Genomic DNA, 144,179 nt, shown 5'->3' on the forward strand with positions numbered 1-144,179 from the left:
AATATCTTTAATCCTTATCTATTTTTTGAATCAATTATTGCGATGAATATAAAAATACGATACCTATTCCTTACTCGAGAATATTTGATTGAAATTTCATTTTTCTATTTTCGATTTAAAAAAAAAAGTGGAAATTAAAAATTGAATCGAAAAAAAGAATCAAAAATTAACGAAGTAAAGTTTTATCCACAAGCTGTTAATAATAATTCTCAATAAGATTTCTCTCCCGAAATTAGATTCGAAAATTTCTCTCCCGAAATTTACCATTTTTCATTCGCAAAATTGCGCAGCAATTCCACCGAAATTTGCGAAGTATCGTTAAATCCCCAACGGATTCCTTTTCGTTGGTCGGGTACCTCGAGCTCAACTAGCTCAGAGGTAAATGTTATACATTAAAATGATATAAACCTGGCTAGTGGGATAGCAAAAGCAAGCACGGAAACCGCAATGTTTCCCAAGCATCCGGTTAGCTGGTCCAACAATATGAATATTATCAAAGGTACAAAGAACAAATTGTTACAATATCGTCGATCAAATTTGAATGGCTACAATCTTGGCGAAACTATCTTCTTGTTCTATTATATATCGGGGAAAAGAAGAGGAGAAACAATGTTGCCATCGGTTACCCGATATCGTACGAAACCTCGTCGACTTGTCCCCGATATTTTCGTTGGAAATTCGAAACGAAGCCTCGTGTCACGGCTGTGTATCGGGGAACGTTGGCTTCGAATGACAGACAGCGTAAGCCGAAAGGAAAGTTTCGGAGAGACGGGAGAGACAATCTCGAAGCGAAGACCGAATTTTTTGACGTTTAATATTCGCCTCGAAACGATCGATTCTTGACCGATGGTCTAATGCAAAATTTATTTTAATATGTGATCCTTTATTTCACGAGTCCGTAATTTAAATATTGTATCGGTTTTCGATATTTTTCTTTCTTTTTTCTTCTTTTTAGAATTATAATTAGAAAATTAAACCGTGATCTAGAATCTGGTAAAAATTATAATTTATAAAAAAATTAATATTGTCGTTTATTATGGAAAGGAAGCAAAGATAAATAATTTTTTTATAAATTTAAAATGAAGTTGATTCATTTTTTTCTCCTATGTGAAACATAATGGGAAAATAACATTTATGTTGAACAAATGAAAGAAGAATGGTCGCTCCCAATGAAGAGGCAAGAATCGAATCAACCAAAAATCAAATTCGAAGGAAAAAAAAGGAAATGAGAATCGCCTCACATTATTATCAATATCCAATTACTCTGCCAATTACTCTTCATCGACAAACCAATCCTCTTTGAACAAAGAATCCCTTTAATACTTGCAAAGCTCACAAACCAATTGGCAAACATGAGTAACATCCATTCTATCAACACGAGTGTTAAACTATTGACAGACGCAAGTCACGTATGGTGTGTTTCCCGTCAGTTCTCAATGAACGTTTTCACAGAAAAAGAGAGAGAGAGTGTGATAAATAGAGAGTAAGAGAGAGAAGATCTAATTTTAAGGGAGAGAAAACATGCACAGAGATCCTCCTGCAAACGAATGAGAACAAAATCCGCGTATTCGTAGCGGCGAATGGTTGGATTCGAGCCTAACGGCCCGTTGACCTTTCAGCACCTGTTGATTGTCGTTTATCAACGATTTGCATGCGCAGATTTGCCGGGATCACCTGACTGCTCGGCGAAACGAAAGGGTTGTCCTCGAGGGGCGCGTTGATCGACGTAGCAATCCCTCTAGAATCGTGATGCATCGTTGTCCCGTGGCGTAGCGCCGCTCGAATTTATTGATTTTCGATTCGCGGCCACCACTTCCCTTTTGTCTCAGTTTTTGCGTTTCCTTTTTGTTTCGCTCTTTGCATCGCGAATGACGAATTGAATTTTTAATTCGGGATCTAATTGAAACAATTTGAAGAGATTAAAATAAAAACAAATTCATGAAAAAATTATTGTCAAATATTCAATTGAAGCGAGGGAGTTCCAATTATTATGTATTTGAAACAACGGCTTTGGCTATAGTTAAAATTTTCGAACAGTGTAGAATAATGTTTAAGCGAGTGTTGAAAGATATTATGATCTAAACTATGGTTTTGAATTGCATGTAACTGGGTAGAGATGTTAACTGGCGACAAGTGTTCATCGTTTGACTAACGAGTGGAGGGATAACAATAGAACGGAGAGAAGTTGACGACGATTAATAGATTCGTTCGATACAAAGGGAGATTAATCTCTTTCCTTTGAACGGTATTCCCAATGGTACGGAATTCACTCATGCAATGATGATTTTTCAGTGATAAAGATAGATCGGTTCAAAGATTAGTTCTATTTTTTTCCTTCGAGATCTGGATTTTAATTACATTTTAAAAAGCATATTTCGTGTCTCGAAATTTGGGAACCGACAAAGTTGTTACGTTACTCGGTCAAGATTATTCAAGAAGTTTGATATTAATTATAAAATCAATTATAAAATCAAATTTATTTTTTGTAGAAAAGATTGATAGATTGCGGATTTTTATATTAACATATATATCTTTCATAAAGAATCATATATAATCATATTGCCAGAAAAGATTTTTCTTTATAGAACACATGATTCAAAAATCCAATTTATTTCAGGCACTTATTACAATTTTGAAATCAATTTCTCGTGTTACTAACTTATTTCAAACTTCAGACAAACGTGAAGGACGTAATATGCATTTCCAGAATAAAATATAAATCAGATCGTGGATCCATTCATAATCTTTACGCTGTCTTAAATATTATGCTTACTTTGAGTCCTTGTATCTCGATTGAGATACTGGGATGAATCGAAAAGTGATTTAATGACATGACTTTTTCTGAATGAATTTCGATCACAAAATTTTAGTTTCATCTCACGAAAAGTTAAAGTTTTATATTTAATATAAATATTGTATGTACAAATTTAAATTTATTTAATAATAAAAATATTGCACAAAGTAGCATGCAACTAGTCCATTTATATTAAATTTTATGTGCAATAATTAAATAAGTACGTTTATATTTGCGTGTAAAAAGAATTATCTTATGATTTTATCTTTCTGACAAAGCCAGGCATAATTAACGAATAAATTGTTCCCTTTGTTTATCATCGTTTTATGTTTTTACGGACATCGACGCAATAAACTGCAACTGTTTGTACCATTTGGTGGTACAAAACGTAGAGCAGCAAAGGCTTGAAGCATTCTACGCGATGATACTAAACCAGTATCGTGCCACAAATTGACCGTAAAATGCAGAACATACTCCCAGTGCCAAGAGTTGAATCCAACCGCAAAAAGAGCTAAAATACGTACTCGTCTTCCATCATCGGCCCAACCTTGCTACAATCTCTTCCATAACCATCGTAATTCGTTTTATCGATACAAACCAGAAGGTAGCTGCGGGATTTCTGAATCCCATAAACGAATTATCTCGTAAAACACAAGAGTCGATGTAAAACGTTATCAACGATATTTCGCAGACTTTACGACGGTTGTTTCATCGCAACCCTTTTTCTCTCTCGAATGAAATTTGTTTTTTAGTTCGCTACGAGTGAAAATTCTTTCTTTTTTTTTTTTTCCTTTATTTTTTTGAATTTTTCTTAAATTATTCTCGTATCAATAATTGAATATCGATTTTAAACGGTATTAATCTTTGATGGTAGGAATAGTAAGAGAGAAAATTATAACGAGAATATTGTGCGTTACAATAAATTGATGATTTCTTCTGTTAAAAGTCATCACTTATATTATGTTATATTTAATAGTTGGCAAGATTTATAATAAACGAGAGAGATATGAAAAATTCAATTATATCAAGAATAGATAGATACAAATATTTTATCTCGTTGAGTTTGTTTTCAATAAATTATAATCGCAGGAATTATTCACAATTCGAGTGTATAATTGCAATTGATTAATTAACAAATTTACTTAGATAATGAAACAGATGTATCGGTGGATATCTCTGATTCTTTCTCATCGACTCTTTTTTAAAAGGAGTATTGAAAAAAAAATTTGGACTCGAAAGAAATAAAATATTAAAAGCCCAAAGTATCAAGCACAGGTTTTAACGCTCAGAGTGGAGAGTAATCTATTTTTCACGTAAAAAAATAAAAAAAAAAAAAGAATTATCTTTTGTTTTGTATAAAACAATAATTCAATTTTACTCCTTTAATATATCCTTTTATACATAATACAGTTTTAAATGTTTAAAAGCGGAAATCTCATCTTCGACGACAAAAAGCTGCAAAAAAATAATTCCCACTCCGACAATAAACCATTTTTATGCATATTTCACCGCGTTCCGCTCTCTTAAAAGTACACTTTCGATCTTTGCGACACGCTTAACCTTGACGATGAAATGAAATATCGTTTGCAAAACGCCATTTACCCATTTACCCACAAATTCCCCACCCCTCAAGGGGGGGAATAAAAAACGATGGGGTTAAATTATTTATTCTATCGAGCGGTTGTTCGACATGTCGAGTGATATCGTAGTAGAATCGTGAAAGGATACAAGGTTAACCGCGCTTTGAAACCAGAAACGAGGAACGATACCAGTGAGTCGTGTAAATAATGCAACTTATCTACGCTTCCCCACGCATTTTTGTATCGCAGCATTAAGTAATCCCGTATCAGAGTGTGTCAAAGTGGCGTCTCATCGATGCGGAAATAAGATGTCGAGATGATTTATCGGTATACATGGTTACACGTAATTTAACTTTTTTTTTTTTTCATCCTTTTTCCATTTTTTCTTTCTTTTCTTTTCCCTTTCCCCAATATTTAAAAGTTTCAACTTTGTAACTTTTAACTGATAAAAGATTAAATATAGTACATATAATTTTAATCTTTTCAATTAAAATTTCTAACTTTATACCTTCGTTATGATTAACTTTCCAATTTTTATATTTATATTTTAATAACCATTTATCGTATTTGTATCAAGGATTGAAATTGTATTCTTCTAATTCTTCGAAAATCGTAAAAAATCGTAAAAAGCATATCTGAAATTTGAAAATTCTTAATATCGAGATAAGAGATTTAATTTAATCATTACGAAAATAGAAAATCATCTTCTTTACGGATAATCGATCGAGGAATTTTCTGCCAACAGTTGTTCATGATCGATAACTGCGCGGACGATTGGCGGATCGCGATGACCTGGCAGAGGATCGCGCAGATTTCGCTCGAGTTGTTAATCTGTGCGATCCACCCGATCCCAGGGGAGTATTACTTCCTATGGACGACCAAGCTGGCGAACAAGGGCGGTGACTTCGGCTCGACGTGGGTGCCGTACGACGTCACCCTCTCGCTGCCGATGTTCTTCAGACTCTACCTCATCTGTCGCGTTATGCTGCTCCACTCGAAGCTGTTCACCGACGCGTCGTCGCGCAGCATAGGGGCCTTGAATCGTATTAACTTCAACACCAGATTCGTCCTTAAGACACTGATGACCATCTGCCCGGGCACCGTGTTGCTAGTCTTCATGGTCTCGTTATGGATCATCGCCTCGTGGACGTTACGCCAGTGCGAGAGGTAAGAAATACCTCGATTTATGAAATTAATAAATATTTATGATCAATTTATACAAAGATTATATATTTTTATTACAATTTTAATGCAATATAAGTGACAAAGTATTTTAAACTTTAAGTTAAGTTAAATAATTGATTTAATAGATATTGGAATTGTAAATTAATCAGTGAGGAACGATTTTAGTATAATTTATAATACTTTAAAATTTCGCACGACAATACATACATTGTAAAGAAACAAAGTATTTACAAAATATTTTTCAAAATCAATTCCAAATATTCAATGAAATAACAAACAAAAGAACCGAATCGAATCATTAGTTTAGAAATTAATCCACCAAATAACATAATTAATCACATTGATAAATTTTTTCACGAATTGACGATACCTGCAAAAGTTATAAAACAAAGCATTTTAACTACATTATCGATTAATATATAGAATACGAGTTAGTAACAAGTGCACGAGTTAATTAATCAATAAACACAGATCCAGTACACACTTCGACCATCTATAAATAATGCACGAACATCCCTCGATCTCGTGCGATAAACACGGGGCAAACACGTAGATCCTTGTGACGAGATCAATGTTCGAAGAGCCGAGAGGATGGAACGTGGGGGCGGTTGTTAAAACGACAATGAAGGATTTACTGCGGGCGTCGAGATTGCCGGCCCTCCTATAATTAAATTCTCTTGTAAATAGCGGGGCCGATTTAGGGAATCGTAAAGGCCATCGAAACGATCAATCTTCGGGGCCAATATAAGATTCCCGGCCCATCTTTCGCGCGGCCAAGCGCGAAACCTGCACATTTTTCCCTTTCTCTCCCATTTTTGCTCTCGACAAAAGCTCTCGTTCGCCTCTCCCTCTTTTTCTCCCTCGTCGATGAATAGATCCCTTCCGCTCCTCCGCCATTAAATAAGACGACCATTCTTTTCTCTTTCTCTCTCTATCTCAGTGTTAAAAGAAAGAAAAGGAGGAGTAAGTTTCGTCCACGTAGAGAGTATTGTCGAAGCTCTTTTCGATATTCACAGCTTGAGAGAGAGAGAGACTCTTCTTGATTATCCCTCATGTTAGGATCTTTTGAGGATTTATGGCAGTGTGTAAGAGGAAAATCTGTGTGATCGAGGAACTTGTCAACAAGTTAGGTTAGATTGGGTTGGAAATCTATTGGAAAAGATGCTTAAAGTCAATTTGTGAATTTGATTTGTTTAAAGCGAGAATTATATTGAATAAAACTTTCTAAGTTAAGTTAAGTTGAAAAATTTTCTTAAAAAGACAAAATTGGAAAATCTTATGATCCCAAGGGAATACGATAAATTATGCATATTTGTTTATTAAATTCTTCTTAGAGAAGAGAGATATACAAATTAAAGAACATTTTCGTGTAACCATTGCTATCATTTGACGCCACTTATTCCTTCATTCCCGGTTGTTCCGTTTCCCCAAAGCCCCAGTTTCTCTCGGAATTAGAATTTTAGACACGAGTTCGAACGTGCGCTTTCTCGAGGGAAAGGAATGCTTCCCTCGAGAGCAAGCGATTCGCGTGTGAAGAGAGCTCAACCGGAAACTCCCGGCACCTCCTTATTTCCGTGCATGGAAAATGGCGATAGATTCGCATTCGTATTTTATCCGTAAGAACACCGAAGGAGCGGTTGTAAAATTTCCAAGAGCATCGGAAGAAGACACGAGCGATTAGAGATTTCGAAATTGATATTCAAATTTTCTCAAATTAATATAATTTGATTTTTGCGAGACAAGAAACAAATAAAACTAACTTCTCTTCGAATTTCCTTAAAAATTACGATAATTAGATATCGTTCTCAGTATTTTCGCACATTTGAAATGAGAGGGATTGGATCGATTACTCTCCAAACATCAGGAGGTAGATTTTCGTCGTTTCGAATCTCAAACTACAATATTATCGTTTCTTTCCCAGGGATCTAATCCTGCCTTTCCTCCACCTCGTTTTACGGTATCAACTGTCTTATCTAACCACCTTTAACGCCCTTCGATGCTTTTAACGATGTGAGACGTTACGGCCAATAGTCCACCACCTCTGATTCACCTTTTTCAAGCCTTCGAGGATTATCCCTTTATTTTTTTTTAAGCCGCTAGATTACACGCCTTTATCGTCGTGTTTTTATGGATGATTCTTGACTTTCTCAAATGATATATTATTCCTCGAATAATTTTTATTTTATGAACGAGGTGGCGAGGGGATTTAATATTGTTGGGGGAGCATTTGATAGCGATATGAAACCGTTAATACCGATATATACAAGCAAAAAAGAAATAAAAGAAGTTATCAAAAGTGTCTTTCTCCCCCGAGATTGGAAAAAGAAAAGGAACGTGATAAGATATTAATATTCTGGTTAATGCCAAGACCATAGAAAAAATTATCAAAAATGTGATTAAGAAAAATTTGACTCGTACTCGTTGCATTACAATTCGTTTTAGAATTTACGATTGTATTTTATCTTAATAGAGATTCGATTCACGTTCCTTAACTTTTTTTTTTCTTTTTTTTTTTTTTTGGTAGTTTCAAGAAGAAGTTTCAACCGTTCATTTCCTTTCTTGAGAGGGAAGATTTATCGAGAGGGTAAAACTTGGGTCGTTTTCGAAAATTCCGACCAGAGTTCCGCCACTTTTCGTTTCGATCGTTCCAATTATTTCGAGAGAAAGCCGCACTTTCAGCGGAAACACCGCGCGACGTAACTGAATTACAAGCCTTAATACCGACAGTTAATTGAAAAAGGTTGCGCCAATTGATAAAACGAAACGGCCGAAATTACTTTTAATGGCGTTTAAACTCGTTACGTCGGATAATCTGGAAAAATCGCGGACACCGAGAATTTGAAAAATTGGAGAAGAAAGAAAAGACATTTGATCCGTTAAGTGGAACAGATAGGCTATTACATAGATTGAAAATATATTAGGCTACTGCGTATATATAAAATATCTCGATAACAAAAGTTAAAATAAAATTCAATTGTAAAAATGTAATGCGTTCTCCCTAAACAAATTGAAATTATTAAACTCGACGTTAATTGAATCTTTATTAATTGAATCTTGATTAAGTTTACCCATATTTCAAATGAACTTAAATGCGATAACACAACTTGCATAATCGTAAGAGCACAATAGCTTCTTGTAAACGCAATAGCTTTCTATCGTACATAATTATTATTTACTCCTAATGATAAAAACCTTCTTTTATCATTCTCCAAAACAACGATCCAATGAACAAATTAACGACGAATGAAATTAAAATGCAACGAACCGTGATACATCAAACAAGATCAAGGCACCGAATATCGAGAGCCCGGGAGAATTCGGTTCGGACAAAATCAACAGGATCAGAGGCTTCTGACGAGCTGTAAAAGAGATCTCTCGTCCTAAAAGGAATCTCCTGTAACACTATCTGTCCTATTAGGCGGCTCGATTTAACGAACAGGATTATTAGCCTGTGCGAATGTTATTTCAATGTATCGGCTGGTTAACGATTTCCGATAATGAATTTCGCTGAACGTCGAAGAAAGAGCTCTTATTCCACGGTGCACGCATTTATTACGAATCCAAAGCGAAATTCAAAGCGAGAATGTCGTCAGAACTCGAAGACTACTCGTTATCGACTTTGCAAATATTCTGTGAGCAAGTTGTGATGTATTTCGTGCGATCACTTTTTAATCGAAATGCTCTTGCGATGCAAATTATGCGTGTGCATTGTCTGGATTTAACAGTTGGATTAAACAATTAATTTGGATTAATTTTATCAAACATTTTTTACCGTGTATGAAAATATTGCGTATTAATGCCTCGACGAATTATAAATGTATCTTGAAATGTGTACGTGTGCACCGACAATAAGAGAAAATTGCAGAGAGGAACAATTTATCAAACAACTGTAAGAAAGAGACGCAAGAGAAAGTAGATTAAGACCATCTGTGGTCAGACGCTCCTCGCAGATGCTCTCTTGTGAGACTTTAATAATTACTACAGCTTTCACGGCTATTATATGTTTCTCCTACACAATCTACATTACACAAGCTTTACACATGTTGGAAAATATGTTTTTAAAACTGTCCACCCATTAACAACAAAAAAAAAAACTTAAAAAATTATTCAAACTCGTTCACTTCGTGTTTAATGAATGAATTCCACGACAAATAATTTTCGTTTCTCAGTAAAATTCAAATGAATTATCATTTAATTATCTTATCCAAATAAATTCTTATCTAAAGAGCAATTAAACGAGTTTTCCCAAAGATTCTTAATCAGACACAGGAAGTACACATTCAGTTAATTATCTTTCATCTCGCTAAGAAATTTATAGGTTTACTTATATCTTGATAATAGCCTGTTGGATATCAACTAATATTTTATCCTGTTTTCCGTTGTGCGGCGGCAGGTTTCACGACGAGGAGCACGCGAATCTCCTTAATGCTATGTGGCTCATTGCTATCACGTTTCTGAGCGTCGGTTTCGGTGACATCGTGCCCAACACGTATTGCGGTCGAGGTATAGCCGTTTCCACTGGAATAATGGTAAGATTAAGATGCAACGTTTAATATAGAAATTCTCGCGTGACTTGCATGCACCTTTCGTATTCCTTGGACAAAAAGAAAACATTTATTGTACATTTTTCTCCCAAAATCTTTCACTATTTTATTTTTGAACAATGAATTTAACGCATAAAAATATTCACTCGATCATTGAGAATATAAATCATCAAAAATTCTGAATATTTGATCCTAACAATTTTTCGACGTTTCACGATTTTTTGTATCATATATCGAAAATATCTACACATCAATATTATTTTTACAAAAATTCGATTCTTCGAATTTAGATCTAAGATTTAATTTTGAATCTTTCATGACAATTATGATAAAAAGATGAATCCGTAAATCCTTTCTTCAAATAGATCTGATAAAAAATTCAGTAGGACGATACAGAGAGGGAAATCGAGTATTATCGATCGCAGCATCGCGCCAAGTGTAGTTACGATGCATTCGAAACGACACTTCGTGACAATAAACGCGACACCGAGTCTAATCTCTCCATTGGGACTGGTTCCTTATTGTTACTGCACTCCGTGTCCAATACTAATTCACCTATTTCGAAGCCTCGTAACCTGCGAATCGTTAATCAATTTGATCGTTATGGTCAATTTTCCATGAAATTTCCCGTGACAAACGTATCCGTCCGCCAGATAATCCACAAATGCTCGCATTTATCGCTTTGATTCTCGTAATGGATGATTCTTCCGAATTAATCTGGTCCAAAGACAATTATACAGCTGTATTCGTAGAAAGCAGTATAGTCTTTGGAAAATAATTATCACAATTGGTTTTATACGAAATTCTGATTTCTGAATCGACGACTCTTTAATGGGTGTGATTTTGAGTGATTTTTAATTGAAATTTTTTGCAAGAATTTGCAATCTTTATTATTTTTATTATCATATTCTTTTTATTATGGTTCCAATATTCTGCTATTAACACCGATAGATATAAGAAGAAAACTCTTTTGAATATTGCAAAAAGAAGGAGTTGCGATTTGAAAAAATTGATTCAGAAGAATTATCTTTTATGAGAATCGACCAGACTACGATTCTATTTCTATTTCATAATAAAAATTTCATTGATTAATCTCATTTGTATCACATCTGCATTCCCCTGATAAAAACATTAGATTAATCTAATAAAATAGAATAAGAGAATTAGTTATATAATCAGATATAATTCCAAATTGTGAAAAGAATCTAACGATAAATCTAATGATAAAAAAATCGTGTTTTGAATATCTTATTAAGAAACTACTTGGCAAAATTTTTTACTAGAGTACAGAGGGATGAAGATCTTCTTTCGCGACGTAAAATAAACTTTGGCAGAAAGTAGCTTCGAACGTGAGACACGTGACATCCGATGAGTCGTGAAATTTCATCCACTTACGTGTGTAAAATCTGTTTCACGAAGAAGTTTCCCTTGGCTCGAGAATCAGTCACTTTGGAAACTTTCTATTGGATAAAAAAAAAAAAGAAAATCCATCGAATGTTACTATTGGCTTTAGTTAGCGAATAGTGACGAAATGCCCGAGGGAAAGACTTTAAAACTCGGTTTACTTTGAACCTTTTTTGCACCCGATGAAATTCCGCGGTGAAAATACGTTGCCCACTCCAAGTAATTTTCTGAGAGTAGTTTTTTTTTTTTTTTTATATTGAAAATATAGCGCTATGAAATTGTCCTGAAAGAAAGAATGTAAGCAATTAACATGTAATTTTAAATTGTTAGACGTTGAAAAGATAAAGGAAATATATTCAATAGAAGATTTATATTGGCAAATGATGGAGCAGCATGTTAATTTCCTGATTTAAATCCATTTTCTATTGTGAAAAATTAATTATCGATGTGAAATAATTATACAAGTACAAATATTTCAAATGATAATTTGATTATTGATTAAATAATGAAACGAAAAATAATTGAAGCTATCCTTCTTACTTTCTACTTGACACATTCTTAAATTTTAATGTATCAAAAATTTTATTTCGCAATAATATTAGAAAGAAAAAACAAACATTCTTCTTCGCCCATTCTTCAGATAGTTTAATTTTAATTTAAAATGAATTTCCAAATTTTTGAAAAAAACTTTCAACAATAATAATAATAAAAATCGATAAGATGCTAATTTAGACAAATTTAAAAGAGGTGGGAAAAACATGCATATATATTTTCTGCTTTTCGTTTACTTTATCCTTATTATTTTCCCTTGAATAGAGGCTACGAAGATTTAGTTAAATTAATTTGTAATCATTAGGGATGCTAGTTTCGCAATTAAACGTAGAATGAATAGTTTCCAGTTCACAGGTACGTTTGACGGTGTTTTTAGGGCGCCGGATGCACGGCCTTGCTTGTGGCGGTTGTTTCCCGGAAGCTCGAACTCACCAGGGCGGAGAAGCACGTTCACAACTTTATGATGGATACGCAATTAACGAAAAGGGTAAGACGCAATCTGCTCGTATATCTTGCGTAGGATTGTTCTCCTAGACGTTAAATACCTGTCTCGATGCCTTCTCCAACGTTGAATAATAATCCGGAGACAAGTCAACAATGTGTTGACTGTTATTATCGTTGACAGCAAGATACAATTGATGTTATATCTTGTGGCTTCCATGGCTCGTATTTAATGAGTAATTAACGTTGAAATTTTATTTAATTGTTTATCCTTCGTATTAATTATCCATTCGTTCGTTTATTATTTATTCAATTTAAATTTTTCACTCCTTAAATCTAATTTAATTCATTATTAATTATTTATATCACGATTATTTGGAGATTTGAAAGAATGGTACAATAAAATATTCTCCAATGACAATTAATTTCATCTTATCTTAACTTCTATAGATGATGAAAAACGACTAGAACAAACGACTCTTGACATTTTTCTCATTAACACCGATCTTGATCAAACTAATATCGTTCGCTATATTTATTCCATCCTTGTGATGGAAAAAATTTCGAATAAAAAATGAATGAATAAAAAATAAAATTGACTTACAATAAAACTGATTACCCTGTATATCATCATCAATACATCAAATTTATTCTTTTTATCTTCTTATCCCTTATTCGAAATAAAAATTCAACCTAGAATATGAATTCGTCGACCGATACGAATGTCTGCCAACAAGATAGGCTCGCGTTTCCTACTTGGACGCGAAACGAGCAGTTCATTGTGTGTGTGTCATTGTCATTTTTGTCCATTCTTGATGGTCAGAATATCGCGATCGATCGGTCAACACGACGTTCCTCGTACAAGGAAATCGCATCTTAAAAGGCAAAGACTGCATTCGACCTTGCTTGCCAGCCATTAGAGAAGATAGACGTGAAAAATGAAGAAGAGAAAGAAAAATGACGGAGGTTAGAAAGACCTCTTTTTCGACTAACCTGCATGATCGATCCGCGTTCCTCGAAGGGAGAGGATATTTCGCCTCGTCCATGTCAATATAATCGATGGATTGAACGTTGTCGAGTTTTCAGGGAAGATTTTGAGACTTCGACGAGCCAATATCTCGTTTATGAAGTATTCAATTTCATCGCAATCGAGATACAGCATGTGAACGACAGACATCAGTGTTTGGCTCTGGATCGAAAATCACAATGAATCACAACTAACTTGGTGATATGTGGAAATACGAAAGAGTACTGGCAATAAGGATGGTTACGTGTTATGTCTGTCAATTCAGCTGAAAGGAAAATTTACGATTTAAACGAAATTCATGTTCTAAGTATACGTAAAATCATTGTTTTCGCGATAGCTCGTTCCTAGATTCGCCATTAGTTGAAATAAATAACTTTTTCGATCGTTCAAACGATTATTGGACGTTCGAGATTGCCAACCTATTTTATCGCGAATTCGAGAAATTGGAATTCTTGTTCAATTAACGACGAGTGAAATTGGTTGCAGAAAGTGTACAACGTTCTTTTTACAAGCCTCTATTTTTTTAATTTCGATAGAGATAAAATATATCGGCGGCAATTAGAAATTTAATGGATCTTAATTTCATTCGATGGATCATTTAATTAAGCTTCGAAATCGTGTAATATATAAATAGGTGCTATGCGAATGATTAAAAGAATTATAACTTAGCGAATGGTATTAGCTCGTTGTAGTTGTATAAGTAATACAAGTCAATTGTTGTCGAATGTTTAATATAGATTAAGATCAGCAATTCGATCAATGCTAAAATAAAATTAGAATAAGAGTATAAGAATTAAAATCATTTTTTTTTGTATATTAATTTATTAATTTATGAAATATTTTTGTAGCAATAATTTCCATTCCGCTATTCGATATCTATCGATCTTTCAATTTTATAATAAATATTCACATTAATTCGATGAGTCAAATAAAATAAAACGAACGATTATCATTTACGAAATCGAATGGAAATTATTTAGAAAAATGAATATATTTCCCATAAATTTATCAAAATCGAACACCAAGGCATTAAAGTCATACCTATTCGTCAAACAGGAGTAACGAGATCTGTTCTGTTCCAGTTGAAGAACGCTGCAGCGAACGTGTTACGCGAGACGTGGCTAATTTACAAGCACACTCGGCTGGTGAAGCGTGTCAATCCGGGACGTGTTCGAACGCATCAGCGGAAATTTCTATTGGCTATATACGCGTAAGTCGATGTACACGCGACATATTTTGATTGACATTCCCTATATAACAGAGAAGAACGATTATAATTCCCGCGTACACCAACTTTTCAGGCTGAGGAAAGTCAAAATGGATCAGCGAAAATTAATGGACAATGCCAACACCATCACGGATATGGCCAAGGTACCAGCACGCAAGTAACTTAAAATTCAATTAAACTTCCTTGGCCCCGCTTTCGTCGATGAATTCTATCGTTGCCGATCTGCCAGCTTTTGTACAACAAATCAAACAAACTCTTCGTTTCGCGATCTCTATCCTCCACCGTGAAAAACATTGTTTCCCATTGGCTTGTAACGACACAATCTATTCCAGGTTGTTGTTCGTTAATCCTCCATTCATGCAACTTTTCAATTGTTCCCTACATCGCGAGTCCTGCGAGTGCCTGTTACGGTGATTCTGATCGCTCAAGATTGTTGAACTGGTTTTTCCTATTGCATGGACTCGTGACAAAACCAATATTCTCGATGCTCGACTTAAAAAGAACAAAAGTTATCTTTTCTTTTACTTTCGATCAATATTGCTTCGTAATTTTAAAATCGGATAATATGATGCGGTATGGAAATCATTTTTAAAATTCACGAGAAATTAATATTCACCTTAGATTAATTAAAAACAAAATATTGTCAAAATATTACCAACAAATCTACTCTCCAACAATATCAAAATCATCTCACATAATTAAAATCTATAAAACTAATCATTCCTCAAATAAAAACGCAATGTATGTAAATCGTATGAAACACAATCTTCAAAATATTATCTAGATAAATCTAGCCTTCTGCATTTTCGTATTCAATCCATATAATATTTCTATAACTGCAATACAAACTTAATCGCTTAATCGTCCTCCAAACAGACGCAGAACACAGTGTACGAGATCGTGTCAGACATGAGCACGCGCCAGGACGCACTGGAGGAACGTTTGGGGGGCATGGAGGATCGGCTGATGAACTTGGAAGAGAAACTGACCGGGTTGCAGGCTCAGCTCGAGCTGCTGCCCGAGGAGTTGACCAGGTGTCTGGCCCAACACGCCGAGCGTATGGAGCAGAGGCGGAACTTCCTTCACCCCGACACCGCTGTCGCGATGGCGTCGACGGGCGGCGGCGGCGGCGGCGGTGGTGGTGGCGGTGCATCAACCGGGAACAGCCTGACGATGGGCATCTCAGTTTCGGCCCATCACCCTCTGGCCAATCTGTCGAACTCGCTGCCACACTCGAGGAGCGTGCCAAGCGCGCCCAGCACCACGTCCCTTCACCCTTGGCCGGCCAATTCGATCCTGCCGCCAGTCTCGAGTCGTACGCCACACTTGGTGCCCGAAACCGGAAGGCATCACAGCCTGGCACATTCCACGGTGGCCACGACCACGACCTCGCAGTCGGCCACCAGACTCACCTCGCAATCTGGAATGGGAGGGCTGGGCAACAGTCAGGGGTCGGACACGTCTCCACACAGCTGAGTCTCGTCTTTGCAGCCGCAGCACTCGTATTAAAAAGGGACACGGGACCACGGTCCTGTCTCCGTGTCCTGAACGACGCTCGCGTACCATCGAGTCCCTTCACCGCGATAATTGGTTCTCCGAGTCTCTCTTTCTGTCTCTTTCTCTCTCTCTCTTTCTCTCTTTATCCCTATCTATATCTCTTTGTTTCATTTTCTTTCTTTCGTATCCGTGAATCTATCTCTGTCCGTTAAATGATAAACTCTCTCGGGGATAGGAAGCTTCTTCGGGTTCATATTCGGGCTCATACCGAATTCGTTGACCAGTGTTCGCGAACTAGTTTAGGTCTCGCATCCGGTTGATGGTAGTTTTAAGGTCGGCCTGGCTGCGATGGTTACGACGTGCATAATAATTGTTAGATATCACGTGTAATGATATTCACTTTGGTTATCTATTTATATGCGCTAAGAGACCTATTTTCGAGAATCCCTTTGTTCAAGTTTCACGATTTTAAGGGCTGATTGTAGAAAGTGTAGTATAGAAGCGGAGAGACCCAGCGGAGAAATTAACGAGTGTTTCCCCAACTCGCAGACTGCCTAAAGCTCAAGAAACGACACCGTGTACGATGTGTTAAAACGTTTCGATCGTCTGGATCTCTCTCGTAGCGAATTTAAACAACGATTCTTTTCGAGCGATTTTCACCGAGCCAAATAATCAAGCCTCTCAGCCATCGCCGACTGAATCGACTCGCCTACTTTTATAGCCGCGGATAAATTGAAAGTTTTGCAGTAGCATCGACAACGGGTCCAATCCTCTTCCCGATTGATTGTGTCTTCTTACCGAGTAAAAAAAAAAAAAAAAAAAAAAAGAAACAATTAGTAAAAAGGGAAACTTTGTACACACAAACACATACTCAAATACACACACACACAGAGAGACACGTACACATACACATAGAAGGGAGATCGATCCAATGTGGTGATTAAAAATAAGAAAAAAAAAAAAAGAGCGAATACACAATGAACAAACGAGAGGGAGGGACTCACGGACGCGAGCGTCCTCTTCCAAATCGCTGCGAGCTGCTCCCCTGCCCAACTTGCGTGCCTGAAAACTTTTTTCTTAATATTTAAATATATATTCGACACACACACACACACACGAACTCCATCTTATCTCTGTATACCTCGTGAATTAAGAAAAAAAAAAAAAAAAAAGAAAAAAAAAAGAAAAAAAGAGAAAAAATACGAAAGGGAAAAAACAGGTGGAAAAAAGAAGAAGAAAAAGAAGAAGGGAAAAGGGACAGGTATAAGGTGTGTTTTATACGTTACGAGGGAAATGTGCGTGTGGAGAACGTCTCCCCTCGACGAGGACAACAAGAGTGGCTCTTGAGCTGGACGAGCGCACAGAAAAAAAAAAAAAAACGTTTTCGAACGCGTTTATAAGAAGATTAAAATATTAATGTTATTAGGAAAAGAGATAATACGCGGCACACTGTGTTCGTTACGCGAATTTTCGTTTCCGCTTCGGATCGCGTGCGAGGGGATGGAAGAGATAGCGTGGAAAATATTTTACGAATATTTTAGAAACGATATCGACACACTATCGAATAGATTGTCAAACAACAAATTTTTTTAATCGTACGAGAAATCGTTCCGAATACACACGCTACTCCACTTATCTCGCTATCTTCTCCTATCCGCGAGCTGATTCTTACTTCGTTTCCTGCTGATAGAGGGAAAAAAACATATTTACTATTTTCGGAGCTGTGATTATAATAACGTCGCAAGTTTATTAAGTACAATCACGTGGTGGCGTATTATAGCGTGAAGTTATAATTAATTCATCGACCCTCGTAGAAAATGTATTTATACCCCGAAGGGAAAAGACTCTTAAAGAGATTCATTCATAATGAATTGTTTTGTTTTCGAGGGAAATATGTTTTGTTGAAATTGGCCATTTATCCCCTCCGATTCACTTCCCTCTCCACTCTTGTATTATTAACATTAAATAGTACCACGTATCAACCACCATCTCGTGATTGTACCTGGCGATATAACTTTCTAAAAGACAAGTGAAGAGAAGAGAGAGAAAAAAAAACCAGGTCGATCAAGTGGATGAAGGTTATTCGAGGACAAAAAATTTCACCGCACCCCCCCGAATTACGCTGGACGAGCTTGAGGGGCCATCAACAGAAACCACGAAGCAAACGTCCGGATGGTCTGCATGGAAGAAGAACGCAAAGTGATCTTATCTGCTTTAACGTCCGTAGGTTACATAAGATATTATATTGTTAGCGTATATCAAGTGTATGGGGTACAAAGGTCGTACCTATGAAAGAGGGAGAAAAAAAATTTTTTTTTTTTTTATAAAACGGTCTACGCACGATGGTGAACACGTGTACGTGTGTATGTGTATGTGTGTGAGTGTGAGTGTGAGCGTACGATGGTCCAACCATGATAAATATTGATTTTATCGAAAATTATTGCCGACGAAAATGATGCAGCTCAAAGGGGATGCGACCCTGTAACTTCGTCTTGTTTAGAAGGGATGGTACAGGGAAGTAATCTGTTTTTCTTAAATGAGAGGGAATTTATTTTTCACGATAAAAAAAAAACACGAGATATATTTGATAAAAAAGTTCGAAACGATCTTGATCTAACGTAACTTCGTGCAAAAACGAGTTTTTTGATGTACGTAGTAGTTCTCTCTTTTTTTTTCCTTTTTTTATTTATTTATTTATTTATTTTTTCTTCTTAGATATTTGAAGACATTGGCGTCAGAGAAACTGCTTTCAGATGTGTTCAGAAATTCTTCGAAGTGTTCCGGAAAGTATCCAGAAAGTGTTCCGTCATCTTCTCTTTTTCGATCGAGGAAGAGATGTTAGAAATTTTTCTCGTTAGAGACAAAATAAATTTTTACGAGAAAACGCCAATAATCGTGGCGACAAATGTTTCAAACGTAGTTTCGAAGATTTGCGAATAACGAAATCAAAATTTTAAATACGTTGTTGAAAATTTTTGATTATGGAAATAAATATGTTTCCTTTGAATTGTATTATTTTCGATTCAATATTATTAGAGAATTGATATTTGTAAGATCGTATAATTGGGCCAATTCATACACCCAATGGAAACCATCGCCAGATAGGATTATTTCAACAAAAGTACGATTTGAGAACGAAATTTGTAACGAGACTGAATGAAAAGACACTTGAAACAGGAAGTCGTAAGTTATCTTACAGAAAACCTTCAACATTTCTGTATACTCCATTCCCAAACTTCCGTTTCTCAACCTTTATGCTACGACGTTTTATTATGATTGAACGCATGCATATCCATTCACTGCGAAATTCAATTTAATCCTCGTGCCATTAAAATTTAACGTTCTTCATTGGAAGGATCAACAATGCTATATTTATTATATATCTATATATACGCCATAAATAACATAAAAAATACAAAATGAAGAATAAAAAATTCTTTTTTCTAAATTAGAAAAAAATGACTACGCAGCAGAAAGGATAAAGCACCATAGTGTTCCTTGAAATATTTAAAATTAGAGATACCAAAATACTCTCCAATAATTTATAAAAATTCATAGATGAAAAAATATTCTTAGCCACTAATCCTTTCCTCGGCTAAAATTTCTTATAAAATTGAAGCTCCTGAAACATAGTAAAAAAAAAAAAAGAAAAAAAAAAGAAAAAAAAATGAATTACACGAGTATATAATAAAGTTTAAAACACCATAGTGTTCCTCGAAATATTTTGTATTAAAGTATCTGAATAACCATCACTCCTATAAAACCTATAAAAAAAAATCTAATCCTCTTCAATCAACTAATGCATATGAATCATTTAGAGTAAGGATGAACTCAACAAAAATATATTTATAAAGAAGAAAAAAGCCAAAAACAATTTTTGTTCCCAATAAAAAATCTTAATTTATATTAAAAAAAAAAAAAAAGGACAAACAAAATTTATTATGGATATAGTAACGTAGTGTAAAATAAAAAATTGTTGACAAAACGTTGAATTCACTCTTAATATTTCCCTTACTCTCCTCGCGCATCCCACATTCTAATTTACCACTTCCTGTTCAAGTGACAATTTTCACCGATGGCGGAAGGCGCAGACGCCCTTCTTCGCGTGTATTCATTGCGCGTGACCGTGAAAATTGTGCGGGTTCGAACGGAAATTCACGCCATCTCGATCTTATCACGGTCAATCCATCGAGGGGTGGCCGAATTTCCGATCGCGTGACGTTCGACCAAGTCGGTCAAGTTTGCGAATGCGATCACACCGATATCTCGAATATTATAACGAAAACGGACGCATTGCGTTCGCGAATCGAGTTAATTACGTTAATTAAGGCTAAACGTTGACGTTGAATACGTGATCGGGGGGTTAAAAAACGAGGGAAGACACGTTAACGAGCTGCATCGTTGAAATTAATCGCGTCACGCGACTGTGGCCGATTCATTTCTTCGATTTTATCAGCTGTATATATTATATGTGTATAAATATATTATACACACGCACACACATGAACATGTATACAGAGGAACGGTAATATCATTCGGTCGTAGCGATGGAATCATGGAATATTCGAATGTTTCGTGCAATGAATTCTTTTTGTTGCGGAGAATAGAATTGTTGCAATATTTAATACAAAAATGTTTGCAATATTTAGGATAATAATATAACAGATATAAGAAATTTGTTACTCTTAATCCTCTGTAAAACCATGTTACATTGAAATCATACTGATATATTTTTTAAGTCTTGTTTGACAGTTGTACTTCTTTCCATTTAATTAATATAGTTTATTTTATTAATATAATTTATCACAGAATATTGGTCAAAATTTGTTTCGAAAGAAATTATTTCTTCGCTACTTCTATTATTGAAAAATTAATGAAAAATCCATCGCTACGAAGACACGAATACGAAACAAGAATACGAATATACCTACAAAAGGAAAAAACATAAGACACGTGTCGTTATTATTATATTATGGATATTTCGTGGCGCATTGTTTCGTAATATACTGTTGATTTCGCGCGATTATCGGCGATATTATTACATTGTCCGAGGCACTCCGTGTCCAGAGATCCGTTCTATCCAATGTGATCAATCCCGAAGATGTTCAAGGCTTCGAGAAACAGTGCGACGATGTTGTACACGTGCCGAGGAGAAACGAGTGAAAAGGATAAAAGAGAAGAAGACTAATAGCGATAAGATCAATCGATTCGCAGGGGGAAAAAATTACGAGGAAACTTTGAAGATATTTTTGGGGGTGGACCAACGAACTGGAAAGAATGAAGGAAGAAAGAAAGAAAGAAAAGGACCGCTTGGCTAATCTTGGCCGTTGTTTCAAGAAAAAGAAGAAAAAAAAAAACGCGCACATATATTCATTTCACATTCGCGAAAGAACAAAAGATTGTTTGTTAACATGAAGGAGAGAAAAGGAAGGCTCGTTCCCTGCCCTCAGAAGTAATCGAGCATTCATTTCCGCTGAAACATTGGGACCTGGTGTGTCTTGTCCATGTCATTGTTTCATTTCGAAAGCGTTGTTTCGCGGCCACTCCGAAACGCGAAACGGGACCAAAGAAACAAAAAAAAAAAAAAAAAAAAAAAGAAGAAAAAAAAAGACACAATTGTTAAAACAAAACATTCTCATTCCTCTTCCGTCTTCTATCCTCTTTTCTGGCCGCCTTCACGAAGAATTTCTCTCTCTTTTTTCTAATCGATACGTTCCTACCTTCTTCTTAGACAAGATCCTGTGTTACCTTACGTAATCCTCCACTTCCTTTCTTTCCATTCTTCTATTTCATTCTTCTGTTCTCCATTCATGCCTATTTTTCTTCCTCTATTTCTGACTCTCTTTCTTACTTCTCTGTCGCGGCTCAACGATATTTTCCTGGACACGACGACTCCACGACGATATTTTTATATAGATTTCTTAAAAGTGCATTATAGTGCCAGAAAGACCACGCCAAGTTTAAGAGGAGAAAAAAAAATATATATATATATATAAAAAAAACGAAAAAAAATTAAAAATACACATGCAGTCTCAATATTACTGATGCATTAGGCAGATAGGAGACCGAGATTCTATTAAGTATTATATTATATGAAACACGGACTCTTGTATAGATGGGTGATCGTCGAGATCATCGACGAAACGGCGCATTGGTCATATGAGACAGGTTCAATGAAACGACATGATCGAAGAATTAATCGATTACGTACTTCAAAGATTGAAGATACATTATTCGATCAAGAAACTTGCATTGAGAACCGAGAATTCGATTAAGAATTTTCGAGAGATTGTTTCGCGCTGATCAAGAGTATCGAATTAAAATTAGACTGACGAGCATAGGATTGTAAATCGTAAAGTAGTAGCCTCTTACTAGTAGACACATCGAGCAGAGCAGATAAGGAATCGTGAAGACGAGACGTTCAATCGTGACATTGTATCTTTGAAAGAAAATGAAAATTCTTTAAACAACTCCAATGCCGTTTTTTTTTTCTCAAGCTGCCGCAGAGAAAAAGAAAGGAAATGTTATTATTACACGTTGCTTCGTCCAATCATTCGTAATCGTTAACATCCTTTTTTGAAAACTATGTTTCACATTACCGACGAGAATATGGGATACAAGATCCTTTCACGATTTTATTTCAACGAGAAATACCTCTCGAAAAGTCGAACGACCTAACGTCTGAAATATAAAATATCGAGTTAACAGAAGGATAATAAAGAAGGAACAGAGAAAGGGTACAGAAGAATCATAGAAATGAATTTCTTGCGAGAAGCAGGTAGACATATCCTCATAACAAAGGTTCGTTTTTGTGAGAAGAAAAGAAGAAGAAGAAAAAAAAAAAAGTAGAAATATAAAGAAGAATCGTCCCAGTGTGATAATCAGTGAAAAGGACCTTAAATCGGCGATCTGTATATTGCCCGAGTGAAATTGTTTCATTCGATGACTCTTCTTCATACGTTCATACACACAAATAATTAATACCGCGTGTGCATATAGGACGAACCAACTTTGTCATCATCCGAAATATTTTTGTTATTTTGAACAATATTGACGAGAATAGCCCGACGAGTACTGTTTAAAAAGAAAAAAGAAAGAAACGATCGACAAGGATCCCAGTCTTTCTTTTCCTCTAAAACAGAAAATTTTTTAATCGCTTTATTACTTTTAATCGAGGGATTAATCATTCGAACGACTAATTTCGATCGTATTGGTCAGAGTAACACGAAATATTTTCAAAATGACAAAGCTCCTACCCCGTCGCAAATATGCCGAGATTGATTTGTATGTTTATACCTGTAAATATGTGTATACTATATTGTGTAATATACACGATATTATAGTATATAGTGTATATATATACATATATATATCGAAACGTGTATTATGGCCTTTGTTTCATGCAGAGTTTATATACGTACGTTTTAAGGAAACGAGGAGGGCGCTTTTGTGTTCAGGGGCGCGCAAGTTCTCCGACATACACGAACATATAAAAAAAAGGATCGTCGTCAAATTTTGCGCCCGTCGAGAGTGTCTCGTGAATGTTTAAATGTTGTGTACTTCACATGTGTACATATGTATTTTGTACGTTCGATGAGCTCGAGAATAATTGGGGCGCAAAGTGTGATCGAATCCCCTGCGAGAAGATTTTTGAGGGTGGTTCTCCCCTGTTGTGCGACGTTGATGATAATTCCTTGCGTGTCGAAATTTTTGGATATTGGTCGAATGGAATAATGCAAATATATTTTATATCTTCTTTTCGTTGAAGATGATGAGTAAAAAAAATATATATATATATATATATATATATATATATATTGCATTTCTCTTCTTCATTGAAACCTTTGAATAACGTTTAAAGTATTGAAACTATTCCACGAGTAAAATTTTAAATAATAACTCGTATCGAAAAATACTCTCCATCTAAATTAAATCTTTGGAACGATGCAAAGAAAATATTTTTAAATTCGAATTGAATATCGATAAAATAATTTTTCAAAAAAAAAAAAAAAAAAAAAAAGAAAAGAAACACTTGCGTTATTCCAACCGATCGACGTTTCGAGCCTGTGCTACAGAAAAAATAAAAATCGCGCTATGTTCAACGCTGCGCACCGTATAACACAATGGACCGCGTTCTCGTGTACCTCGGAAAATATGAGAGTAACCGATTGCACTCGGTTGCGACGTACTGCGCAATATGCACGGGGAGTGCGTAACTGCCGCCTTCATTCCGTGAAATCGTTCGTGCCCGTCAACGCTGACAGTCGTGAAAACGCGTCGTGATTCGAAAAAATGAAAAAAAAAAAAAAAAAAAAACAAACAAACAAAAAAAAACAAAAAAAAAAGAAGAAAAAAATAAATAAAAGAGGAACAAAAAAAAACGCGCACACGAACACCGGAATTTACCCGTGAAACACACACACACACACACACACACACACACAAATCGCGCTGTGAAAGAAAAAAGAAAAAAAAGAAAAAAAAGGTCAGGCGTAATCGGAACATAAATCGGACTATATCTTTGTACATAAACGTAGTTGAACAGAGACAGAGTTGTTTCCACGTTGATCCTCGTATACTTTCTTCCTTCCTGTTACGAAACTTAATTAGCGAAACTTTTGATCGATGGGCCGACGGATCGACAATGCATTCGAAGGGGGAGGAGAGGGGGAAGGAGGGAGGGAAGGGATGGAGGGAGAAACAAATTCTCGATCACGGGATTGGAAGACGTTGGATATTGTTGACACGCGTAAGACAGTGTGACAGCGCGGATATTCCGTACGAAAATCGCAAAAAATGATTGCGATCGTACGGAAAATAAATGGGAGGGGGAGGAGGGAGGAGGAGCGGGGGAAATAGAGGGGGGAAGGTGGGATAAAAGACGGATAAAAGAGAAAGACGATAAACGACGAGGAAAATATAAATCGGAGAAATCGGTTTCTCCGTTCGATTTATACGAGAATTACCACGTTATTAATACATATTGGTCATTTATTATTGTTGTTATTATTACGGACGATTATTATGATTATTACGGATTATTATGATTATTATGATGAATAACGGTAGCGTTTAAACGGTTTTAACTCTCAAACACTTTATTAAGATCTTTACCAAATATTAACTAGCGGGCTGTCGCCATCTAACTGTTACATAAAATGACCAACAAATTACTAAGTAACGTAATACCTATTAATCTATATAGGATGATCTAGCGACCACGAGTTAAAGGGAAACAGTCTTTTTTAATGAGCTCTCTATCCATCTATCTAATCTATCTATCTAACTCTTTCTCCCTATTTCTCTATTTCTCTTATACTATTTATATACCGTTGACAGGAGACACAAAAGATGAAGCGATAATGGAAATGTGCTAAATATTTTTTGTTTCACGAAAATTGTTCACTAATTATGATTATCACACTCATTTATCATACATACTCATCGTCATCGAGTCTTTGTATTCAAACGTTTGTGTCTGACTTGGAAATAATATTTCGGTAATTGCCTGATCATAATTGATAAATGCAGTTTTATTTAGACTAAACGATCTTCATTGATCGACGTTAGGCTCTAATCTATCAGTAGTTGGTATACTGAACGGATGGTGCATTGAAAGAGGTTTATATTATCGCTCAATTGTTTACAACGAATCGGTTCTGACTGAATTTTTAACTTCATATACCTCACTTGTATCGCTCATAAACACTTTCTTTCATGATTATTCTAATCATTATCATAAAAACTATGATTAATATATAATAAAGAAAAATAGGAAAATAAGAAATTAACAAGTAAAAAAATAAGTAAAATTAAAAAAGTAAAAATTCAAAATATCAGAAAATTTCTTTCTAAATGATTCTTTATATATATATATATATATATATAAAATAATATTATAATTATTAGAAAATTGCATTTACTCAAGTTGATCGAATTTTATGGCACGATTTATGATATTTTCTTTTACGTACCTTGTTATCGAGGTTTACAGAAAATATCCAAGACAATTTGTTTTCACAATAGCTGTGTCGATATTTTAATCAACTAGTCGACGAACAGCATTTTTATTCACAATACGATTCGATTGCTTTCACGTAAATCTAATGCGAGTGTCGTTGACGTTGCAATTGTACAAGCTGATTACGTAAGTCCACGAAGACTTTTCTTCACAGACATTCTCTGCATGGAGCATGGAAAATCTGAAACAAAACGAAAAGGTCTCTATAATTCCGCGACGGTTGTTCAAATTCAATTGAATGGAAAATACGTAAAATTACTTCGTCAAATTTTATTTGCCGAATAATATATGTACTTGAATTTACATTTATTATGTAGGATCGAACGAAATTATTCGCGTCTCAAAAAAAATAATTCCATAAAAGTATTTTCAAACTTTATTTATTTATTAAAGGAAACTTAGTCATTGTAAAAATTCAGAAAAAAGTTTAAATTCATATTTTTTATAAAATGAATAAAAATTTTATTTATTCAGTAGTGAATATATATAAAAATATTTTTAAATTTATTTATCATTAATTATTGAAAAAAATTCTTTTCTGATTAAAAAAAAATTTAGCACGACGAATAAATTTAACATCTATGTTTTTCACGAGAAAAATAAAAATTTGTTCATCCAATTTCTTATTCAATCATTCTTTTCGAATTGGATAACATGAAGAAGAGATATTCGGCATTATTTTTACAGTTTCGTGAATATGGAGTTTTCCAAAGTAGAACTCTCAATACCAGGCTACATCTTATGTGTGTCCTTTCAATGTGACAGCCCATCGGAAAAGTTCTATATAGATAACGAAAGAGAAGTAACCCACAGGGTGTCGCGTTAGCACTTGTACATTATTGGACGATGGCTGGTGATGAAAAAGCATGTAATGCTTGCTCAACTGCGAAACAAAAAAAAATTGTAAATCTTTGGGTCGTTCATTTCCCAAATGTTCGGTGCGTCCACCGTAATTTAGAGGAGCCGAGAAGAAATCTATATATTTCTTGCTAATTTTCTATCGAAAAACTTGTTCAAAATACCGTTGTTACACAAGATATCGATTGTAAAAAAAAAAAAGAAAAAAAAAAGAAAAATAAAATAAATAAACGAACAATCGCGACGGGAGAATAAAGTGAGAGCTAGATAGAAAAACTTTTTAGAAGAGAATAAAACTTAGCGACGCGATAATTGAAAGGGCCAGCGACTTTGTAGCCAAATATATAATAACGAAATTTATCGAGTGAATGAGAAAAATAGAAAAAAAATAAATAAATAAAAGTAAAAAAAAATTTTAAACAGACGATCGCACCGCCTGTACTCCAAAAAATAAAAAAAACTCTAGGCTTTTGTTTCGAATTTGTTTTTCCACGAATTCGATTTTCCATTGTGTTTCATAGGATTCTTTGTACCTAGTATTATATGACTGAGTAAATTTTAGAAGCTTCACCATTGGAAAATGGACGATTCACATATAGAATGTAACATCGTGGTGAATGAAACGAGATCGATTGAACGAATAAAAAAAAAATGGTACCTCTGTTGTACTCTGTTACGGCGTGAAACGTGCAATGATGCAGAGTAATTTCTTGAAAATTTTCAAAGAAAAATTGCATCGGTGATGACGAAGGACAAATTGCAATTTTTTTTTTTTCTGAAAAATCAAAATATCTGAATTTAATTTAGCAATATTGAATATTGAAAAAAAAAAATATTTTGTGTTATAACTTTATAACTGAAATGTAAAATTAAACGATATTTATCATCATTCTCTATCTAATTATTTTTATATATCTAGATTATTTTATTTTATTGATTATAAATTTATGATAACTTCATTTTTTTATTTATATGATTCCATTTGTACTTCGTTCCCTCAATCACCGATTCAATTAACGCGGATGATAGCGCTCGTTCTATAGAAGAGATTATAAATGAGGATGGAATTTATAATTTTATTAAATTCGCGAGTTTTGTAAAATGTAAAAATGTGAAAATATAAAAATGAGCGAACGCTATTATTGCGCGATGAATAAATTTAAAAACAATTCCCACGCAACGAATCTTGAAAGTAGTCAATATCTAATCAATTCCGAAGATACCGTAGCGGTAGATGATTTAAGAAAATAAAAAAAAACGAAAAAAAAAATGGTGAAAAAAAAGAGAAACCAGTGTAAAACGAGTAATGCCAATAATGTTGAATAAAGAATGGAAAGAAACAGAAAACATTTATAAAGTGAACGATGTTCAAACGAATGATAAAGAATCTTCCATTAGATTGAATATCATTATGGAGCATCGAGATTGTAATACTATAAAAAAGAAAAAAAAAAAATGAATAGAACAAACCGGTGTTGTTATTCCGAAACATACGAGTAACGATTAAAACGATGCGAGGTGTATATATATATATATACGTATTATTATATAATTAAATATAGCGATGAGAAGACAAAGAAACAAACAAAAAAATGTAGCACATATTTTTAAAGAGGAAAAAAAAAAAAAAAGAAAAGAAACGAATACCGTGTTTAACGAAACGAGCCGTGTTTGAATCGAGCAGACTCGTGCATGAGGTGCTAATCACGGCGCTAATAAGTTAAAGAAAGAGAAAGAATAAACCTTATTAATCATAGGCGAATTAATTAATATCAAGCGAAGCACCAGTCGATAAAACTTTAATCGTAGCGTGTATTTTCGAGGAACGCTGCTAAGAAAGAAAAAAAAAAACGATCTTCGATCCTTTACGAAGGGATAGGAGTATAATGACTAATAATGTTTATGAACCAATGCATTTTCATGCCGAAAAACAAATAAAATTTGCAAGTCGAATCTTATTGTCTTTTACTTCGATACATCCTGTACCTTTCCTGAAGAAAAATAAAAAAGATTAAAACTAATTTATATAATATTTCATTATATATATTTGGATTAATAAATAATTTACCAAAATAAATGTCGGTGTACTACTATATACAGTATTTTGGGGATGATTCAATACATATTTAATATGTTAATGTTATATATTTATTCTTAATCTTGAGATAAAAATGCAGCATTCTTATCTATTATTATTTTTTGACCATTCATAACAATATGTACAATACACATTCAGAATTCAAATATCCACAGGATTCGAACATTAGCAATACTTTGCGCGTGTATAAGTGATTCACTTACATATTTTCATTCCTATAGATTATACTATAAGAAATCATCTAAAATCAGGAAGAGCCAGTCTGAGAATAAAAATATATATCTCCTTTTATCAAAGAATTACTACGAACACGAATATACACAATTACGAGTACATAATTACGGATTCATACAGATTTCATACAGATTTTGTACAAAGCGTTAATAAATACGCTTCATTTACGTATTAAAGAAATAAAATGGAAGATCTAGATCTTGTCTTCAGTTCTCATCAATCAGAAGTTATATTCTCCAAATGAGAAGCTTGTGATAATTCTTTGTTTACAGTTTTTTGCTCCATTGTACATATTGATTTATCGGCATCCGTTTTATTGCTAGTGATATCCGCACTTTTTGACCAGGAGCAACTTCTTCTACCGGGAGATTTAGGCATAGACCATGTACTACTACGAGACCTTCTCTTAGGAGATCCGCTGCGAGATTTAGCTCTTGTTACCTTCACCTTTGATGCTGATCTTTCGCGCCTACGTCGATAGCGATGTTTGCTATTGTTCCAAGAATTAGAACGACTTCTCGAACGAGTTCTTTTTTTTGATCTTGATCGTCGTGATCGAGACCTCATTCTTGTTGTAGATTTCGATCTTGATTTTGATCTTCCTCGTCGTTTTTTTGAACGTGATCTACTTTTGCTTCTACTTCGTCTTCTACTTCGAGATCTCGATCTAGTTTTTAATTTCGATCTTGATCGTGATTTTGATTTCGATTTGTCTCGTGATTTAGATCTTGATTTCGAACGAGACCTTGATCTCGTGGATTTCGATCGTGATTTTGATCTTGATCTAGATCTCGATCTTGATCTTGATCTCGACCTACTACGACTTCGTGACCGTGAGCTTCTATAATCGAAAGCACGATAATCCTGACCTACTAAATGAGCAAAGTACTTGTAATACTGCTCGTTATACAAATGAGGGTTAAACGTATGTAATGTACGATGATTTGCAGCATTACGCCATGAAAATCCTCTACCTCTTCCTCGTAAGAAACGACCACTCCTAGGCATACCTCTTGGCAAACTAGGGTAAATCATAGGTAAAGTAGCATCGTAATACCATGGTTGTGGAAAACGTGGATAAAGCGGTGGATAAGAAAGGGGTTCTAAAGGTGCAGGTGCTGAAAAAGATAAAATAATATCAATATATTTAGTATAAATTCGTATAATTTTCAGCTTATACTCACCTGTTGATGATGATGGATATGTAATATTTTGTTTTAAAACACTTTTCAACTTTTTTGTTTGCTCCTCACCTGATTCTTCACTTTGGCTTACAGAATTTTCAGAATTTTTTCCCTTTTTTCGTTTCTTCTATAAAAAAAAGAAAGAAAAAGAAAATGAAATTGTTCAATATAAATAAGTAAAAAAAAAATTAGAAAACAATACAATAAATAGATACTTTTTTCTTTTTTTCTTTTTTAGATTTTTTCTTTTTTAATTTTTTAATTTTCTTATCTTTTTTTCCATCCTTTGAATCTTCTTCTGAACTTAATATTTCAATTGTACCATCTACTTTATTATTCTTTTTCTCTTCTTTTTTTGTATCTATGTTTGTTACTTCATCTATATTAATTTCATTATTCTCCACTTTTATCTTAATACAAAAAATAATTTTAGTCAAGTTTATTATTATAAAAAAAATGATAAAATTTCTGTTAATATTTACCTTTATTCTATCAAATAATTCATCTAAAAGACGAATACTTTCAAGCTGTCTTTGTGCTTTTATTAATTTTTGTCCTTCTCTAGCAATTTTCATAGACACTTTATCTTCTTCTTTCTTTCGAAATATAGTTATAGCTTTACGTTTTCGTTTCTCTTCTCGTTTTTTTCGTCTATTTTCTTTAGCTATTGCTTCAGCCTCTTCTTTCTTCCTAATAAAAATAATGTACAAATTATTATATATACTTGAAATTATATTTATGAATATATAGATATTATTGCTAATTACTTTAGTTCTTCGCGACGTTTCTCTTCAGCTTCTTCTTTCCTACGTAATCGTTCTGCTGCTAATGTATCCTGTGCTATAAGGCGTTTTCTTTCAAATTCTCTATGTGCTACAGTACTATCACTCATATGTTTTGTTTTATCAAACGTAATCTGCATAATACAATTAAAACAATGATTTTTAATTTAATATTAAACTAGTAAATTAAATTAATATTAAACTAGTAAATTAAATTGGATCAAAATTCTTATCGAAATCGCACCTTAATAGCGGCCGTAAATGCTTTATCTCCTTCTTTTCTAAGAAGTTTCATACCACGCAATGCATCCATAGCCCTAACAAAATCCATATATTCAACATATTGAATATAAGCATCAAAAAATATGCCATCTTCATAACTAAATTTATTTATATTTGTGCCCAGACGCATTCTAGATCTATAGGGATCAGCAGCAGGTACATCTATTCTTCTGAGTATTCCCCATTTTCTAAATATTTTGTTAATCAAGGATTCACTAGGCATTGTTGCTCCATCCTCAGTGAACCATTTAACAGGCAAACCTGTTATATGTATAGTATCAGGCCTTTCTCCAGGCTTTAATTCATTCATATGTTTAGCATCTCTGAAATATGAATCCCAGCTATGTCTTGTAGGAAAATCATCCTTTGCTTCTGCTGCACGGACTTTTAATACATTGGGAAATCCAGATAAATTTAAACGTTGAGAGTCTAATCTTGCAAGTACACGCTGCAATCTGCATCTGTCTTGCAAGTCTCCTTCCAATCTGATAAATTCCAATGTACTCTTGGCTACCTTCAGAGATGCAAACTCGTCTGGTAGTATAAAGGCACGTATCTTCTCCATTACTTCCCATGTTGATATTGTTTTTCCTGTTTATATCGCAGTTAATTTTCTGTAAAAACCTACTATGCTAAAAATATTGTGTATAATTATAGATTTGCACACAATTTAAAACAATAATGATGTTTCCTGTCACAGAAATCAATATTATTAATAAATGCATTTGCCATTAACCTAAAAGAATTATGAGGTTAAAATATGCAAATGTGATCTCGAAAAATAATTTATATATAAAAAAAAATTATAGTAGAAGTATATATAGATGAAACATTTGACGAAAATTCAATAAAGAATTATAAACAAATTTAGATACAAACGTAAATATAACTTTTATATTAAATAAAAATGCAAATGAAAATAGAATATATATCATTTTTGACCATTTTACCTGGAACTTTCAGTTGAGGAAGATTAACAGAAACATTTATCTTTGCAACTGGCTTTAAGTAAAGTGCTCGTGGTGTATATAGAGGTACGATGTCACTAAGATCCCTACAGCTTCGAAATGGGTTAACAACCTCACTACTGGAATTTTCACCTACCTTCTTACCATCACTCATCATTAATCTAATGTACTTTCGTTATAGTAGAAGAAGAAATATAAAATTGTGTGATACAAAGAAAAGCTAGAATTGTTAAATATCTATCTTACGACAAAATAAACCCAGTAAGATGAAAACCATTCAGTAGAGAGGTTGTGTATCCATTCGAAATAACTAAAAATCTTTCTCAGATCTGAAAGATTCCTCTTCTTCACTTCACCGTTTAATATCGTTTCATTCACCACGATTCAAATCACTTTTGCCGAATAACTTTCCGTTTACCGATTAAATTTCATTCACGAGAACGACTTTAATCCATCGTTTAGGTTCTGTCAAGCTCAACCGATTTAACACTGTAAATATAAAGAGAAGTCCAAAATACACACGAAGCGTCATGATAGTACATCCGCGGTTGAGTCCAAAATCATTATGTGTTGCATATACGCAGAGAACGCCATCTATGGAATTTTGGTTAATCAAATGAAATTTATTTATTATTATTAATTTTTTGTTTCAAAGAATTAAATTGTTTAAAAATTTGCAGATTTAAAATAAAGTAATTTAATTAAAGTATATTGTAAAAAATATAACATTATACATTCCATCTATGGTCACGCGCCACGATTCTAAGGAGAAGGAAAGAAAATACTGGAAAAAAGACAGAGATAAATTAAAAATTGTGAAATCAACGCCATCTCTTGAGTGCCGCAAATGAAACAAATATAGACAAGGAGAGTAAATAATAAGAGAAAGATAAAAATAGATAAGGAATTAACTTCTATCGCCATCTCTTGAATATTAAAAATATTATAGTAATATTTTAAAATAAACTTATTCAAGAGATGGCGCTGATGATCAAATCTTATCTTTATCTTACCAGCAAGCATATCTTGAAGAAGTAAGTCTAGTTCTTAAGAGATGGCGATAAAAGTCAATTCTTTTTCCGTCTTTTTCTCATTATTTGCTATCCTTTCTTTTTAAGTTTCATTTGCAGCACTCTGAAGATGGCGTTGATTTCAATATTTTTAGATTTTCTCTATCCTTTTCTCACTACTTGTTCTCTTTGTCTGTATTTCACAAAATTTGCATTCAAGAAACAGCATCGATATCTAATTATCTTTTCTTTCTTCGTCTTTTTTATCTAATGTATTAATCAAAATATTTTAACACACTTCAGATATTTTTATTTTCATTATAATAAAAAATACACGCATAATTCATAAATAATTCACACATGATCCGTCTATTATTTGTAATAGTCAAATGTCTATACAATCCAATATATATAATATACAACAATATTTAATTGAAAGGATATATTAAAGAAATTATTTTGCAACTTTTATTTTCTCAATTTTTGTTAATCAATGTTTTGTTGATTAAATATAATTCCAACGCTTTTATTTATCGCGCAATCGGTATTTCAGAACATAGGATACAAAGTTTCATAAGATGATAAATCTATTTTGTATTTCGTTCATGGTTTTATTAGCTACATCGAGCGCCATTTGTTTGGACGCTTAATTTTTGGCCAACTGCATTGTGAAAGTGCCGCGAATAGTTATATTGCATAGAGAAAAGTGACGCGTTTTTTATTCACAGAAGCATGCGGATGTGATTATGCAAAAAGAATAAATCGTAATAGGAAAATAGCAGGACCACAATGCGTGAAAAATTGTACACGCCAAATTATTATCATAATCCGATTAATTGCTTACAATTTATGTAAAATTCGCGTTATTTTACAGTCGAAAAACTTGGAGGATTGATTGTTAATTTACGAAGAAAGCAAAAATAGAAAGGAGCACAATGTCTTTGAGCGCGAGTGCAGAAAATTTATCATCGGAAGGGCAAGTAAGTGAACCATATTAAATGCTATGCTTTTCTATGCGTGACTCATACTGTTCTATTATTACATTATTACATGATTAATTTATTTTTATTTATTTCATTTTTTATTATGTTTATCATACTTATTTATCGATATATAATTTTATAAAAATTTTTGTAAACAGTTAACATATATTGAGAAAAAAATATTAGATATGAATGTTTTTTATTAATGTGCTTATTAATTACTAATTAATGCATTAATTAATCATTTTTATAATTTCTTATTTATTTTAATTTATTATTCATTTGAAATTATTGATAAATTTAAATTATTAATATAAACTCTATAATCAATTTATTACAGTTGCATGTTCAGCCACTCCCATAATCATTTCATATTCTTTTCACATTTTTTTTTTTTTAAAGAAAGCATATTGTAATTATACATTAAACATTTTATAATTGTTTTTCTTGTTGAATTGAAATATTTTTACTGATTATTCATAATTTCATTATATAATAAATAATTGTTTTAAACGAAATTTCTTATATTTGACAGAATAGTGAAAGGTGGAACATGTGCCTTGAATTGGCGCTTGAGGGTGAGCGTCTGTGTAAGGCTGGAGATTGCAAATCTGGAGTAGCATTTTTTCAAGCTGCAATTCAAGCAGGCACAGATGACTTAAGAATCTTAAGTGCAATTTACAGCCAATTAGGAAATGCTTATTTTTATCTTGGAGATTATGTGAAAGCAATGCAATATCATAAATTGGATTTGACACTTGCACGTAATATGGGAGATAAGTTAGGGGAAGCTAAATCCAGTGGAAACTTAGGCAATACTTTAAAAGTTATGGGAAAGTTTGATGAAGCTATGATTTGTTGCAAAAGACACTTGGAAATTTCAAGAGAAATTGGAGATAAGGTGTGTCTCATAAAATCATTTCTTATAAATTTACCCAATGTTATTTAAATATTAAACAAAAAATTTCTTTCATAGCTTAGTGAAGGAAGAGCTTTGTATAACTTAGGAAATGTTTATCATGCTAAAGGCAAACAAGCTGGTAGAGTAGGTCATCAAGATCCTGGGGAATTTTCTGAAGATGTCAGACAATGCTTACAACAAGCGGTGCACTATTATGAGTAAGAAGATATAAATATAAATATTGTTAAAGATAGAAAATATAGAATATACATTATATAAACTATGTGAATGCTTTTTATAGAGAAAATTTAGAATTAATGAAAGAATTAGAAGATTCTGCTGCTCAAGGTAGAGCTTGTGGAAATTTAGGGAATACATTTTATCTCCTTGGTGATTTTCAACAAGCAATTTATTATCATAATGAAAGATTAAAAATTGCTAGAGAATTTGGTGATAAAGCTGCTGAAAGAAGAGCAAATAGTAATTTAGGAAATTCTCATATATTTCTTGGTGAATTTGAAAAAGCTGCACAACATTATAAGTATGTATTTATATTAAATTTCTTTTTTCCATCAATATCTAAGAAAATATATATATATATTATAACATATATTATTATATATTATAGGAGAACTTTAGTCCTTGCACAAGAATTAGGAGATAGAGAAGTAGAAGCACAAGCATGCTATTCTTTAGGAAATACATATACTTTGCTCAGAGATTATCCAACTGCAATAGAATACCATTTGTGGCATCTTGAAATAGCACAACAGCTTAAAGATCGAGTAGGTGAAGGTCGTGCCTGCTGGTCTTTGGGCAATGCATATGCAGCAATGGGTAATCATGAGAAAGCACTACACTATGCTAATTTACATCTAAATATCTCCAAAGAATTGGAAGATCCAATGGGACAAGCTACTGCACAAATGAATGTTGATGATTTGCAAAAAATTTTGGGTTTGGAAAAAGGACAACAAGAGAATAATAAAGAAAATATTGCACAAAAATTATTGACCAATACAGGATCAAATATTAATATATCATCACCATGTAGATACAGACTTAGACGACAAAGTATGGATAATTTAGATCTCATTAAGGTAACTTAATTATTTAATATTTAATTTTGTATCTTCCATATTTTGAATTTTAAATTATTTATTTAAATTACAAATCATTCACGAAAATCATTTATTTAGCTTACACCAGATGCAAAATTAAAAGAGCAAGCTGAATCTCAAATAGATAAAAGTAATAACGCGACACCGCAAATTACTCAAAAAGAAGAAGATAGTTTCTTTGATCTTCTCTCTCGTTTTCAATCTGGTAGAATGGATGATCAACGCTGTGCATTAAATATAAATCGCAATCAGAAGTTTAAAACTATAACACCTGAAGATGATAAGTATGTAATTTTATGGAAAAGTACTTTTTTTTTTAATAATAATAACAAATATTAAAATAAATTATTTTTATTTTTAGAGATGGAGAAGATTTATTAGAACTCATTGCTGGCATGCAGAGTAAAAGAATGGATGAACAACGAGTGACATTGCCTTATTTACCTGGCCTAAATAGTAATCAAGATTCTGATGATTCCTTTATCGAAATGCTAGTTAAATGCCAAGTATATATTATATATCTATTTTTTGCTTTAATTTTATTTTACTACACATTAAATAAATTGCGCGTGTATAGGGTTCACGTTTAGAAGACCAACGAAGTCCTTTACCAGCGGCATCAACGGTGCATGATGCCGAAGAGGAACACAACCAAAGATCTAATGGGACTACTCAAGCAGGATCGACAGTTCCTGAGGAAGATCTTTTTGCTTTAATACAAAGACTTCAGGCTGGACGAATGGAAGATCAAAGAGCTTCTGGTCCTGGCAAGACTTATTAAAGCATTAATATATAATTGTGAAAAATTTTATGATAATTAGCTTGCTTGAAATTCTACAACTCGTTCCATACAATTTCTCTTTGTCTTTTTCTGTGACAAGGTTCAGTGCTTAATTTGTGCATTCCACTCACAGCCTATGAAATCATTATATGATTCAGACTTTAGAAAACTGCAAGGTACTATTATACCGTCCACTGATATTTGTTCTCCATCTTATATTTACAACAAGATAACAATATTGCATTGTTGCAAGCATAACATACTTTACATATTTTATTAAACTTAAAAATTTTCTCTTTTTTAACTGATATTCCATGACATGGTGCCAAAATCTGTACATACAAACGTATGTTAATCGTGCAATCAATCAGAATGTATTGCACGATATTAAATAGAAAATAATTTTATATTCTTAAAATAGAAGATTATTTGTTTTATAGTGGCAATTAGAAAATGATCAAATAATTCAAGACAAAAAAAAAAAAACTTATGACATTGTAAACACTGCCAGGTTGAGGATATGAGTCATACAAATATATTTCAGAAGAAAATGTTACATTATAAGCACGGAAGATTTATCAATCCTGGCATTTTTTTTTTTTTTTTTTTTTTTATGTTCGATAATGTATAATCTATTTATTTGCTGATCATTTCCGTGAATTGTGAAGGTGGTAAATAATGAGATTGGTGCCAAACATAATTGATTTGTTAAGATCTAAATATAGAATGTAAAAAAACGAAAGAAGAAATTGTTGTTTATCTATTTTTCTGCGTTTATATTCTCTCTATTATATGTTGATGAAATATACATGAATAGTAATACGTATAATAATTTTAAATCGACGTTACCCCTTATTTTAATTACGATATTAGTTTCCGTCGTTCACTTATACTTTATACATTCCAAATGTAAATTAATTGTAAAATCTGTGGATATAGACTGGATCAATCATGATCATCCTTAATTTCAATAGTACCTAACTAAAAATTCTATATTGATATTATTCCAAAGGACTAAAATTCTCAAAGGATATCTTAATTATATATATATAAATATATATATAAGAGAATTCGATTTATAGGAATTCTCAAACTTAATAATTTGATACAATACGCTGTATCGTATGATCTCCGTGTGTTCTACAAATCTTGAAAAGATAAGTAGTTGGATAATACGTTCAAAAGTGGAACGTATTCAACATTCCATTACATAATCCATTGTATTTATAATCGTTAAGATATCTTACCGATAAATAATTTAAATTAATGTAAATCTTATACGTTGTTTATCTCTGAATGCGATGAGAAGACGCTTTGGTAAAGAATTTTTAAATGAAAAAAAATAAGAAAAAATGAAACAATGCCTTAGTAAATTTATGCAATTCTATCGACCTACAATGCATATATACGTGTATGTGCATTTCGAGGCTAAAACGTTTCACGCCTACATATTATACTTATGTACTAAAATCTAAAACTAATTGTAATATTGACTATAAGATTAAACCGAGCCTGTCAAATGATATAATATAAAGCCATATTTGAGTATTGTTAGTAGAAAGATATTATCGATATCTTGAAAAAAGAAAAACGAAGAATTAATTGTAATTCGTGTATGTACGAATTGTAGTATTATTTTTCTTGTTGTTAAGAAAATTGTGTAACTATGTAAATCTGAAATGAAAAATTTGTTAAAAAAAAAAAAAAAAAAAAATAATCGTTCTAATGGCTTAAATGTACAAGAAGCTCATCTCGTTAATCATTGAAAGGATCGAAATAAATATTGATTCATTATTCAGTTTTATATAACTAAAGATAATACTATTTTTTTGTAAACGTTAAATTTGTACCACATTCTATATCTTTAATACGTATTTAGTTTCATAAGGTTCGCGATAGCGTCGTAGCGAACTAGATACTAATAGGAGATAATATAGTTTCTTTAAACTGTAATATTTTTTATGGAGTCTGTTTACCGTAAATTCGCAACTCATCTTCATATAGCTATGTATAATACAAAGATTCAATAAATATGTATATATATATATATATACTTTTTCCACAAATTTTAATATTTAATTATTTCCTATGAACATTTTTATCTTTTTTTCACGTAAGACGACGATCGTCTTTTACTGAAAAGAAAAACATTTTCAAATATGTCTGAGATGTCCAGAAAAATTTCAGAAAGCATATTCGACGTCTCATCTACGGATGATTCTACGTTATGGTCAGAATGGAACGACGCAATGTTAAATAAGGAAAATTGGGCGTTTCCAAAAAGTAATTAATAAGGAAACTTTTCCTTCATATAAATCAATCCTTCATATAATTTGTTCTAGATGGACCGGACGGTTTGTTTCTCGACACACAAGTCGTGCAATTACCTTTATCTTTGACATGTCATGAATGGATCAGAGCAAAGAATTTAGACAATTTGACTGTACGTTCAACGTTAAAAATTAATTTTACATTATAAATTTATATTGTACAATACAATTCTACAATGTGAAGGTGTAACTTGAATTTAGGAACCATTGACAGTAGTTGTCAACAATTTAAAGTACTCAGACTTCATCATTAACAACAAACACTTATTGCACAGCCAGGTAATCTAAATAATCTGAAATTGTAACTCTTTCGAAAGTTAGAAAAAAATATTCCATTTTTTGTCACATGTTAAAATTATCCAAAAAAAAAATGGAGTATAATATTGAGAATAAGTCAAATCAACGGTCCACGATCCACGTTGAAAAATCATAGAACAAATTGATCCATCCGCAATAGAACGGATCAAGAAATTTTAGGAATTGAACGCGATTCAATTAAAGAACGACTTTCAGTTCATGCGATGGTTTATTTCCACGATAATAAATCTCCAGTACTGCGGCAGAAATGGATTGGAAATAAGTGACGAGAGCAACAATTTCCTTTGGATTGGACGGAACCAACCTTGGCAAGGTTGGATGAATGTATATTCGATGAACAAAGCTGGAAAGGGGGTGCTGCAACATCGCCCCGTCATGAATCCAAATGGTACGTTCTGTTTTATTAATCATCCCCCTCTCTTTTTTTTCTATTTCTTTCCTTTTCTCATTGAATTATCAAATTATCGGTGTAATTTACCATGTGTTGTAATAATTCAATTAAATCGATCCTTTCGAGAAGCGTATTCTTTATTCGTTCGAATAAAGAAAATCTCTCTCGCTCTCTCTCTCTCTCTCTCTCTCTCTCTCTCTCTCTCTCTATCCTTATTATGTTCATAGCCATTATATGGATAAGTTATCGTTTGTGTGTGTGTATGTATATATATATATATATATATATATATATATATACTCACAATCTGAGGATGATTTATAAACGGAAGGAAGTTTAAAAAAAAAATTGTTGAAAGATTTTTATTCTATCCAAGGCAAATACATTGTAAGATTGCATTTTCTGGGAACTTGGCGGCGGATCGTGGTGGATGATATGATACCAGTAAATAAAGAAAAATTGCCACTTTTACCCCGCACTGATAATAATTTCGAATTATGGCCTATGCTTCTTTCGAAGGCTTTATTAAAACTGTGCTCCCTCACTTGGACTGACAACTATGAAATCATAGATTTTCATCCTGTCGCATGTTTAACCGGTAAAGAAAGAAATGTATCATATACGATTCTGAAGTTAATCTATAATAATCTATTCCATTTGTTTGTTTGTTTTTTTCTTCAAAGGATGGATTTGCTTGAAGTTCAAGATGCATTATCAATCGCCGCAAGACAAGTGGGATTTCTTGAAAAAATACGTGGATCATTTCGAGTGGGTGAAAGAAATTGACGAGCAAGAGAGTCAGGGTTAGTCGCTAGTTTATCGTTCCTATCCCGATCTGTTTATAATGTTTATAATCTTCGCAAACAGAGACGAGATCCAGGAAGATTAAAGAAGTGAAAAAATCTAAGGAAACGATGAGAACGAAGAAGTCTAGGGATACGGATCGTACAGATCGAAAGAGCGAGGACACGAAAAAATCGAGGATCGATGATCCGAAGATGAAATCGTTGGTCAAACCACAACCAGTTTCCCTGTTTCTCGATCTATACGATATAAAAAACGAAAATGTTCCGGACTTGTCACCGTGTTGGAGCCATTTCATTTACGTGGATCAGCTGCGTGATATCCCCCTAGATCCTAAAGATGTACGTTGAACAATCAGAATCTAATGTTAAAGAAAATATAAACGTAAGAATAATTGAAAACACAGGTGAAGCCTCCCCTAGCAAAATGGAAGTTTTATCGATGGTTGAAATGGGCAATCAGCGAGGAAATAATCAATCCAATCGAATATTTCGTGCCGATCCGATCGCTTAAAGTGGTCAGCCCTTTGAAGAAATGCGAGGAGAGCGTAATCAATAAATATAACAAGTCGATGAATAATCAGAACTTTGATAACAACCAAGTGTCGAGAACGGTGGAAGAAAATAAAGTTAACGAAAAATTAAATAATCCTCAGAAAGATGAAACGTTAAAAGAAGATATCTGTTTCTGGGCAGACTTCAACAAAATAGAGCCCTACATAAAAGAAGTTGATTTCTTCTATAAATCGGATTATTTTCAATACAGCATGAAATTGTCGGATCGTTTTGTAACGAAATCGAACGACGAGAAATCGGAGACGAGGAAGGATAGTAAGAAGGATAGCAAGAAGGAGAGTAAAAAGAGTTCTCCGTCCAGACAAAAAGATCCTGAATTCATGGATACGTATCTGTGGCCCCAAAAAATGTTAAAATCCAGGAACGATCCATTGTACATTTTCATCGACTCGGTGGAAGAAAAATTCTTCTTGATCAACTTCTCAACGTTTCAAGTCACCGCTGAAATCGTGAAAAACGAGAAGGAGGAAGCGGCAAATCCTAGAACTCTGCTGAGAGCGAACAAGGGCTATCTGGCCGTGGAAAAGAATCATTGGTTTCGAAAACAGGAGAAGCCCGACTACTTGATTTTCATTCTAACTGCTGGGACAAAAACGACTATACTCGAAATAAATCCCGGAAGGCATATCTTCCAAATCTATTGTCATTCGGACTCGAATTGTTACGTGAGTATCTCCTCGGATACGATTTTCCACGTGGGTGATAGAAGAAAGATGTATCAATTGATGTGTACGGAGTCCGAGATGGTGGATAAGATAGCGAAGCACATCAGCAACTCCATAAGTAATGCGTTTCAAGCGTTTGGCACCGACAGATATTCGAAGGCGTTGAAGACTTATTTCAATAGTTACTTACCAGTTTCTGCCGAACGAAAGAAAAGGAAAAAAATACTTTATCAAAAGACACACGAATATTTTATCAAAGAAATGGTAGATTTTATTAACAAGATTCTTCCCGAGAACGAGATACCGGGCGTATTGAGAGCAATGAGAATATTTTTTCTGGATCATAAGATCGGTTTGCAATGCTACGACGAAATCTCGACAATTTTGAGGACTTTAAGATACAAAAGCATACTCGGAGAAGATCGATCTGCATTACTTTTTCAGCAATTTAATTTTATTTCTCACGAGGATAAGGCTGCCAGTATTATTCAATCATTTTTCAAGATGATCACTCTGAAAAAGTATCTAAAGATGCATAATCCTCAACACGAGAAGCACAATGAGATTTTGCAAAATTTACTTAAGATCGCGGAATTGTTTAATTACAACAAACAAGAATCATTGGCTAATAAAATACTGAGAAATATTTTGAAGCATCATGACAAATTATACGATATTTTCTATTGCTCTAAGGATTTTGAATACACCTTGCAATCCGTGGAGTTCAAAGGGACGTTGACTTGCACGAAGCCGAATCAATGGCTACCTATTATAAGAATCGTATTAAATCCTCAAGACGGTGAGATAGTTTTCGCGAATATAAATCTATTCATCAATCTACCAAGATACGATGTGCGCGTGTTTGACAACGAGGTAGACAAAGAGGTATTAAAAATAGTGAACAACGTGGTGCCAACTCGTTACGAGCACACGAAACTAGGTTACACTCTTTTCTGTTACGGATGGACCGACAGCGAACCGAATCAGATGAAAGAGTTACCCTGGACTCTAAATATAATCACCATGAAAGGGCAGCCCGAGTTTCAATTTTTGGTCAATGAAATGATCTTTACCTCGATCACACCCCCCACCTTGGTCATAGAAGAACTATACAACACTTATATCCCCAATTGGAGAAATTTCATCTCAAAATGGACTATTCGAGTGATGCAATCTAGTATAGTGTCGTTCAGATTACAAGTATCGTACCAAAATGCGAAAATAAGGCTGAAAGTAAAAGATGAGGATGGGAATGTGATAAGGAGAAATAGGGGTTTTGCAGTAGTCATATTACCAGTCGTGTATTTGCAGTTTAAGAAACAATTAGAATTCGATGAAAATAAGATCCGTGAGGAGGAAATCGATAGCAAAAAGAATGATAATAAACATAATCTGGTACCTTACACGACTTATCGCTTGGAGGGATCGGTTCTCGGTAAAACCTGGCCACTTACGAGAGCAGAATGGAGTATCGTATCGGAATTTAAAGTGAAACCGAGTGGCTCTCTGGTTAGAACGAAATTACCATTTAATAATTTGATAAAAAAGAATGAGACATCGAAAAATCCAAAGAAAAATATAAAGCAAACCGCCGAAAATGTTCAAACTCTCGAATCTCCTTATTGGATTCTTCAAATGATCACGGATTCTGGAAGTAAAGTGGAGGTATACACCGATAATTTTCCTTTTTCTTTTTTTTTTTTTTTTTACATAAATAAAATTAAACAATATAAATTTTACCAATGATAGCAATTTTATGTTTGACAGATAAGCGAAGACAGGACGAAGGAGTTGGAAATAGCCGAGATGAAGGAGAACTGGGCAAAAGAAAATCCCGACAGTTTGGAACGTGGAAGAGAAATTCGTAGAGCTTTCATTAAGAAGCACGCGATCAAACAGCCGATAGAATGTTTCGAAAAGAAAGTTTCGAATCAGACTGAAAAATTGTTGATGAAAAAAAACAACAAGCAATTTATGGACGCGCAAGAGATGGCTTGTTTGGAGGAGAGGACCTTGAGTCCGCCTCCGTCGCTTCGTAGACTTCCACCCTTGGATCTGTCGGCATACGAGGTCAAAGAGGACGAAGAGATGTTGAAGACCGAATCGAAAGAAGAGATGCTGAAGGTGCTGCGCAAGTTGGACATTACATGCGCTCAACAGGATTACGAGCATTTTCTCAAAGAATTGGGGAATTTAAACAAATTGCAGAAATTGGAGCACGATATACTGTATCGAATCAAATACAAAGAAGCATTTCTCGAAAGGAAAGCTCTAATGGAAAATTTATACGAGGTTCGAAAAAATTACATCGTCATGAAATCTCTGGCACCGAGCATTAAGTCTACTAAAAAAAGTCCTATGAGCTCTAAAAAAAGCAAGAAAAATAAAAAAACTTAGACTAATTATTTAATGTTTAGAATAGAATAAGAAAATAGCAATAAGAAAATTAATTCGATTATATATCGGCTAATAAAATGGCCGTTTAACAAACAGTAAATGATAATCAAACAAAAATTTCTATCTATAATGTTTGTCACTTTCTAAACTATAAATTGGATAGAAACATTTATCTATCCCTATTTAATTCAGTGGATATACGCACAAATCACACGCTTAATTCCACTATATTGCCAGTATCCCAGTAATCCCCTCTCTTTACGAATAATTTAAGAAGCCTAGTATCACCCCTCGGTTAATCTATTATTATAACTGGATACATGCTTGTCAGAGATAGTGTATAACTCTACCTTAAACCATTAAAAAAAGAAAAAAAAAAAAAAAAGAAAAAACCGGAGAAATATCCACCATGCATTACCATCTACATATTCACGACTCCAATTCGCAAAAAAGTGTCTCTAATTACCGCTTGAACCTTGTCCTTACTAATCGCTCGAACCGCGGGCAACATGCATAATCCGGTGCAACGACATTCCTCGCTCGGATTCCACAAGTCCTCGCCAAGTCCTCCTCTCGATCAAAATATACGATCCATTATCACGTTCTAAAAGATAGCGATCGACGATTCAGGATCCACTTAAATGGGCACGATTTTTCATCGCCAATTATCTGGAACATATATTCCCAAATATGTTAAATTTAAACTATTACTACCATTATGAAAATAATTAGAATAGATTTACCCCTTATGTTCTTACTCGAATAAAGATCAATATTAATTGTTTCGAAACCATGTGTGCATTTTTAAAAATTATATATATAAAAAAAAATATCTAGTAAACTTCGTCGAAAAGAAAATTTTGTTCGATTTCTTCGTTATAGAAATTTCTTCTTCGTCGTCGAATACTTTCCTCGACAAATCTTGATTAAAAGGATATTTTTGTCAAGGAAATTCAAAAATTATTCGGTATTGTTCGAAAGGAAAAGAAAAAAAAAATATAAATTTGCATAAATCGACGCGACAGAAAACTTTGAACGAAACTTTGTATAGATCTGACAAGTGTATCAAGCCCACCGGTACAAAAAAATCGTCGATCCAGACTCGGTCAGGGACACGACGAGTTCATCGATACACAAATCGCGGTTATCGCGAGGAACTCAAACAGAAGTCGATGTTTGCATACTGGTAGGCTGCGGTGCATCATCGAGGAGGAGAGGACCGTCGGCGGGGCACCTTTTAATGACGCGGTTCCCCGCTCGGCTGTGGAAAAGAAAAGTACGCTGATCCGTTCCGACCATTTTTCATCCGAGACCAGTCCCCGTCGTCTAGCAAGATTATTACAAAACTGCTTGGGGAAGAGGTCTAGGTTAAGCGCAAGAACAGGTACGGCGCAGCCGAGAAGCGTATAGAGTTGTGTTGGGATTTTATCCAACGTGTGGTTAATGTACGCTTCCTTCTTCTTCCTTTTTCTTTCATTCTTTTTTCCTTTTCTTTTTTCCATCACAGTGAGTCGGTTTTGCACGATCGGTCTGGTTTTACCGGAGAAATTGATTGAGAGACGTGGATATACGCGACGAAGAAAGGCGAGTTGAAGGTGTTTCGCTTTGCTCGGTTGTATGTGGAGCAAGTTTTTGTTGGTGATGAGGTAGAAAAAGGTGGTGGATGATGAATCTTGTGTACGTATATATACACTTTGGTTACGACTTTTTATCAAGTTCATCGGTTTCATGCTCGCGTACGTCCAACGGAGATAAAAAATTTTTCGCGTTTTGTGGAAATTATTACACGTTTAACGAGATAAGCATTGAAATCCATTAAGTAATTTTTATTTCATCGCGATGAAATAAAGACGTTAATAGGAAAATGTATCGATAATGTTGTAATCTCTACGATTAAATTAAACAAATTATTATTATTATTATTATTATTATACGCGAAATCTAAGAGATTCTAATTCAAACTAAATCATCGAAGAGATATATTTAACAATTCGTTAAACTGGTCTCACTTGAGTTAAATTTCTATTAATACGTTTTTAATAAAACACGCTATACGTTGATGAAACATGCACAAGTCGATTGCAGGTGCATCCACGTTGCAGATTATTCACTGCAGAGCGTTGGCAATCGTGTCGATCAGTGTCGATCATTTTTGTTGCCCGATCTCGAATGGTCCATCGAAGAGAATTAACAATCGGGTGACACGTTGGTTTTCACGAATTACGTCGATTCATTTCAATGAATTCACGTTATAACTCGTGCTATAACAAGAAAGCGTTGAATAAGATTGAGATCTTTAATAAAATTTATTTAATCGAAACATCAATGATTAAATTAAGATTCAAAGAATCGTAGAATTTATCTTTTCAATTGAATGTATGAACGTGTGTGTGTGTGTGTGTGTGTGTGTGGCGCGCGCGCGCGCGGGCGTGAAGGAATAAAGTGAAGATTGAGTCGAGGAACACGTCATCGTGACTTTTAGTTTAAGATCTTCTTGTCATTCGCGAGCTTCGAGAGTTCCTCGCGTGTCTAAGAATTTCTACACGCGACCAAACCCCGCTCGAAAATAATATCCAAATAAAATATAAAAAAAAAAAAAAAAAAAAAAAGAAAGAAAGCAAATAAATATTTCTCTCGAACTTAAAAATTCGAAAAAGAAGAAAGGGAAAGTAATAATAATAATAACTGGACTTTCTTTTTCTTCTCATTCTATTCTTTCTTTTAAATCCTTGTCAATGAATTCCATTTCAAACCCGCAAGGCTACTAGAACACTATCAACCATAAAACGCAGCATGGCGACGCTTGGTTTAACGCTTTCGCGGTAAATGAAGCGGCCTCACAATCACAGTAAAGCTTCCCTATGCTCGTGCGATAGCTCGTTTCTCGTTTTACGGCCGTTAAACGGGCCACTGGCGAGTAGGAAAGGGAAAAAAGGGGGGAGGGAGAAGGGGGGAGGAGGAGGAGGGGGAGGAGGAGGAGGAGGAGGAAAAAAAGAAAAAAAGAAAAAGAATGGAAAAGAACGAACACGGTCGTCGTTAATCATCGTTGATCTCGGTGGAGAGTCACGACTTGCATTAGGGACGGCCGACAATTTTCATCGTCGTCGCTCAAAATCGTGGCTGTCGATCGGAAAATCGCTCTTTACGAGCGGCTGTTATCGGAAATTTCTCGCTGGTAGAAGCCGCAAAGGCACGACACGGGATTTATGCGTCCCCGTTAGCTCTCTGTGTCATCTTTCGCCTATTCTTTCCCTCCGTGAACGAGCGTTAAGCCTCGTACACGCTGATAATTTGCGAGTATAATTTATTAACGTTAACAGAACGAAATTTTAATAGATTAAAACGACGCGGAAGAATCGAAATTTGTTATTGTTATTAATTTAATTTTATTTTATTAGTGATTAATTGGTAAATTATTTATTTTTGAAATTTTCCCCCTCTCTTTCTTTCATTCTTTCTCGATGCATTTAAAACGTGCTGTATTAAAACGCTACCAATCGCAAGTTTACAAATGGGGAATGTCGTAACGAGTAAAATAAGGAAGCTATGTTTCATCTTCTTGAGGTTAACTTTTAACCTCAGTGTCAAGGAAAACATGCATCTCATTGTTATTGCCGCCACCCGCATATAATTCTAAACAGAATTACGTAATGACAATAAAAAAGAACGATACGTCTTCGAGAACGAGTATGTTTGAAATATTGGATTTCTTTTTTATATATACATACATTTATTAGAAGAAGAAAAAAAGAGATATTTATCGATAATTGCAGATGCAATGGATTTTCAAATTTTTTTGAGCTAAAAATAGACTCTGCTCCATCTTATTTGATTCTTCTTTTTTTCCGGCCTGAATATCACGAACGAATGGTCGACTGACAATGGTTGTTTTTAATCGAAGTGACCGGAAACGATGGCTTCTTAATATGCTTATTGGTTCAGAACGCAGAGGCCAATGTCGTTCGCGTTTCTCAATCGAAGCCCGAACTTGATAACGTTCATACATACTTCGTTGCGAAAGTTTTCTTTAATTAAAATACTCTTAATCTTTTAAATGTACGTATTATATTCATTAAAAACTTGTTATATCTTTAAACCAAGACTTTATCTTCGTTACGACGATTAAATTTTAAAATCTGCATCTTTCTCGTTCTTTTTTTTTTTTTTTTTTTTTAGAAATAAATAAATTTGGAAAACTTTTAAATTCTTCGTATTATTCTTTTGAAAGCAAGAAAAATATTAAGATCCAAAAATCATCAAGCTCTTCCCTCAAAGAAATCAAATTCAAGATACTTCATTATATATTATTTCTTCAAAAACTAAATTATATTAAAATAATTTCCTTTGACAACTTCTCTGTTTCCAAGATCCTTTCCATCCCGTCCCCCTCTCTAATCTTCTTTTCTTCTTCTCGTCGAAGAAATTCAATTTCGAAACATCACAACATCCCCAAGCAAAAAAAAAAGAAAGAAAACATTTAACTTCCGCGTCTCAAAAGACGATATACCCAAAGCCAACGACCTCTTTCCAAAATCCAATTGATGGCACGACACCCATGTAACCTCGTCATCCAATCCCAAAAATAAAAGCCGTTCCATCTCCATTCAATCCCCTTTCTATGCCCAACCAAAAAAAACCTTTTTTAAATCCCCTTTTAAATCCAAAACTTTGAATATTTCTCAATTGCACGCGAATTAAAATTACAATCTATCTTTCTTTTTTTTTCGACGAAGTTTAAACACTTAATTCCTCCCGTTTCCCACGCTTCGAGAAAAATGACACTCTCAAATGGAAGAATATATACAACCGTGTATTTCCAAATATGGAAAGTGGCACGTGTGAAGCGCGAAATATTTGAATATTCGAAGCGAAGACGGGTGTGTAAGTGTTTACAAAATTTTGTAAAGAAAGAAAGAAAGAAAGAATAAAAAAGAAAAAAGAAGAAAACAGAGGAAAGAAGAGGAGACGACAGGGTGGGACCGAACTCATCTCTTGTGTTCTTCTGTTGGGCCGTCAGCTGGACGCGGCCGCGAGCAGGGCGAGGAGGGAAAGGACTCGTGGAGGGAAGGAGAGACGAGAAGACGAGGGAAGAGAGCCTCTTCTCTCCGGATGAGCCTTCTCTCGCCGCGGCTCGTTCACAATCTGCTGCTCCAGTCTCGCGTCGAGTCCCGTCGCCGCATCTTTTCGGGGCTCCTTTCCTCTCGTTCGGCTTCTCTATCCGACTTCGAGTCCGCGGAAACGGCGTGCAACAATCCGCGAACAAGTGCATTCGAACATTTTTATCGTTATCGCGAGCAAATTTTTCTTTCGAGAAAGAATTTTCCTCCCGAGAAAGATTCAACAATATCGAATATCGTGAATATCGTTCGCGAGTATTTTTATATTTTAACGAGTATTTGGATCCGAGTATTGGTTTTTGGACGAATTGGTGAATTGGCAAGGGACGGGTTAAATTGACATTTCCTTTTTTTTTTTCTTTTTCCTGTCGAACAGTGAAAGGTGATTCAGAATTGGTGATTCAATATTGATTAGAGAGAGAAGGCACATGGATGAGGCTGGAATCGAAGTTTTATGGTCAATTTCGTTGGTGAAGTAATGTTGATGGTTTCGTTGACAGGTATGGGCGATAAGATAAGATTAATTAGAGAGCTCGCGATCAAGAATGTTAGAATGGCACGATTATTGGAAGTTTCTTGATCTATTTTATGACACTGTTTCGCTATTTCGTAATTGTTATCTTCAGGTTACTACAGTCGGAGAAGAGTATCTAGCATCAAACTGCTTATATCGAAAAGCTCTACGTAATGAGAAAAATTTTTCTCCATAAATAAAAGTTTTCTCGATTCGAAAAATCTTTTAATAAAAAAAATCTTCGCTAAAAATATTCGTCCCATACCGATAACGATCATCTAATTTTTAATCAAAAGATAGAGAAATCTTAGAATCTCGCGCGTTCGAATTAAGAACTCGCAACAGATCGTTCCTCGTTCGTTTCGTTAACGCAACAACCAAGAATAATGACTAATTGCTTAAATGAGAATTGATGGTGGAAATTGTCCGCGTATTCCGCATTTCTCGTGCAAATAAACGATTAATTAGACGCGTTTATCAATCCTGCTCCGTAATAGAACGTGCGAACCAGACCGATCTCTTTTTACACGAGTTTTGCACGAGCATACCAAGCCGAGTTATGGAACTTTAATGATAGCCTCTGCTCGGTCCGCTTTTACGTTATGATAACGAGTGAAAGCGGGAGTGCGTGTATCTCTATCTTGGCGAATTTCCGAGGAACGTGTTGTGTTGATTCCACTTTTCTTTTCTCCCTCCCCCCTCCGCCCTTTTTTTCTTTTGTTTTTCTTTCTTTCTTTTTTTTTTTCTTCCATGGCGAGGAAAGGGCGACTCGAGACGGATAGAACGAGATCTCGATTAAATAAATGGATGGCGGCCGCCGCGTGGAATTCTAGTTGGAAATTTTCTAGTTCGCCTTCTGGCCAACTAACGATGATAAATCGTGCTAAATCGTTAACTCGTAATTTTTCCCTACACCGTGAACTGGTTTCCTTAGATATGGAATTTTAATTCGTACGTGCATTTGAATCTTTGAACCGGTTTTCCATTCGGGAATAAAATTGGAAATATTCGAAAATGGATATTGAATCGGTGATGATTGGACAACGCGTTTGTTTCAATGATAATTACATTATATCATGGAGAGACGATACTTTTTTCGACTTACTACTTTCGTTTATAATAGCCTTAATATAATAAAGAACAGACGCGACGAAGGTACGAAGATTGGAAAAAGGGGAAGGGATGATTTTTCCAACTCTTCGATTCGTTCATAATTTCGATTCTGCCGATCGAGTGCAGCAACGATGAATGGGCTGGAAACTTCATAGTTCCAGTCTGTTCGTTCGAACGAGGGAACAGCTATTGTGAATATTTATATCAAAAGATAGTTGCATCTATCTCATCGTACTAATTTGGTGCTTCCGGAAAGGCGTCATAGCCAGCTCTGAATCGCGACAATTATCGCTCATTGTCTCTTCCCTCGGTTTACGTGGCGTGATTTTCGCTCTTCTCGCGAAACGGGCAATCGTAAACTAAACATAATTTCCATAAACGTGACTGTTCTTTAATCTCACGCGTTACTTAACGATAAACTCTACGCGGTAATATTTTTACCATTTAAGGAACTTCCAACGAGTGCCTTCGAGTTTTTTTTTTATTTCGAAATCCACGCATACCGCGATACTTGTCGAATTATTTGCAAATAAAATAACAATTACCGACAATTTCAATGATTCGTTCGACTTGAAAAGGAAATCTTCGATTTAAAAATAAAAAAGGAAGATTTATGATCCATATATATATATACTAAAAAATTTGGATGCACAATCGATTACAAAGATTCGTTCATTTTCCATAATCGTTAACCGTTCCCTTGAGAATACGGACAAATTTACAAAGAGAATTTAAAAAGATTTCGCGCGTCTACACGTGTCTACTATACCTATAATGTAACATTTGCAAATAGAATCATTGATATAATAGCAAAGATAAGGGTATCACAAATTATTTACAAGTATACCACTATTAACAAATCGAATCCCTAACAATTCCAACGGTTCTTCTTGACATTTCTTAGAAAAAAATATCACAAATTAAAAAAAAAAAGAAAGAAAAAAAAGGAGGAGGAGGAGGAGGATTTCACGCAAGAGATCATTTTCACCCCAAAGATCCCCGACGAATCGAGTTCAGAGAATCTCTCCTCTGGAACGGAGACGCTTCTATTACAGAATCCCGTGCGCGTCAGATTACCGAGCATCCAGTCGATCGAGAACCATGATCGTGGAACCGATCGTGGTATCGATCGCGATCCGGCGTTGAAATCGTTCAGAGAGAGAGAGAGAGAAAGAGAGATCGAGACTTCGTTTATCCGCGTGTGATCGTCGATTGATCATGAGACGAGCGTACGAGTAACACGCGACGGAAATCCCGCTGCTGGACAGTTTTCTCGTTCGACGAGACGTGAATCGATGATGCCGCCCGCCAAAATGACGAACGAAATGGCGTTCATCCTTGCCATCTGGCTCCTGATCGTTGCCAGGGGAGTGACGAGCACGGGACAACGATATACTACCAGCCCGGCGCAGGATCTGGATAATACTCTGCAATCGGTCCCGCCTCTTGGGTGAGTATCCAGTTATTATCCAGGTAATTAATATTTCTTCCCCCTCCACCTCTTCATGTTGATTCAACAGGAATTGAATCCTCGATATGAAATATATACGATTGGATGTATCTCTCTTTGAATTTATCAATATGTTGTTCAATATACGTGGCTGTGTCCGATATTTCGGATTAAAAGTGTGGATCAGGAAGAATTTAATTACTTATTTATTGAACACACGTAAGAAACGTGTATAAGTTTAGTTAAGAAAGTTGTGAAGTTTATTATTCCTTTTCAAGGGATTTTACATCTTGCGCGTTCCAAAATTGAGTTATAAAAAATATTATTGTAAATAATAATTCGCGGAACAACGTAACTATAATCCAGGGCCAGATTGCACGCAGATCATCGCTGAAACGCGAACCGGCCAATCTGCGCCCATTTTTCGAGCCGAGATATCGTTCGATCTCTCGATATCGCGGGACAGTAATTTTAGAGGGATGAAGCGAGGTGTGATTACCGCGAGGATGTTTTCTTTGAAATTTTAGGACATTCGATATTTTTACTTTCCTCTTCTTTTTCTTTTTTTTTTCTTTTCCCTTCTTCTCTCTGATCGTTTGCTTCGAGGTTGTTGCTGGTACGATTTTTGCGTACAACGTACGAACAAATTTCGCGTTCGCGTTGAATGTAAAATAAAAATAATTAAAAACTGTATTTATCGAATAATTATTATCATTAAGAATAAAATTTCCCGATCGCCGATTGTTAATTTGTACAGAATTAAATTGAATGGGTATAAATTGAAAAGAGAAATAATTTATTCTTCCAATAATTCTTGGCATTTCCGAGAAAAAAATATCACGAATTAAAAAAAGAAAAAAGGAGGAGGGTTTCACGCAAGAGATCATTTTCACGTGAAAAAAATATGGAAAGGAATATCGAGAGGAATATGATGTCACGGATTGTTGAAGAAGTTGGAGCAGATTGGTGATCGAATTCTCTCTCCTCACGCGGTAAGTGGTAGGATGTTTGACAGGTCCTCGAGTTCCAGACGTGGGAATACCAGTGATAAAGCTGTTTTCAGCTCGTTTCTATTTTTACTTGCCGGTAGGGAGGGGGGGGGAGGAGAGGAGGGAGGGGGACAGGAACGCGTAATGAAATCGTTCCAGCAAGGAACTTTCTGCTCTAGTTTCTTTTTTCATTCGAATTACGTAATGTCGCGCCTCTTAGTTCGAACGTAATGTTTATCACGTTCTCCCATGTCTCATTCTATTCACTCGGAACATTCGTACCCGTTGAAAAACATTCCAGATAGATTTCGCTATATAAAATGTTTAATTCTTCATTCTTCTCTAAAGTAAATTATTCCATGAATTATTCATAGATTCGTTTAAATTAATTTCTATTCTATTCTGGATATTTAAATTTACTTTGCAAATTTGCGGGAATGATAATGCGCGATAGTTCATCAGTAATGATTCTTTCTTTTTTTTTTTTTTTTTTTTTAAAATTGAAAATATCACCCCGAGATCAAGGAAAGTGCAAAGATCACGTTCGATTCTTCAAAGAGGCGAATCGAAACTTAGAAAATGTACGTATAACGTGATAAAGGTCGCACTGCGGCTCGTTATCAATCGATGCAACGGTCAATCTTGATGCAATCCCGAAATAAAACGTGGCAAGCGTGCATGTAATTGCGCAATTATGAACGCTCGAAATATGGTTGTTGACCTCGTTGACTAATTGCTTCGAACAAAAAAAAAAAAGAAATGATTGAAATTAATCACTTCGAATTTTCTATCTAGATAAAAAAAAAAAAAAAACATTCTATGAAGTTTAATCGAAAGAAGTTTCTTGAGTTTCTTTTCAAAAGGTAACAAATATATTCAAAAATTAGATAAAAAATTTTCATATAGAAATCGAGAATTGGGAAATTTAATCGTAAAGGGAAAAGAAATACGCACAATATAAGAGTAGAAAAATAAGAAAAGAAAAAAAGATTCTAATTTAAGGCCCCTACGTTCCGTTTAGAACTTTACACTTCTCAAACTTAATTATACACGAAAAGAAAAAAGAAGGAAAGAAAAAATTGTCACCTCCAATTTATTTAACAAATGTGTACGATCCCCAAGCGCAAAGCGGATTAAAGTGGATCTACCAGTCTATAAGAGCGATAAAAAATATAGTCTCAGACATAAACGACCAAGGCCTAAAATTTATTATTCGACTCCAGAGTTCCAGACTTAATTCGAAGCCTCTTTTTCACTTCGAAACGATTCCACGCGTCTGGATCGTAAAATATATCCGAGCAATGACATCCGAGCAAAAATCGGATTCTGTAAAAGATGAAAAAAAAAAAAAAAAAAAAAAAAAAAAAACGTTCTTCCCTTCCGAATTACTCAGTTCCTTCCGAACGAATTGAATTTCGCCAATTGTTGAAAAATTGACGTCGTCCCAACTTTTGAGATTCCAACTTGTTAAATCATTTGGTGACGTGAGACGCGTTCCCAGGCGGATCCGTGAAAAGTGTTTCCGCCTTGAGAAACTCCACGGTCAATTGGCCCTAATGGATGGATAATAATGGTCCATCATCTATTTGGATTCGGTTGGAATTGCCGCGGAACGCGAGAAATCGCTCGAGCGCACGAAACCTTGCCTACGATGGTGCGAGGAAGAGGGTTGGGGGAAAAAGGAGATGAAAAATGGGGATTGAACCGCGAATGCGTAACGTAACGCGTAGATAACCTAATTAGAGGAGTTATCGCCGGCGTTTCGTCGCGACGCTGCGCTCCTTTGGATCTGACAAAATCTGCGATTTCGCAAAATTTGTCGATATAACCAGTGAATCGTCCCGATTACTTTTCTCCTTGTTTTTTCTCCTTTTTATTTATCATTATTATTATTATTATTATTATTATTATTATTATTATTTTAATTTGTACAGTATTGCCAAGCATTGTGCCGAATCGAATCAACGTTCCTCGAATCCCTTCGAACTTCATAAAATTACGATATCCATCAGGAAAAAAGAAATTCCTGAAATTTTTATCTACTTTATCTACAATATTTAAAATAAAATTGAATCGATCCGAGAAATTAATTCGTAAGATTTATATTGCGCGAGTGAAACCGTAATTGATCAACGTACGAATGATTGAACGCGTGGAATAATTTTATCGACAAAATTCTTTCTCGATCTTCCAAAGGAGCAACACCGCGTCAACCGCGATGATTCTGAACGCGTTATTGAAAAATGGGACGTCTTCCTGATTCCTCGATACACGATCCCGCCTTAGAAGAAACGGGAGGCACGAAAAAAGGAAGGTATCGATCGTTGATCGGAATGCTGGCGCGAATAGAGAGACAGAGAGAGAGAGAGAGAGAGAGAGAGAGAGAGAGAGAGAGAGAGAGAGAGAGAGAGAGAGGAGATGGTGACGGTTCATTATACAAAAGCCTCCACAAGTGACGGTATTAGCCAGGCCCCTGCGGAAAAGTATTGGACATTAGCGAGGGTATCGTATAGCGCTGGGAGCAGAGGAACTAGTTTGTTACGGTAAAAGATTCTTGGCAGCTCGTTGCACGCGATAGTGGCACCGCACGGGATCTCTGCCGGCGTCGCCAGCCGGTGGATCTTCTCTCGGATGCGGGGAAATAAGTAAAATCGGAATAAACGGACGGGTCTCGTGATTTCACTTAATACGGGACATTAGCCAAGGCGATAACGTCAATCCGCATCGGTGGTTTCACGATGAATGAGGTTGTTGCCGTTCCGCGAGAAAAAAAATTTTCTCATTGTCGCGACGTTCGAATTTCCCGCCGATTTCACGACGAAATTCACCATAAATTCGATAAAATAAATTTAGAATAGATTTTATCTCGCGCCAAGAATCGATATCACATTCGTAAGTGTATATTTATAATTGCGGCGAATAATTGAACGAATTTGGGACAAATCGATCGAGATTCGTCGCGACCAAGTTATTAGAAAATTATATTATTTCGAGACTTGAACGATCGGTCGAGAACGGAACGATTCACGTCGAATCACTCGTTTGAATCGAGCGAGCAAATTCGCGTGGTTGGACGTTGATCGGTGGACGATCGACCTTGAGAGGGAAGGCCGCCGAAAATCGAGCGAATCGCCGGTCTTTCCGAGCGTCACGCTTGGTCAACTTTTTCATTAATAAAGACGCATTAGCCGGTATCCTGTCACGGCCAATTAGAGCCACGTTTCACGTACCTCCGCTTTTGACCATTGACGCTCAACTGCGTCATTAATACCGTCGCATCGATTATCATTCCACGGAACTGAAGTGCATCTCGAAGCGGTCAATTAGAGAAGAAAGAAGGGCGTTCCGCCGATCGGATGATGATGATAATGATGATGATGATGATGATGATGATGATGACGATACGTTGCATTCGACTTTGATTCGATCCCTAGTTTCAATCATCGATTTATCGTGTATTGAAAATGATAAAGATTACTCTTCTATATTTCCACGATTCGAAAATGGAAATTATCGGCGAGAAGAAAGAAACGATACTTTTTTTCTTTTTCCTTTTATTCTCGTTGCAACAGTGCGCGATGATTCCTCGAAGAGAAAAATCACGATGGGTACAGAAAGAGAAGGATGCCTGGTTGGAGGCGTGCGTAATCGGGCGGATAGATAACTCGTGCCCTACAATCGATGAACTTTGTCATTTATCGGTTGTACTTCTTCAAACGAGACGATAACAATGTTCTGGAGCGAATTAATAAAGCCGACCGAGTTACGCGTGACGTTTCGACAAACTGTTTAAAGCTTGACCCGGTTCCCGCCCCTTTTAATCTCCGTTCAATAGATTCGAAGACGATGCTTCGATGTTAATAGACTGTGACGGATTGCGCGAAATTCGTAATTGAATATCGGGAATTTGCGGGCATTTGATGACGTGTCACCACCGAGATTTGACTCTTTGCTCTTTTTATCGATGCGGTTTCTCTCTCTTCTTTATTGATACATCGCAGAGTGATCGATCGAAGTGCTCGGGAAAGTTTTTAAAGGATATTTCTTCCTCTACGGGAAATTGCAATTCGGAAGAGGAATTAATTCGAACTTGATTCGCGAAGTGGCCAAGGCGAGAAGAAAACGATTCCAGCTCCCTTTCTTATCGTCTCTCTGCCCACCATGGATGGATTTAACAACATTCCTCAGTGACGGATTCATTACTTCATTATTTCAACATTATTTCCTGTCTTCAATGAATATTATTACCGACTTACTTTCGTCTTTATTAAATAATTCTTCGTTGAACAAGAACTCGTAAGAAATTTACCGACTCGCGAAATATAAATGATATAATAAAAATTTGAATTATTTAGATATCACGTTGTTACGTAAATTTTCCAAAAAAAAAAAAAAAAAGAAACTATTATTTACTTCTACATATTTCTACAAATTTATTAAAAGAAACAGATCGATAAGATACCTTTTCCTCCTAATATCGAAATTTCTTATATAATAATTCTTTCCAATTATTCCCGAATTAAAGAAAAGGAAAAAGAAAAAAAAAAAGAAGTAAACATACGTGTCAACGTTTCTTCTTAATCATTACAAAACTCGTTATGTCAGAATCAACTTTCAAATTTACTTTCATGCATTATTTATTCGTACCGTCGCGTCCAACTTTATTATTATCATCATTAACATCCCAGGAAACCGATGAAGGCTGATTCATCGCTCGCCATTCTCACGCGTGTCGGGCTTTATCCATTCAGCCCGGAGCAACTTTCGAGCTGACATCGCATCATGAAGCCAACATGGTCGAATTGCGACTTCGTCGAATCCAACTTACGCCCGACCCCGTTCCCCGAATCGATCCTAATTGGCGGACAATTCGCCGCCAAGATTTGTAACTTAAACGTGTCGGTATGCAGCAACCAAGATTTCAGCCACTTTTCCTCCCTCCAACACGGTTCCTCTTTCACTTCCTCCCGCGTTGCGTTACGTAAAGGCCCACTCACGACTCCAATCGGCTGAATAATTATGCCATGATCCCATCCCCTGCAATCCTATATTTGGACCCGAGTCCAACCCCTTCAAATTTTCGTTACGCGCTCATAGCGTCATAATTGCCATCGAGAGGATCATTACATGCGCCTCCTTAAGTGGAAATAGTTTGTGCAAGAAGGAAAGAAAGCGTTACAAATGTTGCGATAGAATTTTAATTCGAACGAGTAACAAGTGTAATAATTTCCGTCAGTGAATTTTCAGTTGACATTTTCAACTGATCCCAGGAATAGGATTCTCTCTTGAGAGATGTCAATTGCCACAATTGAAGCCCCGTAACGAGAGAGAGAGAGAGAGAGAGGTCTCCTTCATCTGGATGAAAACTCCTTCTTCTAATTATCGCACAGGCAGGGGATAATAGGCGAGACGATAAATTTCTATATCATAACCACGTTGATATTATCCCATATTGGTTTCGTAATAACCACGACTCTGCCCTCGATAAGCTCCTTTAATCTCCCGTTGTTGTTTAGAAAGATCGTAAATAATGCCCTCCCCCCTTGCTTGTTTCACCTAATTCCTAAACGTCCATGGCTTTTTTTTTTTCTTTCATTCCTCTTCTTATGATGTGCGCGTACAACACGACCTTAAACGGATACACGGTCGCGTTTTGATCGCGTTTAATTCTAATGGACCGTAATCCCGAGAGATCGTTCCAACGATCGTTTCATATCCATTTAAACTGCACTTTCCAATTGAACTTTTAAACCCACACCCACCGCGCACAGCCTGTTTAGACACGCATCAGGGTTTGCGCAGTTGGTTTATTGGATTACTGGCGAGCCGAGCACGCGCAACGAGGAGCGCATTGTTACCGCGAAACCATTTTACGAATTAAAGCGATGCCGTGGACCGCTTGTCGGAGGTTAGGTTACAACGAGGGTAATTCTTTTTATTCTCTCGTTTTATTCCTACGCACGTTTTGCTCCGTTGATTGGAATGATTCAATCGAAGCCTGTACTTCGATGAAGTTTGATCGATGTTTTACGAGCGATTCGTGGTATTGCGGGGTTGTTTTACATTTAAAAATTGGCCGGGAAAGAGAGTTGAGCTCGTTACTTCCTTTATGAAATTACGATTTGACGAAGGGGATATCCCATGGTTGGAAAGATATCAAAGAGGGAAAACGAAACATTCTACTACTTTTGAATTAAATTTAAACGAACGAATTTATTATCCAATTTATCATCTAGGAAATAACTTAAAATTTAAACTCAATCCTATATTCTTATCTATTAATTAGACATTAAAAAGGAAGAGCAAGAAAGACTCTCGATGATCGATTTTTATCGTTCCAATTAATTACATATGATCGTTGATCAGGTGAAAATTACACGATAGGCGAGAATGTTTCGGATCATCAAATATTTCAAACGTATCGTGAATCGTCGTGAGATATTTTTACCTGCCTCTTTTTCAACTATACAGATACAAATTTGCACGGAACATCGTCGAATTATCCAAAAAATTCTTTCTCGTACAAAAAAAAGAAAAAATTCCACAATTTCGCGCACGAAAAGAAAATCAGAAAATCTGGTGGATGCAGGAGCAGTAGAAAAGAGATTAGAAGAAAAAAAAAGAACGGGGAAGCAACAAAGGCAAAGTGAATTTCGCGCGATTCCGGCGATAAGGCGTTCAAACGAGGTCGCGGCGACGCTATCAGAAGACGGAAACGCGATTTTTGCGGGAGCGAGCGAGGCGTGCAAACGGAGCGGAGCGCCGGTAACACGGTGTCGCGGCACGCGTTCGGCATGCACGCAACGCCGCGTAAAAGAAAGAATGGGAAGAGAACGCGGTGTGCCACCTCGGAACAAGGCGGCCATTCACATCGAGCCGGCCGTAATTAACGTCAGCTGCTATAGCCGAGCCTCTGAGTACTTCCACTTACGCGCCTCGGCGCCGCGGCTCGCTTCGCGTCGGCGTATTTACACGCCTGTAAACACGACCCCCTTTTCTTTTTTGCGCGTGGCTGCCCGTTTCGCGGTTTTATCCGATCGTGACGACAGCTTCGATCGATGAGATCATCTCGTGTAAAAGGAAGAAAAAGAAAAAAAAAAAAAAAAGAACGGGAGGAGACGCTGAAAGAGGTTCCCAGTCCCAGGTTATATCTCGGCTGGAAAAAACGATTCGTCGATCGTCGTGCGCCTATTTTTTCTCTCTCTTCTTGTGATCGCATAGATCGACTTTTAGATTAGACGCGGTGCACACAATTATAATCGAAATAACTCGGATCTTGCCATCTGAACCAGCCACGTTGTTTATCCTTCGCTGTATAAAAAGAAAGAAGAAAGTGAGTTCTAAAATATATTTTTCGCCTCGTGAATGTAAGAAAAGGATCGGGGAAAAGAATTGCATCTTAAGAAAGATAGGAGCGAGGAAAGAGCCTTTCACCACCAATCATAATCAAGCGACATAAGCTCGTTTAATTTTCCAGGCCGAACGTGTGCAGGTCAAGATACAAGAATTACTGTTGCCCCGGCTGGACGAAGAAGCCCGAGACCGGTCTCTGCGTAATTCGTAAGTATACATTGAGCGAGAAGACTGGAGAATCCGAGGCTCGATCATAATCGTGCCCACCCGTAATTGGACGTGATCTCACGAGCCTCGGATGCATTCAATTTTAGCGTTCATTATCGAAACGGTTCGAGAGGAGAAGCGGGCGTTCGCGACGAATAATTGCGTTGCGCAACTCACACAAATGGGTGGTGCGACACGACCGATCGAAAATTACTTTAATGGCCCGTTACACGCTTCCTGTTGATCGTATCGTCTTCACGATGGCTCGTGACACGGTTGAGACGCGGCGAAATTCTTTTATAAATAATAATCGGATCGGGGAAGATGTTGTAAAATATCTCTTGCTCGATGGGAGCGTGAATTCGTGGGAATATAAGAAAGAGAATATAGAAATTTACGATAGAAATGTAGAATAAGGGAAGAGGTTGTAAAACATCTCTTGCTCGACTCGAAGCGAGCGTGGGATACAAGAATGTAGAAATTTATCGATGGAAATGTAGTAAGGGAGGATAAAGGGGATGTGGAATACGTACAGAAATATGCGAATCTCTTTTAGCTATATGCGTGAGAAGATGCGGCCCGCTGGGCAGATGCATAAGGCCGAACATTTGCTTGTGCGAGGGTGGCACCGTGGCTTCGTCCTGCACCAGCGGTCAAACCAAAGGTGGGGCCAGTTGTCGATTCAATGTATCTCGACACCACCGTTTTGTGAAAATTACCTTCTAAAGCAATATACTTCTCGTTGTAGCTACGCCCACGTATGAAACTGGTAGTAACGCGTTGGACAGGGGCGAGTCTGGTAGATGCAGGGTGCACTGCATAAATGGCAACTGCGTTGATGGCAAGTGTCAGTGTCGGAGCGGATATCAGGGCGAATTTTGCAACGAGCGTGAGTGGTCGAAACTTATATTCTAGCTAATTCCTCCTCCTAGTTTCAATATAATTCCACGTATCGTCTGTTGTTTAACACAGCAATCTGTCGAGAACCGTGCTTGAACCAAGGGAGATGTATCGGTCCGGATCGTTGCGCTTGTATCTACGGATACACTGGAAGACGATGCGAAACAGATTACAGGTATGCAATTTCCGTAAATATTTCTCTTTTTCTTTCACGCACAGTTGTCGTTTATACGTTTATTAATTGTCGACCAATCATTGAAATTAGGCGGTTGTTTCTTTTCTCAGAACCGGGCCGTGTTACACGAAAGTGAAGAACGGCCAGTGCTTGGCGAATCTTCAGGGTGTCGTGTGCACGCGGCAGTTGTGCTGCGCCACCGTGGGCAAGGGCTGGGGCCATCCCTGCGAAAGGTGTCCCGCGAGGCTCGACTGCGAGCTGGGCCACTTGAAAACTAACCAAGGCCAGTGCGTTGGTAAGCGACAATATTATCCAGGAAGAATCGGTCGAAAATTGTAAAAATTTTCTACTCGATATTAATTGATCAGACATCAACGAGTGCGAAGCGATACCGGGTTTATGCGAGGGTGGAAAATGCGTCAACACTCCGGGCTCCTTCACTTGCGAGTGTCCCGACGGCCAGGCCAGAGATCCCGAGACAAACTCTTGCAAGGACAAAGACGAGTGCCAGGAGGAAGGAATTTGCACGGACGGCCGATGCATCAACACGAACGGTGGTTACTATTGCCTTTGCAATCCAGGATTTATCCAGAGCCAAGATCGAAGATTCTGTATAGGTAAGCAAATAGCGAGTAGATATCGCTTGGAAAAAAAAAAAAAGGGACGCGCGCAATTACTCGAGAAATTACTTAAATTTAGATGGAAGGCAGGGCCTCTGTTACACGTCCGTGAACAGAAACGGCCAGTGCAAAAATCGTTTGGCAATGAGGCTGAGCAAGAAAGATTGCTGCTGCGGGAAGAACATGGGACGCGGATGGGGCGACGAGTGTTACATCTGCCCGAATCCCGGAAGTGGTATGTAGAACGGCAAAAAATGCGAGAAAACGATTACGAAACTACCATGCTTGAGTGAGAAACGTAATAAAACGCTTAAATGTGGAACGAAAACTAAAGTTCACCCAGAAAACTGGAGATAATGGTAATAGGAAACGGGGAGTAACGGGATCCGTGTTATTACTCAATTATAGACGATTACAACAGGCTTTGCTTGCAACAACTGCAACCGATCACCGAGATAAACGAGTGCGCGTTGAGGCCGGACATATGCGGAAACGGGAAGTGCATAGACACCAAGGACGGATACGAGTGCGACTGTTACAACGGATTCACCAAGAAGGGAAACAGATGCGAGGATATCGACGAGTGCCTGTTGGGATATTGCCAGGGCGGTACTTGTCGAAATTACGAGGGAAGCTTCTCGTGTCAGTGCCCCCCGGGATTCGTCGTGTCTGGTGAAGGCAGATATTGCACGGGTAAGTGTAATTTCGTAGAAGAGAAAAAAAAAAAAAAAAAAGAAAAATTTCGATTTTCGAAAACTATTTCGACTATTTTTTTTTTTTTTTCAAATTTTTTTTATACATATATACAGATCACGATGAATGCCAGGACACGGGAATGTGCAACAACGGGCACTGCATCAACATGAACGGCTCGTTCAAGTGCAAGTGCAACGATGGCTACGTTTTGTCTCCCACAAAGAATACCTGCATAGGTAAGAGCGGATTCTTTTTCTCCTGCGTTAATTAAAAAATTAATTTTTGACGTACGTCGATGGATAGATATCAACGAATGCGCCGAGAATCCGAGAATCTGTTTGAACGGCCGATGCGAGAACACACCGGGCTCGTACCACTGCATTTGCCAACCTGGATTCACTCCCTCGAGAGACAACACGTTTTGCGTGGACATGGACGAGTGTTCCACGAGCGGGATGTGCGAGAACGGAAAGTGCGTGAACATGGAGGGCTCCTTCAAATGCGTCTGCGACTCCGGCTTCCGGATTGGACCCGACCAGAGCCACTGCATAGGTGTGTGTCGTTTCTTTCATTTCTTTATTTATCGTTTTCACCATGTTTGGTATTAGAAAAGCAAACGTTTGTTGATCGTTAGACATAGACGAGTGTCTGAGCGCACCGTGCCAAAATGGCCGGTGCATCAACACCCCTGGTAGCTTTCGATGCGAGTGCAATCCTGGATTTAATTTGGGACCGGATGGACGATCTTGCCTAGGTGCGTATCCAAACTATCCATATACTTCCCCCTTTTATTAAATTTTCGACGAGTAAATCGAACGAGTGGAAACGATTCGAATCGTCATCAGAGACAAGGAGGGATCTGTGTTACTCCCAGTACAGAGACGGCCAATGCTCGAATCCCACGTCGACGGCAGTGACAAAGTCGAGCTGTTGCTGTTGCACGGTAATACTGGGACAGCCCATGGGCTGGGGTACCCCCTGTCAACCCTGTCCACTTCCAAACACCAACGAGTTCGACGCTTTGTGCCCGCACGGTGCTGGAATGACTTACAGCGGAGATGGTAAAAATTGATAAAAAGAAAAAAAGTCAATTCCTCAAAGTCGATAAATTCTCTGTTTTGTAATGTTCTAATTTTTCTTTGAAACGAAGATATCAACGAGTGTGCGCAGAATCCAAACATTTGCGTGAACGGTGGCTGCGAGAATCTCATGGGCACCTATCGTTGCATCTGCGACAGCGGGTACGAGGTTGACGCAACAGGGAAGATATGCAGCGACATAAACGAGTGCGAATTGGAGCAGTCGTTGTGCAGCGGTGGCCAGTGTCGAAACACCCCTGGCAGTTTCCAGGCAAGTAAACCACCTCGCGTGTCGAATCGACACGTCTTCCTAGATTAGATCTAAGCCCCTAAACTTGGAGGATGCACAATTGGCCGTGACCAATCGAGACGTTTAAACGTTCGTGCAGTGTATTTGCCCGAGCGGGATGCGATTCAACACGCAGAACCACATGTGCGAGGATATCGACGAGTGCGAGGAGCTTGGACCGGATGTGTGCTTGAACGGAATCTGTATAGATACTCTGGGATCCTACGAGTGCGAGTGTTCACCCGGATACATCCTCGACCACACAGGCCACATTTGCATGGGTATGAACAATCAAACGACGAGTTACACAATCTCGAAAAGATGCTGTTTGGAGATCGAACAGCTACGTTCTTTCCTTTTTTTTCGTAATAAGTCTCTTTCATCGACAAATTTCTTCCAGACAACAGGAGAGGCTCCTGCTGGACCAAGATGATAGACGGTCGATGCGAGTACAATCTGCCAAGATTGGCGTTAAAGTCGGAATGCTGCTGCTCGGTGGGTGTCGCCTGGGGAAGCCCCTGCGAGCTCTGCGACCACTCCATCTGCGAGTGCACCAAAGGTTACGCGAAATTCGGCGGAAAAGATTGCGTGGACGTGAACGAGTGCGAGTTGAACAGCGACATATGCAAAGGTGGCGGCACGTGCGTCAACACCGATGGATCCTATCGCTGCGAGTGTCCCCCCGGATTGACTTTAGACGCCACGCGTGAGTGAACCATCAAAAGAGTCAAGGATTTTAATTTTCTTTCAACTATTAATCTTCTTGCACAGATATCACGTGCATAGACACGAGGCAGGAGACTTGTTACCTGGATTATAGACACGGCCAGTGCACGAATCCAATCGAGGGCCAATTTTCCAAGAGTCTGTGCTGTTGTTCCGTGGGCCGTGCGTGGGGCAGCGAGAGATGCGAAGCGTGTCCGAAGCCGGGGACCCACGCGCACAAGGAACTGTGTCCAAGGGGGGGCGGTTTCACGGATAAGCAAGACGTGAACGAGTGCATCGAGTTTCCAGGGATGTGCTTGAACGGAAGATGCAAGAACACCGTTGGAAGTTTCAGCTGCAAGTGCAACCAGGGCTTCGCGTTGGACGAACATGGGATTAAATGTAACGGTGAGCCCATTTTTCTCCGTTTCAAATTCTCCAGTATCGAATCGAATCTTCGGTTCGAATCGTATTTTTTATTCGTTGTTCGATCGAATCGACAAGTCGATGGTTAAATTTGAATTTTTCGCGGTGGACAATGTCTGAACTTGGTTCTTCTTTGCACAGACATCGACGAATGCGAGATCATGCGCGGAGTGTGCGGGAACGGAACCTGCAGAAACACACCTGGCAATTTCCAGTGTGATTGCAATCCTGGATATCTCGGCCACGATATAATGAAAATTTGCATGGGTACGTTTTAACCATTCCTGATTCGTCGTTACGAACATGTCGAAGAAGAAAGAAAGAAGAAATCGTCATCCACTTTGAATTTCAGACATAAACGAATGCGAGGAGACACCAGGATTGTGCCGAGGGGGCAGTTGCATCAACACGGAGGGCAGCTTCAAGTGTCAATGCCCACCCGGCCACGAGCTAGGCCCTGACAAGCAGTCGTGCAAGGACATAGACGAGTGTTCGAGAACAAGCGGAATTTGCTCGAACGGTGTCTGTGAGAACATGATGGGCACTTATCAATGCATATGCGACGATGGTTATCAACAAACTGGACTAAAGTCCCACTGCGAGGATATAAACGAATGCGCGACCAATAACGGTGGCTGCGAGGACGTTTGTCTCAACACGCCTGGCAGCTTCTCCTGTTCTTGCAGGTATACGTCAAACATCTTGTGGATGGTCGTAAGATCGATGAAACTTTGATAGCCGAATTCTTCTCCTTGTTTTATCGAAACAGCATCGGGTTCGCGTTGAATCTCGACGGCAGATCGTGCGTGGACGTGGACGAATGCAAAGAGAATCCACGAATTTGCAATGGAGGGAAATGCACCAACATAGAAGGTGGCTACATATGCACCTGCACCGATGGATTGATACCCGGAAAGGACGGGGCGTCCTGCATAGGTAAAAGCGATCGAGATCTCGATAAAAATCTCTCGTTTAAAAATCCAAGAGCTTGGAAAAAAAAAAAAACTTAGTTCCGTGAAAATTCCGGGAAATTATTCTGATTTGTCGCAGACATCGACGAGTGCAACGCGCAGCCCAATATATGCGGCTACGGCGAATGCTACAACACGATTGGGTCGTACAATTGTCGTTGCGAGGAAGGTTATTCGGTGAAACCGGACCAGGGACCGGGATGCACCGACGACGACGAGTGCCTTTTAAACGTCTACTCCTGCAGCGAATTCGCGGAGTGCCAGAACACCCAAGGCTCGTACGAGTGCACCTGCCACGAGGGTTTCGTAGGGAACGGCGTCGAGTGTAGAGACATCAACGAGTGCCTCACCAACAATGGAGGATGCGACTCTAACGCGCAGTGCATCAATACGGAGGGGTCTTTCAAGGTGAGAACTAGGCGAGCGAAATTAACGATAAAATTAAACTGAAATATTTCGATATCCTGTTGTAACACACTGTTCACAGTGCGACTGCGACGCCGGGTTCAGAGGGGATGGCTACACTTGCAAGGATATCGACGAATGCGCCAACGACAACACTCTTTGCGAAAATGGCCACTGCCTAAATTATCCCGGATCGTTTCGATGCGAGTGCGAGATGGGCTTCATGCACCCTGACGAGAATAACGAGCAGACATGCGTGGATATAAACGAGTGCGAGATGTTCAGCAATTTGTGCGTGTTCGGCCGATGCGAGAATATATTCGGCATGTTTCGTTGCGAGTGCCACGAGGGATACAAGTTGGACGGCTCGGGTGGAAATTGCACGGATATCGACGAATGCGAGAATCCTCAATCGTGCCAGTACGGCACGTGTGTGAATACTCAGGGGAAATACATATGCAAGTGTCCGCCTTATTACGAGTTGGTCGAAGCTGGAAACGCCTGCGTCGGTGCGTTATCCTTTCTTGTGATAAAATACTAAATTTCTTCGAGAGGCATCCTTTTCAAAAATTCAACTTCCTTTCAAACAGTTCGATTTTTAAAGATTCTAAATTTGCCACGAAAGTCTTTTCAAGTCTTTAAGAGGAAATTTTGAAATTTGAAACTTGATTGGAAGAATACAGGCTCATCCTTTTCAAAAATTTCAATTTTTAAAGTTTTTAAGAGGAAATTCTGAAACTTTGAAAATTGTTTCCATTACAGACAGACGAGAATCGTTCTGCTTCGTCGGTTTCGAACACGGTACCGGAAGGCCTCAGTGCATCTTTGACATGGCCTCTTCGGTGACGAAAGCGACGTGTTGCTGCAGCATTGGCAACGCTTGGGGAAATCGTTGCGAGGAGTGTCCCCAAGTTGGAACGAAAGAATTCCAGGAATTGTGTCCGGGTGGTTCCGGATACAGACCGAATCTGGAGACCGTCATCCTGGAGGATATCAACGAATGCGAGGAATACGAGAATATCTGTCAGAACGGGCATTGCACCAACACGTTCGGCAGTTTCATGTGCTCCTGCAACGAGGGCTTTATTCTGGACGACACCAAAAGCAGTTGCATAGGTAATCGAATCGAGTATTTTCCATTAGAATCGAAAAATATCCCGTCAATTGTAATTGTACATATAATTTTTCACTTAGATGTGAACGAATGCGCTTTGCATCCACAAATATGTGGGGTGGGTCATTGCATCAACGATCAAGGGAAATATCACTGCGAGTGTCCAGAAGGGTACATGGCGATGCCAGGAGGAAGTGAGTGAAAGTTTATCAAGCGAGTTCGTTGCAATTATTCGTGTAAAAATTCAACTGTATTAACTTGTATATCAGAGGAATGTGTCGACATGAGGAAGGAATCGTGCTATCTGAATTACGAGTCGGGCGAATGTTTCAACCCGATGATGCATCCGCAAACGAAAATGTTGTGCTGTTGTTCCATGGGAGCCGCGTGGGGTAGCCCTTGTGAAAAGTGTCCAGCCGAGAGGACCCGTAAGTACGAGAAAATATTTTTCTCGAACGAGAGAAATCCAACTCTTAACACGATTCCCTTTAGGGGAGCACGAAATTCTTTGCGGCCAGGTACCTGGCCAGATAATGAATCCCATAACGAATCACACGGAGGAAATCGACGAGTGCGCTCTCATGCCGACAATGTGCACTCACGGCCGTTGCATGAACACTCCTGGAAGTTTCGAGTGTCAGTGCGATCGTGGATACGTGTACGATCAGGATTCTCATCAGTGCATCGACGAGAACGAGTGTCTACAGGTGATTAGAGAAAAGCCTAGACGAAAAAAAAAAAAGAAATACTTTCGATAATTGTAACCCGTCGATCGTTATTATTCACCGGAGAGTTTGTTTGTTCAATTCTCGTTCCAGATTCCGAATCCGTGCAGTGGAAACGCACAGTGCATAAACAAGCAAGGTTACTTCGAATGCGTTTGCCCGGCCGGATACAAATTGGGGCTGAGTCAACGAGACTGCGTCGACATCGACGAGTGCTACGAGCGGCCAGGAATTTGCAACAATGGCGCCTGCAACAACCTGCAAGGCAGTTTCCAGTGCATCTGCCACGGTGGGTTCGCGCTCACACGGGACAGGGACAACTGCGTGGATATCGACGAGTGTCAAAGAAATCCGAATATCTGCAACAACGGCACCTGCGTGAACACGCTCGGCTCGTACAAGTGCATCTGCTATCAAGGATTCAAGCTTAGCCCCAATAACGATTGCGCGGGTAAACTTCTTTTCAATTCATTTTTTTTTTTTTTTTTGGAAATTCGATAAACGTTGCGTTTGAAAAAATGAATTTTGCGAAACAGACATCGACGAGTGCAGGATTATGCCCTTCCTCTGTCGCAACGGCAGGTGTCGAAACACTATCGGAGCCTTCAACTGTGAATGCGCCGATGGCTACGTGCTGGCTCAAGATGGCCAGCACTGCAGAGACATCGACGAGTGTCACGAAGTAAGTAACAAGATATGTCTCGAAGATTTAAAAAATTAAAAAAATTTAAAACGATCGTGTTTAGATTCCGGGCCTCTGCCCATCGCCAGGAAAGTGTCAGAACTTAATGGGATCTTACATATGCACTTGTCCACTTGGTTACGAGTTGGATCACACGAGAAAGAAGTGCGTGGGTGAGTAAAAAAAAAAAAAACCGTACGACGATAATAAACGACAAATTCGTACAATCAACGGATGGAAATTTGCGAATCAGACGTGGACGAGTGCGTGACGAGCGAAGAAATCTGCGAGAATGGACGGTGCATCAACACGGAGGGTGGGGTGATCTGCGAATGCCCCGTCGGGTACAGATTGAGCGACAAGCCGAATTCGATGAGGTGCATCGACGTCAGGGAGGATCTGTGCTACGACCGATACGTGGGCCACCTGAGAGGACGATGCTCCTTTCCCAGAACGGGCGCGATGACGAAGAAACACTGTTGTTGCACCATGGGCAAGGCATGGGGCAAGTACTGCGAACAATGCCCTCCGGAGGATAGCGGTAATTAAAGATACTTTCATCCGCGACGAGAAAGGAAAAAATACTTTCGACCGTTCTTCCGTTACCCTTTCTCCTTCCAGAGGAATTCAAAAGATTGTGCCCCGAGGGAGCAGGCAGGGACGACACGGGGATCGACTTGAACGAGTGCCTCTTCATGCCGGACGCTTGCGCAGGTGGCGAGTGCATAAACACGGATGGCTCCTTCCGATGCGAGTGCCCCTCCGGCTACATGCTGGACGCGAGCGGCAGACGTTGCGTGGACAACAACGAGTGCCTGTCCCAGCAAAACATATGCGGGAACGGGACGTGCACCAACATCGAAGGGGGCTTCGAGTGTTCGTGCAACGAAGGATTCACCCCGGGCGTGAACCAAGTCTGCGAGGACGTGAACGAGTGTCTGGAGCTGGGCAACCAATGCGCCTTCCGATGCCATAACGCCCCTGGCTCCTTCAGATGCATCTGCCCCTACGGCTACACTTTGGCCCCGGACGCGAGACATTGCATAGGTCTCTTCTCTCCTTCCAGAATTATTATTTGGAAGACAAAGCTTTTCTGCAATTATTTTCAACCACGATCGATTATTATTGTTCCAGACGTGGACGAGTGTGCGACCCCGGCCAACAATTGCAAGTATCAATGCAAGAATCTTATCGGTTCCTTCATGTGCATCTGTCCACCTGGATACCAACAGATCGGCATGACCGACGAGTGCAAAGACGTCGACGAATGCGCGATTAATTCAGGTTTGTGCCGAAATGGTCAATGCGTGAACGTGGAGGGTAGTTATCAGTGCCTTTGCTACGACGGCTTCGAGCAGAGTCCGGATGGAAAATCTTGCATAGGTATGAATTAAGAAATAGATATTGAGATACTCGACGAAAACTAGGTTCATGGTATTGTACGTTTTTAGACCGTAGGATGGGTTACTGTTTCCTGCAAACGATCGGTGGCAGGTGCACCGCAAGAACCTCCGATCTGAAGACGGTGACGAAAGCGGATTGCTGCTGCACTATGGGCGCGGCTTGGGGACCCCAGTGTGAGATTTGCCCCACGAAAGACTCTGACAATTACAACGAGCTATGCTTGGACAAAGGTTTCTCCGTGGATGGTCAAGGTGCGTGAATATATATATATTTTTAAAATAACTCTTCATCGTAAAAATTCCTTTTCAGACATCGACGAATGCAGAACTATTCCTGACCTGTGCAAAAACGGATTGTGCATCAATACTCTGGGTTCTTATAGATGCGTCTGCAATAAAGGATATAAGGCGGATAAGTCTGGGACCCAATGCGTTGGCAAGTATCGAGCAACAAGCTTGTTGGAACGATATCGATCATAGTTGGAATCCGGATGAAACGTATCGAATTTCAGATATAAACGAGTGCGAGGTAACGCCAAAGCCGTGCAAGTTCAATTGTCAGAACACGGAAGGAAGTTTCATCTGTTCCTGTCCAGCCGGTTTCATTTTGAACCCCGATGGAGTCAGCTGCAGAGATCTGGACGAATGCGCGACAGGGAATCATCTGTGCCAACAGAATTGCATCAACACTCAAGGAAGCTACACTTGCGGTTGCCAAGAGGGTTACACGCAAGACGGAGACGCTTGTCACGGTTCGTCGCGACGCAATGTTGATTAATTATGTTCGTTCTTTAATTTCTCTGTTATTTGAATCTACGCTACTCGTTTCTAGACATAAACGAGTGCGACCAGCCTGGAACCTGTCCAAAACCGGGCACCTGCATCAATACGCTCGGCAGTTTCCGGTGTATCTGTCCCAGAGGGTTCAAGCTTGACCAGTCTGGAAGATTTTGCATCGATCAGAACGAGTGTGCCGATGATAGCACTTGCGAGCACGGTTGCCAGGTAATGAATCGAGCAAATTTTTTCTACTCGATCCTCCGTCTAAAATTCTCTCCTCTCCTCTTAATTCATAAATTCGTTAACGAATTTCAGAACTTTATGGGAAGCTATCGTTGCGGATGTCCAGAAGGATTCGTTCAACATCTTTATTACAACCAGTGCATCGATGAGAACGAGTGCAATACGTCCCCGTGCGGGGACAACACTTGCATCAACACCATTGGCAGTTACAAATGTGGCTGCCCGGATGGTTACCAGTTCGACGGTAATTTGCAAATTTGCGTTCAGGTAAGGGCTACCATTTCAACGAGATCAATCGATGATTGCTGCTTAAAAGATGTTTAAAAGAAAAAAAAAAAAAAGAAAAAATGTGAAAACGCACTTCACAGGTGAGCGCTGGATGCATCGGAAGCCCTTGCGCCTTTGGCTGCACCCCTAACGGGGCAAATGGTTTCATCTGTGGATGTCCTACCGGGTATCAACGAATTGGACAGGTTCGTCATCGATGTTCCATACACGAGGGGAGGGGAGAAAAGCAGTAATACTTCAATATTTCTTTTCTTTTTAATTTCCAACGATCAGGGTCACTGTTTATCCACGATTAATCCACTGTCGCAAGGACACTTTGGCGAAGACATCAGCAGTGCACCAACTTTCGTGATAAATCCGGATCCGTATCATATACCGCCTGCGGACGACAAGACAATATCGACGGAAGGCTGCTTTTCTTGCAAGGTGATCTTACTTAGATTAGTTCCCGAATCGGGTCATTCTGATGTCGTCAACAATTGGGATCAATAAAAAAAATTATTTTCCAAAGGTTAACGGGAAAGGAAGGCACAGAAGGTATTTGCGAACGAAATCAATGGATCGGGAATTGATCGCGCGAAGGCACGAAATCATGAAGAGACGGTTCGTCAGATCAGCAAAGAGGCACCATCATGGCGAAGAGTATATCCTCAAGATCAGCCTTCGACAGACCAGGCATCGAATGAGAATCATCAAATTACAACCGGCTGTCAAGGTTCGTTCGCATTTTTAATTTCTTTTTTTTTTTTTTTTTTTTCGCTCGATCAAAATGTTTCCTTCGTCTTTAATTCTAAGAATTAAACAGACAGATTATAATTTATCACAGGACGAGAACATGGAATACACGATAATCAAGGGGAACGACGACAATCATTTCGAGATCGTGAACGAGCACGGAATTTCAGCCCTCCACTTCCGCAATCGATTGAAGGAACCCGGCCAATTCCGGTTGATGATACATGGACGTCCGCGAAACGGTATAAGCGAGGAAAACGAGGTCTGGGAAAGGCCTCTCACCTTCAGAGTACACTTAATAGTGACCGAGTAATTCTTAGGGAAATCGACGTTGCTCGACGTTTCGGTTCTTTTTTTTAGTCAATTTCCACGAAGTGAACACCGAAACGAAAGGCGATTGGAAAGGCGAGAGATTGCCGGGCTGAGTATTATTATTATACTATATAGGCACGATTCCATTCTCACGAATTAGAAAAAACGCTTTGAAATTTATGTGTTCATTCACACAGCCTTGACTTACGTCGTCTCACTGCCAAATAATTATCCTTCTCACTATGTTGCTATGTAAAATAATAAATCTTTAACACTGCCTCTGCTTTACTCGTTTTACATTTTTATTCGTTTTTCTTCTCTCTCTCTCTCTCTCTCTCTCTCTCTCTCTCTCTCTCTCTCTTTATGATAGATATACATGTGTATATTTTTTACAAAAGTTCGATACATAACGGTCGAAGTAACGGCATAAGAATATTTTACGAAAAAAATAATAAAAAAAAATATATATATATAAATAAATAAATAAATGGAAAAAAAAAAAAATAAAAAAAAGACAAGACAGATGAAAATACGAAACTATTCTTTAGAATCACTGCCTTAATTTTTCTTTAACTGCCCGCAATAACATGTTATTACACACGTAGAAATAACACTTTTTAGGGATGTACAAAAAAAAAAAAAAAAAACGAAACGAACTTTTCTATTTTTTAAACCTAAGTGAACGAAATGTATACATATACAAACATAGCTTTATATGTACTAGAAGATAAAACGAATCGGTACGAATAGGAATGCGTGGAGATATTATGGATATATATCTTAAACGAGACTAATATCGTCAAATAAAAATTTGATATTTCTTTAAAATCTAAATCATAAACATCCATATCTTCTCCTCGTATCCACCTCCTCGTTCCACGAAGTGCCTTTCAAGATAATGAAAAGAGAATTATATAAGAAAATTAACGTTAATCGATCCGATAAAACATTGTACAATTTAATTAATAGCCCTTAATTGAGCGATTAATGAATCGCGTCGTTCTTATGTGGCATATGTGAATAGAGACTATGACGGATAATTTTGTACAATCGGTGTGGATTACGAAAAGACTACTTCACCCGACACGCAATGGTTCACAAATATATGTATTATAAATCTGCACTCTTCTTTATCAATCAATAACTAAATCAATCCTAATATCGCTCTTCCACCGTTTATTTACTACTGTTCATTCTTTGTCAACAGGCCAAATTTGTACGTTATGTCGTGCACGTAAATCTGGCCAGGATTAATTATGCAAGAGGGAAAATTCTTAATATTGATCGAGTCGGGATAATTTTGGGGCGACAAGATGAATCCACCGTGCCTCTGATACCGTACACCATCCTTGCCCCAAATTTCCTTTTCAGTTACATTCTTCACCTGGAATTGTGTTATTATTCGAAATTTCGAAGATTCGTGGGATAATCGAGCTTTGGTTAAAAAAGAATTTAAGAATGGCCTAACTGGATCCATGCAATCGCAATATTCCTCGAAGTCGGGTGGATATTTGCGATCGAGGTCCGGCAAGTCGTTCCCGGTGGAGAATCGTAATCCCGGGTGATTCGAATATACCTCTAAAGTTCTTCCAGACCCGGGATGAATAACTCTTCGACGGGGAAGGGAAGAAATAAATGTGAGAATTATCTTATAATAATTCAAAATTCAAGAGTTCTGTTCACTGCTACTAAATTTTTAACAATCAAAGACGCTCAGAATTTTATTAAGATTCTAATTTGGCGTAAGAAATGCAACATATAAGAAAAAAAAAATTAAATATTGTGCTATTAATTTCTCACTTCCACTACAGTTACGAAATTAATGATCAATCGTATTATTCACCGATATATATATATATAAGAAGTAATAATCAAAAAGTAGATAATCAAGACAGATCGAATAATAGAAAAATTGGCGAGAAAAAAATTAAAAATTTCTCTCTTTATCTTCGCACTTACCTAGCGTGGAAACGATAAAACCAACGGTTGAAGTTGGTTATGCAAAGGTTCTGGTTGTAACCACCCCCCGGTATGATGTAAAGTTTTCTCTTGGTTAACTGAGTCGGTAAGCGTAGGTCGAATACCGTATGATCAACCGGAAGTATAGCACCTGTCGGCAATTCACTTATAATATCCGTGAAGGTCCAGCTAGCAGCGTTCAACGAGATTACGTGTTTCCTCAATTCCTTCGGGCCGGAAGCCTGAAAGAAAAATCGAAAAATAAAAAAAATTTACTCGACAATTATTCCTTTTTACATAGTTGGAATAAACTTGGAATTTTAATTTCATAATTTCGTCAATAACTTTAATATCGATTGAAAATTGATGAAAAAGTTGTCGAATCGTTTTTTAAAAAAAAAGTGTAAGCTATTCGTTTTCTATTCTATCGATCGATAAAAAAAAAAATAATTGGGGGTTAATCTGACTTTCGAATAGATTCGGGAAAACTGTCTGAAAAATTAAACAGATAACGACTTTACGTGTCCAGCAAGATTCATCAAACAATTATTAGTAATGTTAACAGGTGTCGGTTCGGTAGCGCAAGCACGGATATTTATGATCAGCTGATTATCATCCGTCCAAGAATATTTAATCTGCGTAAGAAGATCACCCGGATAACCCTCGCTGTTCCTTAAACTCGTATGGGTCATCACCTGCACCGTAAAAAAAAAAAAAAATCTACGAATAAATCGAAGATTTGAAACACACCCGATCACATCAGAATACATGTTTACCACGTGCTTCTTGAATATGTAAGAATTCCAATTAACGTTGTCGAACGCGAAGAAACCTCCGTTGTAATGGCTCATGCTAGTTTTGTCATTGATGGTCAAAGAGTAATTCTTGTTATTGATCTTCATTTTCCCCATAGAAATTTTATGCGCGACTCGGCCAATCGTGCTGCCTATGTACCTGTTCTTCAAATATCCTGATTATATTTTCACGAATAGTAACGAACGAATTATTGGACATGTTTGGACAGATTTAGGAGAGAAAGTCATTGCTCACCCTCCACGTCGTCGAATCCTAGAACAACGTCGCCCAAAATGCCCGATTGATTCGGTACCTTGATGGCTTGGATAGTAGCCCCCCAAGATATCAATTGCACCGACGCTTTGTGCTTGTTCGTCATTGTGTACCTTGCGTGAAATAATACGGGAGAATGGAAGAAACACGACGTAACAACACCGTGCCAATCGAAAAACTCACCTTCGAACGATTTCGAACGGTTGGTTGTGTTTATTGCGAGCAGGCCTAGGAATGAAGCCGAAACCGTCTTCCTCGATAAACGTTTCCGCCACGGACATGGTGTAACACAGAGAATTTACTTTTTTTCCGAACGAATCTAATCCAAACAATTTAACGCATTTGCACTCACGCTTTTTCAATTTCCCGATTGATTAACGAAAAGCCATTCAGACTTTTCTCTTCTCCACAAAGAATTTTGACCACGGATCGCGCAACGAGGTTACGAAGCCGAAATACCTGTTCTAAATCGCGGCAACTTCGCGTCGAAGAGGAGAAAGAAGAAAGCGGAAGTGGCGAGTACGATCCTTTCTTCGAAAAAAAAAAAAAAAAAAAAAAAAGAAAAAAAGTTTTCTCCTCGTGGAAAAAGAATAAAACGCATTATATTAATACGCGTCGAGGAAGAATTCGCGAATTCATCACAACCAATGAATCTCTTTTTCGGCGATTCTTAATCCTTCTCGCCCTCTCGAGAGAAATCGTCGAAAGAGAGAAAAAGAAACTTGTCTTCTCGAGCGAGGAAAACAAAGAGAAAAAACAGAAACGCGCGCGAAAGTGTCATCAATTCCATAGAAGAAGAAGAAGAAGAAGAAGAAGAAGAAGAAGAAGAATTCACGATTTCGTGGAAAGGAGAAGAGAGAATCGCGAGCAAAACCCATTACGCGAAATCAGGGTATTATCGCGGTTGCAAGCGAGCGACACAAATCCAACAAACCGCGTCTCTCGTTTTAACGCTTCGTCACCGTTATGACGAGTCATCATCCATCCCCCTCGTGCACGCGAGAGGGACGAAGAGAAGAAGAAAAATGGAGGGAAGGCCTTATCCCCCTAGGAGGACACTCTTTCGGTGGCTTTCTTCTTCTCGGGGAGCCGGCTGATCAGTCTCAATTCCCGCGAAACGTTTCGAGCTCCTCGAAACGTTTCGCGGTGGAACACTCGGTGGAAATAATTACATTAATGGCGTCGGGAGAAAGCCGTTGGATACATCGGTGGATGCCCACCCCTCTTGGCGTTTGGCTCTTCCTCGGAGGAAGCTTGCCCTCCCTCCCCCTCGCTTACCAGTTTCAATAGCGAAACACGGAACCGAGTGGAATAATGCTCCACCCACGGGCTAAGGTACACGAAGCCCACCCCCTACCCTTGCACCACCTCCCTGGCAAGCCACCCCCTCCTCCTCCTCCACACCCATCCATCCATCCACGCACCCCCGTCACTTTCTTCACCGACAATGCATAATGCCATTCTGGCCGCGGTAACGGTGACAATGGGCCCCGCACGTCCTGCTGGAAAGTAATTATCTTAATGTCGACGAGACCAGCGGCGACGAGCAGCGGTGAAACACGGCTGCCTTCTGTGCGAGGAATCTCTCTTGGCTTGGTTGCTACTCCGCTCGCTTTTGCCCTCCCACAACCGTATCGCTCCCTTTTCCTTTTGCCTTCCATCCTTCCTTCCTTCCTTCCTTCCTTCCTTCCTTTCCAGGTTTGCTCACGAGGTTGGAAGGGGCTCGTTGTTTCACTCTTGGATGCGGATTGTGAGCGGCACAATATCGATGCCGTTCCCGCGATATCGTGACAAATCGCGTCGCAACACGCGGCGTGATTGTCTACTCCTTGATGAATAACGCTTCGGACTGGCTTCGTTGGTCCCGGTTAAGACGAACTTCCGTTTCGTTCGTGAGAGGGAAAGGTAAATGGTCGGTCGCTGTCGGGTCATTTAGAATTGAACGGAGATACGCGTCTCAATTCGTGGACAGCATTTTAATTGTGACTGTAAATTGTATCTAAATTTGTAGCGACACACTTTTTCGTTTTTCTTTTTTAATTATCACAAGAAGCAAATTGCCAAGATTCGATTTTTCGATAATCGAATCGAGTCAAATACACTTGAACTTTTTCATTTTCGTTGCATCGCGATTATATATTAATCGAAGAATATTTCACCGATGATGGTGAAAGAAATTTCGATCAAGAATCGATCAAATCTTACCAATTTCTATAACATTCGCCGGAAATGATTGATAAATCTACTCGAGATGTTTAAGAACGTGTCGATAAATCGATCGTATTAAAATCGATGGTGAAATCGGGGGAAGGTATACGCGACAGCGTATAATCCCGTAATTCCATTGGTGTGCCTGCAGGCGAGAGATCCTTTGTAATCGACACGGAGTGAGAGGGCTAGAGAAAAGGGAACGGAAGGAGGAAAGAAGAGGAAGAAATAAAAAGAAAAGGGGAGGGGGAGAGGAAAGGAAGAAAAGTGCGTTTTACCGTGACCAGCCCGATCGTATTATTCCCTTCTCTCTTCGAATCTCAATTAGTCATTACGTCTCTACGGGTTGGCATAGCTTCGATGCCCTCCTCGAAAACTCCCCCGACCGTCCGCGGCTGGTTTCCCCGCATTAATTGCGTCTACGTGCCACCCCCGCCCTCGATCCACTCGGCCCCCTTCTCGAGCTGGTGACGAAGGGGGGGCTGCTGCTTCGACGAGGATTAGTGTCGACGCCACGAACCGCATAATTCGCCCCACTCCAACGTGTGGAAAATCAGATCTGCGGCCGACTAACGCGAGACTATCCCTCCCAAGACGTTGTTTACGTAGTAAAATCTGGTGTCGCTTTGTAATGATTCCCAGTCTAGCGTTATGCGCGATAATTGATCGTTACGAGCCCGTTTGCGCGCCAAGCTTTGCCGAAGTAGCTGCTGCGATCACCGAGGAAGGGGAGAGGGGCTGCCGAATCTCCGATATTCGATAAAGCTATTTTCACCGAAGCGTTTAGCGCGTTCAAAATCATCCTTAATAATCCTTGATAACATCGTTATGTTTGTGCCGCGTATTCGCTTTGATTCGTTTGATTTGTTCATCGAAAATTAATTACACGGAGGATATATTTTTATATATCCTTTTGTATACGTGTATATGTAAATTAGGATAATTGAAGGCTATTTTCATTGTTAACAGCTATTCCGCTTAACGTCGCTTAAGTTTGAAATGAATGTTTACAGGACAAACATTTTATTAATTTAATTATACATATATAATTTAAAACGCGTTAAACATTGTTAAAATGGCGATCGAAACAATTGCAACACCGATTCTTACTTCCGAAGTAACGATAACCGCGTTCCGTGACGAGCCGTACAGAATCATATTCCAGAACTGTTAGACGATAACCGTATACGTAAATTTACTCGTAAACGAATTTCAAGAAACTACAATATCGTTATACAATTCCGTTTCTTCTTTAAATTATAACCAATTATAACCATTTTAATTCAATCGCTTCGCAAAACCTCGTTGCCAGAGCCTACCAGGCTCTCTCCACGAGAAGAGAGAGAGAAAGAGAGAGAGAGTGAGAGTGAGAGAGAGAGAACCCTCTATCGTCGTCTTACATCAAGAACCACCCCGTAGAATCGCACGTGTGCACACGCACGCGATGGGTTTCAGTTACTCGAACGCGTTCTCGGGTGGGTGCCCCAATCCCGATGCACGGTGCGCCCACTTCACCCTCGGCATCCAAGCCGCCCAACAACCCCCCCGCCCGCCCACAAAACCGGAGAGGCAGTCGCTAATTACGCAACGCGTTCGAGCGTGTACGTCGAGGGGGTGGGCGACGTGCCACCGTCACCGTGGGCCCTCGCGTGTGTGTGTGTGTGTGTGTATCCCTCCCTCGTCTCAACCTTCCTTCCTTCCCTCCCCTCGTGCGCCACCCGTCTTGTTCCCTCTTATTAACAGCCGCCTTTCTGGTACTTTCGCGATTGCCTATAATCGCCCAAAGTGCGCTGCGATTACGTTCTGCCCCACCTGATTCCGGGGCCACCCTTCCCCCCTTCCCCCCCCTCTCTCTCTCTTCCTCCCCTTATCAGCGCCACCTTTCAACCGTGACGAGAGCTGTTGGATCCAACGCGAGGTTGTGGGCCGTGTCGACTTAATTTGCGAGGATCAACGTTGAAACGTCGCGCGGATAATCCGGCGCATCCGAATTACACGCTCGGCGTCCCGTCTGCCTGAACACCTGCGGATTTAACCGGAGGACGATTACTAATTAGACGTCGGATTTTGCCACCCGGGTCAGAGAAACGGAGTATCTCCACGGAGAGGAGAGTTTGGATTCGATTCAAACGGGTGGGTGTTGATTCTTGAAACTGCTTTCATCGAATTTAATGATTCTTTTGTGTGGATCGGAAAGGGCGAAAGATGGGTTGCGACTTTGACTTGGAGGAAGTTCGTTGGTGGATAGTTTGTTTGCTCGATAGTTGTTGGCGCTGATGGACTAATTTCGCTTCCCTCGTACGTATAACATGGACGGGCCTCGTTTCGTTGATTAATTTCACTCGTTCGACTGATTGCGATTCGAAATTTGATCGATCGAGGTCGAATATCGGCGAGAATGTAAGAAATTACAAATTGTCGGGGAGGGACGAAGAATTTTTTCGAAGCTGAAAGCGGGAAGGGAAGGGAAAAGCACGGGATAAATATATCGTTCGCCATGCTATGCACTCTTGAAATCGTAATCTCTATTAAAACAAAGCCTGCCATTGTTCCTACCCTCGCGCAATTCTCACGGCACTTCAATTCGGATCGACCTTGGAAATAAATAACTCTCGTGCACAGAAACGTTTTGCAGAGTACCGAAAAAACTGGATCTCCATTCGATCTCCATTCAAAAAGATCGGGGAAGGAATTTATGAGAAAAAAAAAAAAAAAAAAAAGCAATCGCTTTTTCCAACCGAGGACCGTAGTTGAAAGAAGGATAAGAGAGGGAGGGAGGGAGAGAAAAGGGGTTGCTTACGAAACGATTCAGTCGCTAATGGCAATCGTTAAACGAGGACAACGAGGTTTTCACGAGGTGCACACCCGAAGATATACCCGGCGAATGGGTCGAAGGTGGAGATGACGCAAAGCGGATGAAAAGAGAGGATGACGCGGTCGGGGCGGAGGGAAGAGGGTTGGCAATACTTAAATTACCTAGGAAGCATCGGTGGCATTCATACGTGGGATAAGCATTGTCATCCCGGGGGATTGTCTCATAGACACCTCTCGCTGGCACATGCTTTATGTCGTGGAGGGTGGCGGAGAATCGGTGGCAAGGGGGGGACTGGGGGGAGGAGAGGGGATGGCAGTCGAATCTTTATTAGGTAGATAACCGAGATGCGAGAGCCGCGTTATATAGATGCCCATCCACGCTGAACTGCCTCGTTTTATTCACCTCAATGCTTAATGGAATTGAGTTCTTGTAAGCGCTCTCGGCCCCACCTCGCCGCCACCCCCTTCAGTCACCTCGTTCGCCCACCGCCCGCCCGCCTCCCTCCCTCGAGGGGCGACGGAGGGAATCGAAGGGACAGAGAATCGGAGGCGGAGGACACGAGAGATAATTGGTATTTTGTCTCGCCAAATCCTTTGTACCTCGAGTTTTAATTGACTTCGAGATTTTTCAATACCAATTTGCACCCAACTGCATACGGAGAAGGGGGCGAGACGAGGCGCCCCCTTGTGTCGGTGGCGATCACTTGTGTGCACGTCCACGTTATATATACTCCTCCAGGATCCAGGGCCGACGGAATGGCCGACCATCGCGAATTCTTCCCCCCCCCTCCCCCTCTCTCCCTCCCCCGAGGAGGGAAGAGTCCGGCTGCCTCCCTCTTCCTCCTCCTCCTCCTTCCTCTCCTCCCCCCCCACCGCTTTCTCTCTTCCCGTTTTATTTTTCGCGCTTTAATCGCTTCCTCCCTCTGTTTACCGTTCTCTTATTGGCGCCACGTCATCCTCCTCCTCCCGCTCCCCCTCCCCCTCCCCCTCCCTCCCCCCGGGTTCCGCCGCTTCCGCCATCGACGATTTTTTTAAACAGCAGCGGATTTTGATAGCAGTTTTATCCCCGCAGATTCTCGCTATTATTACGGGAGGACAATGGGGGCGCAGCGATACATCTCCACGGCCGCGCAGTGTACGAATAAAATTCAGCGTACGAAACTCTTTAAAAATAATATTTCCTGAAATATGAAATCCGCTGAATCTTTCTTTGGAATGATAAATATAAATATATATATATATATATATTAAACGGGAGGGGAAAAAAAAAATTAGCCCCGTTTGTTACGATCCCACGATACACGGTTGCATAATAAAGATCGTTAAAGTTTGGAAGGAAAGCGGAATTGCCGAGCAATGGTCGACCGCTTCGTAGCGAAATGCGGGGGAGGAAGCTTAATCGATTATTCGAAAATCGAAGTAAAGAGACACCGCGGCGTACGCGCCTTCTCGGGCACAAAAGCACAAACGACTAATGCAGTTCACCGATGGAGAGAGAGAGAGATAGAGGAAGGGAGGGAGGGAGAGTCAGGAGCTTTTATTCGTTCGCATTGGTGAATGTCCTTTGGGAGCAGAGGGCGCGGTGAGTCGAGATTGGGAAAGGGGCACACCGCTCGCTCCTTTCGCCGCTGTTGCTTTCCATTCTAATCCAAGTGCCTGTCGTCGAGAGATTTTTTGCATTGTTCCTCAGATTTCCCACAGGAAAGGAACAGGCAGATTTTCAACCCCTTCGTTGTTTTTAAGGGGCCGGGAGAAGGACGGCAACACGCGAATTCTGATTAATTACTCGACAAAAAACGATCCCACCCCCGCCCTGGATTAGTCGGCTGGCAAAGAAACCGGTGTTGATCATTCGATGCTATTGTGTCGTGATCATTGACTTGATTGAACGACACGTTTCAACCGGTCAATATAACGATCATTAAACTTTCTAATAATTTTAAATATAATGTCCCAGTTTCAAAATAAATAAATAAATAAATAAATAAACAAACAAACACAACAAGAAGAAACTTTCAAACTTGTCGAAATAAGAAAACCAAAGGAATACTAAATTTTTCGAATCTTTAAAAAAGTCACGCGCTCGAAAAAAAATTCGAAAACTCTATTCCTCTCGAGGGAAAAAAATGATTCTTCCTCGAATGGATCGAAGATCCTCGAACTCGTTGACCAAGAATCGTTGTCGTCGTCGTCGTCGTCGTCGTCGCGGAGGGGATGAGGCGGGGGAGAGAGGGGGTGCAAGCATAACCAATTATCGCGCGATATCGCGCCGCTGTTGGCGTGCAAAGCAGTACAGGGAACAGAGAGGTAGTCAATAACGGGGCAGCCTATACGCTATTTGTACTTCATCGTATCGAGGTAATCGATAATAATAATTGCAGCTCGCGGTCTCCGAGGCACCAGCCCTCCTCGCAGTTGAGCCACGGCGCGGTATTATAGAGGGATTGCTCGGTGTTCGCCCGGTCGGTCGTCGTCGTCGGTGTGTCGGTGTCGGCTCGCCTATAGGGGAGGGGAGGGGTGAGGGGGAGGAGGGAGAAAGGGTAGAAAAGGTAAGCACGCAGCGAAGCAACCTCGACGAATGGCGTGAAGAGGGTCGGTTCGTGGGCGCGGCGTACGACGCTCTGCGTCGGTTCCGCCCTCGAAATCCAGGCGAACGGAGACAGTTGCGAGGGTAGAAAGAGAAGGAAAGAGACAGAGACGAAGAATGGATCCCTCCAGCAGGTCGCAGACCGGTCCTACGGGCAGTCCACGCTCAGTCAACACCGGTACTCCATTCGAGTACGTTCGACTGTTTGCGACGCTCACTTGCACCCAAACGAAGCCTTGTGTGTTGTATTTTCCTTTCTCTCTCTTTCTCTCTTTCTCTCTCTCTCTCTCTCTCTCTATCTCTCTCTCTCTCTGTCTCTTCCTCTCGCACGCCGTATGTCGTAATCCCCGTAATCACCGTGTCGCAATTTCCGAGGAGTGGATATATATAAAACAGTATAACAAGGGGAATGTAAGAATTTATCGGATATTGAATGAACGTGAGGAGGAGAACTGTCAGCGAGCGCGATACCCGCTCGCGAGTGAGTGAAGTTCGACGGAAGATCGAGTATTTTTTTGTGCAAAGTTACGTAAAACGCGGACGACACGTCGAAAGGTAATAAAAACGACGAGGGACGTTGACAGAAGAGAAAGAACGAGAGAGTGACGGAAAAGAAAAAAAAACATGTTAAACTCTCATCAACAACATCCCGGTTATGGATTCCTCTCCGGTATGGATCTGCACTCGGTCCACCACGTGGGCCAGGACATGAACGTGGGCAATCAGCCGATAGCGGCGTCGCAGGAGCAACATATCAAGCGTCCGATGAACGCGTTCATGGTGTGGTCGAGGATACAACGGAAGAAGATCGCCCTCGAGAACCCTAAAATGCACAATTCGGAGATATCGAAGCGGCTGGGGGCCGAGTGGAAACTTTTGTCCGACACGGAGAAGAGACCGTTCATCGACGAGGCGAAACGTCTCCGGGCGATGCACATGAAGGAGCATCCGGACTACAAGTACCGTCCACGAAGGAAGCCCAAGGTGCCCGTTTCGGTGGTTCCAGGGGCGAAGACCACCTCCATGAGCCCGGGCGGCTTCCCCAGTTTCCCTCTGCCGCCATATTTCGCCGCACCTGCCGCCCCGGTGTCTCATCATCATCATCACCCTCACCCCCTCGATTATCCACCTCTGCCGTCGTACTTTGGCTCCGCCTTCGATGCCGTCCACCTGAGCAAGCTGGTGGCTGGTGGCGGTGGAACGGGGTCCACGTCGAGCAGCGCGGCCGCCGCCGCGGCCGCGGCTGCAGCGGACGCGGCGAACAACAACGCCGCTTCCGCCGCTGCCGTGGTGAACAGCTTCTACTCCGGCTTCTACTCGACCCCGACCACACCAGGTAAACCGTACCCGTCAACGGCCTCCCATCTCGGCCCGCTCTTCCCCCCTGGACACCACACCATGGCCACCAACACGCCTCACCCGCCCCTCATGTTCTCGTCGTCGTCGACGACCGGCAACGGCGTGACCACAACCAGCAGCCCGGCAAGCAGCCCGAGATCCACTCCGTCGTCCCAACAAGTATCCACGGCAACGTCGTCAACCACGCTGGATCTCGAGCAACTACGCCGCCCAGTCTCCGTAATATTCTAGATCGTCCGAGTCCTCGACTCTTGTTAAAGATTCCAAAGAACGTTCGACGTGAATCGGGTTTCGTGTTCGTGAAACGGTATCGAATGGAAGACGATCCGTTCCGTGGTGAACGAATAGAGAACAGGTAGAGAAGGGGGGAGAAGGAGAGTTCGAACTTGACTCGAGTCTATATATATATATATAAGAGATTCGGGAAATCGAGCATTCCAAACGAGCAGATTTAGTTTTTAATACGATATATCGGTATTTTAAATATCGTGAATATCGTGTAGCAACCTGTCCAAATACCGTTCTCGTTTCTTCGACAAAATCGTGGACGTTGGCCACGATGCTTGTGTGTATCGGCGTGCGAAGATCTTTGACGAACGGGGAAAATCCTGTGGGAATTTTTTTCTTTTCTTTTTTTTTTTTTTTCTCCACTTCGACGAAATTAACTATGCCGCGGACAACAAAGTGGAGGGAGGGGGGGGGGGAGAGGTATCGCGATTTTCAAGGCCGAATCATCGATCGATCGAGGTTGTCGTGAAAGGCTTGCCGGCAACCACGCGGATAATTGAATTAGCATATTAATGCCCTGGAACAAAAGAGCCATTTAGAGCCTGGTTTCGTTTTTGTTTTATTAAAATGGGCTTCATTGTGCGCTACGATGTTCCGTGAACAGATCCTCCTCCCCCGTGGTGATAATCTGTATTGTTTCCAAATAATATTTTCCAATTACGGATGTGCCTTTTATATGATTTTTCACAAAAAACAAGGATACGAGCTATAAAATTCTGTTCATTTTCGCATGTACAATATCGATAATTTATCCTTATCCGAGAGCTCATTAGCCAATTTCGCTTGTACTTAGAAAGAGAAGAAGAAAAAAGCTTTTCAAATTAAAATTAAATTTCTTCAGTTTTTCATTTTACCATGATTTTGAGAACGCGAATTTCCTGGAATTGATTCTGTGTGGGATAAGGATAAAATCGAAACTGGAAAAACAGCCGCGACGCGCATTGATGCGTCCGAGGATCTCTTTCTTTTTTATCCGCAACCTTACGAGCTATTGTTCTTTACTCTATTCGATTTCGAACAACTCGGCTCGCTCTGAACTGAAAATCCTGACAAACTTTGCCCCCCGATGCTTTACACCCTCCCGATGCAGACTCGTTGCCTTTTCGAGCGTCGTTATCGTTCGTATCACGTATCATTTTTACGAATGTAAATAGTTCGTAACGATAGACGATCCGCGTGCGTTAAGGAACGAGCCGAACTTTAGCTCTTTAACTTCTAGAAAATAGTTTTTCGTCGGGCAACGATGGCTTGCGTCGCATTTCGATGTTATCGATAAAGTGAGTTTCGACTCGACCACTCGAAAATTTAGAAATCCTTTCTGTGAATAAATGTGTTTAGAAGAATACGCGTTGAACATTCGTCGGACATCAACGACATTTGCGACCAGCAAAGGATTATGTTACGTGTATTTCGTCCAGGGCACGAAGAACGAGATTTAATTTAGATGAAAAAATTCAATCGAATTTATTCGTTTTTTTATGTATAAGGAGAATGTACGACGACAACGACGACGACGAACAGAAAATGGTTCGAGAAATTGATTTATTTAATTGACGGAGCACGGGTTAGCAATGAAACGATCAAACCTCGACGATTTATTTAATTGCATATAATTTATTGTATAATTAAATTGTATATTTATATTTAAAAAAAAAGTGATGGAAAATTTTTTTAAAATATACGTATAAATAAAATATACGTTAAAAAAAAAAAATTTCTTGAATTGTTTTATGTTCGTTGTTTGTTATTATTTTAATATAAGCTCTTCTCGAAAGCTTCTTTTATTGTCTTTTTGTTGGTCCGTATTATAAATCGGATCAATTGTTAACTGTGATTTTGTTATGCCGTAATAATCGCGTTTCACCAAATTTTTCTTCGCGATTTCAACGTTTGCGTCGAAAGCTAACATTACACATTGTACGTGTCTTCTTTCTGTTAAAAAAAAAAAAAAAAAAAAAGGAAAAAGAAAAAGAAAAAAAAAGAAAAATTATAAATATCACGAGTAAAATCACAAAAAAAATTATATTTTTTATGTTTATTAATAAGCCTTGAAGAAAGGCATTCGATACGATATTGTTGCATGGTGAATAGAATCGTGAATAGAATTTGTCTGATATTATTTATTTCTATCGCTCCTTTTATTTAATTTTCATCGCATTATTATATCCCATTATTATTGTCTTCCCTCTTTTTTTCTGTGATTTTTTATTTTCATTTCTATTTCTATTCTTCTTCTTTTTTTTTTTTTTTTTAAATTGCCTTGTAATCTTATTTACATACACAGCATGTACTATATAAAGCATATTATTATTATTATTATTATTATTATTATTATTATGTATAAATGTTATTCAGATAATTATTATAAAAGATGCTATAAAAGAAACGAAAACCAAAAAGTGGATGAAAAGAAGGAAACGTAAGATTGTCAACGTGGTAATGATAAAATAAGTTATACATATACATATACGTTGTATACATATGTATGTGAGCATGAATGTGTTAAGCCAGATACAATTAGTATTCCATTATGAGTGAATTGTTATTACTTGTTTGTATCACGATCGTGTGTAACGCGTCCATTCGACGCTGAACGATGTTTGTTGAACGATCGATCGAAATTTCATTCTAAAAAAAAAAAATGAGAGAGAGAGAGAGAGAGAGCGTGAGTGAGCGAGCGGGCGAAAGAGAAAGAGAGTGAGAGAAAAAAAAATTAATCATAATCTAACGAAGAGAGAGAAAATTTATCACAGACCGATGGGGGTCGTCGAAATAATAATAATAATAAAAAAAAAAAAAACCAACGTATCTTGTCATATATGTGCAAATATTTATTATTATCAACGAATCGAAGTAATAAAATGACTCTATCAATTTCATTAATCAACCTCTTCCCATCATTTCCCATCTTGAATCCGAATCAAGCAACTGGATCAAACGTAATTACCATCTCGTAACATTGCCCGATCGAACGAGAGAAAGATTTTCGAAATAAAAGTCAGAGAATCATCTAAGATTAACAATATCCCCGATACTGTCAGCCCTTTATCGAGCGCGGCCACCGATCCTCCCTTAAAAAAATTCTCATTTCAAGCCGAGAGTGGTACGAAGTAAGATGGATATTCGATCGAGTCAGGGGTCCCCCATTTTTCGAGGCGCAGATCGATCGAGTGTCAGGTATCCAATGAATCCAAAGCGATCCGGAATCGAGATCCTTTCGACAAGGAGCCGAAGGTTTCGCACGGCGAAACGCGCCAGCTGCATAACAATGGGCCCCACAGAGGAAGGACGAAATTCGTAACCTCGAATTTCCTTGCGACATATAGGAGAAGCGGCCATTCAAAGCCACCGGCCAGCTTAAAGGAAAAGAGAATGAAAATATATAAAGCGAGAAGAAAGCCGTCAGGGAGACGTCAGGTTCACGTCAAAGGGCCACCACTCTCTCCTCCTCGTGTAACTCCCTTCGCTGTACCACCTATACAATTATAAAATATAAAAATTTTTTTTCCCCTCTCTCTCTCTCTCTGTCTCTACGCAGTGCATTGAAAAAGTCTCTCGGTCCAAGGTGACCACCCTTTGCTTTCATGGGGCGCAACACGAGGTGGAAGGTGGGAGAGGGATGGAGAGCCGATCTCCTCGTTCAACGTCACCCCAATGGGCATTGCGTTTCGCTATAACTACCCTCTGTTTAGACGCCAATTGTATTTGGCGCGGGGACCTTTTCACTCTTTTCACCCTAAGAAACCCCACTGGCTCTGTTGGCCCGTTTCCTCGGTAGGGTGCGCACTTTCCTCTCTCCTCTCTCTTCCCGCTTCTCCTCACTGGATAGGCCGGCCTCGTGTGTACATTATACGCGCTCTTATGCGTTCTCGCGTACCGATAACGGAGCGCCATACTCCTTCCCCCCTTCTTGACCGCCCTTTTTAGTCGCTTTGCAAATCGGGCCCGTTCGATTCTGACGACGAATCTTCTTTTATGTAGCGAAAAATCCGAGATCTTCCGATGTAGAGAGTTTTGAGTTTTGGTATATAGTTTTATGTGTATTTCTTTCGTCTCGAGGATAAATTCTATAATTTTTCAAAGTTGAACAGGATTGTAATACTTTTCAAACACGTATACCTACGAATTAAAAAAAACAACCCCTGGAAGTCACAGTTGCACCGCAACCTCAACCCTTACGTACGTACTACCAACCAGCATCCGTTGCGGAGTGAACGAAAAAGTCAAAAGAAGGAACTGACATGGGCCGAGCCTTGACTACCAGGAAACAATCCACGGGGGAGAATCGAGAGACTGGGGTTGAAAAGAGGTTGGGAAGAAAAGCATTATCGGGTCGAAAGTGGGCCGGTCAGGCCCCTTTAACGAGATCATTGTCGGCGATGACTGGGTAGGCAAAAGTGTTTCAACGTACAAGCACTCGATGTTTCCATTGTTCTCCTCGAACGGGTTGAAACAATGTCCACTCGGATACGAGCACCTTCTCTCCTCCTCGGATGGCATAATGCGCTAACTGTTTTCGCGATGGCTGGACCCCGCCACTCGACGTCGCTGTCGTAAATGAAAAAGTGGCATCCTCGAGCAGCTTTTGGGGAGATGGAGAAAGAGACCCCTTGGTCGTAGAGGGTGGCACGCATTAAGAGAATTCGTTTCCTCTTGACTCGGTCGCATTATGTCAAGCGTCGTCCTTTGTATCTATATACACCGTTCCTGGACATTTGGTCGAAACGTGGTACGTGAAACCGTGACGCGAAACGTGGCTGGATCTATCCGCTCGAGCCTCGACATATGCCACCGAGTTACGACCGGCGAGAGGAACAATTTTCAATGAGAACCGTGGCGAGAGATCTGGCTTCACGGCGGGATGATTAGTTAATTAAATGTCGGCGAAACGATCCCGTGCTCGAACCGCAGAATCCGTTTCGCGTACAAAGGTGTACCAAGGACGTTTGCAGGGAAAACCGGAAGCCTCCACGGTGCGGTTGAGGCTGATTGAAAAAGACGATGTCACGTGCTCGCTCCTTACGCCACCCCTTTTTCAACGCTAATGGATGTATTTCACTTTTTACCGTATATACGAGGGAATATTGTGCAACGATTCGGTATCGGTGGAGAATTATTTCCAATACTTGAATTGAAAGGTTTCTCCCGGAAATGTTTTTACAATTCTGGAAGTCTCGTAACTTCGATTTTAACTGTTTGAAATTTTCTCGTGATACACTTTTCAAAGTAATTTTGATAATATCTCTTGTAATATATTCTTTGGAAATATATTTCGTGCAAATCCACGTACATCAGTACAGTGATAATGATCATAGGTGTCAGGCACATATTCTGCTTTATAACTCAAAAATCCTAATTTTTCAGATACTAATATAAGAAAGAGAGAGAGACGCATAAAAGATCGATGGATACTGGACGAATTTAATCGCAGGTGTGAAAAATTCGTGTCGACTTAAATGAAACGATATATGAAAAACACGAAAATTCCACAAAGAGTTGAAACAATACAATTGACCATACCGCCTAAAAATATTAAGGGATAAAAAAGCGGTCCAAGCGAAAAGTTTAGCTTGGAGAAAGGGTTAAGAACGTGTCGCATCGGATATCTCTTGGCCGAGGAAAAGTTTCAAAAGCCCTTCTCCCATTCAAAAGGAAACTCCACGAGCGAGAACTTCCGAACTAAATAATTAAGAAAACCACTTAGGTGGCCCTCTGTGGTGACACCCATAAAGGGTTCGACATTTATCAAGCGGCAGGCCGCTTTGCCATCGACTCGCCGATTGTCTCGAGGCGCGTTCGAATAGAGTCGTCGAAAACGCGCGGAAAGTCGGGGGCTTTCGACGAGTTTTCGGCCTTGTTTCCACGAGAGAACGCCGTGAAAAACAAGCCTTTCCCATTTCGAACAATGCCCGCACCGCCTTATTCCCGCGTGAATTTCTGAACTTCTTCCGCGCCACTGTTCTCCAACCGGGGACAATTATTTTCGAGCCCTAGTGTCGGTTGAAACGACAATCGAATTTATTCCGTGGCAAGAAGTTTTCCCCGGTGAAAAGGAGAGAAGAGGGGGAGAGGCAAACGTGGAGGAATAATATCGAGGTATATTTTTTCCCTCTCCCTTGAAAAGTCCACCTCCGCGACCGAGAATCGCGTGAAACACAATCCGATGAATCGCTCGAATAAATTGCGGGTAAATTGCATTCAACTTGTGTCAATGCAACGCAAGACGTCGAGGTAACGTTCCAACCTTGGTCATAGATCCGCGAGAACCGCGGGGAACAATGGTCGAAATTCACCACGTTTTCCACCCCAGTTTTTATCGTGCATACAAAATCCTGGGAACAAACGATTAAAAGACTTTTCATGCTTCTACAAATTGTGTAAGAAAAATAGTATTGTAACGTTCCGATATTTTCACGCTCCGTTCGTAAACCACATTGCCAACATGCCACAACACATGCATCTCATAAGGGAAAACTTCTTTGCATAACCGCAAACAGCCTAACAACGAAGAAGAAAACCTTTGCACGAAAGAAGAGAAGAGAAAGAAAAAAAAAAAATGAGCGTATTATTTAAATATATAAATTCGAACGCCATCTATGGCAAGCCTACGCTATTGACTCATCGTTTCGAATAACGAAAGCTCCTCGAAAATCGGCGCACAATTAAAAAAAAAAAAAGAAAAAATATTACTCGACTTGCTGTTACGCGAGCGGTAAGCACAATGGGTGGCATGGTTATAATAAACATGGCTCGCAGTCGTAGCGGCTTCGTAAAGATTTCGCGAGCGTTTACACGCCACAAAACGATGCTTTTCCCTTCCTCACTAATTTCTTCCCGGTGCAGGGGAACCAGCCGGTTTATTCGTCCCTCGCCCGGCAATCCGTTTTTCCCTTCTGCACGAGGGCCCTCGTACGACCATTTACGGGATATCTGCCGCGTATCAAGGAGGGCCTTTCATCCGGGGATGTCGCAGCGAGCTGTGCACGAAAGTCGGGCGATGCAATGGCCACGTCAAGTGCGTCGGGATGAATGCGAAACCCGTTCCAACCGCGTTTCTACCGACAATCAAACGCAGCATGATAATTTTCACCGGTGCCGCTCGCGATCCATACGTTGATCGGAGCGAGACCGACGCACGAGGCCGTTCAAGAGGAAGACGAAGACGCTACGGGGGGAGGAGGTGAATGAGGGTCGCGCGATGCGGAAAAAAAGGAAAGAGAAAGGGATGGAGACGGAGGAAAGACACATTCTCTGTGGACACTCGCGGTTCTCCACTCTTTCGGGAAACGCATCATCCCTTGACCCTCGACCGCGGGGGCAGAGAAAGGAGCTCGTGAATGTAAACCTTTTAATGGCCTCTGCACCGGGACCCTTTTGAGAATTCCGCTTTCTTTTTTTCTTTTTAGATGAATAATCGCGACAAAAACCGCCTATACGCATATCCACGCGTGTGTCGTGGGTACAGTGTGGAAGATCAACGATGAGACGTTACCGTTGGAGAGAAGATAAATCGTATCGTTTTAGAATTTTGAATGGAGAATCTATTTTATATTAAGAAAAGAAATATATTTCTTTTTTTTTTTACAGTCGATAGTTCGAGAAAGAAATAGACGAGAAACGATTAATTCTATTTATTATCTGATTTTTTAAATATAAGAAAATTAACGAGAATGATGTTATCGAGAGATTATAATGTAAAATCGATAATGGATGGAATTAATATATGGTATTATAGAAAACGAGCGTTTAGCTCGTGAAAACGGCACTATCGACGAACAGCACTGTGCCGGGATCGCCCTTTAACCGTATAAAGCTTTGAAAAAACATTCGAGGGTTCGCGCATAAATGTTTCTTTCAGCATTATCGGTGCTCGGTGAAGAAAGGGGAGAGCCGAGGTGAGCTTGGTTTCTCGGCACTTGAAAAATATCGTCGCGAGTCAAGATTCTGCCCGGGCTTTGGCATAATATGACCGAGGTTTTCGAGTGGTCCGTGGGTTCTTGCCTTCTTTCTCGCTCTTTTTTTTTACCCCCTCCCTCTATCCCTTCCATCCCGCTCGCCCTCGGCCTCCTTTTCTAATTCCTTTCTTTTTTTCGAACGCCATTATACCTCCGTTCTTACATTTTCGCGATGTCGAGTGCGTACAAGCATTGACCTTTGCCCCCATAAATGAAAACGCGAGGGGGTCTTTTTTCTCTTTTCGAGTGGGTCATACTCTATGGAGAGGTACCGTGTTCCATCGTTGTGATACCACGCTTTTGTCAGTATTACATCGAACTTTTTATTTTACAACGCTAAAGAGAGGTTAGGGAATCGTAGAGAGTACACTTTCGAACTGATTTCACGGCGATTTGCTATTTTATATATCGTGATCGTTGGATATACACCCCATTCTACATGTTTGATTACCAGGCTACGATAATGAATTGCTATGTGTCGCGAAGTGTTTTCGATTCGGTTTTTTATTCGATTTTTAATGATAATCGATAGTCGTTATATGTTTAATTGCATTTCCGGTTTAATTAGAATAACGATTCGTATAAATACGTATATGAAATTATTTACATAGTTCAATAACGATTATTTTAATCATGCAACGTTTGCTAAAAATAATTAAAAAATAAATAACTTACGTATATGTTTGAAATAGCTCCCATTCCGCCATCTATGTCTCATTAACAGCTAGTCGATTTCTTTTTCTGCTTCGTACACACATACACACACACTACACACGTAAATATCATTTACACTTCAAATCTCTTTGAAATTCTTAATTATAAATTTCTAATGACAATTTCATAAAAGCCTTATACGATTAAAATTCAAATCAAATAGCCTAACACAATTTCAATCACATGTTATTCACTTATCGACCGAAAAGGTTAACTGCGCAATAAGTCATTTCCCGTGATATACAGTTTATAATATATTAAAATTGATTTTAATCTATCACAATCAAGAATACTTTCAAATAAAATTATATATAAAATATATTATTGCCACATTTTTGTAACAATTCAATCAAACAAGTAATTATTCACACGATCAAAAACACCTTGCACGCGAGAACGTGAATAGACGCTCGTATCCAACTTCACACTGATCGATTCGCGCGTTCGATACTCTCGGTCGATTCGTTAACGAGAAGAAGAATCGCGTTGTTCCCGCAAAGCGCTCTGAGCGGTCTCGTGAAAGTCATTAGTCCTGTGAAAGCGTACACGGAAAGAGTGTTACTTCTCTAACGCGAGTGCGGGTGACAATAATGATTAGAAGTGGCTCTCGCAATGGCAGTCTCTCTCTCTTGAACAATAACGACGGGACGCCAGTGAATAAAGAGGCAGCCCCTGTGCAGCACCGATTTATCCATTGCGGTTAAAACCAACGCTCCACCTTCGAGATTGCGGGAGGGTATGGACACGTACTGGTAAGTACCATTGCATGTATATAATCACACGTATATTCTTTCGCACCCGATTATATCGCATACAATCACCAGCGGCTACGCAAACCTGCATTTATTTAGCAGCTGTTGCCAAAATACGTTACAATGAAAATATCGTTCCGGTGAGAAAATGCGAGCTTGACTGCAATTCTTTTGTGGGTTTTGAAACGACCTCTGACGAGCAATCGTGACGCGTAGCGTTATTCGAAAACGTTTAAACCTTTACTTTCGAGCTAAAATTCTTTTCCCGATTTAACACGTGGATATAATAAAGCAATCCGTTGTGAATTTGAGTGAATATATAGAAAATTGAATTCGATGTAAATGTTTTGTCCTTCTGTTTCTTGAAATGATGTTTACTGCGCAGAATGTTGCGTCGTATATAAACATTCGAAGAACTGTAGAGTGAGAACTTTTTCTCTCGATTTAATACGTAAATATATGAGCAATTCATTGTACACGCGAGGCATACGGAGAATTTTTCTTTGTTTCTTCTGTAGTATTCAAAACAAATATGTGTCATTTAGAAATTTATGAATTTCTGCGAAAAAATATACTTGTATACATAAATATATAATAAGGTGATAAAATATGAACAATAAAAACTCATTTTTTTGTCTTCTTAATTACTTTACTGATCGATATATTATAATTGTCAAGACTTGTTACATAAATACGATTTGATCTCGCTCAATTAACGTTACGAATAGCATTTATGAGTTATCGTTATTATACAAAAACCATGCAATTAAGAGTTTCTATTATAAATTAATGATCATTAAGCGACACAAATTCCTAATTACTCCAAAGTATAAAACCAACGACGCCATATTTTTTTTTTTTGGCGCGACTTACGAATTCCTCTTCCCAAATCTCAAATTACATAATTTAAATAATTATTCCACGTCGAATTCGAAAAAAAAAAAAAAAAGGGTAAAAATTTTATAACAAAGAATTCAATCAACGATTGTATAGGGGGGGAAACGACGTTCCGAAAATTCCAATCGGAAAGTGTTCGCGACCGACGACGCGATTATTAATGGCTCGCGATAGACGATTAATAAAGCCGGAGGGGGGGGAAAAAAGTATTCGCCGGTAGGAAAAGCGATGGCGGGAAAAACAGCCGGTGTATTTGGCGACTAGTTGTCCATAAGCCTACACAATTTACAATAGCATTGTTCGCGACCGGCCAGGACCACCGATGATTTATCGAAAATCGTCATTCTGTTCGGCGAAAATTCCTGACTCCCCCCTTCGGTGATGGGAAGGGGGGAGAGGGAGGGGAGGGGATGCCTAACAATGAGCTGCTTGTCAACGTCGGACAAATTAATCGAATCAGTGCGCGGATTTACTGCCGTCTACCCCCCCATAACCCCTTCTCGCCCCCACTCCACCCCTTGTACACGTTCTCCAGTGCCCCTCTCTTTTACTCCATCGCCAAAAAAATGTATATATATATATATGTGACAGTGTCTCCTCGCTCGTTTGAATGCGAATAAATGGCGCTGTATGATGACGATGGGTACGGTGGTTACGGTGAATGGCTTTGGCTGGGACGATGGGGAGGGGAGATAGAGAGAGATGGACGTAGGGGCACGCATACGGGCGAGAGAAAGAGATGGGAAGAGGGAAGGGAGAAACACGCAGAGATCGTAAAAGCGTATGTTTTGTCTCCGATTGTGCGGCGATGATTGATGATGCGGTTAATGGTATTTTATTAGAGACACTTTGGAGGGTCAATAGACAACAGGCCTGGATGAATAATAACTCTGTTACGGCATTACTTATTAGGATTACTCGGCGACGTTGTTTCTTCTGTCGCGATCATTAGGATGCTCCACGTCTCGGTCTGCGTCTTTATTTGTTACCGGATGGATATTGTTCCATCCCCGTATGAATAATTAATGCGTTCACGTGCCCCGTAATCGATTGAATTTACGGTATTTTCTCGCAAACGTGAGAAAGTTCGTCGCGCAATGTTTTTGTATCGTAAATGATTTTTTTTTTTTATTATACTTGAAATATTCATTATAAGCTATTAATATAACAATAATATATCGGATTATTTAATCCTTATTTTGTTTTTTTTTTTCAAATTTGTTCTATTTAAACTGGAATTGAAATATATAATAATAAGTTATATTCTATATTTTGAATAATAAATAATGAACAAATTCGGATATTCAAATTTCAAAGTCAAAATTGAATCGTAATGAATATTTCGAGTATACCGATATCCGGATAATTAAATTCGAGTATTCGTAAATTCCGAGTGAGAGCTCTACTTGTTGATTAGGTTTTGTGAAAACCTTCGAGCAATAATTCTTGATGAAATTAAGTTCCTCGAGAAAGATTTTTATTTGTTTTATGATTACCAGCTATATTTACCTATCTAGGACCAAGGGAAAAATCGATTGACTATCCATAAACTTACGGTTAAGATTATAGCTTGCCGTTAATATAATAAATGTCGATTTACTGCTGTTTGACTTATTACAAGCGGGTTCGGTTTATTGGCCATTTCATCTTGAAATAGCAAGGTTATTGGGATGTCCGTACTTTGCGCGGAATTAATTAGATATCGGTAAAGAAAGGTCGGCACGCGTTTGAATCCTCACAAAATAGTTTTTTTTTCTTTTTTTTTTATCAATATAATATATAATCTTTTCTTTTGTTTAAAAAATACTCGTTTGAATAAGATTTATATGCAAGGTTTACAAATTAAAAATTTATAAAGCGCATATAAACATAGTTAAATATTCCGTTATGCCTCTCAGCATGACAGTCCTTTGCCTTGACAATGATCCTGCAGCGACAAAATGAGTTTCCTTTCATGAATAATGTTATTAACCTTGAAGGTTTTAATGATTGACTGGACAAAGAATATCTTTTGAATACCAAATTTCACAAAATTTTTCTACCGAATTATGTTTGAATGTTACCGGTCAAGGCTACGAATTCTATAAATAACGCGTATATTTTAGTAAATTAAGATTGAAAATAATCAGGTAGAGAAATTTAAAGGCAATAAAATATATAAATAACATCCAATTCCAATATTTACGTTCTCGTGTAACTGTTTTTTATTAAATAAGGAAAATCGTCCAGTGACAACGACTAGTTTACAGTCAAACCGATCAACGCCATTGATTTTTACTTTTTCCACCAGATTTTAATTCCTTTTTCTTGTAATATAACATTAATCAAATTTACGTATTAATCAAACTTATTTTTTATTAAAAAACAAGAAAAAAAGTTTCGACATCTAATGAAAGAAGTGAAAATCAGTGTTGTAAGCTGGTCGACTCTTTCCTAATCTGATTACGCAAAAAATAGTTATACGACGTGATAATTCGTACCCTCGAGTCAGCAAAGTTACGAAATTGAGAATAAGACATTTCTGTCTCTCCCCGCTCTCTTCCCTCCTTTTTCTTTTCGACCATTGACTAGACAAAGGAATTAACAAAAAATGACAAGGTTAGGTCCGAATATTATCCAAGGCCGGGATAATGTCTCGTTATTTGCTCAATTTTTCAAATTTATGACATTTCAAGCGATCGCTGTTCAAAGTGTGACAATCCTATTTCAAAAGTGAAAGTTGTAAAATATTTATGGTGGTACTTTCGAAAGCCAAATAAGCTTTGAAATTCTCGTGGGTAATTAATTAATTAATTTAATTAGGGAATGAAAAGGTATATAGATAATTGTCCCATGATTTTTTTCCTTATCCATAAAAATAAAAATCGTAGATAGATATTTTACATTTTATTTAAATTTGTGCCGTTAGAGGCACAATATTGGAACGTATCATCGATAAAAATATCAACGGTGGATGTAATTAACGAGGAAGACGATGCTTTCACACGAACGAAAGATGTTGCGTCATAATTACAAGAAATAAATTTATCAAAGAGGAGGAATCATTAAAACGCGAATTTCTCCGAGCCATCCCCTCGTCTCTCTCTCTCTCTCTCTCGTACTTTATTTCTCGTAATTACCCCTTCCCCTCTGATCTCTGATATATCACGTTGATTTTAATCAACGAATTATATACAGCATCACGGTGGCAACCGATCAAACGTGTCTGCTCCCCGCCCAATAAAGGACACTCTCCTTAACTGGAGTCAAATTATTAACACCCTTGCTCGCGATCGAACGAAACTAAATCGTACGTGATAAATCGCGTAACGAAAGAGGGGAGAGAGAGAGATAAAGAACAAAAACAAAAAAAGAAAGAAAGAAACGAACACGCGTATTCGGGTACACGATTGCGTAGTTTGAGGGAAAAGAGAGAGAGAGAGAGAGAGAGAAGGAAAAGGGAATCGGATGCTTCAAAGTATCAGAGATAGGGTAACAGATAGTCAACTATCAGAGGCTCCCGAACGGTTGAAAAAGGCCACTCGAATCGCGTCGAGGGAATGAAATATCGGCGATATTTCAACCGGTGCCTCTAATTAGAAAGAGGTCAGTAATTAATGCTAATTGGACGTCGTAATTATCTGCGGATTGTGCACGCCGGGTTCGTCTGCCGCAATGGCGGCTTCCACGTTTTATTTCGCGCCGTGGGTACCGACTTTCCGCGACAAAGTCGGCGTTTGATCCGTGGTTTCAAAGCGGAGGGAGGCGAGAAAGGAAAAAAACGGCGGGGAGAGGAAGAGAGAAGGAAAGAGAGAGGGAGGGGAGGGAAAAATGGCAAAAGGTAACGCGAAATAATGAACGATATCGTTCGGCTAATATGGCGGTCGCGCGTCGACTCGGAAAATCGCTGCTTTCTACCCTCTCCCCGAACTGGCTTTGACGCACGAATTAATTTAATTAGCCGATTCTCACGATGATTTTCCAAAGCTCGTTCCGGCGTTAATATTTATTTTACATCCGTTAGTGCCGTTCCTCCAATCTCTTTCTCTCTCTCTCTCTCTCTTTCGTTTTTTATATTTTTAAGCGAGAATTTAACGGGTTGCGATTTACGATAAATCGACGAGGAGTGGTTCTTAATTTTCGTAACGATTATTACGTTTTAATGGATCGAATTTTGGGAACAAGGGACACATGGATATTCAATCCTTCGTTTTCCATTGTCGATATCCATTTTCCATGTCGATTTCCGCGATAGAGTTAACAGAAGGATTATATATTCGAATAATTATCGCATTGTATCATCTACACTTTCTTTCACCATCGGTATATTCTCGTCATTCATCGAGAGATTTTGACGTTTTCATTACATCGAGCAACACCGATATCGGTTTATATAGTAACCAATTTTCCGAAACAATGCTATTAACACTCGCGATAATTAATCTACACTCAGAATTCTCAGAATATAACGTGCATTGTTGTAAAATATTCTTCGTTTATCCTTTGTTATTAAATTTATATTGTATTATTTTAAATAATCGCGTAACAATTGAGAAAAGAAAATAAATGAAAAGAAATTCGAAATATATATAAACGACAAATTTTCTACTTATTTTTTACTTATAAAACTAACTACATTCACGGAAATTTTTAAACCGCCATTTGAACACCAATATTCTCCCTTTCTCTTTTTTTTTTTATCATTAAAATAAAATTTTAACAACGAAGCGATCCATTTAATCTAATGCTCGAATATTTATATGGTAAAAACGTGTAGTAAATACGTAAATGAATAAAATAAGCAATGAAAATTAACAATAGAATAATATATAATATATAATATATACATACGAAATAAGAATAGAAATAATTCGTACTACACGAACGAATGTTGACATACGACTGCCGGATTTCGACTTTCCCCACTCCTGTTATTATTTCAGTCGTAATCAGTCGGTCGTCGCGTCGCGTCGTGTCGTGTCGCGTTATTGGAAGTGATTTGAATAAATTTCGAGAAAAATAAAAAATTTAATATTTCTCAAGATACGGATTATGCGAAATACAATTCACTCGGTCGGTTATACTTTTTGTTTAATTTCCACAAAAAAAAAAAAAACAAAAAAAAATATACGAATATACGACAAACGAAGAAAATCGTACGCGATCGTTGCTTTTTTTTTAATTGAAAAAGCATTAAAATTTTGTCACTCCCTCTTCAAAAATCAATTTTTTCTTTTTTTCATCTCAATGTATGCACGAACGATTGTAACTAATTGCTATTATTCTTTCACCAAGTATGAACATTCTCTATTTTTACTCCTCTTCTTCAAACATTGTTCGATGACGTTTCGTGCTGCATACATAATGCATCGGTGTGTCGTTTGGCGCGACAAAAAGAGAGGAGACGCGACGTTCAATTGGAAGATAAAGGTGGGATCGTTACGGGTCATCAAAATTCTTTCGAACTGTTCCATTGACACGGGGCCAAGTGTAAATGCAGGTTTCTCGGTTGTATTTGTTTGTCGAGCAACGCTCACCAGTTAGACCGGCATTGTTTGCGCACGCAGACGTATACTCTATGGAAAACGCTGTTGGCACAGGCGTTGTGTATTTTTCTATTAAAACTAGGGACCAAAAACTTGCCTGACGGACGACAAATGTTCAATCCTCTGCTACCGTTTTCCACGAACGCAACCTTCCTCCTTTTTACCAAGAAAAAAGAAACGAGAGAAGATGCGTAACGTTAACGAGATCGAAGTGGCCGATAATCAGTGTTAACCGATCAAATTTACCCACGTAATTTACGCCGATTTAATCTTTTGTCAAAGTTTCGAGGATCGTGGATTCTTTCTTAAGAAACGAAATTCTTTCTTTTTTTTTTTTTTTTTCCCTTGATCTCGGTGACACACAGGTTGATTTTGAGAATGACACGGTTTCGACCGTGTCTCCTTTTATTCGCGATCAAATTCGTTACGGGCATTACACGGTAAGATCGTATTAAATATCGTTCTCCAACAATCCGTGAGATTAATTCGTTCGACTATATTAAGAAAAGCGTAGTTGTGTGTCCATTGTGCACAGGATAAATAGAGTGGCTCCAGAGGGAGATCACGAGGCGTATCGTCGGCAGATTACGGAAACAAACGTTTCAGGGTATTATCCGAGTATAATGGGCCGTATGACATATGTACGGCGTACAGCTGCTTATGACTTTGGACCTTGGTGCCACGGGATTTATAAATCTAAATACTCGTGGGTACAAGCTCAATCTCATAAACTTTTCTACCTTCCAGGTGGAACACGTTTAATACCATTAGCACGGACGATTGTCGCTGTGTCAAGACGAAAGTGGAAACTCATCCTTTAATTTATTCGAACACCTAGTTAAACTAGTAGCAATCGGTGTTATTAACGATATTTCCGTCCCTCCAATTTCCCTCGTCCCAAAAAAATTGATAAATTTTTCTCTTCTCCTTTTCAATTCTCGCTTTACCATGATTTTTCCACTCGTTCTTAAAACATCCATACAGTAGAAATTCCAATATATTTTCCACTTTCCTCATCCACTTCACATTATTTCGAACGAACGCGTAACCCAAAATCTAGCAAACAAATGGAATCGCTCGCAAGCCCGGGATTCTAATACCTATACACACACACACACACACACACACACATGTACGATAATATATAAACTCGTTTTATCCCCTTAAGCGCGTTAACCAAACGGGCGTATTCGCGTCTCTTTCGAATGCGCATCGATTTATATAACGAGTAAAAACAGCTTATCCTTGCAGTAACGATCGATACTTTATTCCCGAGATCTGGTTGCACGCCGGTTATCACGACGAGATATTGCAGCGTTTCTCGAATTGCGAAACGATCGGGCCGCGGAAACCTAATGGAACACGTGTAATTCCACGCCGTTCCCCAAAGCGATAAAGCCAGTACGCTCGATGAGGACGCGACCGGGAATGGATAAGCAATCTTCTTAGCTGTCGTTTTGAACAGCCATGACTGTCAGCCCGAGCCCACGCTCGGTTGCCTCGTAAAGTATTAGCGGACAATGCGTGACTGATTTCTCCGTGGCGAGAACTCTTTTCCTCTCAGAGACACAGCCCTCATTAACTCTTTAACAAATCTTGGCCCGGTAAATCTTTTCTCGCCAACGCCTTAATACCGCCCTCCTATGATAATGCACGATCGTGCTCTCGTCTCTCTTCGAATTTATCAAAGTGTAATTATATTGTAATTACGAGATTTCGCCGATCGCGTCTGGTTTGAGGAAGCCAGTGATTGATCCAAGTTAATTTCTTATGCTCGTGCTCAAGTGGGGGATTTTCAAGAGTGTATAGTTTGGGTTATTTAATGAGGCTTTCATATGATGATCGATCGACTCTTTTGCAACTCTTTCTAATCGAACATTGAGAATTACGTTCTCTGTAAACTCATTTATATATACGAAATTTTTATCTCATGTAATTGGATGTTGTAAGGAGTTTTTATTTTTTTGTTTTTCAAGTGTGCTTGCTTGCATTTTTACAGATCGTACAATTCAATATAAATTGGAGATTTTGTCGTAAATTGGAACGTTGTCGATGATATTCGACGAAAATTCGAATCGAACTCGATCAAGCGTCGTAGTGACTTTTTTCTACGCGCGCCCGAACTCGAAGGTCTTCCCTTTGTCCTTGTGCAAACACAAGACAGGAGCTCTTCGCGTTCGCCGATCGCTAAGTGGAAGAATCATCGCGCCAGAAGGAAAGCATCCTAGCACCGTAGCCTACGACGTTCTAATAGTCATTATCATTTACAAACATTACCGATGTGGTTGTCCCAATGGCGCTGGCTACACCGTCTATTTGCATAGGTTGCAAGTGTAGAGGCTCCTCCAGTGGCTAGTGCTTTGTAAACCCATCCTGGCTAACTAGACCTCTGTGTACCTAGCGAGTGTTCGTTCGTCGCTGCCAAAGGAACTGACGCGTTATATCTATTTATTTGATTTCTACCAGCTTTCGTTTTTTCTTTTTTCTTTCCCTTTTTCTTGCTCGTTTCTTCGTCGAACGTTTGACGATCGTCTCCGAAAAGAAAAGAAAAGAAATGACGAGTCAAAGCCAGTGTTTCCTTTTCTTGTAGTTTAAAATTATACAAAGGAGATATTTTTGGAAATTTAATAACGATTAAATATTTAATCACGAGAGCGTGAACAATTTTCGTGGACGCGTGGAGAGGAGAAAATTTCTCGATCTATCCGGTTTCTCGATGGAGGGGATCCCATGCGTTGGATCCCATGCCCCCGGTGTCGCCGTCGCTACGTGACGAATTTTACACGTTGGTGTGAATTATATTAGAACGAATGACTTCACGATCTCCCTTCCAATGGCCATTAAAGGACATTTTTCGGGTGGCACGAATGTTTACAGGAACAAATAAATCCTGCGTGAATTACGGTATTACGGGACAAAGAAGATGCATCATCGCTCTTAACGATGTACATCAGTTTTAATCTAGGCTCGTCGATTATCCCCGCGGCCCATCGCCTCGTTAAACCCAAATTACGCGTCTTCGAAACCGTGCTTAAGCCGCCTTTCATCCCTTTCATTCCACTGTTCGTCGTCAATCAACTCTTTTCACGAAACGAGAAGAACGGCGGGGAAATACGATCACAATTATTAGGAATTTGGCGAAAGAAACAACACACCTCCTCTTCCTTATCCTTATCCTCTCCAAGACGAGATATTTAAAATATTTCCCTTCAAAAAATATTCAAAATCCAGCACGAAACACGGTGTAAATCTCTCCTCGAACGAACGTCTCCTCGAGCACGCTTTTTCCAATTTGGAACCATTGGAAGGAATCGCAGTGGGCGATCGCGTTCACCGAAATTGAAACGGACTTGGCCACGACCCCGGGATCTCGAACGAGCACCGAAAAAAAAAAAAAAAGAAAGAAAGAAAAAGAGAAAGGGGGATCGCGGTTTAGAACGTAAACCACGAACGTCTTCTTCGCCATAGGCGGATCAATAGACCCTTAATATGAAATTTCGCGCGGACGTGCGGCGACTAATCCCCTCTCCTTTTCCAATCTTATACCCCTCCATAGCTTTCTTGCTTCGTGTTCTTTTTCATTCTCTTTGTCTCTCCTTCTGGCCGGCGCGGAGAGGCCTGAAATATTCGCGAATGCATAAAGACGTGAAATATGGCCGCATGAATCAGCTGGTCTTCCTGCGGAGTGAACGGGTCCGCAGGAGGGTTTGACAATATCCTCGCGGCGGCATTCTGCGCGGATTAGCGCCTCCAGGTTTTATGGCCCATTTTGTTTATGCACAGACAGGGCAAGGTTGCCGTCCCATACATACACCGGCGTCTTGAATTTGTGTGCGCGCCGCAGCGCGTTGTGGGCGCGAGGCACCTTTGTGAGCCTCGCACGACACCGAGCTGAATTCTTTTCGAATTGGATAGCTTCGATACTATGTTTGCAACTTACTATGCTGATTTCCCCTCTCTCTCTTTCACTCTTTCTCCGTGTCCGTGTTGTTTGCTCGACGAGATATTTCTACCGGGAAAAGTGGAAACTCAGAAGCGGAGGAGGTCGAATGTGACGATAGCTCGTCTTCAACGTGGAAAAATTACTCTTCAGCGTGAAAAGCAGAGTGGTTTATCGATTGGTAAAAATTAATCTCGAGATAATAATTGAATCTCGAAACATATTTAATATCCCATTATATCAATTCTCTGAAGACACAAGTGATTTCTCCCCTGCTTTCTACATTGTCGAAAAATTTGAAATATCTCTCGTGCACATCGAAATCCAGAAGGGAGGGGGATTGTATCGCGTATTCATCCACCGCGTTCAATTTTACACATGTTCAACATGTTCGGAATAATTAGAAACCGATCGTGCCTCGGCTCGTTGAACAGGGGCTTTGTATCGTTGTTGGAGGATGAAAAAGAGAGAGAGAAAGAGAGAGAGAGAGGAGGAGGGAGAAAAAAACTATCACCGGACCCCTCCTGTTGGATTTCCAGTCGATTGAATCGCGCTGTCTTATCCCGTCGTTAGGAATCAGCGGGGAATCGCAGGGGGTGCGTTGTCGTGCGTGCACAACAACGGGGAGGGGGCATGTGTCGCAGGGTGCATCCGTCCATTGTGCCCAATTCGGGACGATTAGGAGCCACTAAACAGTTGCTGGCTTGATCCACTCAGCTCGAGACCGAGTCGTTTCGTTTCGTTTCGTTTCGGATCGGAACACCTCTGGCTAATCCCACGAGCGCGGATGCAGCCCCGGATAAATGAAAGAGACAGAAAGGGGAGGCACGAAATGAATAGATCGGCCGATAGATTAAACCTTTGTTTGTCGGGGTTAAAAGGAGCCGAGCAGCTCAAGAATTTTTCTTTTTTTTTTGATTGTTCGATCGAGGAATGATTTCTTTTCTCTTTCGTTGGGAATGGAAATTTAAAAAATTGCACATTATCCCAGTTTTGGAATTTCGATATTCAATTTTGTTGCGATTATATATCTTGTAATATCGTCTAACATCTTGTCGTCTTCGTTTGTTTCGTCAACGCTCGAAGACAAAAAAAGCTCGCTTTTCAAAGACGAAAGAAACGAGACGAAATGGAATATAGATTCGAAGTATATTGTAAAGAGAATATTGAAGAGAGCGAAAGGGAGGGGGAGAATTAAGCGGGAAACGATAGAAAACGCGCGATCTATTGGGGAGGAGGAAAAGAGAAAATGAGTAATACGGAATCGCACAGGAACGATGTGTGCACGCGCGTAGATGCGTGGCTCGGCGCAATGGCCTCGGTGTTGGTAGGTGTACACAATCTGCGAACAATGGACGCCGAATGCGGAACAATGAAGTATACAAGCGACGTCACAATGCGGGGATCAGCGAAACAACGAGCGGTCTCACTACGGATTACAGGCAGATGCGCTTCAGCCCGCGCCAAATCCGCGCTCTGCCTACTGCACGCGATCATCCTCGTGTTTTTTCCTTTCGTTCGTCGATACGAGGCGTCTGGTGGATCGCGGTTGCCATCCCTGATTTCCGATCTCGTCCCAACACCGCGTTTCTCCAATAATCCTTAGAAATAATCCTTCCCGCATAATAGAAAATACCAATCCACAATTCTACGTTGATCGATAATTTTTCAACGTATCCGGTTAAAAATTAATTGGACAATCTCGATCGTGATATTGAGGATCAATCTTCAAAAAAAAAATCCAAAATTGAATTCGTTCAATCAACAATAACAACAACTACCGTTATTCAAGATTTCCAACACATCGATGTGTTAACCCCCTCCCCGAGTAAACAAGGACATGGTCGACTCGACATCCCCCTCCCCCAAGAGCAACGTCTCCCTTAGAGTTTCCACAAAAAAGAAGGAAGAAAAAAAGAAGAAAGCAATAATCTCTCCCTTCTTTTCCACCCGTACACCGATCGCGTTACCGATCGTGGTTGGCGCACAATGGCGGGACAATGGGCATCCTTCAAATCGGATATAATGTCGAGTAAGACGGGCCGACGGCAAACAGCAACCGGACGAAACCGTGCCGAATACTGCAAATACAGCGGGTGGGCGTTATTCCCACTGTATCGAGAGGCGACAATGGGGGACAAACTGCATGCTTGTTCGGTCGGTAATACCTCGTTGGGTCGGCGAACAGACCCACTCCTATTGTCGATGCATCACGAGCGTATATACCCATAGACTTGCGCGCCCGTACATTTCGAGTAGATACGCGCGAACAATGGCATTAATCCGTGATTGTTGGTGGTGTGGATATTACCGGGCGGAGACCGAAGGGCTGGCTCGTTCGCCATGGTAAATGGTGCCACCGCTGGCCGAGGTGGTTACCACACCGATTCCGCGGGGAGTCCACCCGCGATTCCTCTTTCCGCCTCTTGCTCATCCGTCGAAAAATATTTCGGTGGATGCGAAGAAGAGAGGATGTTCGACTCGAGTTACTTTCTTTTTTTTTTTTTTTTTCGAGCGGATGGATTTTCCAGCAAGACGAGGCAATTGGGGGATCTAAGGCGATTCGGAAACGGCCCGGTTAAGGGGAACGTAATGACAAGCGTCGGAGGGGAGGATGTCGATTTCCCTAGCCGCGGATCGAGTGACTGTTCCGCGCAATTTCCCTTTGAAGGGAGATCGGATCTGTGATTGGCGGAGAGCGGGCGAAACAGGGGAAAAATGCGAGTCATCGAATGGGATCGGCGGACGGTATCGGTTCTCGCTGCTCTCTCGCATAGCGGGAACAGTGGAAAGAGGAGAGATATGATCGGTTTCCATAAAAATCCCCAGACGTAGCGGTGACACGTAGGAAATTAAGAGATACGATTTTAAATTGGAAAAATACAGTGGGCCGGAGAATGAGAGGTTGGTGGGGGTGAATGGGCGGTGGTGGATAGATAGTAAACGAAAAAGGGAGAGAATGTGCCGTGGTGAGGACGGGTGGCCGTCCACACAAGAGGAGGGGGGAGGCGGTCTCTGTGGTAATTAACGGTTTAAATTGGATCTCAGTTGGGCGGCTTATTGGCGATTGTCGGGGCCGAAGACGACGTAGAACAAAATTGAGAACAAAATTGCGCCGGGAGTCGGGAGAGAACGGCCGATTGTACGCGAGAACGATAGAAACGGATAAGTGGTGGTACGTTGTACGTCGAAAATAGAGAGGGAGTGGAATGGGTGAGAGAGAGAGAGAGAGAGAGAGAGAGAGACTCGAACGAGCGCGGAGGAGGAAGAGAGCGATAGAACGATGGAAGAGGTAAGGGCGGCGTTGCTATGTCCAGGGAGAGTTCATTGTCGAACCGTCTTGAGGGCTGTCTTTGTGGACGTGGCCCGACAAAGAAGATTCATTTAGAGAGAGAAAAAGAGACGGGGCAACGCGAGCGCCGCGTCAAACGTCAACAATGTCGGGAATATCGATTGTATCGACGAACCTCGATAGGGGATTTTTCAGGAAACGATTTTTGCAACGTTTACGAAACGACGACGACGAGCGTGATCTTTGGACACGGCTTCGTGGCGAAAGAATGAACGGTGGTGTTTAATTTTTTACGACCAAACGTCACGTTTCGTTCGCGATCGGTTTACTCGATCATCGGCGAAGTCATTCTTACGTTGCATAAATACTTAATTGTACGGCATTCCGCGTTTAAATTTCGTAATCTTATCCCGGACAGGTGTAGCGGATCGTCGTATCGCCTCGTGTCCGGGAACACGGACGAAGCGTTTGGAAAAAAGTTGACGGGCCGAAACAAGTGGAGGACAAGCGGAGGAAACTTCTTGAAACATTCGCATTGTGAAACGTTCTTTTTCGAAAGAATCGAGATGACCACCCACGTTACGGCCGCGTTGAACGTAACGAATGAACGATGAATAGCCGCCGGCCCGTTGCTCCTTCGAGACAACGATTTTCTAATTACCAGTTTATCGGGAGACCAATTTCCGATAGGGCTATCCATTGCTTCCGTTCCGCCCCCGAAACCTCTCTATCCCCCTCCACTCTCTATTCTCCTCCATTCTTCCTTTTTCTCCGTGGAGAGGCCACTGTCGGGGGGCTCCGATTCCGTTTCGTTCGAGCTTCCGCCAACTCTCCCGGTTTGCGACGATGACGGTGGCGAATACCACCACCGTCGAGAAGGTGGCTCGTCGGCAGGGGAGGAGGAAGAGCGGGGCCGGTTGTATAGGATGGATGAGTTACAATTAAACTCAATCCTATACAAGTTGTTTTTCTTTTGATCCGCCTCGCTCTCCCTCACATGACAATTCCAATTTAACCCGGACAAACCTCTCCTACCTCTCTCCACGAGTCTCTCCACGAGCCCCTTTCTCTCTTACCAACGGAGAGAACAACAACAACGGGGCAACAACAACGAGGAGGAGTGAGGGAACGAAGGGGGTGGCGAGGACGAGGAAGAGGAAGAGGAGGAACGGACTTTTCGACGTTTCAATCAGACATGACCACCGTTCCTACTCCACCCGAACCTGATACCCACCCCTTGTCCAGAAGCGGCCAGCTCGAGAGAGTATACTAGTTTGGGATGGGTTTCGGTCCAGGCTCTCTCGGTTTCAGCCAATTCGTCGGCTCTCTCGAATTCAATGCATGTTTTAATGAAACACTGCTGGCCCGCTGCCCATTGTCAGCTGCATTGTTGCCTAGATGACTGGTCGATCGAAGGCCTCCGAGCTTTTGTAATCCCACCACCCTGTTCCGACTCTTCCGCCCTCCCCCTCCCTCTCTCTCTCTCTCCCTCCCCCTCTCCTTTCTCTCGCTCTAACCGCTCTCGGCCACCGGTTCTCGTTCGTTCGTTCGTTCGTTTCGAACGAATCTCTCTCCGGGCATCGTCATCCACGTGCGGCGGACAAGCGGCGAAGGGCGGCCGAGGCCTATATCACCATGTTGGAGAACGTCCAAAACAACGTCCAAGAACCACCCGTTCACTTCTTTCAACGGTGTACACCGGGAGTACTCCTCTCCGCGCCTCGCGTACCTCTCCAGCCTGCCTCGTTCCACCGACAAAAGAAGGGCGCTCTCTCTCTCTCTCTCTCTCTCTCGCCGCTTGTCCTACTACTCCTCTCGTTATTCCTGTCGATAGTTTTCAGTTTCGGATTTATCGCGACCTAAGCCCACCATCCCCGCGCTCTCCTCCACCACGCGCCGATTGTTAAGCCCCCGGATTCGCCGCAGGGGCCGTGGACCAATGAGGACCGAATCAGACAGAATTCCACAGAGTTTCGAGTGTGTCCTCTCTTGTCATTTGCCCAACCCTCTCTCTCTCTCTCTCTTGATAATTTGCATCACTTCGAACTTGGAAACTTAGCCAGGAATGCGCGCATTTTTTTTCTCGACCGCCCTTTCCTTTTCCCCTTTTGATTACCATCCATTCAAATTCAACGTCCACGTAACGAAATCCGTCAATCAGTACGGGTACCCCCTTTCCCTCCCCCTCATCTCTCGGGTTTCCAGCTAAACAAACACGTATGTATGTATATATATATATACACCTCTCCGACCCAGAATCGAAGAACAATGCTGGGCGCGAGATTCGCGAGGACCGCGAGAATTCGAGAAACTCGATCGCTTGCTCTGCCCATACAATCAACCAAGTATTTTCAGAAAAAATCATTGGAAATTTTGGTCGCTCCCTCCCTCCCTCCCTCCCTCTTCTCTCAGACAGTCCGTGCTCGCTCCGTGAATATCGTGGTACATTTAATTACCCCGGTTTGTTCGTACGCATCCACCCGTCGTGTCCGATTGTCCGCCTCTCTTTTTTCCTCTCTCTCTCTCTCTCTCTCTCTCTCCGCTGTAAACCAATAGAATGGCGGTGAATGCCTTCGTGCTTGGATTGACGACGATAAGATACGTGGCTTTTCATCCGTGCACGGTTAGCAGCATTCACGTATGCGACTTTTTCCCCGTTTATGAACGCTGCAGCCGTCGCGGCGGCACACCACCAGACAGAGGGGTGGTTAGACGGGAGGGTGGTCATTGTGCGGCATTATCGGCCGGCCCTCTCTCTCTCTCTCTCTTCTGCGTGTAGCACAGGAAAAACGAAAGGGATGGACGTGCGCGGGGCAAAAAAGAAAAAAAAAAAAGGAAAAGAAGGGGGTGGTTTGTTTCGCTGACGTCGATGGTGGTGGATCGTGTTTCTTTTCTGGCGGGGGAATTTGTATTCGTTGTTGGACGGACACCCGCGTGGCATAATAAAAATCTCGGAGGAGGAGAGATATTCTTGCGACTCACGTGCCACTCGCAGGAATCGCGCCTCGACGTTTCACTGTGTCGTCGGTGGATCGCCGATATGAAGGAAATGAAAGGTGTGTTTGGTTTGGTTTGGTTTCAAACGTTTTTTCGATACGAAATGGAGGTTTTTTTTTGTTTTTCGAGCCAGGCTTGAGGAGGCTTGAAGAGGAGGAAGAATAGGAATTTTGCCGGGTCGTAAAAGTCAATCCTAATCCATTCGCCGACAATTGCAGGGAACAATGGCCAAGGATGCAAATGTTTCCTCTTCGAAAAGTCAGGCTGTCGTCCTGTTGATGTATGAGGATCCTACCATCTTCGCTATTCAATCGACCGATCGTTTTTATGATCCTAATAGTCTTCATGAACGGAGTTATTCCATGATGAAACGTTGCAGGTCAGGCAGAGACCGACAGAAGACTGAAAGAAAGGATTGGAGTTATTCCTCGCCATTGTCTTGGCCCTTTCGCATTCCTTGTCCTTCAAAAGTGAAATTTTCAAGAGTTATGGTCCGAGTATAATCTGACTCGACAATTCCATATTCTCAAGGATACACGTTTCTGGATCGCTAAACGCCTCCCTTATACTCTTCTTTATGTCCGTTCTAAACGCGTCCAAAGTGGATCCATGGAATTTCCGATCATTTCCAGACCAGATTGGTTTGTCCACGCGAGAGAGAGAGAGAGAGAGGGAAGCGAAAAATTATCCTCGCGTTCGATGCACGTTCCACGATGTTTCGTGGAAGAAGACAGAGGGAAGAGGAAAAAAGAGGAAAGGTCGGATGGATGCTGTCTCGAGGCTTCTCCGGCGAAGTGTCCGCTCACAATGGCGAAACGAGTCCTAGGTCCCGTGAAGGGATAAAGGGACATTATCCCCGGCAATAAAGAAGGTCCAGAAAAAGGAGAGTGCGCGCGAGTTGTGCGAAGCCATGTTTTTCATCCATTGTCACCAAATATAATGCCGCGTAGTCTCGGTGGCGGAATCTCTCGGCCAGGTGCTCTCAGCCTGCCCCCCTTCCCATTCTCTCTCTCTCTCTCTCTCCGTTCGCCTCGTCCCTTTCTCCCGTCGAATCGAGAGACAGCAACACCACTGTGACCACGTCCACTCGCCGCGGGCGTCGAAAACTCCTCTCTGTCGGTATTCCTGACGCATTGTTGTCACGAAGCGACAAACAAACGACCGAGAAAAGACCTAGGCTAACAGATCAATGCGAGGATATTCTTCTTCGAGGCGGGCCGGTTTAAAAAAAAAAAAAAGGAGACCGAAAACTTTCTGCCCCGAGAGTGTTCGAGGGGTTGCTTTCTAGCAGGCTTGGCCGCTATCTTCGAGCCGGTTAATTGATCGTTTCCCCATTATTAAGCGCACAATCGTTTCTTAAACTTAAACTCGCACCCCGAGTTGGAAAGGAAGCGACGGTGTAAATTGTTATTTACACCGAGGATAACGTTGAAAAGAATCGAATGGAACTTGTTGTTCCAGCGTGTGTATGGGCCGAGAGGAATCCAAGAATAATAAGAATCCCGTCTTGACCTGAGAAAACTGGAAACATAATAATATCGCGCGGTCCAGAACGGAATTGTCCTCGAAATGAAATCGACGAGGAATGCTACCGAGTCGAGCTACCGAGCTAGTTGGTAGGATAAAAAAAAAAAGAAAAAAAGGGGGGAGGGAAGAGAAAAAAAATACGAGGAGCGCCGCGACGCTCGCCGTAGCATCTTTTACCCGCCCTTTTCTTCCCTCGGGCATTTTTCTCTCCCTCTAAACGACAGACGCGTATATACGCTTTGGCCTCTAATTAAGTAAATGCCTGGCAGCTTGCACGCGCTGCGGTGAGAGACAATGTTTTGCAGTTTCGCGCCACCCCCTCGCCGATGTGGTGCTGCTTGCTCTCGCGCCCCACGGAGAGACACACACACACACACACACACAGCGCCACACGTTCAGCTCTCTGTCTCTCTCACCGATCTTCCCTCATTATCTCGTTCCTTATTCGACTCTCGAATACGGATCCTCCCTCCTCCCTCCCTCCACTAGTCCTTCATCCAGTCGTCGCTCTCTCGCTCCCGGGAGCCCAGTTCTCCCTGTTCCATCAGCGAGCGGGTAGCTCGCTTTAATTAAATGCTTTCAACGGGGCGATTTTTTCTCCTCTTCTCTCCCCCTCTTTTTTCGACGAGAGAGCGTCGCACAAGGCGAGCAAGGCGTGAAAGGTGCGCAAGAATCGCAAGGTGTCAACCTAGAAAGAGAAGTTTGAAGCCCAGTGTGCGCGGCACACAGCCGGAAACAGAGAAGAAACGAACCGCGGCGACGGTTCTGGAGACACAACGAAAGGGTGGAGGAGATAAGAGAGAGAGAGAGAGAGAGGAAAAAAGATCACAGAGAGAGCGTGAATTCCTGCCGCGTCTGCCTTTTTTCACCTTCTTTCCCGGTACTAACCCCTTCCTTTTTATCTTCGCGCCTCCGACTCTCGCGCTAGTCTCCTCTTTCTCGTCACTTCAACCGGCTGCCTCTGTTCAAGACGTGAAAAAGCAGGCGAGAACCGTGTAACTCTAATTGTACGAGACCTCTGCCACTTTGTCGCCTGCATCCACCACCGACCCCCCCACCCTCCACAGTTTTATCTCAACTCTCGCGTATACCTGCCTGTCTTATCCCCGCGCCTCTCGCTCGTTCGTCCGTCGATCTTTAAGGACGTGATCGTTAATCAAAAAACTCGAACGATCAGGGGATGAAAAAATCGAAAATGGCACGGAAGTAATTCGAAATAACTCGGAATACGTACACTAATCCAACTTTGAGAGGAGAAGAGACGAAATTTTACATTATCTTCGATATCTTCTTCGGCAAGTTACATCGCCAAATTCAATTTTTGAAATACCTCGCGAAAGAGAAAAATCTCCAACGACTAATTTTCGCTCATCCATCATCCCCTTTCTCCGGACGATGGCCGAGAACAGTAAACGGCGAGAGCGTTACTCGATCCAATCATCATCGAGCTCCCCTCCCCTCCCCGTCTTTCAATTCTGAAAAAGAAGGGTCGCTAATTTCTCTAATTTGATGGCGGCCGAGCCACCCACCCTCGAGCGAGTTGACACGCGAACGCGTTGTCAAGGGCCGTGATTTCTCGCCCGATTCGAAATCCTCCTCCCTTCTTCTGCGGAATTTTAAAATCCCGTTTACGGCGCGTGACACCCGGTGACAAAAAGAAAAAAAAAAAAAAAAGGGAAAGGAAAGAAAGGAAGAAAGAAAGAACCTGCGGCTGGTCGTGTGCGCGCGGAGAGAAGAGCGGAGAACAGGAGGCGCGCCAGACTTCAAAGGGTTGAACGCCAATTACCATGACGGGAGGGAGGGGGTTGGAATTTCGCGCGAGCGAAAGGAAGCCTTGACGCGAGGCGGCATTCGCGTTTACTCGCGCGCGGGTGCAGGCGTTCGCGCGGCTCGACTTATTAACTTGTTAAGCGGCCCTCGTTCGCTCCTGGATCGTTTGTCTCGCGTGAAACGCGGGTGGAGTGGGTAATTCGTTTATCTTCCAGGTTTTCAGCCGAGCGGCGGAGTCGGTTTAAAAAATTGTTTTAAATTGTTGTTCCCTCGCTCCTTTTGGAATTTTGATCGAGGAAGATCGAGAAAGTTTCGGAAAACAATTCGACACAATTTGAGCCGCGACGAGATTTCTCAATCCATTTCTTTTGGATCGATTCAGTCTTACATATGTCCACTAATTGTTCATTCTTTGTCTCGATCTTCCGATCCAAATGTCGTTTGCTGGCGGATGAAATTCATCGTTTCACAATCTCGAAATCTTTGATGGCTGGGATCAACCCCTTGGCAGAGCGATGTCGGGTTCACAAGCCGGTGACGAGTGGTTTTGCGCCTATGTGAGCCCGTAGCCACCGTTCACAGCCATAATTCGTCGTTATCGCCGAGGAACAAAGTGACGGGTTGTTCCACAAGGCGGAAGTGGCGGCCCTTTCTCTGAATGGCCTTCCTCCTGCCTGCTCCTCGCTCTTTTACCTTTATTTTTTTCTCCTCTCTCTCTCTCTCTCTCTCTCCTTTCCTCTCCTCCGCCTCTTTCCTTCTCTGGGGATTACGCGCAGTCGGACCAACTGGAGCGTGGGCGACGCTAATTGGCATTGAAAAAAGGTGGTGACGATAGCTAAGTACCCGACCGGGACGACCCTCTGTAAATACTTGGCCGTTTAACCGTGCGCTGCTCGCGCGCCCTCCCCCTCCTTCCCTCCTCCTCCTGCACTTTCTTCTTCTTCTCGGTGAAAAGAGCGGCTGCCTCGGTCTCCTGGAAGGTCTCGTGGATAGACGATTCCACCACCGCGGACCGTGCGTCAAAGGGAAAGTCTCGCGCGCGAAACTAGCGAGTAATTAATTAAAGCGACCTCGTGGAAGAAGGGCTGAAGCTCGTAGGGAGAAACCGCGCCTTAAACGTTGATGTTTAGCATCAAGTTTTCGAGAGAAGAATTTTTCTAGAAGGAGAAGAGAGTTTCTTTTCTTTCTTTTTTTTTTTTTTTTTTTTTTCATTTTTCAGACAGTTTGAAAAGTGTTTGGAACCTGCTCTCTTAGCCCCTTTCGTCTCTTTGATTCAATCATTCATCTCTATCTCTTTTCGAAATTCTGGGAATAATATTGGATCGTGATGCTCGCAAGTGAGATATTATAGCTTGGTGTTCGAGGAGGAGAGAAAAGGAGGAATTAGAGAAGGGAGATGGAGATGAAATTAAATAAAATATAATTCCATCCGTGATATTGGAAATAATTAACACGGGGGGGAGGGGGAGGTAGCGTCAAAGGGTTGTAAACATGGCGAACGCGAGGGTTGTTTTGTTGCGCGGCGCAATTGCCTAGCGCGGGTGAAAACGGTCGGTGGTTTGGATCGTTCGCCTGTTCCCTTCGAATAACGGACCGTGGAGGGAACACACGGAATTTTTACAACGCCTCAACTAATACCCTCTTTGAGCTCGAGTGGTATAAAACGGTGTAATTAGCGGGAGTCAACGGTGACCGGGCTCTAAGGCCTTGCCTTTTCCCTCGCCACCACTCGCCATCCCTCTCCTCGCTTTCCCTGCCTTCCGAAACGAGATTTGCACGCCCTGAACGTGTCGACTGAACGCCCCCTCTCGTTTCCAAAAACGTTTCCTTCGACGAAAGATTCCTTTTTAGTTGTCAAATTTAATAATTGATCGATTTTGCAAACTCAAAAGAAGGATCGTTCCATTTCGAAATTGAAATTTCAATCGAATTTTATTTGTCATCGTTTATTCCGAATGATATCCCCTTACGAAGAGAAATATTTCGGTGAAGGAAACAATAAATGTGAAAAAATCCTGTCGAGAAGTTAATGGACGAATATCCATTTAAGTTATTAAAAGGTATAGGAGTCTAGCGTAGGGATATTTATTGCGAGACTCGTCAATGGGGATTCGAGTGTGTTGTTTACAGCACTTTGAAAGCACTGTTTACAGCGTGCTGAAACCTTCGGACCGGCCATTTCGTTTTACAACTCTAACCGTTAAAACGAGGAAGAGGATCTCGATCGAAGCCATATTTCTCACGTAGCTTGGTAAAATTTCAGGAAACTCTGGCTTTCTTATTCAACAAATTCTTCCGCTCGACGCCATAAATCTTTCCGTTCCTGCTCTCTTCTCGACCTTTCCTCGTTTTCCTCCGGCGATCCTCGTATTGTCTTCTTTATCCCACGTGTCGAAGGATCGCTTTGTTCGACACGCGTTAACGATCCAATCGAATCCAAGATTTTGCAGAAATTGTTAATTACATTATAACATCTCAACGAGAACTAAAGATCCTCGTACTTTGGATCGATCTTGTTGAGTCATCGACAAGATGAAAGAAGAGGATAGAAACGAAGAAAATTCATTGGAAACGCGTGAAACTCGCAGGTTGCGATCCATGCCTCGTAATCCCTAAATCTCTTATATATACATATAATAGAGGAACAGTGGCGAGAGAATGGAGCGACTGGACGGATAAAAGAGATAGGTTCCACCGGTCATCTGGCGGCGAAGCATTTTCTTTCACCTCGTCTCGAGATTTTCCCGGGACAAGCGGTTGATACGGCCTCCGTCAAGATCCATTGGGCACACATCCGGGTATTTGTAGCAGGCAGCGGTGTGCAACATGTAGGCACTTAGATCGTTCCTTTGTCCGTCATTGTGCGGCCCAAACATACGTTTCTTCGAATGTCCATTGTCGCGGCCTCCGCCGGTTATGGACACTTTTCCACGCGGCGGCCATTGTCGTCTCGAGGCCGCCGTGTAGCGGCGGGTGTGCTTTTTAACGGCAGATTTTTGGCGCGCACACACGCACACCCCCTCCCTCCCGTCCCAGTTTTGTCTCGCGCTCAAACTGATGATATTCCGCCGCCCTTTTGTCGAACCTCGTCGCGCCCTGCCAGGTACACGCGCCCGCTCGCCCCTCCTTCTCTCTCTCTCTCTCTCTCTCTCTCTGAATTGTAAATGAATCGTCCTTTGTAACCGAGTTTTCGAAAAGAAAACGGCGCTTTATTTCCGACACAAGTTGCATAAGCGACGTCCCTTTGTCCTCGCGTTACGCTCCCTTCGAAGCATCCATCACCGTTTCGCCGACACCAGTTTGACGCCAGTCGAAAACTGATCGATCTCGTAGAGGTTAATTGTCGATCAAATTTTCGAAAAATTACCAGTATGAATTTATGGTAGGGATATGTTTTAACCCTTTCGCTGAACGAGCCAAAATTGGGCACGGCGTTCGGGAAAGATCGATTACACAATCAAATAATATACAGAATGTAATAACACGATATAATTGTGTCGATAATAATAACTGTTAATATGCCTTCTTGTCTTATTTTCAGAGGTAAGGTAAAATCTGTTCAAAAATAATTATGTTATTGGAAGAAGAAGTAAATTATCTTTCTTCGATAAGCGCAAACTTTTTCTTTTCTTTTTGGTGATTTTTATTATCGATACCAATCTCACGAGAAACAAATGATAAAAACAGAATATCAACGCTATAGAGAAAGATACTAGTAGTAGCGAAAGGGTTAAAATACATAAACAAGGAATTTCCAATTTATTTACACTCTATCTCGAAGATTTCTCGGCTCGAAAAATTCACTCGCGATGCCAGTGTCAATCAGCGTCCAATCTTCCGTCCAGCGAAATACCGTCGCGTGGCCCATTAATCACCCTCTCTTCCGGAATTCGAAACGGCGCAATTTCAAGATTGATGGAACGTCTAACTCTCTCTGGCCCCGCGCGTATTATGCGTGTAACGGTCGCGTAAAAAAAGTCAAAAGAAATTTTCCCTATTTGATATTACCAGCCTCTCCCTTTCTCCTTCGCTCTCCTCCGTCTCCCTTCCTCCGGCCGAAGTGGAGGGAGAGAGAGCCGTGAACGAATTGTTTACAACGACGTCAGGTCCTACTCAGCCCGTATTGCTTTCCGTGGGATTGAAGTGCTCGTAAAACAAACCCCCCTTGAAATTAGAGCAGTCCTTGCGGCTCCATAGAGGCGCACACGTACAACCGTGCCGCACCACCACCACCACCACCACCACCACCACCCCTTCCTCGCGCGGCACGATACAATGCCGCCCTCCCCTCCCCGAACGAGTGAAACTAACACTGTGCATTACCATCACAATGGCTAGATTAAAAAAGAAGGGGAGAGTGGATATAGCGCTCCTCCCTTCCGAAACGCGTCTGACACGTACGGGCGAGACACGACGGTGCAAAACACACGACGGAACGTTTTCAGAAGCGGTCCCAACCAGGCTTCCATCCCAGGGCGGTGTGTAAAAAAAGTAAGTAACCCTTTCCTTCTTTCAGGTGAACCGATTGCGCGCGAGTAATCCGCCCTTTGCTCGTTGGCTGGCCGTGGATCGGGCTGATCCGTCCATTCGTCGCTGATTCCTCCCCGTCACGCTCGATAGACGTGGATTATCGATCGATCTTTGATCATCTTCGCTCCCTTTGAAAACATTCCATCCATTGTTGTTACGGCGTTGTTGTTTGATGTTTTTTTTTCTCTCTCTCCCTCCCTCGATGGATGGAAAATTGATTTGGGACTCGCGTTTCTGAAGGATAATATTTTCGAGCGGGAGAAAGTGACGTTGAAAACAATCGAAGAAATATCGAGTCGAATTCTCGAGAAGCGTTCGCTCTTGGCGGGGAGAAGGGGAAGGAAAGATGACAATTTGTTGGGAAATATTGTGACTGGCCTGGCCCTGGTTTTATTTGGGGGAGAAAACGAGAGAGAGAGAGAGAGAGAGAAACGGTTGAATGCCGCGCAGGTTGACCCCACAACAGTCAACAGTTAACGATTTTCAATGGCGATTGGATGTCAGCATCACTCTCTGATTGGCGGAGAGTGATGCTGACATCCGGACAAACGGACAATGGGAAAGCGCTAAATGCTCACGGTGCGCGTTCAATCCGGTGAATACGAGCGGCGTCTATTGGGGGTTCCACCCCGCTATTACAGTCAATGACGGAACATACGAAACACTATTCATCCGCCGCGTTTGTTCCTTACACAGATCGTGTAAGTATAGCGTAGCCTCGATGGATCCTGGATTTCGCAATGCGAGTGACGCCCGTCTCCCACCCAGACCGAACCGATAATAATCCGATTTTCAATATCGCTGTTTCAAACGCTCCGATAACTTGTTGTAAACAATCAATTGAGAAAGTTGTAAATCTCCAAGCGTCAAGTGGATGCAAATTTAAAAATCGGATCATTATATTTCGCACTGCAGTTCGTACTTTCGGTAAGTAAGCGAAAGTAGTTATACGATTAATTGTAAAATAAAATGCGAGGGAAAGTGTCGACAACTTAGGTTGAAACGAATCCGATAACATTGTCACAATCGTTGAACAATGGTTCCAGTTGTCCCGAAGCCGGCGCCTCCGTCGTGAAATCCGCCGGAAATCCCCTTTCGCAGGAAAGGATTGCCGTGAGATGGAATGGTTCGTGGAATCAGCGCTGCGTGAAATTCAATTATGTCATTCATTGCCCCTGCCGGCTTTCCAATCCCCGCCCGTGACCCCGAAAAAGCCCCTCGAACGGTTCGTTCCATCGGATGATCCGCAGATGCGTGGCGCACGAATGCTTGCGATCGTGTATATTCCATGCGCTCTTTCCACGGGGTCACCGCGATCACTGTCTACCCGAATTAGACGGATCTTCCATTCCGCTCCTGTTCGCCCATTATGCGCCGTTTTCGAGTGTGTCTTCTCCTCCTACCACTCTGCGCGTGTGTCGTTTGATTTCGAGGGAAGGCGAATCCTTGCACGCGTCGTTGAGTCGCGACCACGTCAAAGAAACCGTCGGTGCGCCGCGCATTCTTTACGTTCTTCTTCGTTCGATTTCCAAAGGATGGATCTGTTTGTACGGGGCCGTTTTAATTGACCGATTTTACGGATTATTTCGTCTCTGAGACGTGGCGTGGTTAGGGGTGGTTAAGGGGTGAATAACGCGAGTGAAATATTGGTATTCGATCTAAGCGTACCGAATTTCTTCTTGCGTCTCTCTCGTATCTTGATATGATTGCTAAATTTCTTTGGGCGAGAGATTTTGGAATATTTGTTCGTTGAATTAGGTTGCGGCAAGTTACGGATGTACGCAATACGAATTTTTCTAGACAATTGGTAGAACTGTAGGAAAATGATCGATTCGATCAAGTTTAAAAGAGAGGTGGAAAACGCGTGAGTGGATTGGCAATTAGTCAATGGCAGTTTGTTTTCCCACGCAATCATGGACTAGGAGGAAGTGTTACTCGTAACGGTACACCATTGATCGCGACAGTATCTGTGAATGGATGACCATTGTGCCATGAATGGGCGATAGTTCCGCTTGGGAAGTAGGTGGGTCTGGCCTTGGATCTGTTGTTCGGTCGTGCGACAGATTCGCACGCTATAATTTGTCACCCCGGCTGTTATTTTCTGTAAAAGTTCAATTCACGATCTGATTTCTTATCCTTTCCTCGATCCATATTATAATCAACATTTTCGCTAAAATATCTTCTATGTTTATGGCTACAACAACGCATTCACATGCCTCGTTAATTTTTTTTTACCTTCTAATATTCGAATCTTTTTCTTTCTTTATATATATATATGTAATATATAGAACGCGTAATTTTTCACACCATCGAACGAGGCAAACGAATGTTTTGCCTCCAACGAGTCCACGGTTAAATATCACGCAACAGAAGTTGAGTTTCACGCAGAGTCCCTTTCGAAACGCCGTTCACCGACCGTTCTTTTCCACCGAGTTCGGGGCGTGACGCGATACACGTCGGCGTCCCGAAATTATGGGGCCATTATCGATACCCTTCACCCTTGTCGCCACCGTTTTTCCTTCCATTCCTCCCCACCCTTTCCACTCTCCACGCCGTTGCACCGCGGCGAAGGGTAATTATTCCCGCGACGACGAAGGAAACACATGTTCCTCCGGTGCGAAACCCACCACCACGTGGACCGCCGATATATATATATATATATAATAAATCCGGACCCTCGTTGTAACGCAATTTCGTCTCATTGTGCCCGCGTGACCCGGTTATGAAACTCAATTCTCATTGTGAATCTCCAGACCCCCTTTCCCCTTTCGTCCTTTCTCGAAAAGGTGGGTAGGCAACCCATTGGCTTGGTTGGAAAAGGAGGAAGAGGAGGGAAAAGAGTTTGGACGGAAACCAGTTTATCCGAGCGTCTCGTGGCTGACTCTCGTCCATCCGTTCCTGTCGTTTTCTCAGGGTGCGTAGACAGGGTGAGATGCCTCGAGCCACTCTCCGGACGATAGCCGCATGAACAGCACCGCAAAACTCGGAGCCCGGGGCCATGAATATTCTCTGCCACGGGGACAGGGTGGCCATAAGGGGAGGGTCATAAACGTCATTCGCAAACGTTAATCGGCGAAATACAAAACCCATTAGAACGCCACCAGAGTCACGACCACCGGTTCGAAGAGAGGAGGATCACGCCCATGTCATTTTCGCCATTGTGCACGCCGCAATTAGAGACGGCCACCGCCGTTTTCCGTTTGATTGGTATCCATTGTTGGGGGATCATGGCCTGGACAATCTCCATCATCGTCCATCTTCTCGTGGCTGTAACGGATTTCTTTCTGCTTCCTCTAAAGGAAATTAATTCATCGATGAGATCGTTTTTGGCAAGAGCTTCTAATATTTATTGACAGAATTTTGCGAATCGTCAATTACAAATTTTCTCGCAGATAAGTTCTTCTTTTTTCCAAATTCAAGATTTTATTACGTAAATCAGGTACGAGATTCTCTGGTTCGAATTCTTCTAACTCATCTCAAACTTTCTCGGTGCACCTGAACGATCATCGTCTTCCAAATTAAAATTAAATCTGCCGCGTAAATCATTTCAGTAGCTTCGACTTCCTAACGCAAAAAGTAAGCAGCGAACGATGCTTCTCGCACCCCATATCCCTAAGCAAACAAGCTTTTCCAGATGGCGCCACAAACTAATTCGAATTCGGTGGAAAGTTACGATCGTAGAGAGAGAAAAAGGAGAAGCTCGTTTGCACGCCTAATAATAAAATAAAAAATATTATAAATTTATAAATTGTCGAGCTTCCAACGAAACGTACTTTTTAGAAAGAACGATCCACGAATTCACTTGTCTACGTGCCCCTTCGCCGTTTACGATCTATGTTACGTAATCGTAGGAGGACGCGAAGGGAGGCGGCATTGTCCGCCGACACCTCGGAGACGATTCAAACAAAAACGGCCACGAAACTTTTTTATTCCGGCGAAATGGATGATCGTGGAGATTCGCGGCGGGTGGCTCGCCCCTGTTCCGCCGCTGCTGTTGCTGCCGCCGCCGCTGAAAAGATCCTATCTGACACGAGGTGGGCGTATGACGCTTCCCGACAGGGAACAAGCCTCTCTTCCTTCGCTCCCGTACGAGGGAGCGAGAACGCTTTCATATACGTATGTGCCACCTGTGTGTGAATTAACAGGACTCCCCTCCCTTCCCCTTCTTTCTTAGATCGGGTGTCCTCGAGTTGGGCAATAGATACGAGAAGAAACTCGTTTCAAATCGATTGTGTTTCCCTCCTTGTTGTTCCAGACTCGGAGATATGGAATGGGGAATGGAAAATAATTTCTTTTTTCTCTTTTTTATTTTTTTTTTTTTTCGTACCGTGAAGTGAATTCTTTCGAGATTCAATGGCACTTCGAATCTCGATGAAAATTTTCGCTCATTTAATTGAATTATCCGTTAATTGAATTGAATTGAATATTATTATTATATACGTTGAAAAAATTTACTCTAATATCTTTCTGATCCATTTACAATGTTTTCTCTTGCGATATTTTTATCAAAAATATCGAAAATTGTAGAGATAATTGTTTCAATAATTGTTTTCTATTTATTCTAATTTATCTCGATATTTCGTTTTAACGTGCTAGATCATTGATAACGATCCTTGGTGAACCAACCATCATTTTGTACAATTTCGAAGGTGTGCCTCGCTCGTGAATCCTCGCTCACCGATCATTTTAGCATTTTAAAAGCATTCCACTTGACTTTTTTCGCGAGCCGATCAACCGATGGAAATCTGGTTACGGGTCGACCCCCTCCCCTTATCCTCGACGATCTCGAGAGATGTCTAAAGTGCGCGTCTCGTGCCTGCTATTTCGACGATGGAATAGATTTAGTAATAAAAGGATATGGACGTGGATCGATTTCGCGCCCACACTCGACGCAGCGTTAAAATAAACTCTCCCTTTATTTTAAAAAATAAAATCGTCGCTTGCATAGAAAGAGTCCAATCACCTTTTCCCCATAAATCAAACGAAAACTTGAATCGATATCGAACGACGTCTCCCCCATTTATTATCACGACTCGAGAATTTAAGAATTTATCTCATCCCCACGAAAAAAAAAGAAAAAAAGAACACCACTCGAATTGACCAGTAGCTGCCGCAGCTCTTTCGTTTCCTGCGAAAATTTCAAACGGGGCGGAAAAATACGGGGGAATCAATCGGGCGTAATCAAAAGCGCGGTGTGGCCGCCGTCGAAACGCGCCGCGTCGAGAGGAGGGGAGAGGGGTGAAAAAAGAAAAATACCCTCCCCCCCCTCCTCTCTCTCTCGCGCGCGCGCGCTATTTAATTTGCAAATTTCACCGGGGACACGGCAATAATTAATCCCTTTCCCTTTCACCCGCGCACACCTCTCGCGCCCGGCTTTTCCCTTTATTATTGCGCGCTGAAAATACGACGACGAGGAGCGGAGAGGAGACCCGCGCTCTCCACTCCCCCCCCAGATGCATTCGTGTGCGCGCGTGAAAACGCATCTAACTAGACGTCGCAGCGTTGCAGCGTGGCGCATACAAGAAGGCGGGGTGCAACTACTGCTTGTTCCGCGGCGAGACCTCTCTCTCCCTCTCTCTCTCTCTCGTACGGTATAATATATAATGAACATATCAGATGGCCGCCAGCGATGTCTGGGATTACATATTTGGATCCTATGTTAATGCGGGAGTCGCGGCTCTATACATCACGCGGCGCTGTTATTGTGATTCAAAGATTGAATGGTTAAGGTACGAACGAAGCCACGATTCTGCCGAGAAGGGACACGGGAGGAGGGGGACGCGATCGATGCTCTCCTCGCGCTTGGAGATAATATAAATACGAAGATACGCGATAGAAATCGCGAATTTTTCTATAATTTTTTGCCCCCGTTGTGTGTTGTGTGTTGTGGTTGCTCCACCACAGGAGCAACGGAGGGGAGGGAGTTATGGTCGAGGAGAGGCCCTCCATTGATATATCTTCGTTTTCCTACGTCGAATCGGGAAGGAATTTATCGCGAGCACGAAAAGTGGCGATGCTGGGACGAACCAGGTTGAGAGTCGAAGATAGGGTATCGGGTTCGATCTCGAGTGATGGAAAGCTTGGACCCGACTCGATTCTTTTTTTGGTCAACTATCGAAAATAAAATCTCATTAGAATGATTCGCGCGGGATAACGGTGACAAGAGATTTTATCCCCTCGATAAATTTCTTCTCTTCGCCGAGTTGTCCTGGCGATACAAGTAATTCCAAGAAGGATTCGCAAAAAGGAGAAATTTCGAGAAGGAATAGCCATTCGTGTTACGTAACTTGGACTCTCTCTCTCTCCAATCATTCGTTCATCGTCGAGTATCATTAGGTAGACTACAATAATTTCCAATTATTATTCCCAATTTAATATCGATATACACTCGTTACTCTTCCATTGCGACACGAACGATCGCAAACAAAATTATACCAATGATGCACGCTCATTTGTTACAACTTGCCTCCTCAGACCGAACCTCCGTCCCAGAGAACTGGTTACGCGATGCAACACGTGTAACTGTCTTCGAGGCTGTCTTCGAGGAGCCTCCATTCGATTATATCCTCCTCCTATATTCGTGCATGAAACTCTGACATTTGTGTATATATCAATCGTGGGCTCGATCGGCCTGTCGAGAGGATAGGATGGACACATCCTAATGTTCATTAATTGTCCGCGCGGACAACGTAATTATTTTGTCAATCAACCGCGGGGAAAAATGATCGTCGGGACGTTGTGTCAATTGTCTTCTCGTTATTCTTGCTTGCACGAGCAAGCCGAGGGGGGGAAGGCGGTCCTCGATCGTCGTTCTTTATTTTCGCACGGCTTATTAGAGGGGTCAAGGGGCTCGTATCCATCAAACACCATCAGCCTCTATTGTTTCGTTTCGACCTGCGTCGAAGCTCGATCGTTTGCATTTTCGTTCTTGCAGTTCCCTTTTTTCTCCGTTCCTTGAGCGTGGAGTAGATACACGGACGTTTCGCGATGCTTCAAAGCGTCGATCGTTCGATCGTACTTTTTCCCCAAATCGATCCTCATATTGCATTAAACACCTTTCGATTCGATCAACAACTCGATTATTCCATCGAATCTCTTCGGAACAAAATCGAAGAGAAGAGACGTCCGGGATAAGAAGACGGGAATAATTATTCGATTATTCCCCCGAACAAAATCGAAGAGAAGAAAGATCCGGGATAAGAAGGCGAATTGGTCGAAGAAGCGAGTGGCGGAAGCGAGCACCGTCTCGAACAACATTTCTTTCGTCCGGCGAAAGTAAAATTAATGATCCTCTCTCTCTCGTCTGGCGAGGGAGGGTCGAAAACTCCTGGCGGGGAATCGTCGGCGTATCCCGGCAGCCGATTTTTCGTGGCCACGTCGAAAAAGAGAATTCAATTACTTGGTCGAATCGGCTGCTCGTAACAGAAATGACGTGCCATTCGGGACAAAGGCTCACCTGCCAACGCGCATAATACTGGAACAATCCCGTGGGCGTCCGGCCGAGTAATGCCCGCTGCCGTTGCTGCTCTCTTTTTTCTCCCCCTTCCTTCCTCGCTCGCCTTTTCTTTTTCTCGGTCGCCGCTCGCCTCGGCCCACCCGTGGCGAGTCGATCACGAGGCCAAACATTTCGTTGCATTTCTAACCAGACTCGGCTCACCTCTCTTGGACAACCGTGCTCCCCATCGCGGAATAATAACCCGAGTGGACAGTGAAGAGAAACGGAGGATCGATGGATTCGGCGGCTCGTCGATAGAAGGAAAGTTTCGTGAAAGTGGATCAAATTGTATGGATTATTCGTATCGTTTCATTTTTATTTTCTTCTTTGAATCTGTACCAATTTAACCGTCATTGTAGATCTCTTATAGATCTGATTATCTGACTTTGTATCTCTTGCTCATACCTCCGATTTATTTTATTTTTCTTGGATTTCCTTGCTATTAATTCCTAGCAATTTGAACCTGCAACTTAATCTTTTAGATTTCTTATACATCTGACTGACTTAGTATCTTTGAATCTTTTGCTCGTAGTCCAATCCTGTCTAACTTTCTTTCTGACTATTAATTTGAACCTGTAATAATTTAATCTTTATCGTACATTTTTAGATCTCTCATTTGAATCTCTTGCTCTAGCTCAATCCTATCCTAATTTCCCTTACACTTGGCTCTACATTTTCATCTCGTTCGCCTATCAACTTCAGATCGATCCCATCACCTCCTGGCTTTCAACTCGTCCGAAAGCTCGAGGAAAGATGCATAAGTGGCGATCTGCAACGAGTAACATTTAAACGCGCGTATCTTTTCGAGGCAGCGGTTACAACACCGGCCGTACAATGGGAAACGAAATGTCGGACAAAAGGCGTCGGCGGACAATGCGGCCGTTGGAACGGTGAATCGATGTAATTTCGAACGTATCGCAGGCAGGAAGTGACTGAGCGCGAATCATTTCGAAAACAAAAATATGGTCCGCGCGCGGCGCGGCTCCACAAGAAAAACAGCCGCTCGCTTCTGGCTTCCCTTTTTAATTCACGCATTGTGGGCCACGCTCGCTCGCCACCACAAAGACGTTCCCACGAAGCGGCCAATGAGTTGGCAGATATAACAAAAACATTGGCCCAACGCGATGCTCCTCCGCTACTTCTCTTCGCTCCTTCAATCTTCGAGTACTACACACGAATTCACGCTCCTCTTTCCACCAGTCGAATAGTAAACGAAATTTACGCGGCCTGGATCTTATTCCTTCTTGTTTCGATTCCTTCTTTGTGTCACTCGTCGATCCTTGTATATTGGAGAAGAGATTGGAGAAGAGAGTTTAATTTTATTTTTCTCGATCGGCTGGATTATATATATCGCGAGGAAGCAAGCTATTATTCACTTTTGGAATTGTAGCAGGGAAACAAGAACGTCCGGTGATCGATTTCAATCGAGAACGCTGCAACGACGCGGTTTGGCGAACAATCGGACGGCCTCGACCCACCTCATCCGCTCGGTTTTATTAGGTGTGGAATTCCGCGAGCACGAGCCACAGCCAACCGTTCCCTCCTCTTCGCTCGTTAAAATCAACTGCAAACTGTTTTTCACCGGCCTGAAATCAAGTTGAACGAATCGTTTATCAAATTAAAATTATTGTGGAAACTATAATAAATATATATATATATATTTTAAATTATCCAGAGGGTGGAATGAAAAAGAAAAATTCACGAATCACGCGCGAGTATCGCTTGCGAGTGTCAGCATCCAAAATTGAGAGAAGAGAATTGAAGATTTTGAAGGAGTCACGTTTCCTTCAAAGTTCGTAAGTCGGCCATCGAATGGAATGAAAGATAGCAGCGCGCCTACTATTCTGGGAAAGCCGAAGAATTCGGCCCGTTCCGAGAATCTTTATGGGACCCCATACCGTAGGGCCCACGGGGCGCTAGCCCATTGTTCGATGGTGCCAAACAGTCTGGCCTGGCCGACTCCATCGCCTCCATCGCCTCCTCCGTTTCCAACCGCTGAATCATTTCACCGTTTCCGGAATCGTATTCGTATTATTTCGTTATTTATGGAGATTAAGTGGGCCCTCCCCCCCGCCACTTTCCTAATTTTTACTTGGAAGCGATGGATTGTTCGAGACGGTTGATAATTTATTCTTTTCTTCTCGAGAGCGTGGAATATATACGTATCTTTCGAGAATGTGATTTATAAACTGTTCCACGCATTATTAAAATTAAACCGCGATATTTTTCTCGAGTGGAATGGAAGTAAATCAAAATTTACGATATCCTCGCGAATTTCTATAAATAAACCGAGCCTTGAAACGAAATCGAATAAGAATAAGTTAAAGGTAATCGCGAATTCTTCGAGCAACCCCTTCACGAGTCCTCCAACGAGTTTCGAAACTGGTGCACGCCACGTGGCTCCACCGATTCACCCTCGTTTCTTCTTCTCCCCGACTACGTGTTGTCGTGAATCACGTGTCACGGACGATTTCGAGTCCATTCGTCGTCCATTGGACAATGGCTCGATGTCGGTTAATTCTCGGCTACGTACACGGGGCCCGTGCACGGCCGATCTGTTCGAAGAACGCTAATACGACTCGGTTGAGAACGGGCTGCTCGTAAATTTCGATGGAAACCCAAAAGAACGGGGGAGGCTTCCAAGAAGCGCAATTTCGTATAAACACCCCGTTATTTACGACCGATCTTTTTGTACTCTTTTTCTTCTTTTTATCCTTTTCTCTTTTCTTTTCTTTCCCCCTCCCCCCCCTCCTCCCTTTCCTCCCACTCTTCTTTTCTCGCACGTTCAACCGTCGAAGACACGGTGGATGGAAAGGTCGAGCGAAAGACCAACTAATTTGCGTCCCATCTTTTCACGCTTGTGGTCTTGTTAGATTGGACTGCGGTTTTGGAAAGTTGGCCGGTTGGCTTAGCCAGAGTGGGTTGCGATTTTGGAGGTGATCGTCGCTTAATCCTTTTCGTCCCTAGTGTCGGTTTTGGTTGTTAGCCGTGAAATGGTCAGATGTCTTCCGAAAAAGGGATGCTGAACGTTGAATCGCCGCCCGGATTAAATTATTATACGCGTTGCGCTATTTGATCTTTAATCTGTTACATCTACATCTTTCTTTCTTTCTTTCTTTCTTTCCTTTTTTTCTCTACTCAATTATCCCTCGACGTATCTGAAAATTAAAAATGCAACAAAAGTTGAGAAATTGTTGAAACATTCCCCTTACATCGAGTATCGATCACGTAAAGGAACAATGGCGAAGAAAAATGGAGAAAAAGTATATATATATATATATTTTCCCATTGTTTTCACGAACGAGATCCAAAACAGTGGACGTCGAAGCGGAAAAGATCGGATTAAAGATCTCGGGCGGAGAAAAATGTTATTAAGATCCCGATCTGAGACGCAGAACAGAGCAGAGAACGAACTCGACTCCTCGGCACAATAACCGAGGCTCTAAGAGAGAGAGAGAAAGAAAGAGAAATGGACAAAGCTCCGTTCTCGATTTCTATTAAGCAACCGGAACGCTTGCCACCACTCGACTTCTCGATCTTACGTTCTTCCTCTCCTTTCTCCCCTCTCCCTCTTCTTCGAATAATGAGAAAACATAAACGTGCAATATGCTCGATTTCGCATAGGGCATTCCCGCGAGTCATTAACGTACCGTTCGGCGCCCTCTCCCGTTCCAATGTTATTCACAATGGCGTTATTTGGCCCGACAATGGGGGTTGTACACGTACGAAATTTGAAAGCGAAATAAGAAAAGGTTGAAGCGAAAGAAGTGTGTTGAACGATACTGATCTTTTCTGGCGGGCGTCCATTATTTTATCCCCCTCCCCTCCTTCGTGAATCGGGAAGGCGAAAGGGTTGCAAGAATCTAGGTGGTTTTTAACTCGGGTGAATTGGTGGAAGGGTTCCTGAAATTATTCCTCGTCGCTCTCTCGTTATTGGAACTCGGCCGACGAATGGACGAATGACGATAATGCCATTGTGCGTTTCTACTAGCACCGATTCTATCGAAGTCGGATGAAAGCTAATTATTAAACGCGAAATAGGGCTCAATGTCCCTTTCAACACCTCAAAAAAAAAAAAAAAAGAACGCTATTCGATTTTTCGCTGATGGAGGCTTCGAGTGGCTTCTTAAAAAAATCAATATTTTGTCGAAAGCTGAAAATGTACTTCGATTTCAATGGAAGTAGTATCTAGGGATTACTAGGAACTCTTCTTAGTTACTAGGCAACGAGCGAAAAATTCAATTTTATAATATTCCGAGAGCAAATTTGTTTCGCGTGTTTCTCACGCGAATCTTTATTACTACGTGAAACTGTTGAAAAATTAAAAGGAAACGGAAAGATTCAAATGACTCGATTTCTACCCCAAGTATCTAGGGATTACTAGGCAAGATCTACTACTAGCGAGACGAAAGATAATCGAAAGATCTAGAAGATTCGACTTTTTCAAAATTCAATTTTATAACATTCTGAGAACAATTGTTTCATTCTCCGTGTTTCTCGATCTTAAATCTTTGTTACTACTACTTGAAACTAATTTAGAACAATGTTCAAAAAATTAAACGGAAACAGAAAGATTCGAACGACTCGATTCGGCTCGAAGCGAAATCGATTCCTCGCCAACATCTTCGCTCGGATCTCGGCGAAACGCACACGTCCTCGAGGAGGGTGTTTTAATCAACTTCCTTCCACCGAACGAGATCCGCACAACGGGAAGAATAAAAGGTTCCCGGATGGAAGGGCGAGTCTTATCGGGAATCGAAGCGATCGAGCCGAGGATAATTCGCACGGGCGAACAAAAGGCCGCGATATTCGAGCGTGGCATAGGTGAGCGTAATTATATCCTTTGAAATCGGGCACAATGGGACCCGGGGGCAGTCATTGAAAGTCGAGTACCTGTGCCTCTTGTGAACTTCCACCGGTGTAGGCCGCCTCTGTGCAAGGCGGCTTCCAGGCCAGCCAACCTCGACAGAAACAGAGAGGGGGAAAGAGGGGTAAGAGAGAGAGAGAGAGAGGGAGAGAACGCCTATTAATGCGTAATTAAATTCTGCTCGACACGTAGAATCGGGGAGCCAGAGTCTTCGTTTTGTTTCTCTCCTCGCGATGCTAAGTGTCGCGACGCGTTTTTTCTTTCCTTCTTTCTCTTTTTCCTCTTCTTTCTTCTTCTTCTTCTCCTTTTTTTTTTTTTTTTTTTTTTTTTGGACTCCCCCTTTCGACGAAAATGGGGGATGGAACGCGAGCGGATCGACCTCCCTCCCCCTCCTCCTCTCCCCCGCCTTCGGACGCGAAGTTTTCACGAGCGAACGGCCATTCTCGGCACGGCCTTCGACGACGACCGATCTCGCTTCGCGCTTTTTAATTAATGCGCGACTTCGAAATTTTTTAATTAACAAGGAGCAGCGGGCCGAGAGAGTTGGAGAGAGAGAGAGAGAGAGAGAGAGAGAGAGAGAGAGAGATTTTTCGTAGACGTTTATTTGAATCGGAATGGCGATCCGTGTCATTGGATTATATCTAGGATTATTTAGGATTAATTAAATTCTACGGCTAATGTTGGAAATTTCTGGTCGAAGAATTATTTTATTATTGTATTATTACAAGAGAGAGAGAGAGAGAGAGATTAACTAAAATATTTCAGTGCAAACAATTTCCAAAGAAGGATTGTACATTTTGTTAAATTAATAAAAAAGAAAAAAAAGAGAGAATTTTTTATAGGAACTGACGAAGACGCGTAATCAGTTTATCGATTAATAATTAGCCACACACGAGATTTCCTCGTTTCCTTCGAAACGAAACTCCAGAGAAACGATTTGATTTAGGAAAAACTTAGGGAACGAAAATTACCCAACAAGACGCGTCTTGCCATCCCAAATAATAACAACGGGATAAGCGCATAGTTTATGCATCCGTCATTTCTCCCAACAGCTCCTGTTTACAGGAGCTTCCTCCATACACGCTCGTACACTCGTTCCTTTGTTGCGAATAAATTATTATTTGCCCTGAATATTTCGGCAGAAAGGGAGGGGGACGAGAATCGTGGACACAGAGAGAGAGAGAGAGAGCGAGAGGGACGTGGAATACCTTACACAGCGATGTTTGCGAGCATTCTTTACGCTCAATTGAGCGGGCATAAGTTTCGAGAGCGCTCGTTCTTTCTCTCTCCCCTTCTCTCTCCCCCCTCTCTTTACAACACAGGATGAGCCAGGAATGGAACAAGAGAGTATCTCCTCCGAGGCGAGGCAACATCTGTCGTCCCTCACAAATCATTCCGCCGTCCTTTTTTTTCTTTCTTTCTTTCTTTTTCTTTCTTTTTTTTTTTTTTTTTTTTTTTTTTACAGGATCGCAAACTAGGCACGAGCACCGGGGCGACCGCCGATTATTTCAAACTAAAAACTCGTCCGAACGGTCAAGCGATCGTGGCCCCTCGAGGTGACCACTTCTCTCTCTGCCCTTTGTCTGTCTCGCGTGTGACCGGTAGGCACGCCGGCCATTAAGTTGGCAAAGTGAGCGCCGTAATAAACGGGGGATTCTTTTAATGGGAGTATAAGTGTCGAGTCGAGGGCGCGAACGAGTTCTGCGGGGAGGAGAGGAGCATCCACGCACAGGGACCGTGATGGACGGGTCTGGCCACCGCACAGGGAAATCCTGTGTAGGCCAGCAATGAATTTTCAAACGGCTTGTCGTGGATTCCCTTGTCGTGGTTGTGTTGTAATTACCATTGTTACCAAATCTCGAAGAGAGGATTTTCTGAAAAATTCGGTGGAAACGATTGGGCATCGTGGGGTGATGACGAAGTTTGCCTTCGGAACGTTACGAAGATGATTTCGACGAATCTTTTCGAAAAAATTCGAAGATAAATTGAGATTGAGATTCCTTCGAGCAGATACTGGCTTTCGCTCAAGACGACATTTGGATAAATTGGAAGAAAGCAGAGTAAATCAGAGTATTCGTTGAAAATGGTATAAATGGAAATGGGCGATAATAAATGGACGGAAGAGGGATGATCGTTCGAATTCCCAAAGCTCTGGTCGTAGCTAGAACCTGTCGTCCCCTTCGAAGGCAGTAGAGATTCGAAGGTCAACATAATCCTCGTACAAATCTGAAGTCTTGTCAAGGGGTTGTACCTCGGCGAAAAGCCTCGAGGAGGAGGGTAGTAGAGAAAAGGAGGGGAAAGAAAGAAAGAAAAAAAAAACTAGTAAACCAGAATCGCGGGAAGGAAATGAAAACTGGGAGGAAACGAGAGAGGGAGAGAGAGAGAGAGATATTGGAGTGGACCATCGTCCAGGCGATGCTGATAAACAACGTCCGCGCTATAAAGAGAACCTGATCCGGACAGCGGTCGTTCATTGTCCTGGCGCGGGCTGCACGATGTATTTGGACAGTCGGTTGTTAACGGCAATGAAATCCGCCATTGTGGCACCATTCGCCGGGGACAATTGCCCATTATGGCGGTGACTACCTTCCGTGCTCCGTGTACCATAATTACATTACGCGAGTTGCGCCACTGGCCCCTCTCTGTTAACCCATTGTTGCCACTGGATGCGTTTCATGGGTGTGCCGCCAGTTTCGATCCGTATCTTCAATCGATATCGCGGCTTTTTCGCGAGGGATTTCTCGACTTAAACTGGATTATCTTTCCCGAGAAATTTAGGGATAAAAAATCGACGCTTATCGTCGTTGAATAAATAATAAACTCGACACGTTAAGCGGACAGGTGAGCGAGAATTAGATGAGAGGAACAAGTGGAAGGACGGTTAATGCTGGCGATTCCCCTTGAGAATCAACACTTTCACTTTGTACCCAGAATGGGAGGAAAGAGAGGAGGAGGAGGAGGATTGAAAAGGATAGGCAGGATGAAGAAGTTGAATAGTCTACGCCTATGTAGCCGGTGGTGCCAGCCTGTCTGGCCGAGACAGCATCCCACTCCCCTCGAGAACTGCTTTCCGCCCGGAGCAAAGGAAACGTAACGAAGGCCATCTTAAAAATTCCTGGCACCCCGTCGAGAACGACTCAACCCCCGACTCACGTCCCAGGGATCCCCTTTATTCCCGCCATTTCCCACCGCTACCACGACACCTCGTCGGCCGCAGCTATCAATGAACAACACCTCCTCGCCCTTTTATTTTTCCCAAACGCATTCCTCGAAAGGATTGCCGAGAGATATCACGGAATTCATTTTCATTATTTCCGAGAGATATTTCCAAGATAAGATGGGGTAAAAATATTTATGGGATATTCTATTTTCGCGAGTTTATATTTCGTTTATATTTCTGGCTGTTTGAAAGAAATTCTTTTTTTTTCATTTCTATTATTGATTTTCTTTTGCGAGTCGAATTTTTAGGAAATATTGCAAAGACTTGGGAAGATTCTCTCTCTGCCATTGTCGGGATTTAGTTGGCAAACGATCTTGGTAAACTTGGTAAAAGTATTTGGGAAAAAATAAGAGAATATTCATTGAGGAATAAGTTTTCACGGAAGAGGAAATCCAGGAACAGGGAAATCAGGAAGATTGGTCCGCAAGTTTCCCACAAGCGTGGAGTCGTTTGTGAGAAACGCCGCTGGTAACCGTACTTCCTATGCCATTCGTAGGTTTTTCCTTTGTACGACCGCGTGGACAATGGGCCAACATTTTCAGTATTCGCAACGCTGAATCGGCCATTGTTCAACGTGGACAGGTCAACGTGCGTCCGGAACAGCTAGAAACTCTCCTCTGGCAACTCGAGAGCGGCTGGTCCCGATCCCTCTTCTCAATGGAAAACTTATCACGCACGAGTTTCGTCGAAAATTAAAATTCCACAACCCCTTGACCTTCCATTCCAAAAAAAAAAAAATAACAACAACAACAACAACAAAAGGACAGTATCCATCTTGGTCAATTTCAATTTCGATCCAATTATTTATCTCAAAAGAAAAAAAAAAAGGAATGGTTCGTGACAAAGTAGCAACAAAGGAGATGTGCTCGTTTATTTTTCGAGGCTACCGTATGACCACAACCCCCGTGCTTAAACGGGGTGGTGGAAACGTATGCGTGTCCTCGTGAAGTCAAGGGGGTAAGCATACGCACGCAGCATACGTTCTTATTCACGGTCGGGCCGAGCGATTCGCGGTCGGCCAGCTTTCGAAGGGTCCGCAAATTGTCGGTTAGGGGTCGGGAAGGGAATCGGGGGAGGAGAGAACGGGGTCGGAGAGCCGCGATAAGTGACATTAGTCCGTGATCGGTCGAGCGCGCGAGGAACGCGCCTCGCCCCGATTCACCCTCCGTCAAATCCAGACCCAAAACTTGCGGTATCGATCCGCATTTCCTTGAAACGCATCCAATATTTTATACCACTTCCTCTCTGGCTACCTCTAAAACTGTTTCATCCGCAAATTTCTAAAGCCGTAAACCCCTTTCCAATCTTTCAATAAGGGAGAGAATGCTTGGAAGATAATAAAATTCTAAGCCGAAAGTTTGGAAGAAAGAGAAGTTTAAGAGAGAGACAGAGAGAGAGAGGCAATTGTCAAAAGTCAAATTCATTTCACTTGGTAGAAAGTGAAACCGATTCCTTTCAACGAGTTCAATAATCGTAAATCTTTTCAAGGGACGGATCAATCAAACGGAATATACATGGACGATTAATTCAATTATCGTAACGAATAATCTGCAACTTAACTGATTTTACTCCATTATGACACTCCTTCAGCCGTGGATACCTCAACCATTCGTGGAAACGATTATCGTTGCCCAAACGACGACCGTTTCTCCTTTCCTCGAGAAATCGTTGCTCTTCCTCCTCCGTTTAATCAGCCTGATGAACCCTAAGGGTCAAGCATTTGACCACGACAATTACCGATAAACAATTGGGAAGAGAGTCCACCCACCCCTTTGAACCCCGCGTTCCATCTCGCCTTTCCATCCACGCCTGTCTACGTATACCTACAGGAAGTCCCCCAAGGACGTCAGCTTCTCCCTGGACGGCCAGAAGGAGCCGTGTACGCGCCAACAACGAAGCTACGATTCCTTCCTTTGCTATATCGTCCTCCCTTCCCGTTCGTGCCCCCTTCGTGTCGTTTGTACGTACACGCGTGTACAGGTACGCGCAGTTTCGAGGGATGATGAACGTTTACTCGGCGGGAAACGAGTTCGAACGAATCGAGGCACGCCACGAGAGTGAAACGAATATAACGAGTGGCGTGTTACGTGGGGAAGAGGTTTATTAATCCTTTGTGGTTGTTGAAAGGAGGACGCGAGATGCGAGGTGAGACGGTTATTCGATTGAATCGAGATGTAGATAGTATTACAGTAATATTAATTAACAAGTTGTATCCTAGAATCCTGTTTCTTTTTAATATTTATTTATAATATATTCGTTTTTTTGATCAATAGGGATTAAAAAGTTTCGTTTGACGAAAATGTCAATTAATATTATTTATTAATTAGCTAGAGATTAATTAATAATGATAATCAATAATATGGTAAGCCAGATTAAATTATTGTGTACGGAGAAGTATCAACGCTTTTCGCTCGAAAATTCGCTTTCGGAAAAATAAGGAGAGCGGTATTCCATGCGCGTGCCTTTTTTTCCCTCCCTGAAGGAATTCCTCCTCCTCCGGCGGCGACATTATGAAGTAATTGGTGGAACGGCTTGAATTTCTGAAAGGAGGCTAGCTGAAGCACACCCGCTTCCCATCAAAGCGCGCCCTTTTATCCTCGAGCAGCAACGTCCTCGGATGCAATAACGTTTAAGCGATATCATTATCAACCGAAGAAGACGCCGATTAACCGTCCGTTTCCTTCCCCTATTATTTCTCTTCGACCAACCTTCTGACTTTGGAGGAAAGGACTGATTCTTAATTGAAAATTCTTTAATAAATTCTTTTTTCCTTACAATTGCAAGAATGCAAGTCACGTCGCAATCGGAAAACTAAAATCACCACAACAAGATCCTTTTATATTTATATACATATATAAAAAGGAGCAAAATTGGAAAGTGTCAGGTCGAATTCTATCGTCCAATTATCATCGAGGAACGTCAAGATCCGATTCGAAAACGCGTATCAGGCTTTTATCGTTCTTTATTTATATTAAGTCGTCCATTGTGAGTGTCGCGTTCATCGAATAAATCGGGATTGTTGAGTCGATAATGTTGGTAGCGATGGCGATACGGAATGGATGGTTGGTAAGCCTGGTGTGGAGCTGTCAATATGAACAATACGAACGATCTACGCACAAATCGATCGCCACGGACGAAAGATACATCGATCCCCTTTTCTGGCCGATCTGTCCTTTTTTCCATTCTCTCAATGGGCCTCGTAGCGTAGCTCAAAGCTCGAAAATAAAAGACTGTCGCGGAACACCTTGAAAAGGAACGCCGCCACATAAATGTATTATATATTTATGCCACGTCCCCGTGGATATACCTGGCATTGTGCCTCGCTTGTCTCTCTCTCTCTCTCTCTCTCCTCGATCTCCGCTATTCCTGACACCCTGTCGCCCCTTTTGTTTCGTGGATGATTTCACTCGTGTGGGACACGCTCGTAAGATAAGCCAGACAATGGTTGGTCTCTCGTCTAAGGAAGACAGTATCGCGATCTCATCTCTCGATCGGGGAGAAAGAAATCTCCACACGTCCGTCGCGAACCAGCCTTTTATTTTTAAGGATTATTCCAGCTCTTACGATCGACAGCGATCCAAGCTCGATGATCTCGCGCCGAAACACACTTCGGGGAGACAGATTCTCTTTAGAATCTGTTCGATCCGAGATCTATATTACATTTAACCCCCGCCAAAAATGTGCACGAGAAAGATTCACAATTCGAGTAATTGTTTCGACGGTGTTTATTGAAAAAAAAACGAGAGAGAGATAGCTGAAATCGCTCGTCGATATCGTACGATACGCGGCGTATCTTGTGTAGAAGGACTGCAGATCCACGTTTCGAAATTCGAACGCCAAAAGTCCCACAAAGTGGATACGACCCTAGGCGGAAGAGGTTCCACCAGCCAGAAAACACGCGGCTCTCGAGCGTTCGTTATTAGCCACCTCGTCCGTTAATCCGTTCGAGCGTCCTACGCTCTCGCCTGGCAACGTTTTCACTCGGGCTCGAGCCGTCCCCGCGTGAAGAGGATACATCCTCGATCTGTAACAATCTGTATATGAATACGCCGACTTTTTTCTTTTTCTTTTTTTTTTTTTTTGCGGCCGATACATGATACTTTCTTGAATCGAAAGGGGCTCCGCAAAAAAGGAGAAGAAGAGGAAGAAAAAGAAGGGGGGGAGGGGAAGGGAAAGAGAAAAGGAAAAAGAAAAAGGAGGAAGAAATAAGAGCGAGATCGAGGCCAGTGGACCATGGATCCCACGAGAGTGGCACCGCTTGGCAAACGGAGGAGGTTTCGCCGTATACCTCGCCTTTTCAAACGAACTGATTGGAATGGAAAAGGACACGGAGGGGTTGGTTGGCTCGTTACCAGACTCGAGGAAGGGGTTGGATCCCTTCCTACGATCAAAAGCCGGATAACATCCAGCGATACGTTGCACCGCCTCGTCGCTTCCTCGTGGCTACCGTGCCGCGTCTCTCTGATCCTATATATATATATTTGCGGATCAAACTGGTCCACGAACGTATTAAATTCCTGCTCAGGTGTCGGAGATAACATTGTAACCGCGCGGAAATTCGTGAAACCCTCTCTTTTGTCCCGCTCGTCGTGAGAATTTAGTCTCAGTCTGAGAAACAATGGTTAACGCGTGGCTACAGTCCTTGCCTAGTTTTTGCGCGGCAAAAACTTTGCAAACGACGTTTCATTGCCGAACAATGATGCGATATTCCCTCGGGGGAATGCAAATCTAGAAGCGAAAGTGTATCTGAAAATGTTTCGAGTACCTGAGAACGAGGATGGGTCATTGTGAATCGCGATTCATCAGTCCAGTGACTGACCTTCCCGACGATCATCCACTCGGATAAAAAGCATGGAAGGAAACGAAAGAGAACGAAGAATGAAACGTGTATATAATGGGAAGATCAGGTTATACGCGCATAGATGGCGATTTTAATTACAAATCCGGGTACAAAGAGATTTCTTTTTTTGTCGGATCCAGAAGATAGGTTTGCCTAGGAGAGCCTATCACGGTTATCGAAGCGTGGTTCCTCGTAGCAGATCGAGGCGAGGAGGCCAGATGGGGATCGCTTTAGCCGATCCGTTCACGCGTGCTCTCCTCCATTCCCCGGATGGGAGTGGAGAGGACCGGTCCACGGGAGGATCGAGAAGGTAACTTTCCGCTCTCACCCTTCCACTATGTTATGTTTCCAAAACATCTAATATCTCGCGCTCGAGCGACTCGGTTCAATGCCGAACGATACAATCCCAACCACTCTCCTCCATTCTCGTTCGTACTCGGGGGCCGTATAAATCGGCGCATCCCCCTGCGTTGCAACGATTCTGTTTCCATCTTTTCTTCTCGCCCCCTCCTTCTCCTCCTCCTTCCTCTCCAAGAGAATCTCCTTCTCCTCTCTCTCTCTCTCTCTCTCTCTCTCGACCTCGGCTTAGGATTACCGTTTCGCGTTTCGGCGGATGTGCGTGCGGGGCCCGTCGGCGATTGGCAGGCGTGAAGAATTCCTCACAATGCTGTCCCGAAAAATACTGTGTCGATCGGCTCGCGCCCATAATGGAGGACAAACGAGATCCTGCTGAATCAGCTATTAAGCCGCGGCGAATGCGCGGACCCGATTTTTACTGCGCCGTTTATGGCCGAGGGTCGGCAATTTTTGAAACGTACGCCAAATGAAGATGAAAATAGTCTTCCCTTTCGAGCTATTCTCTCCCTCCCCTTCTTCTCTCCCTCGCCTCGTTATTCGCCGACAGAGTAGCTTCTCCTCTGGCACAGCGGATAAAGATCTTCGACTCGAAGGAGGTGAACGAGGAATTGATATTCGTTGCTCGATTTCCTCCCTTTTTCTAACATCTTTATACGATCCATGATTGTATATATATATATATATATATATATATATATATATATATATATATATTTTTTGAAACACAACAGTCCAAATGACGAAATCCGTCTGGACACCAAAAAAAAAAAAAAAAAAAAAAAGAAGAAGAAATTCTTCCGACCAACTCCTTTCCAAGAAGCTCCGTTCGAAAATCCTCGCCGCGTCCACTTGTTTGTCCTTCGCGCCTTAATCCCGCGTTCCACTTGTTCGCCCACCATGCATCCAGGGGGCCAAATACGAATCGATCGCTACCGTTTTGCTTTCGTTACACCCTCTCTTCTCCTCTCTCTCTCTCTCTCTCTCTCTCTCTCTTCTCTCTCGCCTCAGACAGAGCGGAGGGAATAAGAAGAACGCGACGAAGGAGGGAACCGGACGAGCAGGGGTGAGGGGAGGCGTAAAACACACGCGCGTTCCTTGGTCCACCGGTCACAGGGCCGTGCATTCCGATGTCCGAAGTAATATGCAGTTGGACGGGTTCCCGGGTTGGCTTTTCTATTTTTACACCGGCACGCAGAGAGGTAGGTGCCTGTTCCATCTCGGCAGGAGGAGCGGTATATGGGTGTCCACGTACACGAGAACGCCCAGAGATGATGGTCAGCCTGTTTTTCGAGGCAGACAGCCTGGTGCCTCTGCGTTCCCCTGCTGGGTCAGGGAGAGGGCTGGCCACGGAGATCCTCTCTTCCAACCTCCCCTCCCCCCAACCGAGGGAGTGCACGGAGGGGTCCGCGCGATCAAGTCGGTTTGATATCGAGATTGTTTAACCAGCTGGAAAACTCAATTTGGAAAATCCTCGATGAATCCTCCCGAGCGATAAGATCGATCGACCCTTGTCCTTTTCTTCTCCGATTAAAGAGAAGAGGATTTTTTTTAGTAAAGGGGATCCGTGAACGTTCTTTGTATCGTTGCGGTGTTGTATTTTCAATTAGATTCTAAAAAGGAAGGAAAAAGTGAACACGCTATATCGGCGTGTAATATACCTGAGAAAACTTGATTCCATTACGATCGACGATTGTTCTTACGTGTCGTCTGCAGTCACCTAAATCGTACAATTCCAACAATTCGAATCACCGACTACCGAGCTACCGGTCACTCTCTGTTGTTGCTCGTCCCACTTGACGCCATTATAATAACACCGTCCCACCCTCGAGACGTTCGAGAAGGGGGAAAGAAAACGGTAGAAAGCGGTGTCCTGCGCCAGACTACGTAAACATTTCCTTTCTTCGATCGAACGTGCACAGAAGAATCACGCGGAAGAAGAAGCTATTCGAGGGTAAGAATGTAACGATCATCGAAAACGGTCGAAACGTCGATGAATGGTTGGAAAAATATTTTACGTCCTCTCCAATCCCTCTAAACCTGGTTCTATCTATCTGGTTAACGAAGTGCAGGATAATATGCTATCCTCTCCCGGAATATATATATATATATTTACATATATATTTTCCATTAAAAAAAATACCTAATACGAGGATATATACATTCCATAAAGGAAGTATCGCGGAACAGCATTGTGTCGACTTAATTCTCTCTAATCTAATTCCACGATGGATGTATGTAACCAAGCGGGATCAATATATACATCTAGCGGAATAGAGTGCCACTCTGTACACACACACACACAGAGAGAAACGGTGTAACCGCTCCCTGAATGGAATTAAGGATAAGCACCGGCCACTGTGGAATTAATAATACAAAATAACATATCAAAGTCCATTCGCGTGGATACGCGTATCACAAGTGAAATATAAACTATTAATCTATCAACTTTCTTCAATGGAGAGCGTATATATACACACACGTATACGTACACGCACAAAAGCGAGAAGCAACAAAGAAAATAATATTTCCCAAGCGAGATTCACCCCTTTCGCGCCGAAGGGGTGTATCGTCGTCCCCCCGTTGAAAAAGAGAGAGAGAGAGAGCAAGCACGAGAAAGCACGAAAAACTCGCGTTTGTACTGTTGGTCACAATGCGTTTCAAACAGATGCCACCACGGTTTAATTATCGAATCGCTGCGCGCATCTTGAAGCATACCCCCGAGGAGCAAAGGTCAGGTACCGGTGTCCTCTTCGGACGGATCATAGACAATGATAACCGTCCCGATGCCCGGCTATAACGTGCATCCGTACAATAATACGTTAACCGTTAAGCCGTACTGTCCTCTCGATTCCGGGGTCTGTGTGGTCCGCCATTGAGTCTTAACTCTTTGATGCATCGTGCGCGCATATTCATTCGCTCTCGCTTCGCACAATGCCCATAGTGTCCATACACGGCATTGTGCGACCCGTGCG

At 40.9% G+C, this 144,179-nt stretch overlaps 7 protein-coding genes across 14 annotated transcripts; 5 read left to right on the forward strand and 2 right to left on the reverse strand.

Annotated features, from left to right (window-relative positions):
- The first annotated feature begins 5,122 nt into the window (after positions 1–5,122).
- SK (small conductance calcium-activated potassium channel) lies at positions 5,123–29,084 on the forward strand. Its single transcript, XM_012484486.3, has 6 exons — positions 5,123–5,541; positions 9,953–10,088; positions 12,436–12,546; positions 14,610–14,737; positions 14,829–14,898; positions 15,632–29,084. The coding sequence occupies exons 1-6, from the start codon at positions 5,126–5,128 to the stop codon at positions 16,229–16,231; spliced, it is 1,461 nt and encodes a 486-aa protein (XP_012339940.1). The 5' UTR covers positions 5,123–5,125; the 3' UTR covers positions 16,232–29,084.
- Positions 29,085–29,256: 172 nt separating this feature from the next.
- On the reverse strand, positions 29,257–33,460 carry LOC100870181 (uncharacterized). Of its 4 annotated transcripts, none has more exons than XM_086917100.1 (7): positions 32,662–33,460; positions 31,674–32,302; positions 31,415–31,563; positions 31,130–31,337; positions 30,863–31,057; positions 30,648–30,774; positions 29,257–30,581 (listed from the first exon to the last, which is right to left on the reverse strand). In XM_086917100.1, the coding sequence occupies exons 1-7, from the start codon at positions 32,834–32,836 to the stop codon at positions 29,680–29,682; spliced, it is 2,385 nt and encodes a 794-aa protein (XP_086773226.1). In that variant the 5' UTR covers positions 32,837–33,460; the 3' UTR covers positions 29,257–29,679. The 4 variants fall into 4 exon arrangements, with proteins under 4 accessions (XP_086773226.1, XP_086773229.1, XP_086773228.1 ...); XM_086917103.1 differs by having other exon boundaries at positions 31,674–32,325; XM_086917102.1 differs by having other exon boundaries at positions 31,674–32,343.
- Positions 33,461–34,285: 825 nt separating this feature from the next.
- On the forward strand, positions 34,286–39,192 carry pins (G-protein-signaling modulator pins). 2 transcript variants are annotated; one of them, XM_031915509.2, is made up of 9 exons: positions 34,286–34,492; positions 34,564–34,669; positions 35,208–35,573; positions 35,649–35,791; positions 35,875–36,114; positions 36,202–36,673; positions 36,773–36,978; positions 37,056–37,200; positions 37,272–39,192. In XM_031915509.2, the coding sequence occupies exons 2-9, from the start codon at positions 34,625–34,627 to the stop codon at positions 37,473–37,475; spliced, it is 1,821 nt and encodes a 606-aa protein (XP_031771369.2). In that variant the 5' UTR covers positions 34,286–34,492; positions 34,564–34,624; the 3' UTR covers positions 37,476–39,192. The 2 variants fall into 2 exon arrangements, with proteins under 2 accessions (XP_031771369.2, XP_003692222.2); XM_003692174.4 differs by having other exon boundaries at positions 34,306–34,669.
- A 442-nt stretch (positions 39,193–39,634) lies between these two features.
- LOC105734983 (androglobin) lies at positions 39,635–45,123 on the forward strand. Its single transcript, XM_012484410.3, has 9 exons — positions 39,635–39,758; positions 39,818–39,918; positions 40,007–40,084; positions 40,319–40,511; positions 40,891–41,112; positions 41,198–41,317; positions 41,409–41,659; positions 41,725–44,223; positions 44,326–45,123. Exons 1-9 carry the CDS (start codon positions 39,635–39,637, stop codon positions 44,953–44,955), a joined length of 4,218 nt encoding a protein of 1,405 aa, XP_012339864.3. The 3' UTR covers positions 44,956–45,123.
- A 114-nt stretch (positions 45,124–45,237) lies between these two features.
- LOC100873002 (galactose mutarotase) lies at positions 45,238–77,785 on the reverse strand. Of its 3 annotated transcripts, XM_086917096.1 has the most exons (7): positions 77,457–77,785; positions 77,256–77,386; positions 76,982–77,175; positions 76,727–76,900; positions 76,206–76,447; positions 75,715–75,856; positions 74,528–75,630 (listed from the first exon to the last, which is right to left on the reverse strand). In XM_086917096.1, the coding sequence occupies exons 1-7, from the start codon at positions 77,552–77,554 to the stop codon at positions 75,430–75,432; spliced, it is 1,182 nt and encodes a 393-aa protein (XP_086773222.1). In that variant the 5' UTR covers positions 77,555–77,785; the 3' UTR covers positions 74,528–75,429. The 3 variants fall into 3 exon arrangements, with proteins under 3 accessions (XP_086773224.1, XP_086773222.1, XP_086773223.1); XM_086917098.1 differs by lacking the exons at positions 74,528–75,630; positions 75,715–75,856 and adding an exon at positions 45,238–45,624; XM_086917097.1 differs by lacking the exon at positions 76,727–76,900 and having other exon boundaries at positions 77,457–77,781.
- Positions 50,108–75,369, forward strand: LOC100862980 (fibrillin-3). Of its 2 annotated transcripts, none has more exons than XM_086917094.1 (42): positions 50,108–50,572; positions 52,604–53,149; positions 61,616–61,698; positions 62,255–62,362; positions 62,447–62,587; positions 62,671–62,773; positions 62,884–63,068; positions 63,142–63,390; positions 63,473–63,628; positions 63,802–64,086; positions 64,203–64,325; positions 64,393–64,641; positions 64,724–64,843; positions 64,935–65,150; positions 65,240–65,439; positions 65,558–65,738; positions 65,858–66,163; positions 66,229–66,570; positions 66,730–66,855; positions 66,941–67,274; positions 67,358–67,524; positions 67,639–67,967; positions 68,047–68,473; positions 68,727–69,080; positions 69,159–69,272; positions 69,348–69,506; positions 69,571–69,785; positions 69,897–70,254; positions 70,340–70,485; positions 70,550–70,658; positions 70,739–71,026; positions 71,107–71,532; positions 71,620–71,868; positions 71,937–72,140; positions 72,199–72,324; positions 72,401–72,640; positions 72,721–72,893; positions 72,984–73,178; positions 73,280–73,384; positions 73,473–73,625; positions 73,711–73,914; positions 74,026–75,369. In XM_086917094.1, exons 2-42 carry the CDS (start codon positions 52,995–52,997, stop codon positions 74,245–74,247), a joined length of 8,625 nt encoding a protein of 2,874 aa, XP_086773220.1. In that variant the 5' UTR covers positions 50,108–50,572; positions 52,604–52,994; the 3' UTR covers positions 74,248–75,369. The 2 variants fall into 2 exon arrangements, with proteins under 2 accessions (XP_086773220.1, XP_012339889.1); XM_012484435.3 differs by having other exon boundaries at positions 52,755–53,149.
- Positions 77,786–85,420: 7,635 nt separating the features above from the next.
- Positions 85,421–88,243, forward strand: LOC100872882 (uncharacterized). Its single transcript, XM_003692195.4, has one exon. The coding sequence runs from the start codon at positions 85,507–85,509 to the stop codon at positions 86,470–86,472; it is 966 nt and encodes a 321-aa protein (XP_003692243.3). The 5' UTR covers positions 85,421–85,506; the 3' UTR covers positions 86,473–88,243.
- The last annotated feature ends 55,936 nt before the right edge of the window (positions 88,244–144,179 follow it).

The sequence above is a fragment of the Apis florea genome, unplaced genomic scaffold (assembly GCF_048593485.1).
Source record: "Apis florea isolate Af1SG1 unplaced genomic scaffold, ASM4859348v1 contig_3811_pilon, whole genome shotgun sequence".
NCBI classification, from domain to species: domain Eukaryota; kingdom Metazoa; phylum Arthropoda; class Insecta; order Hymenoptera; family Apidae; genus Apis; species Apis florea.

What these genes read in the sequence shown, in the direction of transcription:
- pins (XM_031915509.2), top strand. Translation starts at nt 34,625, where the DNA reads ATGTCTTTGAGCGCGAGTGCAGAAAATTTATCATCGGAAGGGCAA. An exon ending in ATTTATCATCGGAAGGGCAA is followed by an intron (nt 34,670 to 35,207) that starts GTAAGTGAACCA and finishes TATATTTGACAG; the next exon opens with AATAGTGAAAGGTGGAACAT. An exon ending in ATAATTTAGATCTCATTAAG is followed by an intron (nt 36,674 to 36,772) that starts GTAACTTAATTA and finishes TCATTTATTTAG; the next exon opens with CTTACACCAGATGCAAAATT.
- LOC100873002 (XM_086917096.1), bottom strand. Translation starts at nt 77,554, where the DNA reads ATGTCCGTGGCGGAAACGTTTATCGAGGAAGACGGTTTCGGCTTCATT. An exon ending in CCGTTCGAAATCGTTCGAAG is followed by an intron (nt 77,387 to 77,456) that starts GTGAGTTTTTCG and finishes ATTTCACGCAAG; the next exon opens with GTACACAATGACGAACAAGC. An exon ending in ACATATTCAAGAAGCACGTG is followed by an intron (nt 76,901 to 76,981) that starts GTAAACATGTAT and finishes TTTACGGTGCAG; the next exon opens with GTGATGACCCATACGAGTTT.
- LOC100870181 (XM_086917100.1), bottom strand. Translation starts at nt 32,836, where the DNA reads ATGATGAGTGATGGTAAGAAGGTAGGTGAAAATTCCAGTAGTGAGGTT. An exon ending in CATTTACGGCCGCTATTAAG is followed by an intron (nt 31,564 to 31,673) that starts GTGCGATTTCGA and finishes TGTATTATGCAG; the next exon opens with ATTACGTTTGATAAAACAAA. An exon ending in AAAAAGAAAAAAAGAAAAAA is followed by an intron (nt 30,775 to 30,862) that starts GTATCTATTTAT and finishes TTTTTTTTATAG; the next exon opens with AAGAAACGAAAAAAGGGAAA.
- SK (XM_012484486.3), top strand. Translation starts at nt 5,126, where the DNA reads ATGATCGATAACTGCGCGGACGATTGGCGGATCGCGATGACCTGGCAG. An exon ending in ACGTTACGCCAGTGCGAGAG is followed by an intron (nt 5,542 to 9,952) that starts GTAAGAAATACC and finishes GTGCGGCGGCAG; the next exon opens with GTTTCACGACGAGGAGCACG. An exon ending in CCATCACGGATATGGCCAAG is followed by an intron (nt 14,899 to 15,631) that starts GTACCAGCACGC and finishes TCCTCCAAACAG; the next exon opens with ACGCAGAACACAGTGTACGA.
- LOC100862980 (XM_086917094.1), top strand. Translation starts at nt 52,995, where the DNA reads ATGATGCCGCCCGCCAAAATGACGAACGAAATGGCGTTCATCCTTGCC. An exon ending in GACCGGTCTCTGCGTAATTC is followed by an intron (nt 61,699 to 62,254) that starts GTAAGTATACAT and finishes AATCTCTTTTAG; the next exon opens with CTATATGCGTGAGAAGATGC. An exon ending in TATAATGAAAATTTGCATGG is followed by an intron (nt 66,856 to 66,940) that starts GTACGTTTTAAC and finishes TTTGAATTTCAG; the next exon opens with ACATAAACGAATGCGAGGAG.
- LOC100872882 (XM_003692195.4), top strand. Translation starts at nt 85,507, where the DNA reads ATGTTAAACTCTCATCAACAACATCCCGGTTATGGATTCCTCTCCGGT.
- LOC105734983 (XM_012484410.3), top strand. Translation starts at nt 39,635, where the DNA reads ATGTCTGAGATGTCCAGAAAAATTTCAGAAAGCATATTCGACGTCTCA. An exon ending in AAATTGGGCGTTTCCAAAAA is followed by an intron (nt 39,759 to 39,817) that starts GTAATTAATAAG and finishes AATTTGTTCTAG; the next exon opens with ATGGACCGGACGGTTTGTTT. An exon ending in CCCCGTCATGAATCCAAATG is followed by an intron (nt 40,512 to 40,890) that starts GTACGTTCTGTT and finishes ATTCTATCCAAG; the next exon opens with GCAAATACATTGTAAGATTG.